Source organism: Ostrea edulis, chromosome 4, assembly GCF_947568905.1.
Source record: "Ostrea edulis chromosome 4, xbOstEdul1.1, whole genome shotgun sequence".
In the NCBI taxonomy this organism is placed as follows: domain Eukaryota; kingdom Metazoa; phylum Mollusca; class Bivalvia; order Ostreida; family Ostreidae; genus Ostrea; species Ostrea edulis.
Window position 1 is genome coordinate 8295822 of NC_079167.1, and position 144179 is coordinate 8440000.

A 144179-nucleotide genomic window follows, 5' to 3' on the forward strand; every position below is an offset into this window, starting at 1 on the left:
AATTAATGTCATCAATCGAGCATTCGTTTCTGGGCATTTTTCTGAGTAATCCACCTTAATTCATTAGTATATTTTGCTTGCTTTATCAGTTGGCTTCACTGTTGTCAGAAAAGTTTCAAACGGTCTCTGTTCCTGCATTTTCTCCAAATGTAACTTGTCCACCATCCCCAGTCTTGCCATCTAATCTCAAAGATTAACCAAGAGCAACAGCAAGACCGTTCAAATCACCCCTTTCAACAAAAAAATTCATATTTTTGTCAGATTTTGAATCATGGTTGAAATTAATGATTGTTAAAAAAATCTTTATTTTGTCTTCTACGTGATAATTATGCATTAATAAACTATTGTATTCTGGTGGCAAATCGGAATCAAACATGTCAATTTTTGCACAATGAAAATAAGACAAATACATGTATTTTCATATGTTTTGAAGATGACAAAATACTTTTAGAGGTCATATATTTCAAAATTGGAGATAGTTTTTCTCACGTATTGCAATATCTTTATAAACAACGGAAATGCCCACTTGGTGAAAAATGAAAAGAGGGGGAAAACACCTTTGCTTCGAAATATTTGTCATTTTCGACACTATCGATAACAAGCATCAACACCTGGGCTTTGAGGTATTAATGCCTTCGGATCGGCCATTTTTTGTCCCAGGGTGTCTCAACATTAACCCCATTGCTGGGATGGTCATGACAACTTTTCTGAGTCTGTGATAACAGTTTGTGGTTTAACGGTCGCTATCTAAATCCAACATCAGACAGTCTGATGGATTCTCGGCTGCAAAATGTCCCATCACTTTTCCTAATTAGAAGTTCAAAATAAAATTATCAGTACCCCTACATTTTCTGTGTCTATCTTTAGTATTGTGATTGCGTCAACAACGACTGCAACATCGGAAGTATATATAAACATCCTCCAGTGGAGGTCGATCCGGACGTGTTTTTAAAATAGCATTTGCATGTTTTCAGTCCTCCACAGAGTGGTTTATGATATTGAGATCAATAAAACGAGGTTATTCCCTGGCTATAGAAGCACTCGAAACACTCAAGTTTATTTTTACTCACAAAATCATGAAGAAGATAATAAACAGTTCGTAACCGACAATTGATCTCATTAATCGAACATACTGTTTTTCACTTTCAGCAGGGGTTGCCAAATGTAAGCCGAGAAAGGGTCCGCTTTTACATTGCTTAAGGAAGAAATATTTCGTCTTTTAATAGTTTCAGTAGTAATCCATTCCAGCAGCTTATCAATCTCTGTGTCCACTTCAGCAGTGGGTTTAACTGTCGTCAGAAAAGCTTCACAAGGTCTCTGTTCCTGAACTTTCCCCAAATCTAACTTTTCCACCATCTCCTCTCTTGCCATGCAGTTTGGAAGATCCCTTTTATTAAGCGCAATAGCAACAGGAACACCGTTCAATTCATCTTCAGTTGTAATACTGTAGAGTAACTCTTTGGCTTCTGTAATTCTCTCATTTTTGACACTGTCGACGACAAACATCACTACCTGTGGTCTCCAAAGAGGCCTATATTTGTCCCGACTGCCTGTATCCCACACCATCAGCTCCGAATTTTTGAACGTCAATCTTTCAGTATTACTAGGATGTGTCAAGGAGGGAATTGCCGCAAGAGCCCTTCCGTGTTGGTAATGATATAGAATGCTACTTTTACCTGCGGCATGTAAACTCAACATCAGAATTTTGACGGGTTTACGTCGGCAAAACGTATCATTAAGGTTTCCCATTACTCTAAATAGTCATGAAAAGCCAGTGTCTGTGTTTATTATACATTTTTTAAATAAACACTGCCATTTCCTCCACGCCGTGCGTCAGTGAGAAGTATTGTGCAACTACAGTAAATTCTAAATTTTTAGTATTAAAATTTGTATTTGTTAAATAAATACTTACCTTTATAAATTTAGATATTCACCTGCTTGCAGTCTTGTATCGGAAAAAACCATGTAAACAAAAAAAGCACCCTTCGTGACCCGCCACCTCTGACATGCTCAGAAACCAACATCCGGTATCATCTATTCTTTGACATAAAACAAAAAATTAGAAGGGGGATGAAGGGGAGGTGGGTTGGGACCTCTGATTTATAAAGGTAAGTATTTATTTAACAAATACAAATTTTAATACTAAAAATTTAGAATTTATCACAATAAATACGTTACCTTTATAAATTTAGATAAGCAGAATTCAAAGTAGAGCTGAATCCCCCTGAGATTGGCAACTAGGAGGAAAAACCACTTTTTGAGCTGAAACTAGAGGTCCAAGCGAGAACAAACTGTCACTATGAAGGGGCATAGATCTAAGGTAATGGTTATAAAAGGTACTATCAGACCTCCAATAACCAGCTGACATGATTTCCGACATAGAGGAGGAATTGAAAATAGCCCAGGAGCAAGACAAGGCTCTAATTTCATGTGCCTGAACTTGAACACGAGACAAAGCTTCTGGAGATGAAGATTGGTAAGCCATCTTAACAGTATGACAAAGCCAAGTAGAAATAGTCTTAGCCGAAATATCCTTTAGACCTTTCTTAATAGGAATGAAAAGTCTAGTAGAACCAGAAGGTCTGAGCGTTGACGAAACAGAAATATATTTCTGAAGTGTACGCACTGGACATAAATCCTGATTACCTAATGATTTAGGTAGAGCAGGAATAACAATAGGTCCAGAACCTTTGTCTGATAACTGATTCTTGGCTAAGAAAGATGGATCTGTCAACAGAGTAACTGAAGAATTATCTGCAGAAAATCTGAGACAAGAATCTGCAATGGAGAAAGCATGAATCTCACTCCTTCTACGACCAGAAGCTAAAGCTAATAAAAAACAGCACTTCAAGGTCAAAAACTTAAAGGGAGCTAAAAATAAAGGTTCGAAAGGAGGAAATTGTAAAGTCCTAAGAACCAAAGCTAAATTCCAGGATGGAACCAACCTACGTTGTCTAGGTCGTTCCAAACAAAAATTCTTGACCATGAGGGACAAGAACTCATTCTTCCCAAAATCAGGACCTCCTGACAAAGCTATAGTTCTGGATAAAGCTGAACGATAGCCCTTAATAGTAGAGGGAGAGAAACCTTTGTCTTCAAACAGATAGACTAAAAACTCAGCTAACTGTTGGACAGTAACTGCGAGAGGATCAATTTCCTTTGGACGACACCAAGAACAGATGTTCCACTTAGAGTCATAAATTGCTCCTGTAGATTTTCTGACTGAACTAGAGATACGTTTGGCTGCTCTGTCAGAAAAGCCATCCTGTCTGAGAGATTCCCTGACAGTAACCATGCGTGTAGATGGAGGTTGGAAAGATTCTGATGAACTTTCCTGCCTTTGAATTGAGACAAAAGATCTTTCCTGAGAGGAAGCAGAATTGGTCTCGCACAACACAGTTGAAGAAGATCTGGAAACCAAGATTGTTTTGGCCATGCTGGAGCAATAAGAATGGTCTTGCAAATTTCTACCCTGATTTTGTGTAAAATCTTGGGAAGGAGGCGAAAAGGAGGAAACATGTAAGAAAACATCCCCTTCCAATCGAAAGACATTGCATCCACTGCTAAAGCTTTGTTGTCTGGAATCGGAGACACAAACGTTGGCAGTTTGCAATTCAGATGCCTAGCAAAGAGGTCTATATGAGGACGATCCCACTTGAGACAGATCTCCTGAAAGACTGCTGGATGTAACTCCCATTCTGTATTCACTGGATGCAGTGACCTTGAGAGAGCATCCGCTACTAGATTCAGATTGCCAGGAACATGCCTGACTGACAAGCGAATTCCCAGGGAACGGCAAAACAACAGAATTTCTTTGCACAGAAGGTAAAGAGACTGAGAATGTGTGCCGCCCTGATTCTGCAGATAAGCCACTACTGTTGTATTGTCTGTGGCTATCATCAGAGATTGACCCTGAACAAATTGGGAAAATTGTTTCAATGCCAGAAGAACAGCCCGCATCTCCAGTAAATTGATGTGTTCTGTCAACTGGAGACCGGACCATATACCTGATGCCTCTCTGCCTTCCAGGGTAGCTCCCCAGCCTGTCAGAGAAGCATCTGTAAACAGGGTCATAGAAGGAACTGGGGGGTCTAGCGAGCAACCTATCATAACATTCTCTCTCACTGACCACCACAGAAGATGAGGATACAATCTGGGAAGAATGGGAATAACAGCTTCCCACTGTTGTGAGGCTGGTACCCAAAATTCCAGAAGATACCACTGAATGGGGCGAATATGAAGACGACCTAAAGGTACTATGTCCATCAGAGAAATCAGAAAACCTATCAGTTGTAGAAACTGGCGAGCTGAAGCCTGTTTGGCTGAAAGTAGTTGATCCAACAGATACTGAAGCTTGAGAAATTTCTCCTCTGGAGGAAGAACTATCCCAAGATCTGTTCGAAATTGTTCCCCTAGGAAAATGAAACTCTGACTGGGAACTATCTCTGATTTTTCCCAAGAAATAAGGAAACCCAGCTTCAACAGAAGATGAATAACTCGATGAGTATGTTGATGAAGAAGGTTGAAAGAAAAATTCTTGATCAGAGAATCGTCTAGATATGTATGGATGAAAATGGACTGGGAGTGTAGATACGCAACCACTGTTTGAAAATTTTTTGTGAACACTAGTGGAGCAGTAGATAGGCCAAAAGGCATTGCCCTGAAAGCATATACCTTGCCCTCCCAGACCAGACGAAGAAACTTCCGATAAGCCGGAGCTATAGGGACATGAAAATAAGCATCCGTCAGATCTAAAGAAGACGTCCACATCCCTGTATGGAGAGAGGTTCTGATCGACCTGTTGGTCTCCATTTTGAAATGTGGAATCACCAGATACTGATTCAGAAAAGAGAGGTCCAACACAGGTCTCATTTGTCCATTCTTTTTGGGTACAAGAAAGAGACGAGAGTAGAACCCCCAACCTAGAGGTGGACTTACTTCTTCCAATACATTCTTTTGGAGAAGTAGAGACACTTCCTCTTGTAACAACAGATTTTTCCACGGGTCTCTGGTCATAGAAAATTCCAGAGGAACCGCAGAGAGAGGAGGCTGTTCTCGAAATTGAAGCTCTAAACCCCTCCGTAGCACAGAAAGAACCCATTTGTCCGAAATGAGACGGGACCAATGAGGAAGAAAAAGAGAGAGGCGTCCTCCCACAGGAAGATGAGGAAAGGGAACACCTACTTCCTCGGAAAGAGTGGATTGTGCTACAGGAGGGGGGGAGGCATCAAAACTGAGATTTCTTACCCTTGGCTACTTTGGGTTTTTTATTATTAGATCCAGAAGCCGATGGGAAAGAACGATGCTCATTACTTCTCTTAAGATTATTTGAACCTTGCAGAGAAGAGCCAGATTTAGTAGCACCTTGAGACTTACTTCTAGAAGAGTCTGATTTAGAAGAACAAGAAACACGCCTAGAACTACCATTGTTGAGTTGTACATCTACTTTAACAGTAGGAGGTTCTTTGTGTAATTCCTCTTGTAATTTGCGTAAAGAGATGCCAAATAACTGCTCTTTATGAAGAGGAGAAAAAAGTAGGTTGTCTTTAAGAAACTCAGAAACGTTAGATTTTTGAAGAATCTCTTGTCTCCTAGCTAAAGAAAAATTGGCAATAGTGCCAAGATTCAAGAGCTGAGAAGTGCAAAGACATCTATCTACTTGGAGAAGAAAAGAACGAACATCATCAAATTCTTCGCCCTTATCTTTAAGAGAGGCACCTGCAGCAGCAAGAAAATGCTCCGCATACTGTAAAGCTGCGGCAACACCCCGAAGATTGTTCTCCGACCTAGAATAAGAAGTCTGAGATAACTTGACCCCCTCAGAAGACTTAGCACCAAGAAGATTGGAAAAAGTCTTATCAAAAACAGGTTGAGATTTTCCCAAGGAAACATCATGAATATCAAAATACTTCATTCTAACCTTACCAGGGAAAGAAGATGTACTAAAAGCCAGATTTTGTCTAACTAAATTAGAGGCCTTATTGGAGGACATCTGATCGTCGACAAGATGAGAATTAATGGAAGCCAATGCAGATTTAAAATGACTAGACTCGGGAAAAGAAGCATACGACTTAGAAGAATCTCTCACAAGACCAGAGCAGGACTGAAAATCAGAAGGTTTGTGAGAACTCCTGGGAGGAGAAACTAAAGAATCGGGACCTGACAATTCTCTACGAATTGCGTACACTTTGGCTTTCAGAGTGAGATTCTCTACCGGAAGTTGCTCCTGAGAAAGCCCAACTTCATCGACTGAAGGAACCAGAGATAGGCAATTATCACTCAGAAAAGATGCCTCTTGACTACTTGGAGCCAAAGATAATGAGTCAACCTCCTCGTCCGCTTTATTATCAAAAGCGGGCCGAGGGGTGACAAGAGCAGCCCCAGGAACAGTGGGGGACGTAGCTGATTTGCTTTTTTCAATCAAATCTAGTCTACGTTCCACTGTCACAAATTTTGAAGAAATAGAAGCCTCCAGTTTCTGAATAGATGAAACCAAACATTTAATTTCGTCCTTATTGGAGGACTCCATTAAGTTTGGTTTACTAACAAAACCTTGCCCTGTCCACACAGGTTGAGTCGAGTAGGGATAAGGTGGCACAGAATACATGGGATGAGGAAATCTAGCTGGCCACCTAGACCGATAAAACGTCTCCCTACGATTACCCGAAGGAAAACTCTCAGGGCGAGAACTAGCCACCGGACTACCAGGAGGTCTCGTAATAGTAGATGTAGCTCTAATTTGACCTACCGAAGTAACCGGGGTAGAAGGAATTCCTGGAGAATCCATGACATTCCCATAAGAAAGAAAAGGGTCAGATTCCATGGGACCAAAACTTCTAGAGTCAACAGAGTCCCAATACTCTCCCTCTACAGCAATAAAAGGTAATTTAACATTTTCACCTTCATTCGCCATAATGCTTAATAATGTAATAAAGTAATATCAACAAATACCATGCAATACTTAACCAAAATTAGCAAGTAGAAAAAATTCTTTTCCTCCTCGAGAAAAACGTGACTGCACTCCACAACGGCGGAAAAGAAAAGATGATACCGGATGTTGGTTTCTGAGCATGTCAGAGGTGGCGGGTCACGAAGGGTGCTTTTTTTGTTTACATGGTTTTTTTCCGATACAAGACTGCAAGCAGGTGAATATCTAAATTTATAAAGGTAACGTACTTATTGTGATAAATATAAACATTCTCATATGACTGTCGATCCCGATGCCAAATAATCAAAACATACATAAGTCGCAGATTCACGTGTGGAAATGATAAAAAATGAAATTCAATCAAAGATAGTACAAGGACATGGAGCACAATTTCAGCTGTTAAACCACAGACAGTCTCTACAGCACAGAAAAGGAGATTAACTTTACGCTCATACGCGACGTTTCTCAAAAATATATACTTTTTGTGACATTTCAGGTACGTTTTACTTGCATAAAAACTTGTTTCTAAGAAAAGTTCAGGTATATTTCCAGGTTTGTTTTAGAGTTAGCAGATTTTGATAGTTCCTGGTTGTGTATCAAGTTACAGAAAGTAATGTGTAGGGACATTACTACATGTAATTACATGAAAGTTATTGTACATTTAGCATTTAGATCCACCAGGGATTGAATCCTAGTTAGGTGAGCTAATCAGACCAATAAACGAAATATGATAATATTACTACAGTAACAAAACAAGATAATTTTGATGCAAAAGATCGGCCGCTAAAATTTTAAATATTCTAAGCTATTTCCAAGGAAACACACAGAAATTGTAATATGAAATATTTTATTCGAAAATGGAAACAAAATTCTTGAGTGGTTTACAAAAATTATAAATGTATCAAATATCATTCAAACATATATGAAAGTTTTAAGAGCATAAATGAAATAAACACAATATTTGAAGAAAAACTATTAGCAGTGAAAATGATGTCAACTCTTTTTTTCTCAAAATCTCTCACTGGTATAGGAATATAATTTAATGACTTTTAAAAAACATTTATTTCGTACAAAAACAAGAGAAACCTGATAAAACTACGTTAGATAACCGATTTTAGTGTAAAGAAATATAAAAGGAGGAATTATTGTCTTGCAAGACAATTATTTAATCATAAAAATGACATATTCATATGCCTGGTTTGACCAAGATATAGGGCTCACGGTAGGTGTGACTGGTCGACAGGGGATGCTTACTCCTTCTAGGCACATGATCCCACCTCTGATATATCCAGGGGCCCGTGTTTGCCCAACTATCTATTTTGTATTGCTTTTAGGAGTTATGAGATTGATCATTGTTCGTTATCTTCACCTTTCATACTGGTGTTATTACTGAAATATATATATACGTAATATAGGCCTAGAGCAATTTTCATTGAATTCAATTTTTTGTGACAAAATGACAGCTATTGTCCCTTTAACATATTATAAATGCAGGTATTTAGAAATCCAAGTCATCTGCCCATTGGATAAAGCGAGAACAAGTCGATATTTTAAACGCATAACAAACTCTCATCAGGTTATCTTGTTTGTGCTTTTCATGGGTTTTTAATCAAGTTTCACGTCTATTTGGTGTACTTATCACTGGTAGATTTAAGGTGGGCGTGCGGGAGGGTGTGTGTGACCCTTAGCCATAAGAGAACCTAAGTTTTTTAAGAGTAACAATGGTAATACAGTAATACCTCTCCATAGGAATGGCTAACACAGCCACTCTACTTAATGGAGATTTATCATTTTATACCTTATAGTTTTCTATCCTCTGTAGCATTTCTTCCCATCCAGACATTTCTATATCCAGCTGGATTTCCATAAACATGTACAATTTACCAGTAATTTTCGGACATCATTGATGAAGCGATGGACACGTATGGAGACCTGATATAAATGTTTGAATATAAAAGTAAACATGTTGTGTTCGAAAAATGTTGTAAAATGCAGCTCTCTGGGAAAATATTGGGATAGGCCAGAGAGCTACAGATCCACCCCTTATAAAATCCTTCGATTTACCATTACCTTCTAAGGTCATAGGATACCCAAGACTTTGGACGCATGCTGTGTTTACATGGAATTTTCTGTTATTTGATCACACAACAATGTAAGTCAATTGTTGATACATGAAATGCACAAATAAAAACACGGTTTTGAAGGATTTCAATTTTGAGGCAATTTTTTTTATTGAATTTTCAAGTATAGAGATTTGTGTATACGGGTACCTGTAAAGTGCGAAACGAAACGAAATCTACCGAAACGAAACGAAATCTACCGAAACCCACCAAAACGAAACCCACCGAAACGAAACGAAACCTACCGAAACGAAACGGATTGTATAATCGAACTCTTTTAATTATAATAATTAAAAATGGTATATCAGGCCCCTGTTAAAGTTTACACATATAAATAAAATTCGCCTCCCCTTTGATGTAGGCTTTCGGCTTGACTGATACAAAGTTTTAAAAGTTGGAAAGGGGGGAGGGTAAGCACAAAGCACATAAATACCATGTGCAATTAGCTTCGGATCCATAAATTTCAGAACGGGAGGTTACAGTCTCACAGGTCAGAGGTCTGGGGAAACACACTAAACGAGGGATGGGGTCGTCGGCGTTGGATCCGCTTTTGGGCATAAATACATGTTTCAGTATTTTTGTTCTAAAGGCAAATATATGTATACATTTGGATATTGTGTATTTGTATGTAGTATATCAAACGGTGGATTCTGAGTATGTCCTCCCGTTCTCTTTGTGATTTCTGCTTAAAATTCCCTTGTTCATAAGCCTTTTCAGTTTACAAAATGCCGACCTCCTCCTAATATTATTGCATTTAAAAAATTCCGTTTTCCGTTCCGTTTTCAATTCCCCGTCTTAGCAACACCCCAAATGTCAATCTCTCACCAGAGGACGTATTACGCTACGCTACAACGATAACTCTGGGTAGAGATTGCCCAAATGTATAGAGTTTTTCCATTATTGAAAGTACTCGCACCTCAGCAGTTAGAGATAAAATAAGAGGTTAAGAGCTCTTCCTGCTTTCAATTTTCTCAGACACCAGCTTCTTCAAACAATGTATCTATGCCCAAAGGCGGATCCAACGTCGGCGACCCCACCCCTTGTATAGTGTGTTTCCCCAGATCTCTGAGACTGTAACCCTCGGTTCTGAAATGTATGGATCCGAAACTAATTGTACATGTCATTTAATCAACTACGGATATGTACTTTGTGCTTACCCCCCCCCCTTTCCAACTTTTAAAACTTTGTAACAGTCAAGCCGAAAGCCTACATCAAAGGGGAGGCGAATTTTATTTATATGTTGTAACTTTCACAGGGGCCTAAGATACCATTTTTAATTATTATAACTAAAAGAGTTCGGTTATACAATCTGTTTCGTTTCGTTTTGGTAGGTTTCGTTTCGTTTCGGTGGGTTTCGGTTCGGTTCGTTTCGTTAGATTTCGTTTCGATTTCGTTTTGCACTTTACAGGTACCCTTGTGTATACTGCTAACAATACAGGTGGTGTCATGGAAATTTTTCGAGGTTAAATGTGGGTTTTTGTAATATCAAAACGCTTACAAGTAGTTTTACAAAATTCTATAACAGTTTTTCGGGGATATCCTATGTCCTTGAGGATAATTCTGCAAAATGAAATATAGGTTTTGAGGGGAAAACAACAACAAACAAAACACATGTAACAAACAACGGAGTTTAAATAAAGACCTTCAACAAATCATATACTTTTTTTTGCATGCCCACAATAAATACGAGTATGTGCGTTCTGAATCAAATCACGATCTTCGATTACCAAAGTTTCACACACAATTATTCAAGACCTCTTCACAATACTCGGGTATGAACCCGTAGAACAAACTACCACAGCACATAAAGTTTTTTCAGTCTCAACTTATTTTTAAAAACATCGTAAAGAGTTACATTATCAGCTGCCATACCACTCTTTAAACATGCCTTTGTCCCCCCCCCCCCCCCCTTGCATATAAATTCTATACATTTATGTCTTTTAATCGCAATCTGTAATATTAGATTTTACTGATTGTTTATTACTGTTATTCAAGTATAACAAGTGATATAGACTGAATTTTGTTACATACTCTTATGTTCCTTCTTTCAAAACTGTTTTAAATTATCATTTGTGTATATATCTGTGTGTATCAACAGGAAGGCCTTAGAGAACAATAGTGTGTGCACTAGCTACATGTAGTTCACCTTCTTGAAATAAAGCATTATTATCAAATGATTTACAGTAACAATGTCCATACCACAGAAGAAACATACACTGCTGTCTACAAAAAGGAAGACAATAAACTAGGCTAACCTTTATATTGCACAAATGATAATTAATACATGTCAGTGCATACTTTTACGATAGACATAAAATAAATTATTAGAATCTCCTATGCTGTGGAATTTTTGATTGCCATTTCTAATTTTATGATTTCTGAAAATGCATCAAATAACAGCAAAAGAAATTCTAAAGATATAAGATCTAACAAGACTTAAGTAAATGGTATCACAGATCTGCATCAGTTAAAACACTGGTTGAACTGTTCAAGACAATTACTAGTAGATAGTTCTACTACTTACCGTAGAATCATTTAAATTCGTGGGGGCCAATTTTCGTGGATTGCTGAATTTTTTTCAGGTTCGTGGGGAAGTAATTTCGTGGATTTATATATTTGTATGAAAGATAACTCTGGAATGTAATTATAATTCTTTATTCGTTGAGGATGTAAATTCGTGGGTGAGGGGTACCCACGAGTTCCACGAAAATTGAGCCACCACGAATTCTAATGATTCCACAGTATATAAAATCTCGTCAGTTAAACATCATGTTCTTCACTTTCATTATTGGTTGCCAAATGTATGATGAGAAAGGGTCCACCTTCTGATTTTTCGGAGAAAAAGCCTTTCGTCTTTTGGCCGTTTCCTCTGTAATCCACTCCAACAATTTATCAAATTCCGAGTCCACTTCAGCAGTGGGTTTAATTGTGGTCAGAAAAGCTTCACAGGGTCTCTGTTCCTGAATTTTCCTCAAATCTAATTTTTCCACCATCTCCTCTCTTGTCATGCAGTCTGGAAGATCCCTTTTATTGAGAGCAATAGCAACAGGAACACCGTTCAATTCATCCTCTGTAAGGATACTGTAGAGTAACTCGCTTGCTTCTGTAATTCTCTCCCTGTCAACACTATCGAAAACAAACACCAATGCCTGAGTGTTTTGGTAGTAATGCCTCCAGAGAGGCCGTATTTTGCCCCTGGTGCCTACATCCCACACTGTCAGCTCTGAATTACCGAATTTCACTGTCTCTACATTAAATCCTATGGTAGGAATGGTCGTGACAACTTCTCCGAGTTTGTAATGGTACAGTATGCTGGTTTTACCGGCGGCATCTAATCCCAGTATCAGAAGTCGAATGGGTTCTCGGCGACAAAGTATACTACTAAGGTTCCCCATTGCGATTTAAAAACTCTAGATATCAAACATGCCCTATATGTCTATATTTAGTACTGTCATTTCCTCCACGTTAAGGATATTACGTGGCAACATCAAAACATTTTCCCGTGAATGTCGATCCCGAAGCATGTTAAATCTTTAAATTATTATGACACCAAGGCGAACCGGGCTTATTATAATCGATAATACCGATCGAGCTATGAAAACACTGAGACCCTAAGGTTTATTAGAAGAGATAAAAGGAATCTCAGCGGATTTGATTTTTTTCAAAAGTTACGTCGATGAAATATAGTCTAAACTTGGACATTAATAAATACTTTTTTGATTCAAATATATATATATATATATATATATATATATATATATATTGGTGGTATTCAAAATTTCAAGAAAGATAATCAGAATTGAATTCAAGCTATAAATGTTAACGACATATAATGTAAATTGACTAATATAATTCACTATTTTTACGCTAAAATTTGTCATTAAAACTAATAATATTTTCCCAAGAATATGCAAAGTCACAGCATGTACAGCATATGTACAGCATGGCATGGTTTTCATCGAGACAATTTTGGTCTTACCCTGGTACAAAAATTCTTATTCATGGTATTCATATTTTATCAGTTACATTCATTTACTTAACCATACAGGATTAAACTTTCTACAAACGTCCTTGATTTTCATCCTTTTCAGGCTATATATTAGAAAGGTGAAGATAACGGACACTGATCAATCTCATAACTCCTACAAGCAATACAAATATATATATATATATATATATATATATATATATATATATAAGCACTAAAGTTCCAACAACATCCGATACCTCAAAGTGTCGGATTCACAACATGGATACAAGGTTATATACAAAAAATTATACAAAGCACTAAAATAACCAACAGAACGAACAACCAGATTGTCAAATTTTCGGGATGACCCGTCCTGCATGGTATCAACAAACCTACTGACTTCACCAGGATGGATACGGGCTAAACCCTTACTAGATTTTAAGCTTCATCTAGACCTACTCATCTGATCATGTCCCCAACAGTGGTACTATGACCATTTTTGAACACATTTTTTTCCTTTTCAATTCCGTTTACAATCAGCCCACCCCTTTTAATTACTTTGACCTTCATAACCGATTGCTTACATGTAAATCTGTTTTTTGCACATCTACCCTATACATGATCAGTACGGGAATGTCTGATGTTGATTCAATTTCCTAGGCTGCTTATTCTTTGTTTTTGTTTGGAGTTGGTCCACTTTGTTTACTTATTCAGACTTGTTATTTACATTATCTTTCTCTCAAATTGTGTTCATTTCTTACTTCATTTACATAGTTTATTTTTATTTTTATTTTGTGTGTGTGTGTGTGTGTTGATATTTTCTACTTATTATTATCTTTTATAAATTATTTATTCTTAATGCATAGTTAAAATAGAATCTCTCTGGATACGAGTTAGCTTTACTATTTGTCAACGTAATTGGGTTAACTCGTTCCACTTGAGATTAATTAAGTCTATTTTTATCACTTCGTACATTTTGGATCAGCCCTTTGGACGGATAAGGCATGTCCTAATTCGCTCCACTTTTAACATTGATTGGCAAGCCTATAGACCAAAAACATGTAGTCTGCGTTGTAAATACGTTTGTAGATTAGTGTAGTTGCAGTGCTAGATGTATTTATATGTAGTTTTTGTTATTATTCTCTGTTGATATTGGCCACATAATGTAATTCTTTTCGTTTGTCCCGAAAATTTGACAATCTGGTTGTTCGTGTCGTTGATCATTTTAGTGCTTTGTATATATATATATATATATATATATATATATATATATAGTTTGTAAATAAAGAATTCGGTATTTGATACAGTAAATACATCCAATAATAAAAGTCAAGAAACACAAAATTCGAATAACATTTCACTGTTAGCGCTTTCGGCTTTAATGCCTCTTCAGACAGTTATAAAATAAAATAATATTGCTAAGTAACGTCAACATATCACGACGTAAGTAATTGTCCTTTGTGACGTCATAATAAATTACACTGGTAGCGGTATAATACACACAATATTAGACAAAACTTGGAAATCAATTACAGAGTTCAGTTCAATGTAGTTTCAATTTTACACAGTTATTTTCTATTAAGTTTGGGATTAAATAATTTTATAAAGTATTCCTCCTTTGTAACTCTGGAAATTTCGCAGTCATTATACATTTTATAAAATGGAAATATGTTGAAATCTCCATGACCACAATTGGCAAAATGTTCGGAACATGGCGAATTTCTGATACTTGGATCGCGAATTTGCTGCTTGTGGACGCGCACACGGGCGTTCAGTTTGTTGGTTTGTCCGATATAGTTTTCATTACAGGTAGGGCAGGTCATACAGTACCAACATACCACATGACTTGGGACTAGAAGCAGTGAAATTTTGGATTGAGAAATATCCAACAGAAATTAACGAAAGATTTTCTAAAGATTTTATACTTAAAGCTCTTCAAGTAGTTTTAGAAAATAACCACTTTCAATTTGATGATCAATTCTATCTTCAAATTAAAGGCACGGCCATGGGGACAAAGGTGGCTCCTACCTATGCAACCTTAGTAATGGGTTACTTGGAAGAAAAACTACAGAATAAACTTCCTGAGATGTTTGATGCAAATTTTGCACAATATATTCGACATAATTGGAAAAGATACCTCGATGATATTTTCATTTTTTGGAATAAAACTACAGATGATTTACAAAAATTCCGTGCTGAAATCAATCAATTCAATTTACTATGGATGTGAGTGATAAAGGACTACCATTTTTGGATCTTCGAATCATTAAGGATGATACCAATATAATCACGGATCTTTATTGCAAAGAAACAGATTCACATCAATATTTGGATTTCCATTCATGCCACCCTTCCCATACTAAACGTAACATTCCATACAACATGGCTAGACGGATATGTACAATAAATACGGATACTTCATTACGGTCAAAAAGACTGGAGGAATTGAAAGCATACCTTCGGCGACAACATTATCCGGAAAACCTCATTAATGACGGAATTACCAAAGCACGGAACACACCTATATCTATCTTAAGAAACTCCCGACACGAAGAAAACGATGTAAACAGCGATATTCCTTTTGTAATTACGCATAACCCACGCAACCACAATATTTTTGAAACAGCTAGAAGATTTTTTCCTATATTAGAACAATCCCAAAATCTCAAAAACCTGATAAAAGAATCTCAAATAAAAAACAGCAGAAGACAGGCTCCTAATCTGAAGAGAATTCTAACGCGTGCCCGATTTACTACGAAAAATTCCAAATCCGTGCAAAAATGTGGTGATTCACGTTGCGGTACATGTAATCATCTAGAGGAAGGCAGAGAAAAAATTCTTAAATGCGGCAAAAAATTAACACCAAATTCTAACATCACATGCAAATCCGAAAATGTAATATATTGTATGACCTGCCCTACCTGTAATGAAAACTATATCGGACAAACCAACAAACTGAACGCCCGTGTGCGCGTCCACAAGCAGAAAATTCACGATCCAAGTATCAGAAATTCGCCATGTTCCGAACATTTTGCCAATTGTGGTCATGGAGATTTCAACATATTTCCATTTTATAAAATGTATATTGACTGCGAAATTTCCAGAGTTACAAAGGAGGAATACTTTATAAAAATTGTTTAATCCCAAACTAAATAGAAAATAACTGTGTAAAATTGAAACTACATTGAACTGAACTCTGTAATTGATTTCCAAGTTTTGTCTAATATTGTGTGTATTATACCGCTACCAGTGTAATTTATTATGACGTCACAAAGGACAATTACTTACGTCGTGATATGTTGACGTTACTTAGCAATATTATTTCATTTTATAACCGTCTGAAGAGGCATTAAAGCCGAAAGCGCTAACAGTGAAATGTTATTCGAGTTTTGTGTTTTTTGACTTTTATTATTGGATATATATATATATATATTATTATATTATATAAGATGATAATAATTACTAGTCGCAAGTATTTATAAATATAGATATAAATCCAGAATCAGGTATAGTAAACAAAATCTACAGAAGTAGTCTAATAAAAAGATTATAAACCGACTTAGTATACTCGACTACGGTAGTTTCTTTACTTCTTCAGGAGGAGAACTAAGCAATATTCAATATACTCCTGGAGAAGTTTAGAAACTAGTCGCGAGTATATATTTAAGGAGTGATTTTTAATGGAAAGGCAACCCTAACCACATTGTTGCTTTTATGAATAAAGTATTACTTACTGATATTGTAAATAAAAGTCTTTAACAATAAAAATCCCTGCTTAACGATTAAATCAATATTAGTCTATCATATCTTTTAAATTACCAGCCGCCAAGAGAAGGGCCATTGATGTTTAATTTATGACGTCACACCATCGGTTCCGGTTTATTTCATCAGCAGCACTGTAAATATGACAAGTCACGAACAGTTAAATTTGGAGCCGTATATATTTGAATCCATTATTTCGCAAGAAGAAATTCAGAAAAGAAGACGTTGTCGAATCGCAGATCAGGCAGAGGGTACACGTTTCTTCATACAAATTTATCAAACCTCAACTTGTCATTACGTAAATGATGGATCCACAGTTTACACAGTCTCTTCTTTTCAGGTGACTTGATGGGGTCAGGAATTTCGGGGGGAAAATTTTCTTTTACATCTCCCCTCCACATTAGTGTAATTAACTGCTTGACAGGAAGTCATCAACCTATTTACAATGTATTCGTAAAATCTACCACATGTACATCTTTGATGATCTTAGAATCTCATCAAAACCGGAACAGACGGTGTGACGTCAAAATTATTGATTTTTGTGGTCCTGAATACAAAAGAGTTCCACATCATGGCATCCTCTATAGTTGGCGGGAATTTCAATGTTTAACGTTTTCAAATTAGTACTGAAGCTTATCTAGGCCTTATATCAACAGCATAGTATGACAAATCTCTATCATACAATTAATCTTATCATTTATCATGTAAATTTTTTAGGTTGCCTTTCCCTTTAATTGTGGTGCATATACGAGTATAAATTGATTTGGTTTAGTTTACGCTTTATTATTCGTTGCGGATTAACTGACCCAAATTATACGTGTATAACCTGGTTTGGATCGGTTTACGCTTTATAATCCGTGTAGCGATAATTGATAAAATTTCCAACTCCTGTCCTTTGACCTATACCCAAAATCAGCATTCAAAGTCAAAATATCAAAAAATGCAATAATTTGCGGTTTTTAATTCTATGAATACATGTATTTCTACTACGTGAAAACTTGCCCTTCAGGGCTTGCATGCAGGATTGGCGTAAATCCATATATACATATGAGAAGACATGAAGAGACATTATTTGTCGAAATGCGCATCTGGTGCATCAAAATTGGTACCGTATAAGTTTTACATTATGACCCCTGAGTCGAGGCCTATGCTGGTGGACTGTTAGTTCCCGAGGGTCTCTACAGCCCAGTAACTAAGTACTCCGTTACTAGCTTGAAAATACGGATGTATATTTAATTGCTGTGGTAAAATTTAGAAATTCATTTCAAAATTAAGGATTATCTCCCTCATGCATAGCTCTTATCCTTAGACGAATTCGACTCCAGTTTTTTGACATTCTATTTTTCCCTAAAATAGCCTTTGTAAGTTTATTGTTATTTCGGATTTCAAAACTTTCGGTTGAGCATCACTGAAGAGACATTATTTGTCGAAATGCGCATCTGGTGCATCAAAATTGGTACCGTATAAGTTTTACATATAAATATTGCATGTAGTTGAGGGTAACATTGGAAATTTTCACTCTTTAAGAAACCATTATCAACCTCGGCTACGCCTCGGTTGACAATGGTTTTCTCTGGGTGAAAAATGTCAATGTTACCCTCAATTACCTGCAATATTTCTTTTATTATACTGAATGTTATACATAAACAACAAAGCAGAAAGACTGTAAATGTCTGTTGACATTTTATCAATCACCGTCATGCGATGTTTTGTATATTAATGCAGATATCCGCGTTTATTACAAACACCCAAACGCAGTCGTCAAACAATCTTCGGCGAACCTTACGCGCATAAATTTGACGCCGTGATAATTTTAATAATATCACCTGTTGTCAAGTAATCTTACCCGTTGTTAGATACTATCACCCTGGAGCGTGTGCTTTCTATTCTCAGAGGGGAAATATTATGCATTTGTTGACTGATTTTAGGGTCAACATGTGTTATGTCGGACCTGCGAACCAAACTCTTGCATGAGGCCGAAGGCAACAGCTTGGGTCGAGGGTCCAACATAACACCTGTTGATCCAAAACTCAGTCTACAAATGTTTTGTTATACTTTCTCATTATATGAAATCAAATAATAAAACGGTAGCTAATGTACATGTATGTATTATTCAATCAATAATTACCAGTTTTTGGATTCTTTAAACAATCAATATAGGCCTATATCACAGAATTAGGTTATCTTAAATGTAACTTGGTTATTTTATATATCTATTAACAACAATAGAACACTGATTAAAGGAACGAGCTCGGAATTCCTGTTTCTCCGGATATTTCAAATACATTTTCTAAATTATCTAGAAGTAATATTGGTTGTATTGTCGCATATGAGGCGTGACGTCACAGTTCAAAAGTTCACTTGATGTTGACTGAACAGGGCTGCGTTCAAGATCGTAGCGGCTAGTTTAAGGGCTAGGTATGCCGGCTGATTTGTGCCATTTTACAAAAAGACGAGGCGAAAAGACAACAAAACGATATTTAGCAACTTTTCGTCTTGAAATAACGTAAAGATGACAAAATGATAATATCAGCTACTTTTCGCCTCAAAATAACGAAAAGACAACACATTGTAAAATGGCACAAATCAGCCACTATACATAGCTCCTAGGCTAGTCGCTACGATCTTGAAAGCAACCCAGTACAACATACAAAAAAGGGGTGATGGTCAACATTTTACTGTGAGAACATTTGAATTATTGGATTTTTAATTGCATTAATTTATATAGAAAGTAATTTATAAAGGTATAACAATATGCTTTTTCAATTGTTTCTTGGCCAATCAGATTCGAGTATTTTACATGAAAGTATAATATAAAAGAATATGACAAATCGCGGTCCAGATGTTATTGTGAGGTGACGTTATGTTATATAATATGCCGCATGAATTTTTTAGTTGTTGCTTTATTGAGAGGCGGATCAAGCAAAGAAGCAAGAATCCTCCTTTCCCCAGTGATAAATGTATATCAAAATGAACAGAGCAATGTTTACTTGGTAAATTTATAATTCGAAGTTGATATCTTTGTTTTGACCTATTATTGGGTCATCATACAGAGAAAGATGTTTTACAACAGTGATTTGTGTACAAGTAGAATCTATACGGTTTGCTTGACAACGAAAAGAAACTCTGTGTATTAAACCAAAGTATCTCATTTCACCAGCTGACCTTTTATTCCATAGAAAGCCCGAAAACAGTGCTGTGGTGCAAATTTAAAGAAAGAAAAAATAGTTCCGGTAGCTGGTTGTCAAGGGATGTGTCCCCATGCCAAACCAGGTTAAACAAAAATAACTTGCACTCCTGAATTTGACCAATCAGAGACTAGAATACAATACAGTTGATTTTGTTTATCATCTTGGAATTAGTCCTTGAATTATCTAGATAAAAACAAAGAAAAGCACACACACAAATATAATTTATTTAATATATGAATCGAAAAATATGGCGGAACTGAGAATTCTAGTATTTGATTAATTCATGACAGCTGTTATTGCACACAGTGTTAGGCTTTACGGGTACACGTCAAAAGAAATCGTAGAATATTTCAGACCTCACGTCAGCTTTAAAGTTTGTTTTGTAAGTAGTTTAACGGCCGTCATATAGAGACATCACCAGCTGTAGATGAAGTGTTTCAAATTTTGGCCTATGCATGGCGCTGACAGCTGTGGTAGTGATGGTCCTTTTATCAATCTAACAACTACCATAACACAGGACGTCGATTGTCAAGGTCATATCCAAACATCCGTGATTTTCACTTTTAATGTCGTGCGCTTGAAGAAGGAATACCTAGTAATGTTATATTCACCAATAGAGCTTTCTACATGTATGTAGACTTCCTTCGCTTCAAACATCTGTCACAATTTTTAACCCAGTCCTCTGTATCAGACTCCGTCCAGGCCAGAAGAATCTCTCTCCTAATAATCCAAATGTTCGACTTTTCCAAGGATGACCCATGTCGTTATGAAGTTTTGTCAATGCTGACTTTAGAAGCTGTCCCCGAAGGATAAACGTTGTTTTCCTGAAGATTAAATATTGAGTTTCAAGTTGTCAAAGTTTCTCATTATTGTTATGTATCATTTATATAGAAAGAAATTTTTGCACTTTCATTTTTGGCAAATGTTTCTCATCCGCCAAAAGCCAACATTTTCAACACGCCAAAATTACCCGATATACCGTAATCACAACATATGTTAAAAATCTCAGGTTTGACCCGGGGACGGGGTCGAAAAGAGAACCCGTCCCTTCTAAATGCAAAGCGAAAGTTCTAACCACTAGGCTTCAAGTACCGGTAAAGCAAATTAGCTTTGAAATTAAGACTTATAGAAAAGGGAAGCTAAAATCATGATTTTATTGCCCCGGTACTTAACCTCAGAAGACAGATTTCATTAATTTGGTTATTTATTTATTATTATTTATTGAAGAATAGGCATGTATACAAGAAAATAACACATAGAGACATACATTGAAAACGAGAGATCTTGTAAAATACATTGGGTACAAAGGAAAAATCTTTAAACTATTTGATATTAAAAATATGGTGGTTATACCAGGTAATGTATATGCCAAGGATTACTTATGAAAGCCATATGGCTTATTTCCAATGATTGGTAAAGGTCTCTGTATACTGTGATGATAGCAAGATAGCTCGTGTAACGCATGGTCATCTGCAAGAAGAACTTAACTGAGAATGGACAACTCACCGTTAACAAGTTGTGGAAAAATCTAAATGATATACCGTCCTTAACTATTACAGAATCAGCTGTGAATGAAGCCTGTTCAGGGTCAGTGAGAGGATTTTATAAGTGGGGAAAGATATGCTAGTTTTAAGAACCTGTACAGTAAATTTAGTAATGGCAAATTGGTCTCTTTTCATGACTGCAGTTTTCCTTTTCTCTGAATTGAATAGCTATATCCAGTAAAAAATGGATATAGAGCGGAGAGTAAACGAATATTATATCATTAGACAAAGAAGTCCCTTCAGTGGCAGTCAGTAAGATTTCTCCCAAAGAAATCATCCCTTCTCCTGGCTAAATGGCTACTATATCGTGACCTTTTCCCGCAACAATGGTAATACAGTAATCTTTGTCTATAGGAATGGCTAATCTTAATTATGATTTTATACCTTATAATCATATTTCTACCCTCTGTAGCATTTCGTCCCATCCAGACATTTCTCTGTCCACCTGGATATCAATAATTTGCATAAACGTGTACTTTTATCAATAATGTTCGGACATTCTTGATGAAACGATCGATATTTCGATTTCAACAGTATTTTATTCATGTATATATAGAAAATACATACATAAATAGGATTAGGCAGCAGACACAATGCCTATATAAGCCTTTCTCATAGGTCAAAGGTCAGTTATGACAAAATAAAATTAATATAGTACATGAAAATATAACAAAATGATTGAAGAAAAAGAAATTTACAAATAAGAGAAAAGATAAACAATTATAAAAAGGGAGGATATGACTATGTGCCGGTTAAGTTAAGAATATAACAATTAATACATACAATATTTTGGATTCAGAAGTACGTGTATGTTTAGCTGTACAGTGAAGTATTCAGTGAGTACATATTTACATACCTCTTGCACAAGAATATCAAATACTGAATCTTCGACTTTTTTCAATGAAGGAATGAACTGTATCAAATATTTTTGAATTAGTACTAAAAGATTCGCCATTGACACCATTTAACAATATTTGAACTGTAACTGGGATATTAATAATTGAACTTATGTTATTCAAGAGCATTTCTCTTTGTGCATTGTACTATGGACATTCCATGAATAAATGGTAACTATCCTCACATAGATTACCACAAAGATTACAAGATGGATAACTAATAAGACAATGATTAAAGAGATGCGCATTAAGATTCCTAGCCTGATTGCGAAGTTGGCAATGTATGTTATTTACTCTACGTTTACCATAATTATATTATATTATATTATATTATATATATATATATATATATATATATATGTGTGTGTGTGTGTGTGTGTGTGTGTGTGTGTGTGTGTGTGTGTGTGTGTGTGTATACATGTATATATATATATATATATTTCTTGCGGGGTTTTTAAGTTGTTTTGAAAGATGTAATGGAAGGTGATTTTGTTATGTCTTCAGGAAGGTTATTCCATAGTTTTATTGTTGCTAGTACAAAACTATTCATATATGATGATGTTCTAACCTGAGGAACAGTATAAGTCCTAGAGGCCCTAAGGTTGTAATTATGATGTGATGATTGACACAATTCTAACATCTCTACAAGATAGTCCGGAGTATATCCATTTATAATTTTATAGAGAAGAATAAGCCTATGATTTCTTCTTCTGATTTCTAAAGGTTCCCATCCCAGTTCAGTATAGAGTTTACTTCTTGAAGAATTATATCTCATTCCAGTAATAATTCGTGCTGCTTCAATTTGTACATCTTCTATAGTAATTTTGAATCTTGTACGCTACAACCATCCCATACAACATCAGCATATTCTAGTACTGGTCTGATAAAAGAAAAAATATATTTGATAAGGGAGTCTCTACTAAGTGTGTATTTGAGCATTCTAAGAATACATGTATTTATACGATTGCATGCTTTTTGGTAAATTCCTTCAATATGTGATGACCAACTTCCATTAGACTGGAATTGAATGCCTAGATGAGTATGCTTGTCACATTTCATAATTGGTTCACCTTGAGTGCCAAAATGTATTGAAGGATAGGACATTGATTTTCGAGTGAAATCAACATTTACAGTTTTATTTGGGTTAAAATCCACTGCCCACTGCATAGACCAGCTTCTAATACTTTCAAGATCAGATGTTAATGACTGTGTTGAACTAATTACATCATCATCCACTATAACAAACAGAGATGTGTCATCTGCTAAAAGCCTTATATGATTTACCAAGTTAGTATTGATGTCATTTATGTATAATAAGAATAAAAAAGGTCCTAGTACAGACCCTTGAGGCACACCTGCTTCTGTACCCTTATATGTAGATGAATAACCTTCCAAGACTACTTTCTGAGCTCTGTCACTGATATAGTTCTCAATCCAATGATACAGATTACCCCGGATACCATTTTGTCTTAATTTGTGTAATAAACCCCTATGCCAGACCCTATCAAATGCCTTAGAAATGTCACAGAAGACAAATCTAACATCTTTACCTTTATCTAAATTTGATATTATATTGTTATAAATTTCTATATGTTGATTTACAGTAGAATCGCCTGGTTGAAAACCGGACTGATATTTTAATAATAATTCATTATGATGAATAAAATTATACAGGTGTTTGAATATAATTTTTTCCATAATTTTACATACTGAACTTGTTAGAGATATTGGTCTATAGTTGCCAGGGTCTTGTGGATCACCTTTATTTTTATATACTGGTGTAATACTGGCTTTCCCCCAAATATTGGGGAGAAGACCTTTTTTTGAGGGATAGATTAAAAAGTTTAGTAAAGGTGTTTTAATGGAGTTGGAAATATTTTTTTTTAGGATTTTAGGAAGAATGCCATCAGGACCAGGTGGGGTTTTTTTTTTATTGCTTAGGATTTTAAGTTGATCAAGTACGATCGAGATGTATGAAGACCTAGTATAAATGTTTGAATTGTGTAAAGGTTCGAAAGATACCATGCTGCATGGAGACCTCTAGCTCTCTGGGGAAATATTGGAACAGACCAGAGAGCTTCAGATCTACCCCTTATAAAAACCTTCGATTTACGTTGCAACTTTTTTTCTTCGTACGGTTAAGGTCTTGTATCACTGTAATTCAATATAAGAAAATTACTATTGCATTTTCCCACTATACTTGTGTCCAAACATACCTTCAATTTGTAAGGATAGGACTGTTATAAAATAGAGGGGTGGGGTCTCAGTCAGGGGGGGGGGGTGGTTATCCTGTGTCCTTGAGGATATTTTGTTCCTATTGGTTCTGCAAAATAAAATATACAGTGTGTAGTTTTTTGTAAAAAACAAACAAACCATGTGTAACATACAACAGGGTTTAAATAAAGATGTTCAACAAATCATATACTTATTTTGCATGCCCACAATAAATATGTGCATTCTGAATCAAATCGATTACCACACACATAATTATTTAAGACCTCTTTCCAATACTGGAGTGTGAACCTGTAGAGCAAACTACCAAACACACCAGGCTTTCTCAGTCTCAAGATATTTTTTTAATAACGGAGAGAAGTACATCATCAGCTGCCATACCACTATCTAGCATGCTTTCTTCTTCTCGTATATAAATTCTATATATGTTTATGTTTTTTAATCTTAATCTGGAATATTAGATTTTGATTGTTTATTACTATTATTCAATTATAATAATAGTATTATCATTATTATCAAATGATTTACAGTAACAATGTCCATACCACAGAAGAAACACACACTGCTGTCTACAAAAAGGAAGACAATAAACTAGACTAACCTTTATATTGCACAAATGATAATTAATACATGTCAGTGCATATTTAGACATTTTTTTTTTCCATTAGAATCTCCTATGCTGTGGAATTTTTGATTGCCATTTCTAATTTTATGATTTCTGAAAATGCATCAAATAACAGCAAAAGAAATTCTAAAGATATGAGATCTAAAAGACTTCAGTAAATGATATCACATATCTGATTTAATAGTTAAAACTGGTTGAACTGTTCAAGACCAATCCTAGTAGATAGTTCTACTACTTATATCAAATCTTGTCAGTTAAACATCATGTTCTTCACTTTCATTATTGGTTGCCAAATGTATGATGAGAAAGGGTCCACCTTCTGATTTTTCGGAGAAAAAGCCTTTCGTCTTTTGGTAGTTTCCTCTGTAATCCACTCCAACAATTTATCAAATTCCGAGTCCACTTCAGCAGTGGGTTTAACTGTCGTCAGAAAAGCTTCACAAGGTCTCTGTTTCTGAATTTTCCTCAAATCTAATTTTTCCACCATCTCCTCTCTTGTCATGCAGTCTGGAAGATCCCTTTTATTGAGAGCAATAGCAACAGGAACACCGTTCAATTCATCCTCTGTAAGGATACTATAAAGTAACTCTCTTGCTTCTGTAATTCTCTCCCTGTCAACACTATCGAAAACAAACACCAATGCCTGAGTGTTTTGGTAGTAATGCCACAGGAGGGGCCGTAATTTTTCCCGAGAGCCTACATCCCACACTGTCAGCTCTGAATTGCCGAATTTCACTGTTTCAACATTAAATCCTATGGTAGGGATGGTCGTGACAACTTCTCCGAGTTTGTAATGGTACAGTATGCTGGTTTTACCGGCGGCATCTAACCCCAGCATCAGAAGTCGAATGGGTTCTCGGTGATAATGTATACTACTAAGGTTCCCCATTGCGATTTAAAAAGTCCAGAATCAAACATGCCCTATATGTCTAAATGATATTGTGTTACTATGCTTATCAAAACATTTCCACCTGAATGTCGATCCCGAGCATATAATAACACCGAGGGGAATCGGGCTTATTATAATCGATAATACCGACCGAGTTATAAAAGCACTGAGACCCTAGGGTTTATTCAAAGAGATAAAAGGAATTTCAGCGGATTTGATTTTTTAAAAGGTATTTCCATCCTCCTGTGACAAGATTGTGCAAAGTCAATGATTTAATAAGATTTATGCATGATAGGAACATGAATTTTGTCTTTTTAAATAGTTATTGTAAAAAATCTTGTTAACCATAGAATATCTCAAAAGCCTAAGTTATATATGAATAATCAATTATATGTTTCAAAATATTGAATGTAAGGGCAATAACTCTGTTTTGATTGAATTCTTTCTCAATTCCAGTTTGCGATAGATTTTCTTTATTTTTCACAAGCTTTTCGAATATTCTCCAAAGAAACAAATTCATGAAATTTTCATAATTACTTTTATAAACGATATATTGATTGATTGATTGTTAAGCAAGATGCAATAAATCAATCAAATTGCAAATTTCTGACGTTGTGCTTACTGATATTTTATCATTTTAATTTGTTACCAAGATATATTATTTGAAGAATCAACAATCAAATATAATAAAAAAATAAAATCCAATACTCAAACTAGATAAAAGTTTGAGTATTGGATTTTATATTTTGACTTTATTCTACCCCGATACCAAGAAAAAAGAATTTATGGAATATATATATATATATATATATATATATATATATATTGGTGGTATTCAAAATTTCAAGAAAAATCATCAGAAGTGATTCAAGCTATAAATGAAAACGACATGTAATGTAAATTGACTAAATATAATTCAAATTAGTTTTATTTTTACGTTAAAATGTGTCATTAAAACTAATAATATTTTCCCAAGAATATGCAAAGTGAAAGCAAGTGTACACCATGGCATTGTTTTCATCGAGACAATTTTGGCCTTACCCTGATACAAAACTCCCTATCCCTGGTATTCAAATTTTATCAGTTACATTCATTTACTTAACCATAAAGGATTAAACTTTCTACAAACGTCCTTGATTTTCATCCTTTTCAGGATATATATATATATATATATATATATATATATATATATATATAATCCAAATAGAAAGAGTTGATATCACACAGTCAAAATAATTCAATAAAAAAAGCAGGAAAATATACAGTTCCAAAATATATTTAAATCACTAGCGCTTTCTGGATTTTAACATCCATCCTCAGGTGAATACAAATTAATAATTTGTATTCACCTGAGGATGGATGTTAAAATCCAGAAAGCGCTAGTGATTTAAATATATTTTGGAAATGTATATTTTCTTGCTTTTTTTTTTTATTGAATTATATATATATATATATATATATATATATATATATATATATATAAAGCACTAAATAATCACAACTAGGTACTGAAAATTTTCGCCCCAGCCCGGGGTCGAACCAGCGACGTACGGCACCCACCGCCTAGCAAGATATATATATATATATATATATATATATATATATATATATATGTATATATATGTATGTATATCACCGTATATAAAATGATAATAATTACTAGTCGCAAGTATATATAAATATAGATATAAATCCAAAAATAGGTATCGTAAAAAAAAAAATCTACACAAGTAGTATAATAAAAAGATCATAAAGCCGACTTAGCATACTCGACTAGTTTCTTTGCTTAAGGAGGAGAACTAAGCAATACTCAATATACTCCTGGAGAAGTTTCGAAACTAGTCGCGAGTATATATTTAAGGAGTGATTTTAAATGGAAAGGCAACCCTAACCACATTGTTGCTTTTAGGAATAAAGTATTACTTACTAATATTGTAAATAACTAACTTTACCAACAAAAATCCCTGCTGAACGATTTATTCAATATTAATCTATCATATATTTTGAATTACCAGCCGCCAAGAGAGCGGCCATTAAAGTTTAATTCATGACGTCACACCATCGGTTCCGGTTTATTTCATCAGCAGCACTGTAAACATGACAAGTCACGAACTGTTTAGTTAGGAACCGTATATATTTGAGTTCATTATTTCGCAAGAAGAAATTCAAAAAAAAGAAGACGTTCAGTTGAATCGCAGATCATGCAGAGGGTACACGTTTCTTCATACAAATGTATCGAACCTCAACTTGTCATTACGCAAATGATGGATCCACAGTTTACATAGTCTTTTCTTTTCAGATGACTTGGTGGGGTCAGGAATTTCGAGAGAAAAAAACCTTTTTTCACATCTCCCCTCCGCATTAGTGTAATTAACTGCTTGACAGGAAGGCACCAACCTGGTTACAATGTATTCGTAAAATCTACCACATTCATTCATTCATTCAATATTTTATTCCTCTTTGCAGAGAGTATATCAGAAATATATATATTACATTAAGGATGAATCATAGAACATATGTACAAATATGAAAATGTGAGAACAAAAAAAAAAAAAAAACGTACAAGTAGAATCTATACGGTTTGCTTGACAACGGAAAGAAACTCTGTGTATTAAACCAAAGTATCTCAATTCACCAGCTGACTTTTTATTCCATAAAAAGCCCAAAAAACAGTGCCGTGATGTAAATACACAGAGAGAAAATAGTTCCGGTAGCTGGTTGTCAAGGAATGTGTCCCCATGCCAAACCAGGTTAAACAAATATAACTTGCGTTCCTGAATTTGACCAATCAGAGACTAGAATACAATACAGTTGATTTTGTTGATCATCGTGGAATTAATCCTTGAATTATCTAGGGTAGCAGGGGACAGTTTCGCACTATGGGCCCGGTCAACTTTTTCAAAAAATGGAAATACCCCATATTTGAAGTGATATTATATGTGTAAAAATGTATACAATAATTTTAGGATGCATGTCAAATGTAGATGAGTGCTTAATAAAAATGTTGATATACAACATGTTGGTGTCACCATCATTCCTAGCATATAGATGGGTGCAAATACGAAACTAAGACACGTGGTCAGTTGCTGAAGAAATTCCGGTGAAAACATGCAGGGTCCAGCAAAGGGTCTGTAGCTGTGAGGGAAGGTGGATGGCCCCATATAAAAGGTAGATTTTTGAGAAGGGCAGATAGGATTCTTGATTGTGCACAATGTCTAAATCCCGATATTTGGTACTGTGATGGTGTGGGGGTGGTGCGGATTAGCCCAAATGAGAGAAAATCAAAGCAAAAACGGGGAACCTGCTCAGAGCATGTTTTGTGCACCAGCACCAGTATTTATAGATTACATGTCATTTAGGGTCATAATTTACTAACTACACTAATATGAAATACAAGTATTGACATAAAAGGGAAATATGATTTTTCATTAGTCTGTCATAATCTGACTTTGATGTATACCACCTATCCACATGTTTCAGAACCAAAGAAACTGTCCCCTGACACCTAGATAGGGACAAGGAAAAGCACACATACAGATATAATATATTTAACAGATAAATCTAAAAATATGGCGGAACTGAGAATTCTAGTATTTGATTAATTCATGACAGCTGTTATCGCACACAGTGTTGGGCTTTACGGGTACACGCCAAAAGAAATCGTAGAATATTTCAGACCTCACGTCAGCGTTAAAGTTTGTTTTGTAAGTAGTTTAACGTCCGTCATGAAGAGACATCACCAGCTGTAGGTGAAGTGTCACAAATTTTGGCCTATGCATGACGCTGACAGCTGCCAGTGATGGTCCTTTTATCAATCTAACAACTACCATAACACAGGACGTCGATTGTCAAGGTCATATCCAAACATCCGTGATTTTCACTTTTAATGTCGTTCGCTTGAAGAAGGAATACCTGGTAATGTTATATTCACCAATAGAGTTTTCTACATGTATGTAGACTTCCTTCGCTTCAAACATCTGTCACAATTTTAACCCAGTCCTCTGTATCAGACTCCGTCCAGGTTAGAAGAATCTCTCTCCTAATAATCCAAATGTTCGACTTTTCCAAGGATGACCCATGTCGTTATGAAGTTTTGTCAGTGCTGACTTTAGAAGCTGTCTCCGAAGGATAAACGTTGTTTTCCTGAAGATTAAATATTGAGTTTCAAGTTGCCAAGTCTCTCATTATTGTTATGTATCATTTAAATGAAAAGAAATTTTTGCACTTTTATTTTTGGCAAATTTTTCTCATCCGCCAAAAAGCCAACATTTTCAACACGCCAAAATTACCCGATATACCGTAATCACAACATATGTTAAAAATCTCAGGTTTGACGGAAGACGGGATCGAGAACAGAACCCGTCCCTCCTAAATGCAAAGCGAAAGTTCTAACCACTAGGCTTCAGGTACCGGTAAAGCAAAATAGCTTTGAAATTGAAAGACTTACTGCTTGTGGGAGTTATGAGATTGATCACTGTTCGTTATCTTCACCTTGCATTATAGAAAAGGGAAGTTGAAATCAAGATTTTGTTGCTCCGGTGTTTAACCTCAGAAGACAGATTTCATTAATTTGGTTATTTATTTATTATTATTTATTGAAGAATAGGCATATATACAAGAAAATAACACATAGAGACATACATTGAAAACGAGAGATCTTGTAAAATACATTGGGTACAAAGGAAAAATCTTTAAACTATTTGATATTAAAAATATGGTGGTTATACCAGGTAATGTATATGCCTATGCCAAGGATTACTTATGAAAGCCATATGGCTTATTTCCATTGATTGGCAAAGGTCTCTGTATACTGTGATGATAGTAAGTTAGCTCGTGGAACGCATGGTCATCTGCAAGAAGAAGTTGACTGAGAATGGACAACTCACTGTTAACAAGTAGTGAAAAGAGGTTGGTACAAGGACTCTAAATGATATACCGTCCTTAGCTATTACATGTGAATGAAGCCTGTTCAGGGTCAGCGAGAGGATTTTATAAGTGGGGAAAGATATGCTAGTTTTAAGAACCTGTACAGTAAATTTATAATGGCGAATTGGTCTCTTTTCATGACTGCAGTTTTCCTTTTCTCTGAATTGAATAGCTATATCCAGCAAAAAAATGGATATAGAGCGGAGAGTAAACGAATATTATATCATAAGACAAAGAAGTCCCTTCAGTGGCAGTCAGTAAGATTTCTCCCAAAGAAATCATCCCTTCTCCTGGCTAAATGGCTACTATATCGTGACCTTTTCCCGCAACAATGGTAATACAGTAATCCCTGTCTATAGGAGTGGCTAATCTTAATTATGATTTTATACTTCATAGTCATATTTCTACCCTATGTAGCATTTCCTCCCATCCAGACATTTCTCTGTTCACCTGGATATCAATAATTTGCATAAACGTGTACTTTTATCAATAATTTTTGGACATCCTTGATGAAAAACAAACAAAACACGAGTAACATAGAACAGGGTTTAAATAAAGATGTTTAACAAATCATATACTTATTTTGCATGTCCACTATAAATATGTGCGTTCTGAATCAAATCGATTACCACACACATAATTATTTAAGACCTCTTTCCAATACTGGAGTGTGAACCTGTAGAGCAAACTACCAAACACATCAGGCTTTCTCAGTCTCAAGATATTTTTTCTTAATAACGGAGAGAAGTACATCATCAGCTGCCATACTACTATCTAGCATGCTTTCTTCTTCTCGTATATAAATTCTATATATATATTTATGTTTTTTAATCTTAATCTGGAATATTAGATTTTGATTGTTTATTTCTGTTATTCAATTATAATAATAGCATTATCATTATTATCAAATGATTTACAGTAACAATGTCCATACCACAGAAGAAACATACACTGCTGTCTACAAAAAGGAAGACAATAAACTAGACTAACTTTTATATTGCACAAATGATAATTAATACATGTAGGTGCATACTTTTACGATAGACATAATTTTTTTTATTAGAATCTCCTATGCTGTGGAATTTTTGATTGCCATTTCTAATTTTATGATTTCTGAAAATGCATCAAATAACAGCAAAAGAAATTCTAAAGATATGAGATCTAAAAGACTTCAGTAAATGATATCACATATCTGATTTAATAGTTAAAACTGGTTGAACTGTTCAAGACCAATCCTAGTAGATAGTTCTACTACTTATATCAAATCTTGTCAGTTAAACATCATGTTCTTCACTTTCATTATTGGTTGCCAAATGTATGATGAGAAAGGGTCCATCTTTTGATTTTTCAGAGAAAACGCCTTTCGTCTTTTGGCCGTTTCCTCTGTAATCCACTCCAACAATTTATCAAATTCCGAGTCCACTTCAGCAGTGGGTTTAATTGTGGTCAGAAAAGCTTCACAGGGTCTCTGTTCCTGAATTTTCCTCAAATCTAATTTTTCCACCATCTCCTCTCTTGTCATGCAGTCTGGAAGATCCCTTTTATTGAGAGCAATAGCAACAGGAACACCGTTCAATTCATCCTCTGTAAGGATACTGTAGAGTAACTCTCTTGCTTCTGTAATTCTCTCCCTGTCAACACTATCGAAAACAAACACCAATGCCTGAGTGTTTAGGTAGTAATGCCCCCAGAGGGGCCGTATTTTGCCCCTGGAGCTTACATCCCACACTGTCAGCTCTGAATTGCCGAATTTCACTGTCTCAACATTAAATCCTATGGTAGGGATGGTCGTGACAACTTCTCCGAGTTTGTAATGGTACAGTATGCTGGTTTTACCGGCGGCATCTAATCCCTGCATCAGAAGTCGAACGGGTTCTCGGCGAGAAAGTATACTATCAAGGTTCCCCATTGCGATTTAAAAAGTCCAGACATTCAGTACTATCAAGGATATTTACGTGTTACTATGCTTATCAAAACATTCTCCTGCGAATGTCGATCCCGAAGCATAATCTTTTAATATTATTTCACGTATGACACCGACACCAAACAGTCTTATTATCATCAATAATACCGATCGAACTATGAAAGCACTGAGACCCTATGGTTTATCTAAATAGATAAAAGGAATCTCAGCGGATCTGAATAAATAAAAAGTTACGTCGATGAAATGTAGTAAAAACTTTGGCGTTCCAGAACTTATCTCTATCACTATTTAAAACGAGGAATTTTGATCTAAAAATAAATTGGTAAACGCTCGCACTCCAGCCTAGATTTCTATCGAGGCCGGTGGCAGGTTCAGCAGTTAGAATTCACTGCACACAAGTCACATATGTATATATCTAAGTGGCTATAGTAGTGTGCACATTTGTCATTCATAAACAGAACTGTCGCGCAGCTGACACAGATTAGACCGACAAGGTGAACCATGGCGGGAGATCGGCTGTACAGTTTTCAGACCGGCCAGAAGAATGCCTTCCATGTTGTGGATTATATTCTTTTTGCTGGATTACTGCTTTGTTCTGCTGGCATTGGATTGTTTTATGCCATTAAAGACAGGCGAAAATCCAACACCAAGGAGTTTTTACTGGCCGGAGGAAACATGAACCCCATACCTGTGTCCCTGTCTCTCCTGGCTAGCTTCATGTCCGCCATCACTCTCCTTGGGACTCCTGCGGAAATGTACAACTATACCACTATATACTGGTGGATAGGACTGGGCTATTTTTTCGTTATTCTTGGAGCGGCCCACGTTTACATGCCCGTATTTTACAGACTCCGTGTGACGAGTTCGTATGAGGTAAATTATATGCTTTTAAATATCTTTGGAAATAAAATTCAAACAAAAAATTTATCGATCCACATTCATAATTTGGTCACTATTGCATGGACTGTACATTCAATATTTATGGCGCTCTCGAGCTTAATCATGTGTATTTTGATCACACTAATAGGAGAGAAAGAGAGAGAGAGAGAGAGAGGCTATCTCGACAAACTCTATTTATCTTTCGTACAAACATGGGGGTCCGCGCGCGAGATGCATGTATACACACTTAAATACAGTATTATCATAATAGGGACTGATGTACATGTTTGCATTTAAAGCAAACTAAAACTTACTTGTAGTACCCTATCGGAACTTTCAGTGTGTACCGAACACGCGTTAGTGGTTTTTTCTTCTTCTTTCTTCTTTTTTTTTTTTTTTTTTTTTTTTTTTTTTTTTTATAAATTTTTTATCGACTGTATTTAGAACACCAATTTTCCTCTTCCTTTTTGTATTCTATTCAAATATTTTCTGCTATCAGTATTTCCAACACAATTCTTCATTTTCAGTATTTAGTACTTCTAGTATTTAGAATACCGGTTCTCCTCTTTTAGTATTAAAAAATATATATACCGGCTTTCTGCTTTCGGTAATTAATGGCTCAATGGTTATACAGAGCGTTCGCTTCGTGGATTCGAGCCCTGTTCAATTTCAATTCATTCATTCACTCAAAACCAAATCACTGGTACATGAGGTACAAACAAATATATACATATATAAACTATGATTATATAGGTAAGGTTAACAAAATATACAAGTATGTATTGAATTTTTTTTTTAAAACCTATATATTTAGGTGTAAGTAAATTAGTTCAGGAAGAGCAGGCAGCACTAAAAATTCTTTTAACAAACTTTGTTGATGATTTCAAAGATGCCACATTATTTGTATTCATTAACTCGTTAAACTTAATAATGTTGGGGTTTTTACAAAATCCTTTGTCAAGATATATTTTCCCGTCGTTTGTATAAAAAAAAAAAAAAAAAAAAGTACACTCCATGATGCTATGAAATTCATCAACAATACTATTGCAATTACACATTGTTTATGTCTCAACTTCCTTCAATATTATTCCATCTACCAATTTCTATAGGAAGATAATGATTACAAGTTCGCAATCTATTAACGTGATCTTTAAATCTCAAGGCAAGTTGAACAGATAATTTTCTAGACCAAAATTTGTTTTGAAAATTCATTCGATCTAAAAAAAAAAAAAAAAAATTATAAAAAGGTAATTACATGTACTACTCCTTTGCCTAACGCTCAGCATTTTGAAGTGCGAGTTACGCACGTTCTTTCGGATTAGACCCAAACAGCAAGGTTCTGGGTCACGACCAGTGTTGGCAGGATAAAGAACACGCACTGCTACGGCCCTGGGCAGCCATGCATAGGTCACCTGCATCTGGTGACGTCCCAATACGATTGAAAAGTTCTCGAAACTACGTAAAACAACAAATACACTTCCAGTTTTTAGAATACCCTCTCTTTTCTTTCAGTATTTAGAATACCCGTTCTCTTCTTTCAGTATTTAGAATACCCTCTCTCTTCTTTCAGTATTTAGAATACCCTCTCTCTTCTTTCAGTATTTAGAATACCCGTTCTCTTCTTTCAGTATTTAGAATACCGGTTCGGGAAGACTTCAAGGACGATAGGTGCCATCATATATGTAGTTCAAATGGTAAGTTGTTATATGTTGAAAGTGACTTTCATCAACAAAGCAGATTTAAAACAAATAACAGCTGTTCAATTTGTTAAAGGATTGTGTTACATGAATTTGGATTGTTTAGTCGGCCCGGCACATCACAGGCCAAATGTTACTGCTGCTGATAGAGATTCCTGCGCCGGTCTCTGACCCCAAACGTACTGTTTTCATCTAAAAACGAAAACAAAACACTTTTTTGTCACTGTACTGACGTCCGCAGTTAATCGTCGATTTCTTACGTAGATTATTTTGCTGAGTGTAAAATCATAAACCAGGAAGAGTTGAGGATGTTAAGGAGAATAACACCACTTCATGCTCGCGAATATCGTCATTTCCAAACGTTTGACCTTTTATTGTACATAAAAGCGAATTGTATTTTCCTGCACTCAATAGTTGAACTTTTCAAATGTTCCTCATTACTATAATTGTTAAGTTGTTGGGTTCGCCAAGGATAGCAGCCCGAAAAACAATGTGATTGGCCAGGAGTTAGTGTGTTTACGGTCAACGAATTACTTCCAAGTTGTACTGAAAAATTCATCAACATGCACTTGACTCAGATGTTTATATATTCGATGTGGCCATAGATAGGCCTACAGAAGCCTATGCCTAATTTACTCCATATAATTTATGGATATTGAAATCATTTTTGTTTCCAACAGCACGTTGCTTTATTATAAATGCAATTTTTATTCACAGAAATAGGACGCATCTCATTACATTATCATTGAGAATTTAAATGACTGATGTATAATTTCAGACCCTCTACATGTCCATTGTGCTGTATGCGCCGTCCTTAGCGTTAAATGCTGGTAAGGGTGTTGAGATTTTGGAAGAATTCATCGGAATTATATGATGTTAATTAATCAAATTGTAATCATTGTAATTACATGGAAATCCGGACTCATCCAAATGTAACAAAGGAGCTGTTCCCTTTTGAATGTGGTGCATGTCTTTACGTTTCAGTGACTGGTTTTACACTATGGGGTTCTATATGGGCAGTTGGTTTAGTCTGTATATTCTACACAACCATAGTAAGTATACTAAAAAAAGATTACACATGTATAGTAAGTATACTAAAAAAAGATTACACATGTATAGTAAGTATACTCCGATAACCAACTTTTGTTGTGACATGTTACTTTAGACTATATATCCATTATGAACTTAGAAATGTGAAGTTGTGGACCAGAAAAAGTGTTTTAAATTGGAATATATGTATCCCCAGTGACAGTCTTCACCATCAAATGGTCAAACTCAATTTGAGCAGAAACGAGTGAACAACATTCTGACTGAAGTTAGAGGTGCAACTGAGTAGGAGGCAGTGACAATTTTTTTTTTATCTTAGTCGTGATTTAATGTGAATAAGAATTTAGTAATGTAAGTTTGTATATGTATAATTTCACAAAATTAAGTAAGTTGACGAGTTTTTTTTTTAACTATGTAACAGTTTTAGTCATCGACTAAGTAACTTCTTTTGTAAAACAGACCTGTATCGTATGATGTAGACAAATGCAGCTTTTTGTGAATTATATAGCGTCCGTATTTTGTAAAAAAAAATTCATGCACTTGACGCTTTTTTGAAAGGGTGGGATGAAGGCCGTGTTGTGGACGGACACCTTCCAGGTGGGCATGATGCTAGCCGGTCTTCTAACTGTGTTGATCCAGGGCAGCGTCGAGGTCGGTGGATTCAGTGTGGCGTGGGAGCGTTCCGTGGTTTCAGGACGTGTTAACTTTATCGAGTAAGATTTTATGTGCCCTTAAAAGCCTCTCTCTCTCTCTCTCTCTCTCTCTATATATATATATATATATATATATATATAAATGTTCTCGTACTGGTTTATCATCCATTATGATTTGTCGTTCCAGTTTTGACCCTGATCCTGCCATTCGTCACAGTTTTTGGACCTGCGTAGTGGGCGGATGTTTCACTTGGCTGTCCGTATACGGAGCAAACCAAGCGCAGATTCAACGTGCTGTTACGTGTTCATCTTTAAGGAAAGCACAACTGTAAGAAGGAACCTTTGATGATCCTACAAAACATTCCTCAGTGCACAGAGGCTTTTGAACTAAAGTATTCTCACATGATTTGTTCAATTTAGAATAATACAAATATTTTGATGTCTTTTTTCTGCAAGAGCTTACTGGTTAAACTGGCCGGGTCTGTGTATCATCTTATACGTGTGTGCCATGATTGGTACCGTGATCTACGCTTTCTACGAGACCTGTGACCCCAAAACCTATGGGTTAATATCAGCATCTGATCAGGCAAGTTGTAAAGTCTAAGAAACTTATTGTTGCTGCACACACACAATATATATATATATATAGCACTAAATAATCACAACTAGGTACTGAAAATTCTCGCCCCAGCCCGGGGTCGAACCAGCGACGTACGGCACCCACCGCCTAGCAAGATTGTCAAACCAGTTCGTAAGTCCACTCGGCCACAACGACTTCCCTTGTGGCCGAGTGGACTTGCGCACTGGTTTGACAATCTTGCTAGGCGGTGGGTGCCGTACGTCGCTGGTTCGACCCCGGGCTGGGGCGAAAATTTTCAGTACCTAGTTGTGATTATTTAGTGCTTTATATATTAATTAATTGATTATCACATGTATCGTTTAGATCCTAGGGGTAAACGTAAGGTTGGGTGTTATAATTGTTTGTTTGTGCTTTATATACATGTATATATACAAACATACATTACAAAGAAATTTCAGTATATGGGTACCCACTTCCGCCCCTAAAATCCCGTTGGGGTCCGGGTTAGAGTAGGTCCTCAGTACCCCTTGCTTGTCGTATGAGGCGACTAAATGGGGCGGCCCTTAAGATGAGACTGCAAATACTGAGGTCCCGTGTCACAGCAGTTATGGCACGATAAAAATTCCTCCCTGCTCAATGGCCATAAGTGCCGAGCATAGGCCTCAATTTTGCAGTCCTTCACTGGTAATGGTGACGTCTCCATATGAGGGAAAGATTCTCAAGAGGGATGTTAAACAATACTTGCTAGTCAACGATAGGAAGGATTATTGGTGGTTTTATTTGTTCTGAAGTCTTAGTGCCGACTTCAGCTGCAGTTGGAATACAATACATGCAGTTTTTATTCCACATTTTGTATCCTTGCGTAGATGTTATTGCTGTTTGTTTAAGATGGCACCTGTAAGACAGGCAATTCTCCACATGTTGTTTCTGGAAGAGCTCCGACCGCTAACATTTATATAAATTTCTGTGCAAATTCTATAGTTTTGTTTGTATAATTTTGTATCCGTTCTGTAACATTTCCCCACAAAAATGTTCTTGTCGCGTATCAGTCCCAGCGTCTGATGATAAAACCACCATAATGCCGAACACTATCATTACCCGCGCCCGCTATTAATGCTCAGCAGTTAGTACTGTACTGCAAACCAACTACCGTGGAGTCGTCCTATTCGTGACGGAGTTAACATTCGCGGGCCACGAATTTACATCCCAACGAACATTTTTAGAAAATTAGTATTCCGATCGTATTACGTATCTATACACACCGTTATTTATATGTCACAACTAATGATTTCATAAGGACAGTGAGTAATGAGACAATGAGTCATACAGGGGCATCAGTACTTCACAAATCCATCCTGTTTGAAACTGTTGTATTTAAAATTTTGTAATTTTAACTACTTTTATGCATGTTTTAATATTATGCTTTTGAATAAAAATATACAATTCCCAGATGTTGACTTATATTTCTGTTTATATATGTCTGACATGTTTAAAACGGTGGCAACACATGTATTTTCTTAGGTCAGTGGCGGATTTAAGGGGGGGGGGGGGGGGAGGCGCAGCCGGCGCCCCCCCCCCCCTAAAATTTTCAAATTTAAGGTAAATCGTGGCATCTTGTTTAAGAAAATGTACTAAACAATAAAAGAAGCAATAATTTCTACCATTCCCAGAGAAATAAATGACAAATACTTTTGATTTCTTGAATTACTTTATTGGGAGAACTAAATTTTTTCCAAAAACCCTTAAAATTTGCGTCATTTTATTAATTCCACCTTATTAAAAATGATAGAAAATAGTACAATGGATATACTGTAATATCCAGGAGCTTTGCCCCCTAGGCCCCCACCACTGAGGGCCTCAAGGCAGGCCCCAGACCCCCTGCCTCATAAAGTGCCCCCCCCCCTCCCGTAACCGCAATTCCTGGATCCACCCCTGTAGGTTATTGATTAAAGTATACCCTCAGATGACATAATAAGATTTTGCCAAAATTAATGAGTTATTTAGATTTATGCATAATAGGAAAATCAACTTTGTTGGAGTCTTTTCCAATAGATATTGTGAATAAAAACTGTTAAACATAAAATATATCAAAAGTCTGTTATATATGAATAATAAATGATATGTTTCAAAATGTCGAATCCAAGGGCAATAACTCTGTTTTCACTGCTTTCTTTATCAAGTCCATTATATAAACATACATGTACATAATTTATGATGATCCCACCATCTTATATGCGTCATGATATTTGTGAATGGTCAACAGAAAACTATTTCACAACGATTAATTTCTGCAAAGAAGTAATCATATTAAACCTACTTCAAAATTACATATAAGTTTAAATGAAATTGCTAAATGAAAATGTTGGTCATTACTATACCATACTCAGTCTGCTTGATTAAAAAGTTGTACAGTATAGATTCCTTCCAGTACATTCTCAATCTCAGTACGATTCTTCTTTCCACAGTTACTCCCTCTGTTTGTAATGGACGTCCTCGGACACATTCCAGGCATTCCTGGACTTTTCGTGTCTTGTCTTTTTTCTGGTGCTTTGAGGTAATCATAATCTGTCAAATATTAGCTTAACTAAAATTAAGTCTGAAATTAAATGCAATTACAAATATCACTCTTTGACAAGTACCCTGTGAATATCATATTTGTTCTGCGAAGTAACTTCAGTTTATCAGAAGGAGAATCGCAAGAAAATGTTAGATTATTGCTAAAATTAGTACAATTATTAACATATATTTGAAATACATGCACAGGAATATGATTCTGACATCTCCCCATCTATTTGTAGTACTCTTTCCTCCGGGCTGAACTCCATCGCTGCTGTCCTTTTACAAGATGTACTCAGAGTTTTCTGTGTCAAACGGATTGATTCCGAGATCGTCGCTACATATGCATCTAAAATCATTGGTAACCAATTTAAGTTTCATTCTAACATACTTTCAAGCATTTAAGATATTTCTCTCCAATCTGGGACATTTCACCATGTAAATATTTTCATGCAGGTTTTATTTCATTTTTACATAATTTAGTAATTAAAGAATTCCATGCATTTAATGTATGTCACTTGTTTCGCCTTGCAGCTCTGGTGTTTGGATTTATCTGTCTAGGATTGACCTACGTAGCATCTCTCTTGGGAGGGGTTTTACAGGTGACAAAAAATACGAAGCATTTTCCCTGCAATGCAAAACACCAAACCTTCTCTGAATGTTACATTATCTAACATCAAAGAAAATGGTCACTACTTGTATATATTTCATAATAACTTTTAAAACTTAATTCCTTAATGCTATAAATTATAATAACTATATATATTACTTTACATATCTAGGCTGCCTTGGCGTTGTTTGGGGTGATCGGGGGACCACTGTTGGGAGTATTTACACTTGGAATGATGTTTCCATGGGCAAATGAAAAGGTAAAGAGTAAAACTCGATGAAGTTTAGAAACTACTATATACTCCTAGTCATGGTAGTCAGTGTTCTGAACATTAATGTTCCGTAATAACCAATGCATGTTTTAAAAAAATCATGCTATAAAATCCTAAAATGTCGTTGACATAGGGTGCTGTCACTGGCATGTTGACCAGTCTTACCTTAATGTTGTGGATTAGTGTTGGGTACCAGGTCCACAAACCTAAAGTTGCCCAGATGTCCCCGATCTCTCTGGTGGGATGTAACTGGAATCTGACCACCAAGATTCCCCCTGTCACCCACAACTCGTTCTACGTCAATAATATCACAACTCAGAGCTCCGCATTCATTGCTTCAACTGTAAACTCCACCCTCTCAACAGCAGCAGATATGGCAAAGGAAGATTCATAGTAAGGTTTAACTAACACTTGTCAATTCATTTCAATAGCAGTTAAATCCTTCCATGGTTATAGAGGATAATTTGCCTGATGCTATTCCATTTTTCTTGGCACAAAACAAATAATAGCTGTACAAATCCTGATGAGGCACTATCCTAAGCTAGATTACGTAACACTTAATCAAACGTCAGTCCCTACTTACAGCAAGGTGACTCAGTCAATGCAGTAAACCATGTTGTGATTCCATCCACCAATCCTTTGGTCGGGAATCCAACCCATTACACCATTGAACCACAAGATCCACAGTATTAGTCTGTCTCCTCAAAATCATGCATTTTCCCTTCCTCATGCTACCTGCTGAAGGGGTGGGAGAATTTCTCCCTCGTGCTACCTGCTGAAGGGGTGGGAGAATTTCTCCCTTCCTCATACTACCCACTGAAGGGGTGGGAGAATTTCTCCCTTCCTCACGCTACCTGCTGAAGGGGTGGCAGAATTTCTCCCTTCCTCACGCTACCTGCTGAAGGGGTGGCAGAATTTCTCCCTTCCTCACGCTACCTGCTGAAGGGGTGGCAGAATTTCTCAGAAAGAGCAGGATATAATGGAGGGCAGAAATTCATTCTTCTTCATATTTTCACAGTAAAGTCTCTATGAGCATTTGTGAAGAAATAGAAGAGTTCACGAGGAGAGAAAGATGAAGTGGGAGGGGAATATGACCCATTTACTCCAATATTTCCATATCATGGACAGATTTCACTCCTTCCTGTACAAAACTGATTTATTAGTGCTTATTTGTATAGCCTTTGGGATGATGAGCTGTATCTTCAAAATCCCTTGGCAAATTTTGGTCCAAAGCATCCTTTACCTAAGGGTTTGAACTACTTATCAAATTACTCATTCAATGGCCATAAATTCTGATGTGCAAGTACTAGAGTATTCAGATTTGATACATAAAATTTTCATTGTAAACTCTTTCTATTGGTACAAAAGTTTATGACCTTGAACTTGACTGTAAGGAAAAATAACACACCAGAGAAATCTGATATGGATGGAAAGTGAAGGATAAGTAAAATTATATTTTGAAATTAAAAAGTTTCAATTTTACTTACTCAGCAGTCTGATTAAAATCAAACCTCTTACTTTGCTCAATATACAAACAATCGCAGCGATAGTCCGTGTATCGAGTGATTTCAATCAGACTGACTTACTTTGGTAAAAAAAAAAAAGTAGTTTTAGGAGAAAGTAATCTGGGAAAAAGATTAAAGCCCCTGCTAGAATCAATGTACAAATTACAGATCGGCAGTCAACACGTTAACCTACTGAGCTACCCAGCTAGGCAATTAGATTTAAAAGGAATATACACTTTACATGTATTGCTAATATTTATATTCTCATTCAGTAGGAAGTCAGCCATTATAACGATGTATCATTCCAAAAATGTGATTATTGCATAAATTAACATTTAAGTGTTTGGAGCAAGGACTCTTACAATTTTAAACGTTGCATGTACTTTTCCATTAATTTGAACAAGACCTACCTTACAGTACCAAAGTATTTGACCTTGTGAAATTAATGATGACCTTTGACCTACTTTAAAAAACTTTATGGAATGCAAACCTGTACATTAGTTGTGTAAATATCTTCAATTCGTAGTCCATGAACCTCGTTTCAGATATACATGTATTGTTGTTAGGTAATGTGGACAGAGTTTTACCTGGCATTATTTGATTATTTCAGTAATATCATGGACAGATTCTACTCCCTGTCTTACCTCTGGTACAGTGCCACAGCTATGATTGTTGTGATAGGGGTGGGAATGATAGTCAGCGCAATCACAGGTAAAACTTACATCTCTCAAACTATGGAGACCCACTTAGGTTAAAAAACACCGACAAATCTCCATCGATAAGTCAGTGTGCATTTGAAATTAGTCAACTTGTATACTTCTTATGCAAAGCTGATAGTTTTATAATAGTACGCAAAGAGATTAAATACTTATATATGAAGTTACTTTACTGACAAAAACTCTTTGATTTCTGTAGGATTTGAAAATCCCAGTGAAATGGATCCCAAGCTGTTCTGCCCAATATTTGATGTATTCTGTCCATTTCTGCCAGAGAAAATCAGGAAACCTCTCCGATTTGGAGTACGTTACGATGAGGTACGTCTCTTGACTTAACCATTATATATTCACAATTATTAATGAAAATCACAGGAAAACCAGCAGATCCAGGAAAGATATTGCCAAATAACAATGTAGATGGAATTGATCATTTCTGAGTCACAAATATGCTTCTTCTTTTTAGTGATTTTAAAATGGGGTAAAAATTCACACAAAAAAGATGAATCAAAGATCTATAGTAGCCAAGTTCTGAATTTCTTTTAAAGTCTAAAGAAATAAAAAAAATTTAAATTTAATGCCCTCCCTGGACATGTAAATGTATATTAAATCATGATAGAATTCTATTTGAAAAGTCTAATTATGAAAATCATCTACAGCTGATAAGTATTGTTTTCAGATGGATGTCTGTGGAGACATGGAGATGGATATCAAGGATGGAATAGAAGACAGAGAACAGGCCACTCCTCTACAGGAAAAGGTCGTGGCAGAAGTGAACGGGGAAACCCCTAACAATGTCATGTTGACAAAATAGGAAATAGGAATCTCCTCAGATTCCCTAGGCCAATACTACCAAATTATAGCAACAACACTAAAATCAATTATGTCCTCATCTTCAATGAATTCATTGTTCATTCAGTTAAAACTCACTCAATCATTTTGTATACATGTACATTAGTTTCAAATACAATAGCTTTATATGTTGTGTTAACTTATCTGGGTTTAAATTTTGTGTTCATTTTCCTTTAGGTTGTTTGGTGCATACATCATTGTATGGCATAATTGATGTCATAAAATCTAAGGACAAAACATCATCCCGCAAATACTCCACAAAGATCAATTACTCCCAAGTGCTTGTGTTCCTCTACTGCCCCTGTTTTCTAGTGATGTTCATGTATGACCTTTTAGTACTGCAAACCAATCAACAGTGTACAAAATTGATCAGTCCATCATGTTTTTTCTTCAAAAAATGTCTTTTGATCTGTTGGATGATAGTAACATGAACTTTGTATTATGTAGATTATGTGATTTATATTTCTTTACAATTAAATTTTTTTAGAACAATTCTAATTAGCACAATTTACTGATTACCAACTATGGGAAATGTACAAATGCAATCATAATTTTCATGCATTAAGCTGTAACGTAGGTATCAACAAACATCAGCAGTACATCCAGTCATACTACTGCTACTCACTGAAAATGTTCCTTGTGATGGTTATTAATATGATGATGGTATTAACATAATTATTTACATAGCTACATATATAACACCTCACTCAGTTTTAGAGATTTCAGTAGAAAACTGACTCAGAGAGGGCCCCGCCAAGAACTGAATTCAGTATTACATATACTTGTGCTAATGACTCAGAATTCAGGCTCTCTAGCACTTTTGACAAAAAATAAGGACTAATATTAGGGGGGAAATTTAGGGCTAAAATTAGGAATTTTATAACTAACTTAGGACAGTTTTAGACATTTAATGGACTTACCTTCACAGATTTAACAATAAAGAAATTCACAAAAATATTTTAAGTGGAAGGGTGTTTTCCAGGGTTCCATTGTCTCAGCTATTCTTCACTATAACCTGAAATATACAGAACGATTATTATTAAGAATTATTTTCTTATTGAGAGAACCACATTCTAAAAGGAAGATTTGTCAAAGAATTTGAGAAGCTGTCCACTAGATATATACCATAATTAGGAAGAATTGTTTTATTACATTGAAACTAATGTCTCCCCTTTCATTTTCCATAGGTTTTAGCTCACCAGAGCTGAAGGCTGAAGTGGGCTTTTCTGATCAAAATTTGTTGTGGGTGTAAATTTTTCACATTTTCATCTTGTTCTCCAGAACCACTGGGCCAATTCCAACCAAACTTGGCACAAAGCATCCTTGGGTGAAGGACTTTCAAGTTTGTTCAAATGAAGGGCCATGCCCCCTTCAAAGGAGAGATAATCACAAAAATGCAAATATAGGGTGGGGTCAATTAAAAAGAGGCCCATGAGCCACATTGCTCACCTGAGTCACCTTGGCTCATATTTAAAAGATTTTTCCTATATATTCGCATGTAAAACTTTGATCCCTATTGTGGCCCCAACCTACCCCCCGGGACGATGATTTTTACAAATGTGAATCTGCACTATGTCAGGAAGCTTTTGTGCAAATGTAAACTTCTTTGGCCCAATGGTTCTTCAGGGGAAAATTTGTAAAGATTTTTTTCTATAATGTAAAACTTTGATCCCCTATTGTGGCCCCATCCAAGCTCTAGGGGTCATGAGTTTAACAATCTTGAATCTGCACTATGTCAGGAAGCTTTCATGTAAATCTCAGCTTTTCTGGCTCAGTGGTTTTTGAGAAGATTTTCCCTATATGTAAAACTTTGATCCCCTATTGTTGCCTCATATTACCCCCAGGGGCCATGTTTTTAACAAACTTGAATCTGCACTATGTCAGGAAGCTTTCATGTAAATTTCCACTTTCCTGACCCAGTAGTTTTTGAGAAGATTTTTAAAAGATTTTCCCTATATATTTGTATGTAAAACTTTGATCCCCTATTTGCATACAAATATATAGGGAAAATCTTCTTCTCAAGAACCACTGAGCCAGAAAAGTTAACATTTACATGAAAGCTTCCTGACGTAGATTCAAGTTTGTTAAAATCATGACCCCCCGGGGGTAGGTTAGGGCCACAATAGGGATCAAAATTTTACATGCAAATATAAGGGGGAAATCTTTAAATATGGGCCAAGGTGACTCAGGTGAGTGATGTGGCCCATGGGCCTCTTGTTTTTAAACATTTTTTAGGAAAATTAAGACATTCACTATAATGTATATGTGCTTCAAAGAGGGAACAGTGTTGTGAACATACGATATTAAATTAAACTTACCAACATACCAAATATCAAAGGCCTATATCAGAAGAAAAAAAAGTTATGGTCCGGACAAAAAAAATGTTCCAATAATTCTATTATTTGACCTTTACATAAGAGGCAAAGGTCAGCAAAAATTACCCATGACACACTGTCTTATCATGGTATCCCAACACACCAGAGTTAAAAGACAAAAAAGTTATGGTCCGGACAACAGAAAAATTCTATTATTTGACCTTTATATAAAGGGTTAAAATCAAAAGTCATCAAAAATGGCATGCTACGCACTGTGTTGTCATGGTATACCAACATACTAAATATTAAAGGCCTATAGGCCAAAAAAATTCTATTTATCTAACCTTTACATAAAAGGTCAGTAAAAATGACACACAACACATATACCAAATATCAAAGGCCTATGACAAACAAGAGGCCATGGACCACATTGCTCACCTGAGTCACTTTGGTCCATATTTAAAGATTTTCCCTATATATATTTACATGCAAATCTTATCCCTATTGTGGCCCCAACCTACCCCTTGGGGCCATGATTTATACAAAATTGAATCTGCACAATGTCGGGAAGCTTTCCTGTAAATGTAAACTTTTCTGGCCCAGTGGTTCTTGAGAAAATTTTTAAAGATATACTCTATATAATTGTATGTAAAACTTTGATCCCCTATTGTGGCCCTACCCTCAGGGGCCATGATGTTAACAAACTTGAATCTGCAATATGTCAGGAAGCTTTCATGAAAATGTAAACTTCTCTAGCCTAATGGTTCTTGAGAAGATTTTCCCTATACATTTGTATGTAAAACTTTGATCCCTATTGTGGCCCCACCCTACATCCAGGGGCTGTGATTTTAACAAACTTGAATCTGCACTATGACAGGAAGCTTTGATGTAAATGTAAACTTTACTACCCCAGTGGTTCTTGAGAAGATTTTTCCCTATATATTTGCATGTAAAACTTTGATCCCCTATTGTGGCCCCAACCTACCCCGGGGGGTCATGGTTTTGAAAAACCTGAATCTGCACTGTGTCAGGAAGCTTTCCTGTAAATTTCAGCTCTTCTGGCCCAGTGGTTCTTATTTTTAAATAACTCCATCCTATTTTTGCGATTATCTCCCTTTGAAGAGGGCATGGCCCTTCATTTGAACAAACTTGAAAGCCCTTCACCCATTTCCAAATAACCAATCATTAGAATCATGACCTTCTGATCTGAAAACAATGGGGACCATTATCCGACCATATACTCTTTATGGGGAACCAGTGTACCAAGTGTGATGTCTGTCAAGCAAATGGTTCTCAACATATTAGGTGGACAATATCTTACTATGTCCAGTTTGACCCTTACCTTTGACCTTGTGATATCAAAATCAACAAGAGGTACTGTGAGCAATGCTCACTAAGAATACCCCCCACTTACCCCAATCTCCCAAAGGGTGTTGGTAATAGGTAAAATTTCAGTATTATGATCCAAAAGGTATCTAGGAACACAGCATCTCCATGCGATGAAAAAAGCCGTTAAAGAATTTAAATGGAAACCATATTGCTACTTTGATGTCCAGTGCGTGTGACCTTTGACCTTTTGACCCCAAAATCGATAGGGAACATCTTCATCAACATGGGTAGTCCATATGTATGATATGGTGACTGTAGGTGGAAAGGATAACGCTTTAGAGCCTGGAAACCATATTGCTACTTCGATGTCCAGTGCACTTGACCTTTGGACCCCAAAATCGATAGGGAACATCTTCATCCCATGGGTAGTCCATATGTATGATATGGTGACTGTAGGTGGAAAGGATAACGCTTTAGAGCCCGGAAACCATATATTGCTACTTCGATGTCCAGTGCGCTTGACCTTTTGACCCCAAAATCGATAGGGAACATCTTCATCAACATGGGTAGTCCATATGTATGATATGGTGACTGTAGGTGGAAAGGATAACGCTTTAGAGCCTGGAAACCATATTGCTACTTCGATGTCCAGTGCACTTGACCTTTGGACCCCAAAATCGATAGGGAACATCTTCATCCCATGGGTAGTCCATATGTATGATATGGTGACTGTAGGTGGAAAGGATAACGCTTTAGAGCCCGGAAACCATATATTGCTACTTCGATGTCCAGTGCGCTTGACCTTTTGACCCCAAAATCGATAGGGAACATCTTCATCAACATGGGTAGTCCATATGTATGATATGGTGACTGTAGGTGGAAAGGATAACGCTTTAGAGCCCGGAAACCATATTGCTACTTTGATGTCCAGTGCACTTGACCTTTTGACCCCAAAATCAATAGGGAACATCTTCATCCCATGGGTAGTCCATATGTATGATATGGTGACTGTAGGTGGAAAGGATAATGTTTTAGAGCCCGGAAACCATATTGCTACTTCGATGTCCAGTGTGCTTGACCTTTTGACCCCAAAATCGATAGGGAACATCTTCATCCCATGGGTAGTCCATAAGTATGATATGGTGACTGTAGGTGGAAAGGATAACGCTTTAGAGCCCAGAAACCATATTGCTACTTCGATGTCCAGTGCGTTTGACCTTTGACCCCAAAATCGATAGGGAACATCTTCATCCCATGGGTAGTCCATATATATGATATGGTGATGGTAGGTGGAAAGGATAATGCTTTAGAGCCCAGAAACCATTGCGTCTACAGACGGACGGAGGACAGACAGACGGACAACCCGATTCCAGTATACCCCCACCCACCCCCACAACTTGTTGCAGGGGGTATAATAAGGATAATCTATTCCTTAGATACAACCACTGTACCAAGTTTTATATCTGTCAAGCAAGCATTCTCAAGATATTGAGCAGAAAATATCTTGCTATGTCTACTTTCACCCTTGACCTTGTGATCTGAAATCTACTTCTAAGGAGAAGTCAGTGTACTAAGTTTAATGTCTGTCAAGCAAATGGATCTCAGATATTGAGCAGACAATATCTTATGGCCAGAGAAAATTGACCTTTGACCTCAAAATGAATTGGAGTAATCTACTTTTTATGTAGAACCAGTGAATCAAGTTTGATGTCTGTCAAGCATAGGGTTCTCAAGATATTGAGCGGACAATTTCTTACTCTGCCCAGTTTGACCCTTGACCTTGTTACCTGAAAATTGGCTGGGTTATCTATTTCTTAGGAGAAGTCAGTGTACCAAGCAGCAAATAGTTCTCGAGATATTGAGTGGACAATATATTTTATCATGTCCACACCATTTCAAAATATTCATGATCACATGACATTGCTCAGAATTTCTAAATTCAACAATTGCATGGTGAAAGCATGGACGGCCTACAGGACACATTAAGCGATAAAACACACTCAGAGGGAAACAGGGTACAGAGAACCAGTGAGCAATGGAGGGGGAGTTAAGTTTCATGTTTAACATGAAATCGCCATTCAGTACAACTACATACTGTAAACAAAATCATCATTTCCCATTGCATGCATGGTGTTTCTAATAAAAATGTTCTCGTGTGCTTCCGCTCATCCACCATAAACGTAATTCCTTCATAAATATGCATTAGAAAATCATCGTTTTCTCCTTACATTGAGTAGACCAGAACTCCTTCAATACCCGTATATAATTTGTCAAAATTGTCAAATTGCATTACCGTAAATCTGGATATTTTTGCGTCGTTTTATTTTTGCGAATTTGAGTAAAAAGCCTATCTATTTATTTTTGTGTATATCGATAATTTTTGCGAATTTATGCAGGAGCATACATTATACCAATCCTTAGAGTTATTTTTGAGAAAAATATTTTTGCAACTCCGACATGCAAAAACGCTAAAAATTAATCGACAGCAAAAATAACCAGATTTACGGTATTTTTCATAGTTTATGATACCGACAAAATTTTGGTCTGGTTTTTTAACATCGAACAAAATACGGCACATATAGCTTTAAATAACCCCAAAATTTACAGGTGTCTTTAGTTTCTCTCATTATAAAGTACATTTATACAAAATTTGAAATTGTTATGGTGAAAACTGTTTGAGTTATCGTGTCACAATCACAGTGTTGACAGGTGCATACAGACAGACCCAATATCTATGGGTGTCTTTCTCTCATTGAAAAGTATTTCTGTATAAGATTTAAAAACGTTACAGTGTAAATTGTTTTGAGTTATTCCATCACATCAAAAGTTTTCATAAACAGACAAGCAGACAAAATCATGACTATAGGATTCCAACATTTTTAATGTGGGGGCAAAAATGTGGGAGACCTAATAATAACAATACATCGTTAATATTGGTACATTTACAATTGTTATAAAAGTTTTTAAAAATGGCATAAGAAAGATGAATCCATGTCCAAAAATATATACATTATTTTATTTAATATTCAATTTCTTCATTTCACACATTGAGGAAAAATTGAGATTCACAAACTAAATATGCAAAAATTTCTCACATTATCATCAATATAGATATGTTTCTTCAATAATACAGTTCTCCAGTAGAATTTTGTTCAGTTTTTCTTAACAAAAGCAAGTTCATCCATTTACACCTTGAAGAGATGAAGTTATTTGTTTTCTCTGTGAAATTTCACAAAAGCAGTCCACTGGTAAATTGCTCTTTTCTCTTTTTGATGACTGCACAACAAAATTTCTGTTTCAGATTGAAATACCTTAGATCAATTCCTAAATATCTGAGAAGAGTTGATTATCTCGTAATCTAGCGAGATGCACCATCCATGATATAAGATCATTTGCTTGACTCTTGATCAAAAGACCACTAACAAAGTCATGTGCTCACAATATGTCTACGAGTCGTTTCATGATATAAGCACTCGCATAAAACAGAGAATCTAGAGTAATGGCTTATTGATTTATCTTCAAACTCTATCACTATTAATTTTCAGTTTGCTTCTCTTCACTGCTACATGACAACTGATCATTTATTTCCTCATTCACCAACTTGCTGTTTGTGAATTCTGTCTGACTGGAATGAGCTGGACCCTTTTCACAGTTCAGTGTGCTGTTTCAGTGCCTTGTTAATTCGGTATTTCAGGTCTGCATGATATTTCTCCACCTGTGTAATGTAAATTTAAAATTTTTATCTGATGTTAAGTAAGACAAGAGGGCCCACGGGCCTTACTGGTCACCTCAAAATCAAATCAAGAATATCATTCAGTAAAACTGATGGATGCTCCCTGAACTGCATCTAACCAATGAACTACATGTCCTTCAAATGATGAATGACTTGCACAATGATCAATAACTGTTGAAATATTATGGAATTGAAGGTTCTTCATATACATGTATAAGGTATATGTTGAGTGATGTTGACCTCTACAAATGACCTTGAGTGACCTTTGTCTGAAAACCATTTGCCTATTACTTATTTGTGTTATATATGATCAATAACTATTCAAAAACTGTTGAAATAAGAAACATTTTCCTCATATAAGTGATATGCTCTGAGTGACCTGGACTTTTCAAAAATGACCTTGAGAGATCTTGCTCCAAAAAATCAATAACTGCATGAAGGTTTTTTCATATATAAGGTAAATGTTCTGAGTGACCTTGACAAAATGACCTTCAGTGACCTTTCTCTGAAAGCCATTTGCCTGTTACTTATTTGAATATCTGTTAAAATACTGTTGAAACAAGAGGTACTGTGAGCAATGCTCACTAAGAATACCCCCCACTTACCCCAATCTCCCAAAGGGTGTTGGTAATAGGTAAAACCTCAGTATTATGATCCAAAAGGTATCTAGGAACACAGCATCTCCATGCGATGAAAAAAGCCATTAAAGAATTTAAATGGAAACCATATTGCTACTTCGATGTGCGCGTGACCTTTGACCTTTTGACCCCAAAATCAATAGGGAACATCTTCATCCCATGGGTAGTCCATATGTATGATATGGTGACTGTAGGTGGAAAGGATAACGTTTTAGAGCCCGGAAACCATATTGCTACTTCGATGTCCAGTGCGCTTGACCTTTGACCTTTTGACCCCAAAATCAATAGGGAATATCTTCATCCCATGGGTAGGTAGTCCATATGTATGATATGGTGACTGTAGGTGGAAAGGATAACGCTTTAGAGCCCGGAAACCAATGCATCTACAGACGGACGGACGGACGGACGGACAGACAGACGGACAACCCGATTCCAGTATACCCAAGTTGTGGGGGGTATAATAAGGAACTATTTCCTTATATAATGTATATGTTCTGGGTGACCTTGACCTTTCCAAGATGACCTTGGTCCAAAAGTCCCTGTCCCAAGGAATATTTCTGATCAATTTCAGATGAAAAGCTTAGGAAACATGAGCTCGGACAGACAGATGGATAGACACAACATCAACTATATGATACCCTAAAAAATAAAAACAAGAGGCCCATGGGCCACATCGCTCACCTGAGTCACCTTGGTCCATATCAGAAGATTTTCCATATCTATTTGCATGTAAAACCGTAGTCCCTATTATGGCCCCAAACCTACCCCTGGAGGCCATGGTTTTTGCAAACTTGAATCTACACTATGTCAGAAAGCTTTCATGTAAATATGAACTTCTTTGGCCCAATGGTTCTTGAGAAGATTTTAAAAGATTTTTCCTATATATTTGTATGTAAAACTTTGACCCCCTATTGTGGCCCCATCCTACTCCAGGGGGGCATGATTTCAACAAACCTGAATCTGCACTATATCAGAAAGCTTTCATATAAATCTCAGGTTTTCTGGCTTAGTGGTTCAGGGAAGAAGATTTTTAGAGATTTTTCCTATATATTTGTATGTAAAACTTTGACCCCCTATTGTGGCCCCATCCGACCCCCGGGGGGCCATGAGCTTAGCAATTTATAATCTGCACTATATCAGGAAGCTTTCATATAAATCTCAGCTTTTCTGGCTCAGTGGTTCTTGAGAAGTTGATTTTAAAAGATTTTTCCTATAAATTTGTATGTAAAACTTTTATGCCCCCCTTGAGGCCCCATTCAATCTCCGGGGTCCATGATTTTAACGAACTTGAATCTGCACTATATCAAAAAAAAAACAACAACAAAAAACCAAAAAAAACCAAAAAAAAAAAAAAAAACTTTGACCCCCTATTGTGGCCCCATCCGACCCCCGGGGGCCATGATTTTAATAATTTAGAATCTGCATTATATAAGGAAGCTTTCATATAAATCTCAGTTATTCTGGCTCAGTGGTTCTTGAGAAGAAGATTTTTAAAGATTTTCCCTATATATTTGTATGTAAAACTTTGATCCCCTATTGTGGCCCCATCCGACCCCCGGGGGCCATGATTTTAACAATTTAGAATCTGCACTACCTAATAAAGCTTATCTATAAATTTCATCTTTTCTGGCCCAGTGGTTCTTGAGAAGAAGATTTTTTAATGACCCTACCCTATTTATACCTTTTCTTGATTATCTCCCCTTGGAAGGTGGCCTGGCCCTTTATTTTAACAATTTAGAATTCCCTTTACCTAAGGATGTTTTGTGCCAACTTTGGTTGAAATTGGCCCAGTGGTTGTTGAGAAGAAGTTGAAAATGTGAAAAGTTTACAGACGGACGGACAGACAGACGGACGGACGCCGGAATACGGGTGATCAGAAAAGCTCACTTGAGCTTTCAGCTCAGGTGAGCTAAAAATAAATTCAGGGTCCTGGGAACACAAAAATTTAACCAGAGGAGCTGAGGAGTTATTGTACAATCTACAGTGATGCTCACTTTTACTAATGTTTCTCAATAACAAAATCATAACCTGGACAAATTTTACAACAATGACACTGATCTTAGCCATATGATACAGGGTAAATATTGCCCCCATTTTGTTTTCACCCATTTTGTTCTTTCTTTCTTTCATTATTCTATACAAGAAATTCAAAACAACTTTGAGCAAATTTAAATCTGGGTGATATCATTTCCCAATGTGTATGGATGCAAATAACTCGGGATGAAAATATCTGTATTCAGTAATGCTTCAGTCACACTACGCTGTCTGGTCATAAGAAAGCTTTATGCCAATATCAGGATTATGAACAAGAACAGATCCTTCTAGCATATTTACCCTTGACCTTAATTCAAGGCCACAACACACTGTCTCATAATATGCAACCTTTGCATTTAAACTTCTAATGTCCCTCCATTACTAATTTATGCCCCCCCAAAAATATTTTTATTACTCTCATCACAGCTAGGAAGCCCGAGTTCAATTCTCAATCCCAGCACTGCATCAAATCTAAGATGTTTAACATAGATAATGACTTCCTTAGCCAAGAGCCCTGCATTAGAAGTTCAAGTCAAAATTCTTTTGATATGACCTTAAAAATTTAGTTCACCGTAGGCATTGGCACATTATTAAAAGAACCCTCACTACTACATCCGTAAACATCGCATTGCACTGGTCAAAATTTGTGGCACTTCACAAAAAGCTGGTGAGGTTTCTACATTACAGAATTATCAAATGGGGAGTAAAACAACAAAAAACCATTTTCCACCTTCACCAAACTACACATCACCACCTATTGTGTCACATATAAATCCAAAGTCTCGTAATTACAAAGTTGCAACTTTCAACAGATCTTTCTGATAGTTTTACTGTTTACCTTCACTGTGGCAAAATCACCTTGATTTTGGGTCATGACTTATTGTGGTCATAAGGAAGTGGTGGTACATACAAATATTTCTTAACTTTGACCTTGGCTAGTTGATATTGTTCAGGAACATGAAACTTTTGCTTTTAGCTCATCTGAGCTGAAAGCTCAAGTGAACTACTCTGATCACTTTTGGTCTGGCATCCATCTGTCTGTCCATAAACTTTTAACATTTTTCACTTTTTCTTCAGAACCAAGGGGCCAATTTCAATCAAACTTTGCAAAAATCATCCTTGGGTAAAGGGGATTTTTAAAAAAAAGTTTCCTCAAAGGAAGAGCCATGTTCCCTTCAAAGAGGAGATAATCATGAAAATGCTTAAATAAATTGGGGTCATTTAAAAATCTCCTTCTCAAGAACAACTGGTCCAGAAAAGTTGAGACTTCCATGAAAGCTTCCCGACATAGTGTAGATTCAAGTTTGTTCAAATCATGGTCTCTCAGGGTAGGGTGGAGTCACAATAGGGGATCAAAATTTTACATGGGAATATATAGATAAATCTTATAAAAATGTTCTGAAGAAGAACAGGGCTATGATTAGTCATTTTAATACACAAGAATCCCCAGGTCGTGTAGATTAGAATTTGTTCAAACTATGGCGCCCAAGGTTAGGCCAATTCAGCTTAATTGATAGATTATCATCCCCGCCCGCCCCTCAAAAATTGACCCGCCTGGAATTTTTTTATTTTGCGAAAATTGCGATTTCTGGAAAATTTTCATGTCCGACTCTGGTATTTAGACTTCTTGTTTACATTTCCGGTATAGCAACGTGAAAAGGCACATGAAGAAAATAGATATGCCATAATTATGGTTTTCTTAATTTCTCACATTCGTACGGGCATAATTGAAAGGAAAGGATGCTTTTCTGTTAATTGACAAAATCTCATTTGTCATTAATATTTTTCTCAGAAAACAAGAGCAACGCCAATGTGGCATAATACGCCCATAGATTTTGCTCAAGGAAAACATATTTTAGTGGGATTCACATTTTAGTGAAGTTAGCACTGTCCTCTGTGAGCTAATTCATTATTATGCTTGTAGAAATGGATATCAAGATATAAAAAGGGATAGCCTTAGAATGCGCTACTTCATAAATATGCTAACGGTTCGGTTTGTATCCTGCCCACAAGGTTTTCCTAAAAAGTGATACTACGACCTTGACCTTTGACCTTGAAAAACAATAGGCATCTTCCTCTCATCATGGTGATCAAATATACCCAGTTATAATATCCTGGAGCTTATGGTTCGGTTTGTATCCTGCCCACAAGGTTTTCCTAATAAGTGATCCTGCCCACAAGGTCCGGACAGACAGACAGACGGACGACGCCATACCATAATACGTCCCGTCTTCGACGGGTGTATAATAAAAATTAAAAAATGAAATCCTCTCACCCGCCCCATACTTTTTGGTGACCCTGGATGATAATCTACTATTAAGTTGAACTGGCCTTAGGGTGTGGCTACAATAGGGGATTAAAGTTTTACATGGGAATATATAGGAAAAGTCTTTTTCTAAAGAACAGTAGGGCCATGATTAGCCATATTATTATGCAAGCATCCCCAGATTAAGCATATTCAAGTTTTCTCAAATTGTAACCCCAGGGGTAGAGTGGGGCCATACTAGAGGATCAGAGTTTAACATGGGAATATATAGGGAAACGTCTTTAAAAATCTTCTCTAGAACAGCAGGGCTGTGATTTGTCATACTAATATGCAAGCATCTTGAGGTAGTGAAAATTCAAGTTTGTTAAAATACGGGGCCCCCATAGTAGGGTATAATAGGACATGTTTTCACATTGTGACAGTGGCACTGGAATTTGACCTACTTTTAAGAAACCCTAATCTAGACAATGTCTCCTTAACTGTCTAAGGTCAGACTTTCATGTTTTGTATATAGATTCCTTAAGGCAATTTCATACTTTGGCCTTGTGACCTTGAACATGAAGTTTCAAAATCTTTTATCATCATTTTATTTTCAAAACTTTGTTCATAACTTATAAATGGAGAGTGATATATCTTTCATGTTTCCTGTATACATTCCATGTGAGAAAACTTTTCTTTTGGTACAAAAGTTTTTTACTTCGTAACTTTAATCTTGGACTATGACCTACTTTAAAGAAAAGTTGACCAACGCAATATCTCCTGAACTGTTTAAGGTACCGGTAGGGCTTTCATTTTTGTATATAGATTCCTTTTGACAAGATTTTAAATTTCTTACCATTGGCATTGACCTTGTATCAGTTATGTTGTGACCCTTGGCGCTCGGTTAGGGCCACAATATGGGAATAAAGATTCTTCAAAAGTCTTAAAAATACAACAACAGTGCCAGGGTGATTCATACGAGTAATGTGGCCCCTAAGCCTCTTGTTAAACAACCTTAGATACATTTGAGGTTTAAACATTTCTGTGTTATTAAGTTTGACCCATACAAATATTTGTATAACCAGACAAGAGGCCAATAGGCCACACTGTTCACCTGAGTCACCCTGGCCCTGCTATTCTTCAGAAGACTTTTAAAAGATTTTTTACCCTCTTTCTTCCTACAAAAATTTTGACCCGGTCATGACTTAACCAAACTTGAATCCATACAGCAATCATTCTGATCGTTGCACACATTGCTTTTCCACTGTTTGATAATAGCCTTTATTCATCCAAGATTACACAAATTAGCATAAAGCCACTTTGAATTGTAATCCTGCATTAAAACAGGCTCTGCTTTTGATTTCTTTGTTGGAAAACTCATCTCCACTTTTGCCTCTGCCCAAGAAACCAAAGTCGAATAGCAACAATGTCAGTGTTAACAAATCCACATCAGTAATCAGTAGAAATTGGCAGAGATGTAAAAACCAATGAATTTCATTATATTCAATGATAAAGGAAGTCAATATTAAATTCAAAATTATTCTTTTAGTTAAGCTTTGATTATTTGTTTTAAGCTAAAAAATATACTGAACAGCTGTTGTCATAAAGAAAATGACTTTCACTGTGCCACCAGAGGGCATATTACATTAGAAAGCACAACAGGAAGGATAACCCCGTGTAGAACATCGAAATATATTGAAAACGAAAGCAAAACAGAATAAGTACTGTTGATTAAAGAGTTACTATGCACATAAAAGTTAGGAATTTCAATTACATAGTTAAATGTGATATTTTGACATGACCAGTTGGGCAACCTTGACTCAAAATACCAAACTTTTACTAGTCTGAGTCAGTTGGACGTGCCTTAGTGTTGGGCACTGCTGTTTCTGGAGAAGATGAAAATGTGAAAAGTTTACAGAAAGACAGACAGATAAAAAGTGATCAGAAAACCTCACTTAAGATAAAAAATTATTTTTAGAAAAAATGGTTATCTCCTATCATATATTAATGCATTGTGTAGCAAGAACAACAACTCCCTACTGACGAAATACAACATTCTGCCGATTTAGCATTTGACTCCGCCCCTGGTAGCCAAAGCACACACACTTACAAGCCCCCAAAAACACACAAGGGAAGAATATGGACAATATTCATCAAAGATGAAAGCAGCAAAAATGGCACAATATGGATTCAGTGATCATGTTAAAGTCCAGTGACACTTTGTCAAGGGAAGTTTGAAATGATATCTAATTATTGCAGTTATTTGAATAACAAACTGAAAAATAAAAACATGAGTTACAAATTGATGATAAAAATAAACATCTTCAGGTAATCGAACCTGAGGTTATCCCACACTCAGGTAAATTAAGACCGAAGCCACTTGTATTTTGGGTGATCAAACACCTGGGTTTGGTTATATAGACAGGCGTTTAAAAATCACTACAAATCATTATATGCCGATTTGAATTAAAGGAAAATATGACCATTTAATAAAGATGATTAAATAAGACTGCAAGATTTCAATCTGCTTGAGAATATCTTACTGCATGACTACATAATATATCTTCTGGCAGCCTGGACTCGCGTATAAAAAAGCCCATATTTATTTAATCAAACGTATTCACTGTTACTTGAATTCACAGACCTATCTACAACGAATATTTTCACCGCGAGTTATTTTCCCTTTATTCAGTGTTCAAAAATTACTGTTGCAAATATGGAATAATTGCATCCTTAAAGCACTGAATATGCTTTAAACACATTCGGAGGCTGACTATAAACTACAGACCTTCTTTCCATAGTCACTGGCCATCTGTTCCAGCTGAACGTGCTTATCTGGGACTTCCCCATCTTTGTAATTAATCTGCAATGCCTCGTCCGAAATCCTTAGTTGATCTTGATAGTATTCATGCTTTTGTAGTCTGTGTTCAAAATGCTGAAGCTCTTTCTGTAAAATAAATAATAGAAGAATGTAGACTTTATTTAGTAAATGTATGTTTTAGGTCACAAGAAGTACATAAACATTTTCAAATTGTGTTTATGCTTTGACTGAAACATCAAGCATTACATGAATATTATATTGCATGCAAGTGATGGTAACATTGGAAATTGTCAACTGAGGCAAAGCTGGGGTTGATAATAGTTTTTTGTGAGTTGACAATATTTCCAATGTTGCCCTTACTTGTGTATTAGGATTAAAATCCTCGGTACCTAACGGCACCTCTTGTGATAGGAGGGTTTGACCGTTTTGACACTATTTTTATATAATTGGTCACCTGCACCTTAATTTGGATTATTTCCCAGGTTCTTTTGGATTTGAATTCTGTTTGGTCTTATTTTTGAGTATGTTTTCACACCTTGAGCCAGCCGCAATGACAACACAGTTCAACAAAGACGTTTATTTAACAACGCACAAAGAGGAGAAAAAATAAATAAAAGATGATACAAAAATGACAATCTAATTAAAATCAGATCCTAGAATACGCTCACAATCACTACAATAGGATCTGACATAACCCCATAGGGGATCATGTCCGCATGACCTTTCGCTTGGAATATTCATGAAAACTATCAGCCAGTCAGATTGCGCCATACAGACAATGATGGCTATTTAGGCGGTTCCTAGTAATTCGTAAACAAATTGCTGTAATCTCTCTCCCACAAAGTTTATTCCACACTGTAAATTTGTATATTCTCGCATAACGAATTTTAAACTTTCGCAATAATGCCTAATCTATTCCATTCATACAAACAACAAAACGTACGATATGAAATACACCCAAATTAAATTAATTGTGAATTCCGATTTATGTATGAATAGGGATGGGTAAGATCTGAATAGTTTTCAAGATGGTTTACTTAAAAAACGCAGGGAAAATAATGCCAGTCGACGTAAATGGTGCATTGTGACGTCACATCTAACTGCGATGTGTTTTCTTTCAAACCAAACAATCACAGCTATTTTTCTTGAATTGTGAACACCGACGATTTCAAAGTCAACGCGCTGATTGGCTGACATAAAGTTCATCTGAACATGACCCCTAATCGGGTTATGTCAGATCTACTTACGCAGACTATACGGCGCGGATCTAAGAAGTCTGATTTTAATTAGATTGCAAAAAATTATAAGGAAAAATCTTGTCTCTGAATATAAAGTATATATGTATATATAATGATAAAAATCAATATATGCACCCAGGGGTGCATGAGCCAAGTTGCATGGGATACATTGTAGTCAGGAATGATGTGGCATATTCATAATTGTGAAGAACTAATTTCAGTTTTAAACTTTTCAAGTTACTGTCCAGAAACCATATTTGTCTGAAGTTTTCAATCTATTTTCGGTCACTGTGACCTTGACCTTTGACCTTTTTCCTCCAAAATCAATAGGGGCCTTGCTTTGCTGGTATCCAACAATATATCCAAGTTTCATTTGATTCAAATTAAAAATTCTCAAGATATCCTCCGGAAACCAAATTTTTTGGAATTTTAAATCTATTTTCGGTCACTGTGACCTTAACCTTTGACCTATTTTCTCCAAAATCAATAGGGGTCTTCCTTACCTGGTACATAACAATACCTTTAAGTATCATTTGATTCGGATTTAAACTTTCTAAGTTATCATCCGGAAACCAAATATTTCTGAAATTTTCATTCTATATTCGGTCACTGTGACCTTGACCTTTGACATTTTTTCTCCAAAATCAATAGGGGTCTTCCTTACTTAGAACCCAACAATATATCATAGTTTCATTTGATTAGATTGTAAACTTTTCGAGTAATCATCCGGAAACCAATTGTTGACGCCCAACGGCCCGCATCACCAAACCAATAGCCGAGTTCAACTTCGTTGCAACTCGGCTAATAAATAAACCAACCCCCAACCCAGGGTAGGGACAAATTATCCTACCTAACTTAGACGGGGGGAAAGGCCTAAGGAAACGAAAACCCTATTTGAATTATGTATATTTATATACTTATCTCCTAACCTTTAGGTTTTGGGGTCTAAAATAATTTAACAGGAGCCATCATAGAAAGACTGGTGCAACCTGGTAATTACTTAATAAACCTGAATCTAAAGTGAGATACTTACAGCAAGTTGATGCTTTCTAAGTCCCCCAACTAACTAACGAAAATCAGGGTATTTGTACAAAATTGGGACAATAGAAAAACATAACTTTGAATATATTGAATAAAATATTGAGGATATGAACTTTACCCGTATTTTAGTACCACCCATAGAGGTTAAATCATGTACTTCCGGATAATTATCCAATGAAAATCAATGTTACGAAAGTTATATAGATTGTTTTGATGATTGAACACGTGGGCATCTGCAGAAACTGTCAAATAAGACATAAGTGTAAATAAACAACGAACTGAAGGTAGTACAACATCAGAGACAGGTAAATATACAAAATAAAACATAAATAATATGCATATAAATTCATTCCTGCTACACTTGCAAGCAATAGTTATTATATTATACTGAATGTTATTAACTATTACAGTTGGTAAACTTAACAAAGTATCAAATGTTTTTGATGGAGAACTGTACATGCATTAATTTCGCACAGTCAACATTTTTTTTGTAATACCACCCATTGTCAAGTATTAATGTTGACATTTGCTTCTTTATACTACACTGGAGATGTAGTTTTATCATTCTGGACCCAGTGCACAAAGGTTAGTTAATGTTAACTCACGATTCACTTGTCATTAAGTGCGACCTTTATATAGTGTTAACTAGACCAGTGCTCGAGCTGGGCTTCGCCATTTTCGTCAATGGCGACTTTTTTTCAAAATTGGTGGAAAAAAATTTAAAGTGGCGAAAATCCCATTTTGCAATAAATTGTATTTTAAAATCTGTCTTGTGTTTTCCTTTGTCAGTGACACATTATCGCCAGTTTGTTTATGCAGTCAAAATTTGTTTATTCAGTCAACACGTGCGACCGGAAATCTCGCGTCGCTCCAGTGCACACAGAGCTGGTCACGAAGGCCAGATAATAGCCTCAGATAATGTATGGCTGTAAAACAGTCGGTGATTATGTAATAAAGTACATTGGACAGTTGTGTACCCTGCTGTGGTCAATTGTTTAACATTTAAAGTCTTATTCATTATTGTGTTATCATCTCCACATTAATGTCAATTCTTAACCACAGAACCGACCGGTAATTAAATTGGCCGTATTATTGTGTATAATGTATATACATCAATTGTTTGTTTTTGCGGCCAAGCTCGTTGATTACAAGATTTTGATTTTGATGTGTTTGATTTTAGTTCGAATATTTCATAAACGATGCGGTCGGTCACCATTGATATGGACATAGCAATTTTAATAAATAATTTTCTTTGAAGTTCAGTGCGCAACAGTATATAAATGCTAATCTCATAAGACTGTGCACCGTATTCTATTTTGACACTAAACTTGTAGCTTCTGACCCTAGTCAGTCTAAAATTCAAAAAGTATCTATGTTTGGCTTTACTGTCAACCCCACCTGCTCAAACATCTGATTCTGTCCAAATTGCAAAATCTTCCATACCAAAACGGAAATTTAATAGGGAATGGTTGAGATACGACTCTAAATTGGGCTTGATGTTTTGTGACATCTGCATTTCGGGCAATGTACACAATGTTTTCACTGTGGGGTGTAGCATCATGAAGTTTATATTTATATGATTTATTATCTGATTTTGATTTCCATAATAGAATTTATCAAACAAATCAACTTATTATTTCAGAAAGAAGTGTTTAGGTATGGTAGCTGGATATGATTAAGTAATGTAACTGATTCAAAATGCTAAAATCAGTGTAATGAATAAAATAATATAGATTATTTTATAAATATACAAATAATCACACTTAATTGATGGAGCCCCCCCTAAGAAAATTAGGGAATGACAAGTACAACTTGTCTAAGCTCTTTCACAGGAAGTAGATAGTGGTACAAATTGACAAATTCCTCTACTTCCTCTTAAAATTTTCCCGCCAAGAGAGATACATTGTTGGTTACTGCATATCACTGACGCAAGTGTCCCCTGCAATAACTTTGAGCAAATGTAGTGGATACCCGCTACCCAATCACCCGACCTCTGCTGAGAGAGTTAATCCAATCTCTCCCCTCAATATGCTCCTCACCATATGAAGCCAAATTATTCACTTCCGCCTTTTCACTTGCTTATTTTGGTTTACTTAGGGTAGGGGAATTCACTATTACAAACAAAATCATGAACTCTCATTGCATACAATTTCAAAACGTTATGGTACACAAACAATCACATATCAAAGTAACTATCCCGCATCTAAGACAGATCAAACAGCTCAAAAACAAAAACAAAAAAAAACTACACTTACCATTCCTAAAGAGTTGAAGACGGTATTGTGCCCAGTTCGGGCTATCAGCAATTATTTGAGCATTCGTCCTTCTACATTCCACCCAATGGGCAGGTTAAAATTGTTACGATAAGATTGCATTCTGGGGTAGGAAATTTACTTGTTAGGTAGATGGAGGAACATCATATCAATGTTTATGGCGGGTCTGGGGGGACTTAAAGGGGGGTTTCGGGACATTTCTGGCCTGTGTTTCTCCCATCTGTCAACTAAGACAGGGGGCATGTGTTGTTTAGTGGGGAAAGTGTCACCCCTCATGTAATGTATGGTTGGGGTTCTACAAGTTTAAGCCATACTTGGTGCCCCCTTCACCTCTTTTAAAAGGAGGGAAGGCTCACAGTCTGGAGTACTCGGTGTCAGTAAGTACTATTTAACCAGGGAGCAATCTCTCGGAAACAGGGTAAACAGATATGTCCCGGGCCATTCCCGTCCACATGTTGGTTTGTCAAGCATTGGGACTTCCGGGCATTTGTGTTCAACACAAGGCCTCCGTCATGCCCGTTATGCACCTTGGGTGTTGGTATTTCGGTTGTAACCCCAGACCTTGTACAGATTTGGTGGATAATGCGGCCAATTATCTCCATTGTCCTAAAACTCTTTAGTGATTGTAGTGCTTGCAAGTTGATTGTAATACTTGGTGTAACAGAGTTAAATAAATGTGAAAATGAATTCAGAGTGTTGTTGTTACATTCCTTAAGTAAAAGGAATAGTGGGAAAAGGCAAATTGATGGTGCCTACTGGAATGTTCAATTGTAGTAAAAATGTAGTATGATTACAGAGGATCAGGCGACCCAAATACTAAGAAGGTTACCAATTGCTGAGTCGACTTGGCGACTGTTCAATTAATATGATGGAGATAAGTGTAAAGCATGAGATTATTTGCGCTGCGCCGCACCCCGAAAAAGTGGCGAAAGGGAATTTTGGTTCAGTGGGAGCACTGAACTAGACATTAACTGTCAGTTAAAATCAACACATCTTCATGCAACTGGGTCCAGAGGGTGATGAACCAGAGTCAACTGATTATTACATGAAAGTATAAGAACAGTCAAAAAACCTTTCAATAGTGAACAAGAAAGTCATAATAAACCTTAAATGAATCCAATTCACTGGGGGACATTTTGGCTCTTTGGGCGAGTGCCCACAGCTCATAAACTCGAGGGTCCTGGAATGACTTGTCCTGTACATTTACAGCTGCAGCCATTCCCTCCAGTTTGTCATAGTCTGTCTTTAAATCCTTGTACATCATTTTCAACTCTAGCTGCTTCTTTTTCTTGTCCATGTATTTCACTTTATTTCGCTCCACATCAATTGAATTATCAATGTAATCTAAACAATTGAATACAAATAATATTAAAATGTATACGAGCCAATTTATCTACAAATGTGCAGTGAAACAAATCATGGTATTTGAGAATTGTTTTCAAATTCAAATCTTCACTTAATATTTGAAACATGTTCTCGTGACAAAATAATCGGAGTCCTTCATTTTTGAAGAAAATTTAAGATATCGAGCGAACAATATCTTCCTATGTCCAAAGTGGATTGACCCTTGACCATGTGAACTCAAAATCAATAGGATTCATCTATTCCTTACGATGTACCAGTGTACCACATTTGATGTCTGTCAAGCAAAGGGTTCTTCAGATATTGATCAGACAAGACTTGGCCTACAGATCAACAGACTGACCAACAGGTACAAAACAATATGCCCTCTCTTTTTCAAAGTGGGGCATAAAAATGTCATACCATCCCTGACACTGAAATCTTCCTGTAGTGAGTTGTATTCCTCCACCTTCATTTGATGATGTAGAAATTCTTCTTTAAGTTTGTCCAACTCCCATTCTGGTAAAACACAATCTTTCTTCAAATTTAACCAGTAAGTACTTTATAAAAATTTTATTTCAACCCAACAAAACTTTGGTTTTACCTTACAAACCAATGAATATCATCTCAATGTACAGACCCTGAAACGTGCTACTACACCAGTTGCACGGTACGGTTCGGTACGCTTTATGAACGGTACGGTTCGTTTTCTGAACGGTACGGTTCGTTTCTTGAACGGTACGGTTCGTTTCTTGAACGGTACGGTTCGTTTCTTGCACGGTACGGTACGCTTCTTGAACGGTACGGTTCGCTTCTTGCACGGTACGGTTTGCTAAAAATAGCTGCACGCTTTGCACGTTTTATTAATGAGGTGGGCGTGGCCTGAACGCTTTGACTTCGTATAAATTGTACGTTTCGATAGTTTGTTTTCACTCGATCGGTCTTATTCGGCTCTTTGATTATCGGCTGCAGGATTTGTGGTTGTGTTAGAATGTGCACATGGGGAAATGAGACGTTATTTTTTATTGCTTCGATGGAATAATTCCATATTGATAACGTACATAAAAGTTATGAATAAAAGTTTTTATAATTTGCTTAAGTCTAAGTCTTAATGGTTGTTATTACGTTTCAATTTGTTTTTCATTTCTCATCAGACATTTATTAATTTACGATTTTATAAAAAGTTGTTACATGAACTGCTCCCCGACATGGGCGTGCGTAAGTGTAAAAACAAAGCGTATTAAGTTTCCGGATATAAATTACAGTGCCTAAATTGGAAAAGTTTTTAAGAAGAAGTGAATTTTGTTTTGAATACACTAAAGTCGCAAATGACACAATGATTATTTTCTGCACTTCACATTTATTGTGATTTATCATCGGCATGTTTTAAGCATCTCGGTGATTTTCACAGTTGATAACCCAGCTTCGTGATGTTTGAGGATAATGCTTCGAATAGCCAGCGATAGTCTACGACCTCCTTTCCCATCGGGCGCCATTGTGAAAATAATATACTGTGGCTGAAAAAGTGGGTCACGTGACATAAATTGCACGCTTTCTGCACGGTACGGTACGCTTTCGGGCTTTTGGGGGCGGGGTTTGCATAATATTATCCTGCACGCTTTCTGCACGGTACGGTACGCTTTTTGAATGATACGGTTCGTTTCTTGAACGGGACGGTACGTTTCTTGAACGATGCGGTTTGTTTTTTGCACGGTACGGTACGTTTCTTGAACGGTACGGTTCGTTTCTTGCACAGAACAGTTCGGTTCGTTTTTAAGGTGTAGTAGCACGTTTCAGGGTCTGTATTTCATGTTAATATTCACCTTGAGCAGAAACTGTGCCTTTTCAAATAATCATGGATGAAACTGAATTCATTACATACACAGTTACCTGAAAATCCAGCAAACTCTGCTCTCTTCCAGAGTTTTTGAAGCTTTTTGTCCCTCAGTTGGTGCTCGAACGTCTCCGGTATTTCATTACTCATATCAGGAGGTTGTGGTACAGAGACTACGTTTTTCATGTCGTACTTCTCTAATAGATCTAATGAAATAAAATACACTTATTCATGTCATTCATCAATACAGTTACTTCATATATTACATTTAATAGTGAATCACATGATAAATCCAAGGAATTTCATTGGATAATGTCGTCTATTCCATAAGTGACAGTGCCCAGTCACTATTATGCCAAGTGTTGGGACTATGAACTTAAGCTTTCTAGAGTTATCTATTAGTTAAAAGTATCACTAGTCCCAAGGGCTAAAAATGTAGGAAAAATTTCCTGTTCTGAATATATAAGCTAAATTCTAATATTCAGCGACAGCATCAAACTAGATGTGTTCTTTTAAAAAACCTCAATGCCCACAAAAGTGCTTATATTGATGAAAGGCTTTACATAATATCAAATATGTATTATCATTAAACGATATCACTAATTTGGACCCACCCTAGAGTCAAAACTCTGGGGTTGCTGTCCTTCAAATGATAAAGACAATAATCACTATAATAATTTTGACTCCACCCTGAAACCAAACTCTTACTCCCTAGGATCATGAAATTTACAATTTTGGTAAAGGACTATATACTCCTTCCAATATTCATTTAGTTTCAAATCAGTATCAATAGCATTAAAGCAAATATCATTTACATGTTTTGCACATACACACTATATAAATATGTACCAAGGTTGACCCCGCCCTGGAGTCAGAACCTCTACCTCGGGGATCATGAAATTTACAATTTTGGTAGAGGCCTTTCTGCTCTATATCATTATGCATTTAGTTTTTCTTAAAAGATATGCAGTTGTAGATAAGACTTTTAAAACTTGGTCAATTTTTGGCAGTTTTTGCCCTGCCCCTCTAAGGCAGAGGAGTCCTGAAATTTACAATTTATGTCAAAGATGCTTCATACCAAATTTGAAAGGAATTGAAATAGTAGTTATCAGAAGAAGTTAAAAATGTTCTATTGTTCTCACATTTATTAATAGACCATTTGGCCCCACCGTGATACCAAAACCCTAATACCCCTGGCCAAAACCCTTACCCCTGGGATCATCAAATTTACAATTTTGTTGAAGGACTACCTGTTCTTTATAAATATATATTTAGTTTCTATTTAGTACCAATAGCACTAAACAAGATGTTATTGAAGTGTTTTACACATAAACACTATATACCAAGTTTGGCCCCACCCTGGGGTCAGAACCTCTATCATTTTTGAGAATTGGTCAATTTTTGGCGCCTTTTGCCCTGCCTTTCAGGCCCCAGGGGTACAGGAGACCTGAAATTTACAATTAATGCCCCATTGTCCCATAGATGCTTTATACCAAATCTGAAAAGAATTGGAATGATAGCTATCAAGAAGAACTTAAAAATGTTCAATATATTAACGCATGATAACCAACACAGACCAATTGCAATAGGTCACCTGAGTGACTCAGGTGAGGTGACCTAAAAACTTCTTGTATTAGCCAGAGAGCACGGCTTTGTTTACAGACGATACAATAATAACAAGAGCAATGCCAACGTGGCATAATACGCCCATAGATTTTGCTCAAGGAAAACATATTTCAGTGGGATTCATATTTTAGTGAAGTTAGCACTGTCCTCTGTGAGCTAATTCATTATTATGCTTGTAGAAATGGATATCAAGATATAAAGAGGGATAGCCTTAGAATGTGCTACTTCATAAATATGCTAATGGTTCGGTTTGTATCCTGCCCACAAGGTTTTCCTAATAAGTGATACTACGACCTTGACCTTTGACCTTGAAAAACAATAGGCATCTTCCTCTCATCATGATGATAAAATATACCAAGTTATAATATCCTGGAGCTTACGGTTCGGTTTGTATTCTGCCCACAAGGTTTTCCTAATAAGTGATACTACGACCTTGACCTTTGACCTTGAAAAACAATAGGCATCTTCCTCTCATCATGGTGATCAAATATACCAAGTTATAATATCCTGGAGCTTACGGTTCGGTTTGTATCCTGCCCACAAGGTTTTCCTAAAAAAGTGATACTATGACCTTGACCTTGAAAAACAATAGGCATCTTCCTCTCATCATGGTGATCAAATATGCCAAGTTATAATATCCTGGAGCTTAAACAATAGGCATCTTCCTCTCATCATGATGATCAAATATACCAAGCTATAATATCCTGGAGCTTACGGTTTGGTTTGTATCCTGCCCACAAGGTTTTCCTAAAAAGTGATACTATGACCTTGACCTTTGACCTTGAAAAACAATAGGCATCTTCCTCTCATCATGGTGATCAAATGTACCAAGTTGTAAAGTCCTAGGGCTTATGGTTCAGTCTGTATCCTGCCCACAAGGTCCGGACAGACGGACGACGCCATACCATAATATGTCCCGTCTTCGACGGGCGTATAAAAATGGCAGCTCGATTTGGGCAGGACGTACCAGATGAATTTGTAACAAAATTAAATAGCAAAACAAAATACGTTTGAAGCAACAAAGTTTGTAGAAAGAATTTTAAGGGAATTCTGTGAGGTTAGAAACCAATCGAACAATTTTGAAAATTATGAAATAGACGATTAAGTGAACTTTTATGTAAACATACACAGCATAAATGGTGAAATATACTGTAAAGTACCCTGTGTTTGGTCCGAAAGGGTATTCATCGGTTCCTGATTGAACCCCCAAATGTTACCTTTGCTTAGTTCAATTGATTCTTTTATGAGTGTGAGGACAATGAATTACTAAATGCTTTACTTGAAGTAGAAAATGATTTTGAGCACATGAAATCAAAATACATCTATACCTTGCATGAATACTCTCAATATTAATCGTACCATGTCAAATAGCACATGTACTCAAACTTCAACTTTAGTAACTGTGTTGTTAACATTTTCAACAAATAAAATATTCATCAATGAGTTCTTTTTGTAATGGTTGTTTAAAACACATTGTTACAGTTACATTATCAACAATAAATGTTAGAAATTACAATACAAAAAATTTATTTATTTTGGATATCATTCTGTGAATGGTAGGTAAAATTGCATAATTTGACATGAAGAATATTTTTACATAAATTGCAGAAAGAAAACAAAATCATGTATATAATTTTTAAAACGTGTTAATAGCATAAAAATTATAGTGCCTGGAATTATCATGTGATGCTCTAAACCCATTAATCACAGTTTAGGTGGGTACTATAAATCAAATAAAAACAGTTTCAGTACTATGCTTTTGTAGCATTGCTTTGGAAAGCTCGGACACTATTGCTTTCCAAAGCAACACGATGAGAGCATAGTACCCACCTAAACATTGTTGTTATCCTCTTCGTTCCCGGTGGGACATAAGGCTTCAACAAGTTGTCACCCACCTAAACAAACAATGTATATAAAGGTATTGAATATTACATGTCTTACCTATTAACCTTCTCCGTACTTCTGCCTCTTTCATTCCATCTTTATCCATATCCTCTGCTTTTAACTTTTTAAGTTCTAATTCTACTTTGTCTTGAATTTTCAAATCTGCATAGAGATCAGCTAACTTTGGTCCTGAATGAAGCTGAAATGACATTTAATCAATTCATTTTTAGCAACACAAAATCAGTAAATTACAATGGTTTCAATACAGAGTCGGTCATTACATTAAATACCAATTATCTCCTCTTCTTTTTTATCAAAACAGGTAAATTAGAATCTAAACTTTTTACTTTTTGTAAAGAAAGGGATAAAATATGTCACTTAATTTACAGTGCAAGTAATTTTATCAGTTTCTGCTATTTGAAAAATATTATATTGGATTAGATGATAGAACATTTATCTTTTCTAAAGCAAGCAATATCAATCTCTCAAAATGTTTCAGTATACTACTTATTTAAATTCTAGAATATACCCACAAAGAAAGATGGAATGTGCTACTTGTGTTGATCTGTCCTTGGATAGTACAATGATTGTTATCAAGTTCTTCACTATTCTAATGGGTTTTCTTGATGTAATACAGCAGAAGTAAACTAAGATTTCATCTTTGCTCACATGATTTTCTGGTTTATTTTGAGATATGTTACATGATAATTTCATGTGTATGCTAATAGCTGCATGGTTCAGAAGATGAAGTTGTTAATTTATTGCTTACAAGTGCTTTAATGTTTATTCAGACAACATAGCTCGACAGGAAGCGCGACTCTCCTTTGGTTCAAAAGGTTAAAGTTTTTTAAAAGTAGGCCAAAGTCCAAGGTCACTAGGTCAAACATTTTGGTATCATATGATAGGCCTGGTCACAAGGCATCTAAATGTAGATATCAAAGACCTATTTCCCTTGATTAAAAAGATATAATATGTTTACGGTATGACCGCTGAGACGAGCAAAGACCCATAACATCTTTTAAAAAACATAACAATTCAATAAACGCGGAAAATATAATGCGGTTGATGTAAACAGTGCATTGTGACGTCATCTTTAACTACGATTGTTTTTCTTTCAAATCAAGCAATTATCCACAACAAAACCTACGAAGGTATGGGAAAGCTTGTCTGGAATTTAAAATCATTTGTGGTACTTTCCAAACTATTTATTTGTTTTATCTACAGGGTGGTCAATGAAGTATACCGCAGTGACGGCGACATTTTTCTGGAAGCATTATGGGTAGTCCCCATCATTTTTCAGCTGATGAAGAGCAAATCACGTGACTCATTTGCGTAATCATTAGAGCGAGCTCATCGCGTTGCTTCACGACTCGAGCTTTGCTCGCTATTAGTCAAAGTTAAAAGTTTTTGAAAAGTAAGTCCAAGGTCAATGGTCTTGGTACCAAAAGATGGCTTGCATGATCATGAGGCATTTATTTGTGAAATATTTAAAAAGCCCTATCCCCATCGTTCAAAAGATTTTGCTAAGGTTAAAGTATTTGAAAAGTATGCCAACAACCACATCTTATCTTTGTGCCAAAATGTCTTGCCAAGTGCTGAAACATCTTGGTGCTGAAACCCATGGCATCTAACATTTGCATCCACCCTACCTTTGATCCATAACTCCCCTTTGCTTAATGTGCAAAGCAAACTGTTAGCAAACGGATGTTAAATAAATGATTTTAATTAGATTGTATTACATCATATTAAACTAAAATATTGTAAACACACCTTCTGCGCTTTTTCCCATATTTGATTCACTTTGAGTATCCTGAAAGGTCGTTCGGCATCTTTTAATGTCGTTTCTACACATATATAACCCGCAAATAATACATAAAATGTTTCTATTTTTAAGTTGAACCAACTCAACATGCTTTCTTTCCTGATCTCTAATTGTCACCACACGTGCATAGATCTATGTATCAATCATGCATAGCTCACAAAGTGAAAGTACAGAATGCTGGAATGTTGATCCCGATTTCCAGGTTCTTTTTTTTTTTTTTATAATAATGGATTTTTCATGAAGTTAATTGTTAGTAATGATCTAGCATTTTGTATCATAATCTTAAAGAGAAAATAAATCATCATATAATGATATATTTTATGAAATCGTTCTATTTCGATACACATTGTCGGGTTCGGACTCAAGTGTAAGTTACTTTTTCGGAAAACCCTGGAAGTGGAAAAATTCCAGACTCCAGTGCTTTTCTTCTTGAGAATGCCAATGGACACTGAAATGTGATATCATGGCCGCGGATTTGGATTATAAGAAAATGTTACTTGAACTTGACAAATCTCTCAATGCTGAAGAATTGAAATCACTTTTGTTTTTGTGTAAAGATGACGTGAGGAAACGAGAAAAAGAAAATGTCAAACGACCAACTGATTTGTGGGAAATTCTGGAGACTCGGGAAAAGCTGGGTCCATCTAATTTAGAATTTCTGAAACAGATTATAGGTGGTTCCTGTAACGGTCGTCTAGATGTATTGAGGATAATTGAGAACTTTGAGAATGGAATTTCAAATATTGGTCAACAGACTGCTGTACCAGTTAATCATTATCAACAACCACTTCAACAACCAGTGGTAGTGAACCGTGTTCCTTATCAAATGAGTCCTTCAAGTAAGTTTATACTCCATGCTCTGTGTCTGGATATCCACCAGTAACATTAAACAGGTTGGGAACACTTCTCCGATAGCGAGATATTCATGCAAAAACGCGATTATCCCTTTTTAACGAGAGTAAATATACTCCGTACAACCGAGAAAAACACCCGAGGAGTACATTTTTTCATGTTTCACGTGAAAAGAAGAAAAAGTGCTCAAATGTCAAAAACACTTGCGATGCGCATTGGATTTCAACCTCCTTCCCTCTTACGCAGCATTCGCAGCAACGTTATGAATTTCTTGACTGGGTTATCAATTTTATAGAGGCAATTCGCATTTTATTGAATGTGTGTTGCACTTATTCAGCATTGCACAGAATTTACCATTATTTTCAATCAAAACACCAAATCATTTGTTTATGGTAAGGTTTAATTTCTCGCTAAAGAAAGATAATTGTGTTTTAGCGAGAAGATCTCGCTTAATTTAGGGGAAGGGTTCCCAAACAAATTCTATACCCAATACATGTGACTGGTTAAGGTTTTATACATAGTACTGTACTGTACTGCCTGTCTAATCCAACATTTGGAGATAAATTTTTCATCATAACAGACATGGTGACAGAAAGCCAATCAGGATCACTTATAAGTAAATAAAAGTTAGAGGTATAAAATATAAATGATAATAATGCAAATCAAATACATCATAATGTTAATCAAAGGCATAATAATATGTAATACTGTGAAGTTAAAAGTCATAATGTAGGTGTCATAATGCAAATGAAAGGTGTGATAATGTGAAACATAGGCATGATAATGTGGAGTAAAAGACATAATAACACTATTTAAGAAAGGGTTTTGAATGGGAATTAATTTAAATAAAGTGCTCTGGACCTCCAATGTGCATTGCCATGCATTTGTACTTTTTAATATGTATATATGTACATGAAAAATTGCTTCTGCAGCTCTGTCCAAGCCCGATTGTTAAAAAACTAAAACAAAGACAAAACATTTTTATTGTATGTAGATCTACCACTTTTGTTGTAGTCAGATAATCACAATTTCATCAATTTTTTTTTAGGGAAAATGTCAATCTAGTACATGTACCAATTTTCTTCAGTTAAATCCTGGATCCAACACTCAGGGCTCGAAATTAACATATGCCCGTCAGTCTGTGACTGGTTAAAACTCTAGTGGACTGACTGACATTTGTTTTAGTCAGTCCAATGTGACTGGTTAATTTTCTAAAGCATCATTTAGGAAAATATACTCATGAAATCTAATACACACATTTGGCATGCTTTGATATGTAGATATCAGACAAAACTGTTTCATAAATCTCACATAAGTGTTACAATATTGTCTGAGGCATATTGAGTACAGTAATGAAATATGTTTAAAGAGACACTACAGCTCATTTTGCGGAAAAATCATGAAATGACAATTTTCCTAGCGCTTTCTCAATTTTTGTTGCATTGTTGAAAGTATGAACTTTGCGAAAATAACACTTATCTAAAGTTAAAAATTATCGTTTGAACGTAAAAATTAATACTTTTTGATGGCCTATACAAAAAATATCGAGTCTCCTCCTTTCAGTCTTCAGACGCATGCGCATAGACAGTAAACAGTGCAGCATGTCGTCCAGTGAGAGAAAGTGTAGTTGATAGATCTAGAATTTTGACAGATTCTGTGAGAAAAGAGGTGAAAATAGAATGAGATAAAACTCATACGTGAAATAAAATTTACCATGGTATCAGTTTGACCGTTGGAAAACAAAGAGCTCGGAGAAACCCATGTAACTCAGTGGCGGATCTAGGATTTCCGAAGGGGGTGTGAAAGTCAAAGATTAGCCACAGTAATCGGCCATTCTGGTGCAAAATTTGGATTTTCATTCACAATCTGTGGCGTAAAAAGGGAGGGGGGATCCTGCCCCCCCCCCCCCCCCCCCTCCCCCTAAATCTGCCATTGAGACTAGCTGCGAAGACACTACTTTTAAAAGTAAGTGCTATTTTTATCTGAACACGACACGTGTTAGTTGTAAAAACATCGGTCAATGGGAACATGGAAGGATTTCTGTTGAAATAATGATTTATATAATTACTTATTTTAAGGAGCAGGGAATACTCTTGTACTTGAAAGGTGAGTGTGGACCCCCTTGAAGGGGAATTTAAATAATTTCCTACACAACACCTTTGCTGTCATTCAAAACCACGTGATGTAAATAAGCATTCAAAAGTCCGAGTCAGAATGAAGAAACCTTTGAATTCCGAACGATCTTCAAAGCGCAGTTGAGGGTAAATTGATGCATCCCAATTGTTCAAAATTGTCAGTATCGTTATGAATTTTATCATTTTATCAATACATGTTTTAAAAAACACTTTATTAAAATGTGGAAAATGAGCTGTAGTGTCTCTTTAATTATTTCTGGAAAATTCTGTTGGACTAGTAAATTTTTCTGCGAACTGGTTGAAATTATACCCCATCAGTCCGGCTGGACTGGTGACATGAAAAGTTAGCTTCAAGCCCCGACACTATATATAGGGGATTTGTGGAGGGGTCCTTGGTAGTAGCTAAAAGAATACTTCAATCCTGTTCTTATATTTTTTGTATGAAAAGATATTGATTTAGCTATTTATTTTTAAAAAGAACAACCTTTATTTAGTTTGTATAATTTCCATATCTTAAAAAATTTACATCTACTAAAAAACTAATCTTCCCATACTAGGGGTAAGTCCCAAAGGACTGTCAAACTTGGTGCACATACTCCTCGTGCCAAGTGGAGAAGGTTCAAGGTCATATTATTCCTTCAGGGCCGTCAATCTCTTTGAATTGGGTCCAATAAATGGACCCTTCCCAATTGGGAAACACCCCCCCCCCCCATTCCCAATTTATTATCTAGAAATTCCCAATATCACAAACTGTTACATTGTGTGTATATAAAAAAGTTTCAGTGTTAGTTTCGTTTCTACTTATAACATCTCGCGCATTTTCGACAAGGCCCGAGTCCAATTTCCCAATTTGACCCAAAACATTGATAATTTTCCCAATCTAATGGGACCTGGACCCTGTACCAAAAAGGACAGTGACAGCCCTGTTCTTAGCAGGAAAACTTTGTTGACAGGATGCAGACCGAACCATTAGTGCTAGGACTGTCAAACTTGGTACACATACACCTTCTGTTAAGTGGAAGATGTTGTTTCTCAAGGTCAAGGTTTTAGTATCACTTAGAAAAAACTTTTTTCGTAACAGATACAGATATTGCCCTGAAATTTGGTCACAAGCTTCCTCTCAGAGGAATATAAGTTTAGTTTGCATTTCAGCTGGATTGGTGCACCATGACCTACTTGGGGGGTAAAAGTAGGTCAAACAGTTTTCCAGATTTTTTTTCATTATGAATTTAGGTATTACCCTGAAATTTTGTCAAAACCTCCCTCTCAGAGAAATACATAATTAATTCACAATTTAATTTGATTGGTGCACCGTGACCTACTTTAGGGTTGAAAGTAGGTCAAATAGTTTTCTGGACTTTCTAATCATCGATACAGATATTATACTAAAGGTCTAACAGATATATGTTGCGGTACTCTTGTTGAGAAAATAAGAGGTTGTTGGTCTGAGTCAGTGAGTGCATGGTTTGTCTATTTAACTCCTCTTAAAGTTTTCAGACTAAGGCCTTTGTAAACAACTTGAAGTTGCAAAATGCAAGGATTTTTACAATCTCTACCCAGAGTTGTCATTCCTTACACTTACAAATACCTCTGTCAAAGCTCAAAATAAGCAATGTTATTCCACATGTAAATCCACTTTTTTACGGTAATAAAACTAAGAAGTACATTTAAAAATATTGAGAAAATGTAATAATAATAGTAGGGGTCTATACCATAACACACACACACACCCCACCCCTACTATTTATTATTGCAGACAAAATTAGCTGTTCCTGTGGGAAAATTAAGAATAAATCATGGAAATTGAGTTCAAAGTGAAATGGGTTGCTTAGGCAGGCTTTATTTATAATGAAAGAAGCTCCAGCAAGTTTTCCTGATGAAAGATTGTTAATTTTCTTTTCATACATCTGGCATCCATCTTTTTACATCAGCGACCTAGTCTGACCCCTGGGACAATTTTTCAATGAAATCTTGAACATCCAAACATAATCTTGATGCATTGCATTGTTGAATAAGTGACACATTGACATAACATATATGATATACATATGATCATAGTAGCTAGATTCCAGATTTTTTTTAAGTGCTAAGCATGTATCCATACTCGTTTTTAAATTTCCAGTAGTTGCATATTTTTGACTCGTCTCTTTTCTTTTGCACAGATCCAACCAGTGCAGTGAATGTCGACAGTAAGTACTGTTTTGTAGCTTTTTTTTTTATTACTTTATCAAAGTTGGCTTTAGAATGTATATATAGAATATTATCAGTTTTGAACTTTCATCATACATTGTGCGAGGAGAATATGAAATGAGAGTAAAATACTTTCTTACCATAGGGTACAGTAAGGAAATCAATTTCTTAACCAAGAATTTGGGCAAGGAATGGAGGTTCTTCATGCGAACGCTGGGTGTGACAGATGGCGACATGCTCTCGGTGGAGCAGGATTACCCTCGTAATTTACGGGATCAGATCTATCAGTGCTTGGTGCAATGGATAAGAGACAATGGAGGGCAGTTTGACAGGGGCAGAGTAATTGCTGCACTGCGAGATTCTGCAGTTGAAAGATATGACTTGGCTGGACGAATTGAGGATCATGACATTTGATCAAAACAACAGAACTTTGAGAGATGTCTTATGTGATGTTATTTTGATGGTTTTCTATCTTTATAAATCTATAGTAATATTACATGCAATACTCTGCACATTTTTGCTTCAAAAAGCTCAAAGAAATAAAACAGATCACCAACACATCATGAGAATGCACTATTAAATATATTTGGTTGACCGGTTTCAACCATGGGGTGGTCATCATTGGGACAATTATACTTAGGTGAAATTTACTGAAGTAAAAATTGTGTCTGATGTAATGCAATAAACAAACAAAAAAATGCAGAAGGTTTATACATCCTGCAGATCTTAGCAATACATGAAATGACTAGTTTATAGTATTTCTCAAAAGTCTTGTGCATAAATTGACAATATGTTATCGCAATTCACCTTTGAATTAGAACGCTTTACCCGATATAGTATTGCGTTGTGTGACGACACAATTGAAGGAGACGATTGAACAATTTGAATGACATGTTTGATGTAATACAATAAGAGTTTTCATTGGCTGATTACAGCCCGCCCACTTTCTCGAGCGGATTCAGTGTAGCTGGAGAACTGTACATACATAGCTCTCTCTAAAAAGATCCACCTCTTATATAAACCTTCGATTTACGGGTCACAAAAAGCTGCGGACGGTTGAGGCCTGAAATCGGTGTATTTTTGTGTTGCTGTCTCATAAACTCAATATAAAAAAATCTTCACATATTTTCCTACTATATACTTGCGTCCAAACATACCTTCAAATATTCATTAAAGCCACACACCACCCGAAAACTCGCAGCTTCAAATGATTTCGTTTGTTGACGTAGCCATGTTAGGTAGCCGGTCAATTCGAACTCTTGCTATTGGTATCTATTCATAAAATCGGTTGGAAGTTATGTATTCGCTCTTCATTTATTATCAACACGAATAATTAATAGAAATTAAAACATTTTTGTACCAGTTTTTGTAATTAGGTAAAATAAGCTCTAGATGAACGAAAATGCTACATAAGCCCATTAGATGGAGATCGGCCAGCGCGGCCACTCATGACTAATGAAAGCCGCACTGCCGTGAGTTTAGCTTTTTGAATAATTATCATTTAATAGGACTGGGGTGGTATATTATTTAAACAATTTAGCTAAAATATTTGTGGGGAATTAGTACACATCTAGACGCTATTGTGCCAATATGGAAATGAACCGGGATTCGAAATGACTGGCTACCCAACATGGCTACGTCTACGAACGAAATCATCAAAAGCTGTGATCGAGTTTTTGGGTCGTATGGGGCTTTAATAAATATTTGAAGGTATGTTTGGACACAAGTATAGTAGGAAAATATGTTAGGAATTTTTTATATTAAATTTATGAGACAACAACACAAGAATACAACTTTTTCTCTTTCTTTCTTTGAAGTTTTTTTCCATCTAGCATCTGGCCGTCATGTTTTCAAATGCTGACTATTCCCGTATAAGACAATTTGGGCGGACTTATACATATGGACCAATGAGAGTTTCTGTTGCATTTCACAATTGTATTACAAACAGATTCAATTGTGTCGTCACACAACGCAATACTATATCGGCCAAAGCGTTCTAATTCAAAGGTGAATTGCGATAAACCCGAAACAATCAATCTTTATATGTGAAGGTAAATCATTTATGTACAATAAAAATAATAATGGACCTAAAGTAGATCCCTGTGGCACTCCAACTGTAATGATTAAAGTATCAGATTCGCAAATATACTAAGTACCAATTTTTACACACCAAGCTCTAGTTATTAGATGAGCCGGGAACCACTTATCGCAATTCACCTTTGAATTAGAACGCTTTACCCGGTATAGTATTGCGTTGTGTGACGACACAATTGAATGAGACGATTGAACAATTTGAATGACATGTTTGATGTAATACAACAAGAGTTTTCATTGGCCGATTACAGCCCCCCCCACTTTCTTGAGCGGATTCAGTGTAGCTGGAGAACTGTACATAGCTCTCTGAAAAGATCCACCTCTTATAAAAACCTTCGATTTACGGGTCACAAAAAGCTGCGGACGGTTGAGGCCTGAAATCGGTGTATTCTTGTGTTGCTGTCTCATAAACTCAATATAAAAAAATCTTAACATATTTTCCTACTATATACTTGCGTCCAAACATACCTTCAAATATTCATTAAAGCCACACACCACCCGAAAACTCGCAGCTTCAAATGATTTCGTTTTTTGACGTAGCCATATTAGGTAGCCGGTCACTTCGAACTCTTGCTATTGGTATCTATTCATAAAATCGGTTGGAAGTTATATATTCGCTCTTCATTTATTATCAACACGAATAATTAATAGAAATTAAAACATTTTTGTAAAGGTAAAATAAGCTCTAGATGAATGAAAATGCTACATTAGGACATTAGATGGAGACCGGTCGGCGCGGCCGCTCATGACTAATGAAAGCCGCACTGCCGTGAGTTTAGCTTTTTGAATAATTATCATTTAATAGGACTGGGGCGGTATATTATTTAAACAATTTAGCTAAAATATTTGTGGGGTATTAGTACACATCTAGACGCTATTGTGCCAATATGGAAATGAACCGAGATTCGAATTGACTGGCTACGTCTACGAACGAAATCATCAAAAGCTGTGATCGAGTTTTTGGGTTGTATGGGGCTTTAATAAATATTTGAAGGTATGTTTGGACACAAGTATAGTAGGAAAATATGTTAGGAATTTTTTTTTATATTAAATTTATGATACAACACAAGAATACAACTTTTTCTCTTTCTTCCTTTGAAGTTTTTTTTCCATCTAGCATCTTGGCGTCATGTTTTCAAATGCTCACTACTCCCGTATAAGGGAATTTGGGCGGACTTATACATATGGACCAATAAGAGTTTCTGTTGCATTTCGCAATTGTATTACAAACAGATTCAATTGTGTCGTCACACAACGCAATACTATATCGGCCAAAGCGTTCTAATTCAAAGGTGAATTGCGATAATTACATAATTGTCAAATCTATAGTATTTTAGCTTTTCTAAAAGGATACCATGATTTGACTTCATCAAAAGCTTAACTAAAGTCAAGCAAGATTTCCTTTATCCATAGCCTGCAACCATGAATCAGTTAGCTTTGTTAATGCATTTTGATGAGTGAAATTCCTTAATCCAGAATGGGATTTATTCAAAAGATCTAACTCTGAAGTGTAGTGACATATTTGATTCATAATATGTATTTTTCTAATTTTAGAAATCGTTGGTAAAATGGAAATTTGTTGGTAGTTACTTGGGTCAGCTTTGTTACCCTGCTTGTAGATCGACATTACTTTTGCTCATTTTAAGCAATCTGGAAAAACCCCAGTATTTAAACTTGGTCATTTCTTCTTCTTTTTTTGTACATATGATGTTATCAGATATAACTTGAGAAGATGTGGTCCTATGAAATCCACATTTGTAGATTTATTTAAACTAAGCATGAATTCCTTTAGAAAAATTCATGATCTCTTGATTAGGCCCAAGAGAGAGGCTGTATACATGTAGATCACAAAGTGAAAATGCAGTAAATGTTTCATTTTTATCTGGGAAAGAAGCTAGTCGATAGTTGTATTGTGCATGGAGGCCTTTTCCAAATTCCATGCCCCTGGTTTTGGTGTCCTTAGGTTTCAGGACGAAGCTGTATATGGGTCATATAATGAAAATACTTTATCGATAAATGTTTGATTTATATTCCTCTCTATTCCTGAACATCTAGTAAACAAACTACATGTATTATCATACTAGTATTGAGCACGGGGTCTTTATCCAGGACAGGGCAAAATTGATCATATGATGAAATAACTTCTCTTCCTGAACATCTAAAAAGCAAACTAGGTACATAATTATATTCAGCATGGAGGCCTTTAACAAAATTGTAAATTCATGAGGGTATTTGTGTTTTAAGAACACATCTTGTTTTATACTGCAGCTACCTATTAGAATAAAGTTTAGATATGCAGAACAGGAAAAGTTTTATAGATTTTATAGCCCTTGGAGCTAATAGTCTTAATATTTAGATGACCAATAAGGCCCACAGGCCCTTTTTTTTTTTTTTACAAGGACATACAGTTGCACCATTTACACATTGCACTTCTCCAATACTCGGGTGACTGGCATGGTCCATAGGCCTCTTGTTTAGGCACCCCACCCTATTTCTATCATTTCTTAATTATTTCCCCTAGCAAGGGGCTGTGGTCCTTTATCGAAGTGCCCTTCACCTTAAATGATTCATTATATACGAGAGATGCATTCAGTTTTTGAAAAGTCCAAAATGTAATCTATTCAAGCATCTACCCGATAGTTTCTGTCTTCAGTACTATTCAAGAAAATGTTAACCAGATAATTTTGCTACAATATTGAGTAAATTTAGAACGTCTTCACACGACCTATTGATAGAAAAAGTCGATACTCAAACAAGGTCTCAAAGAAAGTGTCAAAAATATCATTTTAACGAAATTGAAGACGAATACTATTTTGTTCCGTCATGACCTTATTATTCCGATTTACAACAAATATACTTAAAACAATATTTTACTCAACCATCCATGTTTAAACTTGATTCAATAAGAAACACAAAAGCATTATGTAATTAAGCAAAGTTTTCGATGAGTCCATAGATTGTTTTTATGAAAACAAATGTCTCCCCAAATTGAAAGTTCACCAATTGAAACCTCCCCGTAATATACTGCATGGTATGGAGGAGAAAGCATGGACAGGAACATAGAACTCCAATAAGCCATATAGAAGACATTCACAAACTATATAATACTCTCCACCCCTCATATCCACTATAACTTTAAAGATAACAATTGGATCCTCCTGTCCCTACAATATGCACATCTGCAAATGGCAACGAAGTATTGTAAAAAGTGAAGTCTATCGGATAAGCTATATTGGAGAAGTATTTACAAGCTATTTCAACATCCTCCACCCCTCTTAGATCCACTCAGCTCTTAGGAAAATAATTGGATCCTCCTGTCCTGACAATATTCACATCTACAAATGGCAATGAAGCATTGTACAAAATTTCAAATCTTATCAGATAAGCCATATAGGAGAAGTGTTCACAAACTATTTTACATCCTCCACCACTCTTAGATCCACTAACTTATAGGAAAATAATTGGATCCCCCTGTCCCACCAATATGCACATCTACAAATGGCAATGAAGCATTATACAAAATTTTAAGTCTATCCAATCAGCCATTTAGAATTTAGTGTTCACAAGCTATTTTACATCCTCCATCCCCTAGATCCACTTTTAGGAAAATTAAATGATTGGATCCTCTCGTCCCAACAATTAGTCTAGTCAATCTAGCAAATCACCTCAAAGTAATTGCAACAGAAACAAACTCGATGGAATTTAATAAACAAAAGCGTGATTAACAACATACAAAAAATCGGACAAAATCGGACAATGGGAAATATTTCAAATTTAGACTTAAATATTTTAGTAAACCATCGATATTTTGTGGTGTTTACGGCACGCCGTACACGTAAAGGGGAGTAACTTAACTGTGACAGTCATCGGAATCAAGTTATACACGACGATCTAAAGTGCATGTAATAAAAAATGCGATTAAACAGCTTAACAGTTGTATTAAAAAAGTGATTATAAGACCTTCTATATACATACAATATTGCTCTGCATCTCATATTCTTTGCCGACTTCCATTCCCGGGGAACTTTCGCGAATAAAACTTCAAAATATTTTGTTTGACCCTCTACTGAATTAATTTTAATTATAAAACACAATATTTACTTTAAAAGTTATGAATAATCATATTATAAATGAAATCTTAAAGAATTAGTGTCAATTTACAAGGGGGAATTACGGTTGTTAAAAAAGAAAGTATGGAAAGCCATTCGGGTTAAAAGTTTCAGTTATTTTGTATCTTCATCATTTGAGCAAGCGTTTTGTATTAAAAACTTTTATAAAACTAAGTAAGTAAAGTATTTTTGCTTTTCTTTTTCAAATTCAGGTTTGGGGAGTCATTCATGGGTAATAATAATGATAATAAAACATTGATAATATAAATAATAAAAATCAATGTAAGTAAACACTTGCGCATAGTATCATGATGTGATGTAAAATCTAGTAGTTACTCTTTCTAATAAGTCTTGGGCTCACGACCTGCGGAACCACATCTCCTAACAGCATGCGAACAGCGCGCTAGACCGCCCGGCCATCTATTCAAGACAAAACTTGTTTTCGATGACGATGGAATTCTCGCCACGCTGGCACACGATAATTGAGAATGGAAATGGGATACAGTTATTTATCGTAAATTTTAGAGGATCATACAAAATGCACATTGTGTTTGAAATGTCTATATATAAAGCACAGAAATAGCAACGAACTCTGAAATAAACATAACTGCCCTAAGGGATGAAATCAATGTCGGATGAAAATTTAAATTCAATTAGTTAGGGGGAGGGGAATAAAAACTCCCGTAAGTTTCTGTCATCCGACATCGATTACACTTTAGTGGAAAAAGGAAAAAGACAAGCGACTGTTGAATACTACATAATATTTAAAACATATTAATGAACATTTAATAGATTTAATATACACTTTCATTTGTGAATAAACAGTAGAAAAGGTATACAGAGTGTTATTTATAATCGTACGTTTCTTTTCTTGTTATTCGATTAGTTTCAACATTTGTCATATTAAGTTTTAAAAGGCGGGGGTGGGGGGGGGGGGGGGGGTCTTGGTGAAAACTATGTGAACTTAGTTTTTTGTGAGACATTGAATTTTTGATCTTGCCCCTAAGTGAAGAATATCGTTAAAACCAGACGTCTTTTTAGGAAACGAAGTTTGTCAATCCTTGCCCTTTCTACATGCATTCACAGGATGCGACACAACGTCAAGAATGTTCGGCATCGGAACGGGTCCTGTATAGTCAAAATGTAGACAAATCGCGAAAAAATTCTGTATATGATTAGTTTTTAAATGGAGGCAGGCTACTGACAAACAGGTTGATGGTGAAGGGGTTTCAACTGTTTCATTTAAAGTCATCATTTCGCGAATTATATGGTCGTTATAACAATCTACTTTGCCAATTATATGAGGATTTCATAGAGAAAAAGATATCTTCTGGTGTCGATGTCATATCGACTATGTACGATGGAATACCATAGACACTTATAGGAGATTTGCTTTGTGAAGTATTGTCTAACACAATATCATTTTTATAAGTTCAGTCATTGCCACTAACTACTAACTACTAACTACAGCTGCAGAAAAGGAGCACTGCAAGAATTCTTTAAGTCATAGAGTGGATTTGGATCCTTCGAATTGGGGCTTATCACTGCTTTCAGCAATTCTTGTATCCGTTAAAACTAAATTACAAGTCGCGCCAGATAAACTTTTGAACGTTTTTCGCTGTAAATGCAAGGGAAATTGTGACACTAGCCGTTGTATTTGTAAAAACATGGACTGAACTATGGAGCGCCAAATTAACATAAACTCAAATAATTGAAGATATCTTCAATTATTTGAAGATATCATCAATTCAATTATTGCTCTCTTTAATTGAATTAATGCGCGCATTAAATCAATTATTGCTCTCATCAATTGAATTAATGTGCGCTTCAATTCAATTATTGGTCTCATCAATTCAACTGATGCGCGCATAAATCAAATAATGAGAGCAATAATAGATTTGATGCGCGCATTAATTCAATTATTGCTCTCTTCAATTCATTTGATGAGAGCATCAATTCAGTAGAAATATTGCTCGCAATAATTGATTTAGAGCTCAGTATAAATAATTTGATGATCTCTTTAATTCAATTGAAGATATCTTTAAATCATTTACAATGATTTTGTATAATGAATTAATGCGCGCATCAATTCTTTTAAAGAGAGCAACAATTCAATTAAAGAGATCATTAATTCAATTGTGGATATGTTGAATTGAAGATATCTTTAATTATATAGTTGCTCTCTCTAAAAGAATTATTGCTCTCTTCATATGAATTAAAGATATCATTAATTCAATTGAAGAGAGCAATAATTGAATTACTGCGCGCATTAAATCAATTATTGCTCTCATCAATTGATTTAATGCGCGCATTATATCAGTTATTGCTCTCTTCAATTGAATTGTAGCGCGCATCAATTCAATTGTTGATATCATTAATTCATTTGAAGATATCATTAATTCAATTAAAGCGCGCATCAATTCAGCAGAAGAATTAATGATATCATCAATTCAATTAATGCGCGCAATAATTCAGAATTGAAGATATCATTAATTATTTGAAGAGATCTTTAATTCAATTGTTGCGCGCATCAAATGAATTGATGATATCTTCAAATAATTGAAGATATCTTCAATTATTTGAGGTTATGTTAATTTGGCGCTCCATACTGAACTGTACTGCAATTACTCAAATGATCACTTATATAATTATCAGGCACGTAGCAATAATGGCTCTACACCTTTTATCATTACATGTAAAGTTGATAAATTTTTACGTACAGAGGTCGATTTTTAGACAGATTGGTTGCCCTCCCTCTTTTTTTAAAAAAAAAAATAGCATTGTCTTGAACTGTACACAGTGGAAGTGTAAAATTGAACTGAGAGAACAACCTTAGCCCCACCACCACCACCACCACCACACACACCATCAAGGATTTTTATAACTTTGGATTAAAATTTACTTGTCAATTTTCAGGCAATATTGTGAAATTATCTTCACCCCCCCCCCCTTTTTTTTTACGATGCTGCGTGCCTGATTGATTTTGCTTTTAATTCTATGTGTCCATTGTTTTTAAAACAGATTACTTCTGAAATTCTCGGTATTAATTGCACAATAATTTGGATAGAACTAAACATCAAATACGGCTATACCCCCCCCCCCCCTTCTTTCCCAAACTCTAGAACTTGACGAAGTGCACGTATTAAAGATTTCTTTATAAAATCGAAGAAACTGAACCTTGATTGGTCATAGATGTAGTTCAAACTGTTAAAACTCAGCTTAATAAAGAATTTGGTAACGTAAGCTTTACTATACACTGTTTGTTTTAAAATACTACATGTATTTATGTGAAACATAGGACCGGAATGGTAAGCGCGCCTCCAACTTCCCATGTAAGGGGAGTAACTGCAAAAATGTAGGTAATCTTTTACAGACCATTTTTGAAGGGGCACTTGTTTTGTGTTAACAGTTTATTTTAATGTATAAATCTTCATGTGGTAACTCATATATGCCTAATGGACAGGAAAAAGTATTTTCTTCCAAAATCCAGTTTTTAACGATTTTTGTTGGAAAATGAAGATTTCAGCCCAAAATTCGGCAAGGGAAAATAAATTTTTGGTGCAGAAAAGTTTAGTTGTGCATTTGGACGTTTTATTTTTAAATTTATAAGATCAATGTCATCTCTTCTGTAAAACAGTCATTTCCTATCATTTCCAGTTTTTCACTATTTTTGTTTTAGAAAAAGGTAGGTTTTCCTACCTAAAATGGTATTTTTCATATATATTGCCAATAATCTATATATCTTACTTGTTGAGCAATTTTTAAAATAAATCCTAACTTCAATTTTTTATTGGTAGACTCAAATGTATGACAAAATGTGGGTTTTCTTCTTAAAATTTCAATCTTTAACAATTATATTCAAAAAAGCAAGATTTTACCCAAAAATTACAGTCAAGGAAAGAATATATTCTGCTGTAAAACAAAATTAATCGAACATTTCCATGTTGAAATTTGAGATATGAAACTTATTTTTACTGTATGTTACATAAAATGGGCATTTTCTTCAATTTCCAGTTTTTAGCAATTTTCATGAAAAAACACATCATTTTACCCCAAAATTCCAATTTTCCCATGGAAATACAAAAGCCGATTTTTAATATGTTGTTTGCATGTGTTTTCTTGCATGAATAATCAAAATTTCATTTCTGTTGCAATTAGTTTGAGGTTTTGCTCATTTTTGAGCTAGATTGACTAGACTAAATATGCACTTCTACAAATACATATAGCAATGAAGCGTTGTACAAAGTTTCAAGTCTATCTGATAAGCCATATAGGAAAAGAAGCCTTCACAAGATTTTGTGACGGACGGACGGACGGACAGAAAATACCAGAGGCCCATGGGCCACATCGCTCATATTTAAAGATTTTTCCTATTCGCATGCAAAACTTTGATCCCTATTGTGGCCCCAACCTACTCCCAGGGGCCGTGATTTTTACAAAATTGAATCTGCACTATGTCATGAAGCTTTCATGTAAATGTAAACTTCCCTGGCCAGTGATTTTCCCTATATATTTGTATGTAAAAATTTGATCCCCTACTGTGGCCCCATCTTACCCCCAGGTACCATGATTTTTACAAACTTCAATCTGCACTATGTCAAGAAGCTTCTATGCAAATGTAAACTTCTTCAGGAGAATTTTTTTTACTATTTACTAGTTATGTAAAACTTTGATCCCTTATTGTGGCCCCATCCTAACCCCTGGGGTCACGAGTTTCACAAACTTGAATTTGCACTATGTCAGGAAGCTTTCATGTAAATTTCAGCTCTTCTGCCCCAGTGGTTCTTGAATTTTTTTTAAAATGACCCACCCTATTTTTGTGATTATCTCCCCTTTGAAGGGGGCATGGCCCTTCATTTAAACAAACTTGAAAGCCCTTCACCCAAGGATGATTTTGGCCAAGTTTGATTATAATTGGCCCAGTGGTTCTGGAGAAGTCGAAATGTAAAAAGTTTAGAAAGACAACAGGCGATCAGAAAAGCTCACTTGAGCTAAAAACAATTGTCCCCCCCTAGAAGAGGGGAGATATAATTACATGTACGTTTGTCCATCCTCCATATTTGGTCACATGAGTATTTTCAATGATTTCACTCACTAGTATGTTCTTACTTTATTATATGATTGTACTTTACAAACGATACATTTCTCAAGGTTTCAATAAACTAACCTCAAAAGAGGCTCTGCAAGTGGTTCAATAGAAGAAATGCAAGCTTTAATCTCCGATAACTTACTCGAGAGTGCAGTATACAATTTAATTTGTACATTGTGGGCTATTGCAAGTGCCATCATATCAGTTACAAGAAGTCTGGTGGACTACTGACCAAATAGAATGGACTAAATGTCTAATCTTGAACTCAACTGTGTCTATTCTGTCCTTAGAAGATATAGCTCGCAACACTGCAATTCAATCGTACAAGAAGTTTAATAGGTCATTTTGCAACAAAAATGCAGGATTTTGCTTTAGACTGAAAATTTTCCATGGTAGGCCCCCCCGCCATATGGGGGAAAGCCCCATCCAGCACTGCCCCCTTCCCATTGTTGCTTTGCAGCAGCTGGACTAGCTACAGACCTAGTTAATTACAGAATCTACTAGTCCTCTGGACTACTATGTTGTAAATGTTTGTGTCGAACACTTACTCCCGAGTTACATGCATTACAAATACTCCCTCAGTATTCAGTCATTTCTAACATGGCTAATTCCAGATGAAACAGCTTGAAAATCAGTTGGTTTATCCCTTTTATTCTTCTCCAAATTACAATCTAAACCACATGTATCATAAAACCTGTACTGTTGTATTTGTATATTACATATTTGACTCATCAAGGAAGACAAATACATCAACACTATGAATTCCAAGGTATTCTTTTTTATTTATACACCTTGAATACATACAACTAGATATTTGTCTCCAAATGGGAAATGCTATCAGCGTTGACAAATAACAAAGAAAATGATGCAAGCATTCTGTTTTCATTTCTACAATCATAATAAGACAATTTCATGTCCACATGCTACATACATAATAATCATATTACATGTGTCATCAGTGTCAAAATCAAGCCAATTAACAAAGGAAAAAATAACCACATCCATCTTCGATAAAATCAACCATTACATGCTGGTCTGCGAACTCCAGGAATTCCACATCTGCAAAGTAAAGACGTACACTCAAAAGTCATTCATTATGTAATGAAATCTTGTTTCACTTCCATCACCATCTAACTATAGGAACTGTGTGCATACACAGTCAGTCTAAAATAATTAATAAGATGTGTTAGTAAAACACTGATGCTTCTGTATGGCAGTAAAGTAATTTAGTACCCAAAGAAAGATCTTGTCACAAGAAATACACAAGTGAAATATGAAAGCCCTATCACTAACCATTCAACAGTATGGTCTAGGTTAAAGTTTATCAAAAGTAGGTCAAACTCTCAAGTCAAGGTCATGACATCAACAATTTCAGTAGTTATTAAAGAAAGATCTTGTCAAAAGGGATAAACATGTGAAATATGAAAGCCTTATCCCTAACCATTCAAAGGTTATGGCCTACGTTAAAGTTTTTCAAAAGTAGGTCAAACTCCAAAGGTCTTGTCAAAAAGAATATAAAAGTGAAATATGAAAGTTTAATTACTAACATTCAAAAGTTACAACTAGGGTTAAATTTTTTTCAAAAGTGGTTCAAACTCCCAAGGTCATGAGGTAGAACAATTAGTTCACTAAAGAAATACATACTCTTGTCAAAGAATATATATATATGTGTGTGTGTGTGTGTGTGTGTGTGTGTGTAAAACATGAAAGCCCTGTCACTAACCATTAAAAAGTTGTGGCTTTCAAAAGTAGGTCAAACTCTCAAGAAAAAGGTCACAAAGTCAAATTTTTTACACCAAAAGAAAGGTTTTGTCACAAGGAATACATGTGTGAAATATGAAAGCCCTATCATTATCCATTCAGAAGTTATAAAAAGGTTAAGAGTTTTTGCAGACAGATAGGCCAAAAACTATATGCCCCCAAATCTTCGATTAAGGGGGCATAAAAACCACATTTTTAAAACTTTATGCAATCCACTGACCACTTTATCAGAAGCTTCAGAAACCTGTCCCTTCGTCTGTGGATTCCACATATTATTTGGCATTCCATCCCCTACTGGACCAGGAATAAAATTCTGCTGAGAGAACTGACCACTTCCCCCCGGGCCCATGCCTTTATTGTAGTACTCCATACCTATAGATGTATTCTGCAGAAGAGGAAACAAATTCAGACTTTTCATCTCGAAAATGAAATAGGTTCTCTAATTATACATCTTAACATTGATATTGCAGAAGGGATTTTTGTTAGTTTTTTTTTTTAAAGCAAATTTTTGAGGAATTTGTGGAAATAATCATTTTTTGTACACTCGGGCTTGTATATTAATCATAATCTACACAAGCTAATTGCTTATGTCTGGCTGCAGTGTTGTACATGCAAGTAAAACAATAACAAAACTTACAAGAACTTTATCCATTTGTTGGTCAGACAAGTCTCGCCCCTCTAAAAAGTCTGCATGGTTTTTCAGTGATGCCATCCCTCCTTCACTAGAGGTTACAACAGAAGTACTGCTGTCATGTATAGAGGAGGAAGAACTCACAGGGCCCCACTGCATACTCAGTTCTACAAGTACATGTCAATAGATGAAATTATTCAATATGATTTAGAAAACATGATTTGCCAAACTATCAAACTTAGCCTATAAGCTAGCATGAATGTATAGGACTAGACTAAACTCTATTGTATGGGACTTCTTCAAAGTAGGTCAATACAAAACTACAGTTGACAAACATTTCGTAGACAAGTTTTTCATTACATTAACCAAAAGTGCAAATATGAGCACCAGGTCTAAATCCTTCTCAAGTTAGAGCTCTTATTTAGTAAGAGGTTCACCCTGTGATTACATCCATGTCCAAAACCTCTTACTCAATATGCTGAGAAACCAAATTATTTACTTCTACAAACAGGTCATGGCCTTTGACCATGATTTCCAGCATTCTTAGACATCTACATTCAAACCTTCAAGTTATTACAAGGTAACCTCATTGATTAAGTACATGTGATGAAGTACATGTGACATATCAGTCATTCTTTAGACATCCATGCAAATGGAAGGACACAGTTTCTCCAGCAGGTCTTGTTGCTTTGGCCGTTTTTCAGATTTTGTGAAGTAATTTTCCTGTACTTCTGCTTATAGCCTAGGTTGCTGAACCTTGGTGGTTCCTTTGAGGCCTAGGTGGCTGATATTTGATACCTTAATGGTATCCTTTTACAGCCTCTAGGTACGTAAGGTACTGAGTGGTACTCAATTTTCCTTGGTGGTGGAAAATGGATTGGTCTGTGATGCTACAAGCCTTGGTGGCAAATTTTTTTTAGTTTGTATATATGAATTCGCAATCGCAAGTTATGATGGTCTTCAATATTTGACCGTGTTCAAGGTGGCAGGCTGCACTTTGTTTTGATCTGGCCTGACTGGTTGTTAAGTATGTACTAGTAAAGATTTTCAAGTAAATCATTTTTGGCGATTGAAACATTATTTTGATGCATTACATGGTTCATTTGGGTTGTATGACTTGATGGAGTTAATCCATTTTCTGTCTGATATCACACATTCCTGTGCACAATATTAAAATTCTAGCATGCGAGATGAATTCTTTTGTACTGTAATTCAAGGGACACCAATTTCCTAGTGATTTAAAACATGGATTGCGGACAGGGGGATTCTTCCTTTGGGTGTGATTGGTTGTATTGCGATGTTTATAAGATTATGATCAATGATCGTAATTTTGCAGAATGGTGGAGTTTAATACAGACAGCGTGTCTTTCATGAAAGTTCCAAATTGGCACTTAAATTGTTATCTCAATCTTATGAATGTAAAGATTAAGAAACAGCTGGCATATATTACACTTGATGGGAGAGTCCCTTTGCTTGTAACCAATATCATGATTTTGCACATCAGTGTTTAATCCAAATGGGACTTAAATTATAATTAAAACCCAAAGGCAGGTATGTATACATGTGAATGGAGAACAGTGAAAGCGAAATGTCGTCGGATCAACTGACATGTCCGATAATTTGACTCTCGGTCCAGTAAACTTCGTTATATTTCCAGTCCGAATGTCCGGTGACTTTCCAGCAATGGTTTAAGAAACTATGTTTCGACTTTCAGTTCCGTTTATATGAAAATAATAATACTTTTTTCGGTCTGGTAAAATGTGATTCGGTCTGGTAATGTTCCTGTGTTTACCAGACCAAATGTCCTGTAAAACATTTCAACATTTCGTTATCACTGATGGAGAATCACTTTGCCTGACATCAAATATTAAAATACATTAATTGTATTACTATTTTGACACTGGGAGAAGATAGTGATATTGTTTGATTTATTGAATGAATGTTAAGAGAATGAATGATGATCTGTGGAGTCTTTTATGTCCAAAACCTAACATGATCTGAATGCTGTAGGATATTAAACACTGAGGATACAGTAATAGTCTAATTGATTTAAAGTACAAGCAGACATATTAGCCATTCTTTACACATCCATGCTTAGTTGTAGAGTTTATGGATCAATGCAATGATGATGATCACAGATTTTCCCACCCTTTACAAGATTGATGTCTTGGTTCCTGAGAAATAAGCCAAACACATCCATCGTAAATGCCAGGGTACAACAGGGTTTGTGGAGTCTCTGGTACACAAGTTTACTATGGTGGCATCTTCCTATAGTCTTTTATGCTCAAAATTTAACATGATCTGAATACTGGAGGATATTAAACACTTAGGATATGGTAAAAATCATTGATTTACTTTCATCAAGAGGCCACACACCCTCTAACCCCCATGTAATGCAAGCAGTCTTTCATCAAGACCTACATGGTGAAAATTTGAAACCTATCTCTCTAGCACTTTAAAAGTTACAGCTAAGGTTGAATTTGGTGACAGAAAACAATATGCCTCTCAATTTTCCATTTCGTGAATAAGAACATTTATACAGGGTGAATGGACAAATCAATTCACTAAATATAAATGTCAATATACCAAGAGCACAAGAATTTTACCGATATAAAATTATAAATTTTGTTCTATAAATTCTCATGAAATAAAACAAGAGGCCTACAGGCCTTAACAGTCACCTGAGTATAACAGCCCATACAGCAAGTTTCATATTTGCATATAAGCCTCAATAGTCTTTTGTACACATGTTTATGATCTTTCAAAATACATACAATTCCTATTCAATTACAGAAGAAGGAAAAATGAAAGTTAGAAGCATATAAATCATTTTAACATTCCCTAAATTTTATATATATTTTCATTATGTGGCCATAATGGCCATGCTTAAGGGCCTGAACCCGTCTCAGGAGCCATGAATTCCACAATTTTGGTAGAGGGCTTCATAATCATGCATTTAATATTTCTCAAATACATATGGGAGTAGAGAAGATTTCTAAGATTTAATCCATTAACACTATATGGCCATATGTTGTTTTCTTCCACATGTGGGAGTAGAGAAGACTTTTGAAAATAAGGGCTTTTTACAGCATATTTGGTCCCAGTCCAGTGATGGTAAGGTCTTAAAATTCACAATTTATATTCTTCTTATGCTAGTGCTAGAGATGCTTCAAACCAAAAATGGTGACAATCTGCCTTGTAGTTTTCAAGAAGTTAAAAATGTAAAATTGTTAACGGACGGCACATGACGATGGACAAAGACCAAGGGCAATAGGTCATGAGTGACGTATATAATAAAAAAAAAAAAAAAAAAAAAAAAAAAAAAAACCATGCCTGTGGCAATGTTCCAAAATGCTGGGGTGTAGTCATTTGCGACAGAAATGGGCGTTGCTGAAACAGGGCCTGGGGCTCGTCGTTGTGCCCTCTCTCCACCAATAGGACCCATGGGCCTCTCTCCTCCTATAGGTCCTACAGGTCTCCTGTCCTCTGACTTAATCTGATCAGACATCTGAGGGGACACGGTCAGGGGTGATGCAGCAGGTGGAGGGGCTCCAATAGGTCCTGGGGAATTTCCATCTGAAACGAGAATTACTACATTACAAAAAAAAAAGGGGCAAGTATTACTTATGAATATGCCAATTTCATTAAAGCAAAAGCATTAAAATAATTCATGTTAATGTAATCCAATCTGCAACATTTTTGGTTAGGCAACACAATTACTTTATAAGCAACAGTCATATTAAGGTGGCTCCATCCTCATGTGATTTATCAATATTAATGGTTGAAAGCGGAAAAACTAATAATTTCCACTCAATATAGCTAAATTTCATTAATAACCATAGAAAATGTGTATGATGCCACCTTTTTAAAGATGTCAGACATACAAAAACAGAAGTATATATAAATATCAGAAAATCACACATTTTCTTTCAACAGAATAATAAAAATAGGTAAAAACTTGTTGAAATGACAAACTTTAAATGTCAAGTTTTTAAAAAAAAACAACTGCTAATGCATAAATATCTATAAATTAATTGTTTATATTAGGGAAATCATTGTATAATAGACATGCAGTAGAAGAAATACCAGCATAGAAGTTAATACCCTTGACAACAATTATTTTAATTATAATTAATTAATTACCTATGGAAAATATACTTTTTCCTGCATCAATAGTTTACCAGATTTTTTATTTTATGCAGTGAATAAAATTCCTCTGAAATATATATTTCTATCATGTGCAAAGTTTATTTGAATAAAGACTTTTACAAAAACCTATGACATCACATGAGGATAGATCAACCTTAAAGAAGTGTAATGAGCAAGACAATAAATACATAGTGATTTGTGTATTGTAAATCACCTTATATTAACAAGGGCTTTGATTTTTTTTATGCTGGCATGAAGCAATGCAGTAAATTCTCTCATGCATTTTAAAAACAGAAATTTATTTAATTACATAAATATTGGACAGTCATGAAAATTATGTCTCTCTGAAAAAACAAGTGATTTACAGTATTGAATTTTATGAAGATGGGTTGGAATGAGTGACACACTAACATGAAATTATATGCAGGGAACCGCTAAGCAATGATGATCCCGATGAGAATTTTACCTCTTGGCATCCCACCCATTAATGGAGCACTACTGGGCCGCCCTTGTGTTAAGGGAGAGAAAGGGCGTGGTGGCACGGGGGGTTGTCCTGGAACACCCAGGCCTGAGGGGACTGTGTTGCCACTTGTTGGGACCCCAACTGGTGGGGATGATCCTGCAGGAGGCTGAGCCTGTCCACTTGCTACAAACTGATGGATCAAGTTCGCAAATTCCTGCTGAGATATCATCCCTGGTGACAACAAGTTAGGTCCTGGGCCACCTAATTAAATTTAAATTTTGAAGTGAACAATTTCCCTTAGAAGGTATTATACTGTAAACGTACATTTTTACGCGAGTATTAATTTCCGCTAAGTCTGCGGTCACATAAAATCCGTTTAATTTCATTCCAGTGGACTTCAGGCATGTAAGCCAATTTAATTTTATGTAAGCCATATCCAACTGAGCGGAATTTCATACGCGCGGACCAAACCAAAAATGATAATCCGCGAAATTAAGACTCTCTGGAATTAAATACATCTACAGTAATCAGCGAGTTCAGTATACCTAGAAATGCTCATTACAAGAAACTATGTATGTTACCTAGGTTTTGTAGTTGCTGAGCCAGTGCCTGTTGGTACAGAAGATATCCCATAGCCAGGTTGTTGGGTGGCATGTTTCCTCCTGGGTGATTTGGAGGACCACCTGCTTGACGTGAAGTGAAATCTGGAGCATTAGGATTGAGCGTACTCTCAATCTTAGGCAGAGTCATGGGCTGAGATGGTGTTGTGTATTCCTCTTTCTGATTGGCTGTAGATGAAATGTGACCTGAATCAAGACTAGCATTAGTCTGATTTCGTGGGGACATATTGGTATTTGGTGTAGACGTACTAGATCTTGGAGACATTGACGGCGACTGATTAGGCATGCTCGCACGGAACATTCTACTGTCCATTTCATTCATCATTTGAGGTGTCAATTGCATTCCCTTAAATCTCATTTCTATTTCGTGTGGTGATGGGTTTCTGACAGGTCTAAATCCAGGAGCTTTGGCCTGAAGCTGTGGATCAACCTTCGTGGGAGCTAAATCTGAGGCAGAGCTGGAATTGGTGAGACTGCCAATTACTCCAGCAGCTGCAACACTGGCAAAATTCATTCTCTCAGATGCATCGTCTTTTTTCAGTAGCTGATCAGCAACATTGCTGAATAAATTATTGAAAGGAGAAAATGATGCGGCAGGAGAATTTGGTGGCAAAAACTGTCCATTAGGGCCAATGATAGGGGGAGCAGTAGGTCCATTCTGCTGACCACTGATAATGGGTAGTGGTTGTGGATCTTGCTTATGCCCACTTCCTGGCCGCTGCAGTACCTTAATATTGCCTGGAACTGGTGGACGTATATGTCCTGCCTTGTTGGACATTGCCTGTTTATTGGTATCTGGTTTAAGAGCAAAGATAGGGGAACCTGAAGTTGTCACTTTGGAGGTAGAAGAAGCCAGAGTATAAGAAACAGTTGTATTACTGCTGGTACTAGGCGGTATTCCAAACCCTCCCCGGTTCTTGGTTTCATTGGGAAACAGTTGGCGAGTGACATTTTTCTCAAGGTTGATCTGCCCTGGTTGAACAGAGGAAGCCTGCTTCAGTTGACTTCTCCTTGGGGATGTTATTGGAGGTTGTGACGGAGGACCTCCCCACACCATTGATGAAATGGGAACAGAACTACTGACAGTTGTTTGAGGTCGAGCATTGCTAGACTGATTTTGACCACGAGGACCCATGTTTCTAGTGTTAGAGGTTATCTTAGTGTTGGAGTTTGGTGTTTGACCAGGTGTTGAAGCAGGAGGCATCAAAGTCTCAGGATTAAAGAACATGGACTGATCTTTAGTGCTGGTTTTGTTCTTATTTTTAGGTATAAGCTCCTGCAAATCTTTGTCTGGGTCTGCTATCAAAGCAGAGATGAGAGTGTGAGCCTGCTTGGTTCCATCCACAGTGCCCCTATAAACAGGAAGTGATTAAAATTGTAAACAGTAAATATTGTAAACACTGGGTTACTTCCAAATTAGCAAAATGTAGTGTGTACTATACTGTACTAGCTGGCATACTTGATGGTAATGACCCTCTCTCCCGATCCACGTTGTTTTTCCACTTCAATATGGGCACCAGACACCTCTCGTATAGCATTGATGTTACATCCCCCACGTCCAATCACACGACTGATGGCTGATGACGGCACTTGCACTTTTTTGGACTTGCAGGAGATTGGTCTTCAAAACAAAGGCTCCCGTATAAATTTTGTAAACATGATTAAATTTTGGTGTAATGGCCAACACCTGGGAAATGGTACTCACCTTCTAACAACCTCTTTCCATCCCTCCTCCTTCTTCTGACCTTTCTTCGGGCTAGCTATCACAGGAGTTGACTTCACATGGAGGCTGTGAACAGTAGGCGACACATTCTCACCATTCTGTTTGTTGACATGCAACACATGGTCAGATTTATCCCTGAAAACACAAACATATTTTACAGTTACTGCTGAAAAGAATACCGAGAACAATTTTCCCTGTATATTTCATGAATAAATATTACTCACAGTTTGGTTTTCTCCACATTCTTTCTCATTTTCTCTACCTCCCTGTCACTGATTTTGAAAGTCTCCGGAAGAGTCCCAAAGTCATCCAGATCCCCAATACCTGCAGCAAGATAAAATATAACATGTACAATTTGAATTTCGACAAACATGCTCATACAGTATGTAACATATACTTTCATATCACTAATAATTTGCAAATATTAAATATGCTCCTAAATTCTAGATAAATTCAACATGCAATATCTAACCATTATTGAGAGCACAACTTCTCGAGAAAAAATAGCATATGTACCAAAACTTTTCTGGTAAAAGTGACTTGGTTAATCTTATTGTATTCTAGCTGTATACAAAGAATTTAAGATGAAGACCTGGCTTGGATTTCTCAACAACAAAAATTTGAGCAGTCAAAATTAAAGTAAAATTTCAGACTTAAGCTTAAGTTTAGACTAAGTTTTTTTGAGAAATCCAGGCCAGAAGTTTTTTGGTACATTCCAGTAGCCTCTTTTATCCATCAAATTAATGGCCAAAAAGTATTCATAATTTGATATATTTCCCTATCCAGTTAAATTATCAACATAAAACAACTGAAATATACACTATATGTATAACAATTGGGTGAGTGGGAATTTTTGCAATGTAGCAAATAATATTCTGCGTTTCCAAATGCAGGAGTTATAAAACTTTTCTTTGTGAATATTGGCATTCAGGTGTAAACTTTGCTTCAATATCACAAATCTTTAATTGCAACTCGCACTAACATTCGACCAATGGAAGTAAAATGACCCTATATTATTGTAAGTGAAACTAAATGTAACCTGATCCAAATGCTGATGATACTGAGTTATCCCCCTTTTTCTTCCTGTTGGTGTTGTCATTTTGTCCTGCCGAGGAGTGGTTGGTAGTAGTGGTAGCAGTAGTGAGAGACACTGTGGTGCTGACTGGAACTGGGACATTCTCCACATCAGACACTCTCTCCCTCTCCTTTCGATTCCTTTTGTTCTTTCTTGATTCCGCAGAACTCATTGAAGAAGTTTCAGCAATGCGATTGTTATTCTTGTTTCTTCCAGACTTGCTGTATGTTGGCTCACTGGCACTTGGCAACAAAGTGCCTGTAAAAACAACATACAGCACATGTAAGATCATATACTGTATAACAGGCTTATTTTCGTCCTGTGTTATTTTCGCCTTTCTACACTTGCAGACAGTTTCGTCCCGATTTAAATTCACCCAGACATAGTTGTGTTAAGAGAGAGATATAAGAGAAAACAATTTTGCCCAGAGACAATAAGGGCAAAAGGGAAGAAAATAAAATGGAGGCGAATATTTCCCTGCATACAGTAGTACAAAAACTTCGTCAAAGTTAAGATTGTTAAGCTGATCAGCCTCGTGTTACATCAAAATGAATTCGAGACCAAACTATAACTTACCAATTGTAGACACTACAGTGGCCATTGGAGGCTGTAAGGGAATCCTTTCATCAAGATCTAAATTCTCTTCCTTTTCTGGCTGGTAACTGTCATTCACACAATTTTCTGGTTCTGGTGTTGAATTCTTACTGTTGCTGTTCGTACTAAAAATAAAAATTTGCATTTCCAATCCATCAGGGCTACTCGATAAAAAAAAAAAATCTGCATTTCAAAACCTTAGATTCCATATTCAATATAACAAAGGTAAAGGTTGTATTTGTCAGAAAACCAAAACGCTTCAAACTGGGAGGTCCTGGGTTCAATTCTTGCACTGCGTCAAACGCAAGACATTTAACCTATGTAGCGACTGTTCCTCTGACAAGTCAGGCATTGAAACAATAAAGAAGACTCCCCTTAGGTGCCATGCATAGGTAAACCTTTGTGACCTACAGCTGGTGACATCTCTACATGTCAGAGTGAAAATTTTTAAATGCAGCATAGGAACAATAAATATTTCAGAAACCCATATCAGAAGCTTTTTAAAGCCAGTTTGTTCCCTATGGTCACAATGAAAAAAGACATTCCAAAAATAATTCGCAATACCCCAACAATTTACATTAACCAATGATAGAAATAATAAATTAGATGATGACATTGGATCATTATCTACTTTCTCGACATTCAATGCTGCAATAGATGTCCTATTAGAGTTGCCCCCAGTCCATTTATATATAGCTCATTTACTATGAAGTGTCAACTTACTCCTCTTCTTCATCCAGATCTTTAACATCTTCTTTTTCTAGTTGTTTTTCCTTCTTTTTCTTCTTTTTTCTCTCTCTCTTTTTGGCTGCTGCCGCCTTTTTGTTTTCTTCATGTTGCCTCTCCTTGTCCAATTCCTCCAGTAAGATATTAGCATTTTTGAAGGCCTCTGCTGCTTGTCGGTCCTTTGCACTTACAATGATCTCCATGCACTGTTGACACTTCTTTTGGAGTTCCTACAACGAAATAGATTTAAAGAAATACTGTAAATATCAATGCCTTTTGAGAAAAACTTTTTTGCATTCAAATTTGCTTGCATTGGAGAGATTATAGAGGTTCTACCCAATAATAAATATAGAGTCATTTGTTTTGTTGAATACATATTTTCTTTGGAGCTTTCTTTTGTACCTAACCTTAACTAATAACGCCAAGTAATAAATTATGTACAATTTTAGTTTTTATAGGAAGAACATAGAATCACTTTCCTTGAAATGACCTACACAGGTATTTTTGATGAAACCACAATACACACTTCATTTACAAGGATGTTTATTTGAAATGAACTACTCCTGCAAATTTCACAATTACATGTATAACCCTATGCCAAGATTTCCATGTTAATAGCCATGTAAAAAACGAAATAGCCAAACGAAATTAAGCAAATTAAATGTTAGCATCAAAATAAAGACCTGTCAAATCTTACACTACTATGAAATTGGACATACACTGTAATCAGTACTTTGACATGTTGCTTACCTTGTCAGATACAGTGGCAATATATCTTGACAGCTCCTGATCAGAAGGAAACTGGTTAACATGCTTTACCATCCACTTGCTGACCTTCACATGACCTTTACGAAATGATGCCATTAAGCACGAGACTTTACGATTGTCTTGACTGTCAATGTCAGCTCCTGCCGATACCAACAACTGGACAACATCCAGATGACCACCTGTTGCATGACAGAGAAATTGAAGAACTATTATTTGAAACACTTATCTTTTGATAGTCCACTTGGAGACCAAACCTATAAATCTATCAAGTTTAAACAAAAGTTTTAAAATATTATTCAAAATTGTGCTTGCATAGATTTGTCTTTATTCAAGTTTCAATTCAACTTGTCCGTGCTCCTGGCTCCATCATGAAGCTTGAATGATAGCAGAAAACTAGGTACACCTACATTTTGGTATTTCATTGGGTTTTATTTAAAGCTGTATGACCCGATGTTCATGTATTATTTTTCTGCATAATTACTTTAAAGCAGATTAATTACTTTATAAAGTTATTAACTTTCCCTTAATTACATGCTTGAAAACATCTGCATGTAAAAGAAAACAGTGCGAATATTATTTAGAAAGTAAATATAGTGGCTACATATATAAATCATCCCATAATAGACGTCTATAAATAGACCCACGTGCGTCAGGGGAATCCCAACATGATGTATTAACTCATACGCAAATGTCTAGTTTTAACGAATTACCAAGATTATTTCTATTAAACTTATGGTACGGTACTGTTATACCAGGTGTTATAACAAAATACACAGCTTTACACAAATAAGACCACCGATGATCTGAAAGTTTGAACTGGTCACGTGACTGTCACTTGAAATGGCAGAGTGACGCGGTTGATTTAAAATCAAATTATTTGGGTTAAAACAGGTGAAATAATTTATGATATGTCGTACAGTCTCATAACTACATACGCGCGATGATTTAATAGCGTTTTTACGAAATGGAAAAAAATATTGTAATTCGGACCATACAGCTTTAACTCGGTGATGACAATCATATGAATTTGAAACTTACCATTGCATGCAAGCCAGAGAGGAGAGTTTCCCTTTTTGTTCTTCACATCTACTGCAGCATTCCTATAAAGTTACATGTATGTTAAATTTTATATCCTATATCATCTATAGTTTTCTTCATTCAAGAATACAGCATGTAGATGTAACACACCTGGACAGAAGAAGTTCTACAAATCTGTAGTGTCCTTTGTCTGCGGCAATGGTCAGTGCTGTGTCCCTGGAGGAGGGGACAGGAGGAGCATTGACATCAGCCCCTTTGTCCAATAAGACTCTTCCCACCTCCACATAACCACCAGAAGCAGCCTCCATCAAGGGAGTTAGACCAGTCTTTAAGGAGAAACACCACAGTTGTACATCTAACTGAAAACCATTCTCTGACCAATATGAATAAGTCAATGCTTACAAACAACCCACCTTAGCCCTATGTTCAATATTGGCTTTTCTGTCCACCAACAGACTCACTACTTCATGTCTACCTTGGAAACATGCCAGTGTCAAAGCTGTATTCCTGTTTGTCTCTATCTGTAGGAAACAGTTTACAATAATGTTATAGCCTTGATATATGCCACATAAATCATCAAAAGTTCTGATATCGATACCAAAGGACTCTTACCTGTGCATTGATGTCACTTCCCATGTCCAACAGAAGTTTCACTGCTGCGGTGTGTCCATTCATAGCAGCCAACATCAAAGGAGAAATCCCAAGCTTACTACCCGTCCTTGAAAAATAAAAATGATTTTTCAAATACTTTTAGTAAAAAAAAAATTTTTTTTTCTATAGGGCACTCAGGTCACTTACATGTAGGTGGACAACTAATGTGAAGTCATGAGCATGTTATGACTACAAACTGTAACTTTCGCACAATATGCTGATCAAGTTTTTACTGTATGATAAAAATAAGCAATAAGGTAGAGGAAACTACGCATTTTTTTCAATGAAATTTGTAATTTTTCTTCAGAAATTTCAACTTACGACTTAGATTAGTAAAAAAAAAAAATGGAAAGGTCCAAGTCAGCACTTTTGAGAAAGAACCTTAACATCTGAAAATTACAGTACTTACTGAACAAAGAAGTTGAGCACACAAATCATTTAATAACAAGAACAGCTAATCATATCCAAGAAGCATAATTTCAAAGCATGTATAAAACTACATATTACCTCGAGTTGATTTCTGCCCCATGAGATAAAAGAAGTTTGATGATGTTAACATATCCTCCAGAGGCAGCCAGACTAAGAGGCGTATAATCAGAAACATTTCTGTGCTCCTTGTTGGCACCCTTGGACAACAAAAGCTCAACAACCTATAACGAAACAGTATGATATCTCATGGATATCACAACAAAGTAAAATTTTTGCTTACATTTCATTTAAACACAAAGCCCTAAATTACCTCATATCGCCCACCAGAGCAAGCCAAAGACAGAGGGGTGTCTTTTGTTCTTTCTGACTGGGCCTCCATATCTGCCCCGGACTCCAACAAAATCTCAACAACATCAACATGCCCTGCTGTTGCGGCCAGAATCAATGGTGTAAAACCTGAAAATTCATCACTTTCTTATTACAAATGATCAACATTTGAAACAATTTAGAAACTTGTTAACGTGGTTAAACGAAACAAATATGTTTTACAGTTGATTAACCAGTTTACAGACGTGTAAATGTAACTAAACCATATTTACCTTTCTTGTCCCTGTGCTCTATGTCGGCTCCTTTTGACAGCAATAAGTTAACAAGCTCAGAGTGTCCTCCATGACATGCCAATGTCAGGGCCGTGTCATGATTGCTCTCCGTCTGGGCATCTAGATCTGGGGTACAGAGTGGGGAGATGCTTTGCGGTGAAGCTGGAGAAGGATTAGGTGTCAGTGGGGTGGAAGGAGGTGGAGTTATGGTCTCAATACCCTGCATGTTCCCATTGCTTGTTGCCTGTTGCTGGTTGTTGTACAGATGTCGTTTGTTGCGAGCATTCTTCTGTACATTGGCTGTCTGCGGTGGTGCTGGTTGTGGGGGCTTAATCTGTTGCTGTAACTGCTGTGTCAGTATCTGAGCTTGTTGCTGTTGCTGCAAGAGTTGCTGTTGTTGCTGCTGAGTCATTGGCTGTGGTGGCTGGATCAGCTGTAGAGGCTGTTGGATCATGGGTTGCTGTGCAAATTGTTGTTGTGGGACCTGCTGAGGTACCTGTTGACAGGGTATAGAGGGGTTGGTTATCTGGGGTTGGAAGGTTTGTTGAGACAACATAGTAAGTAGGTGTTCTTGCTGTTCTGGGGTCAGTTGTAACTGAGGGAGCTGTGGAAACTGAATCGTTTGTTGTTGTGACTGATTCTGCTGTTGTTGGGGATTTTGTTGTTGCTGCTGTTGAAGTTGCAACTGTTGCTGTTGTTGATGTCGAAGAACAATGTTTTGGATTTGTTGTCGGTATGTTGCTAGGGCCACTGCAGAGTTGTTGTTGGCTGGTGATTGGATGCCAGCTGTTGATTGTGTTACTTGCTGGTTGGGTTGATTTCCTGAAATGCAGAATTTCATTACAACAAAATTCCTAAAATTGATAATTTAGCATCCCCTTTTAAAATATATACAAGATATTTTCTTGAGTAAGCTTTACTGACCTTTGTTTTGATCTCCAGACATCACATTCGGGGGAGCAATGGTTGCAGTTGGTGTAGCGGGAGCACTAGAGCTAGGAGTTTTGGTTCGGTTGCCTCCTTTGGCACTGGCTCCACGTTTAGGGGTATTTCCATTGTTGCGCGGCCAGTCTTTATTCTCCTTTGGTGTGCTTGCTTCAGATGAAGCTGGTGAGGGCACACCGACAGGTTGACTAGAAGATGCTGGTAACAGATTGGAATCATACGGTATATTTGGGAATACAATCTGGCCGCTAGCTGCAACATCCGCTGGTAACAGACTGGTAACCTGTTTATCTAGGTCGTTGGAGGGCTGAGGACTAGCTGGCGATTCTCCCTCTACCTTCTCCTCGGCTGAAGACCCCTCTGCACTGTTTTCCTCCTGCTTTATCTTGACTTGCACTTCCAGAGTTCGCTGTAGGACTTTGGCCCCTTGTTGCAGGACATGCTGCAGGTGCTGCTGTTGTTGTTGCTGCTCAAGTTGATGCTGAGCACTCAAAAACAACTGTGCCTGTGCTTTCTCCTGAAGTTCCTTCTCAACTTTCTGCAGCTCATGAAGAATCTGCTGCTTCCTCAGAATCTGCTCTTCCCTTGTCGCTGAGCTACTATCAAGTTCTTTCGCCATCACGTTGTTGATGATAGCCTCCAGCCTTTCACTAGCCTTGACATCCAAAGCCTCATCGGACAGATTCCCCATGTCTCCATACTGTGGAGGTGTTGGTGTACCATCCCCAGACTGAGGGGTGACAGCTGGGGGAGGAGGGGGTGGAGGTATGCTGGTTGTTTTACTTGGTTTACTTGTGCTATCACTGCCACTATTGTTATGGTTCCTTTTTCCAACTGACTTCTGCATGTTCTTCCAAACTTGGTCTGGATTTCTCAGAGGAAGATTAGAATCCTTCTCAGTAGCCTTTTTTATCACATTTTGTGCAGCTGGAAAAAGAAAATTAGTAGATAACAACTTTGCAAACACTATTTCAAGGGAAGGAATTCTACAATTGCACAAATAGATGGATTTACATACACAGCACATTATTACCTGTTTGGAGAGAGGTAATGTTACTCTGACCTGGTGAAGAGTTAGGATCACTAGGTGGAACAATGTTCCCCAAACCTTGTACAGGAACTCGAGACTGCAACAAAGAGTGCAAAATCTTAAAATACATATAATTCACCAGTAAATCTCTTTCTAATGAAATTTCAAGAATACAGTTCTGCATCTGCACAAAAAATACCTCTGGAATATTTGTCTCAGATGGCACAAGGGCAGATTCAGGGGAATTCATGAGCACACGGTTTGGATACTCCAAGAGAAGCTTGACAACCTGTGTATGACCACCTTTGGCAGCCTCAATGATCATAGTGGATCCATCCTGAAAGGGAAAGATACAGCAGCATCATATCAAGTGTACAAAATCTCTTATATTGCTTTTGTTTTAGGGGTTGGCTTTAACTGATAAATCTTCATAATACAAATCATTTACCTTGAGTTTGTGAGCTGGGTCAGCTCCATGAGCCAGGAGAAGTTCAACAACTGCCAGATGTCCACCAGCACAGGCCAGTGACAAAACAGTATGGTCATTGGTGGAGGTTGCGCGATTCACATCAGCCCCTACAAAGTACCATAAAATATTTAGTCATAGATAACAGACAACTTGCACAAATCCAAGTGATTCAAGCATGTACACTACCTTTGCTGATAAGAAATTGCACAGTACAGAGATATCCAGCCCTTGCAGCCTTCATCAGTGGTGTTCTGCCTCCCTCGGACTCATGCTCCTACAAGTGATATACAAACATTACTACCTATATACATATTTGAAGTTGGGAAAACTACAAAATTACAAATGTACGATAAAGATAACACTTGTACCAGTTCAGCTCCGTGCTCTAGCAAAGCCTCTGCAACATCTGTGTGACCATTTTCACAGGCATAAGTCAGAGCAGTGTCTCCTGTACCAGTGGTGGCATGGACATTTGCACCTATAAAAACCATCACAACATACATGAAATAGTGTCAGCAATACTTGTGCAATGTTTGTCTTTCTTCAATCACCTGTGCACCTTTGGAACATGCCAAGAATTCAAAACAAGAATTGCTTTCCATCTTACAGACAAGCATAACATTAAACCAACCTGCTTTCAGGAGATATCGAACGAGATCAAGATGTCCCTCCTGTGCAGCCTCCATCAGTGGCGTGCTACAACCTAGCTCTATGTTAGCCCCTGCTTTAATCAGAAAGTCTGCCACCTCTAAGAATCCACCACAACAAGCCAAGGTCAATCCCGTCTCCTGGGTCTCCTCTGTTTGGGCATTAATGTAAGCTCCTGCAATGGAAATGAACAATTAAAACAAAGAAACTTTCTTAATAGTGTGTATTTTTTCAGAAACACCAACATTTCTCTATCATTTCAAGATAATTTGTCAAAAAATTACTCACCATTGGCCAGGAGTAGCCCCACCATTTCCTCGTGCCCCTCTCTGGCAGCCTCCATCAACGGGGTGTATCCTTCATCATTTACCTCCTCTAGGTTGGCTCCTCGTTCAATCAGCAAAGCGGCCAGATCTACATGACCTCCACAGGCGGCCAATGTCAGGGGCGACTCAAAGCTGTCTGCGGGCATGTTGACCTGCAAAACAGACCATTCATTTTGATGCAATATGAATACATCTGCATCCATCCCATTCTCTTACAATATCACATGACATAATGTTTTAAGGATACATCACTCACCTGAGCACCACTGTCTAATAGAAGCCGTGCCACCTCTACATGGCCATCCATCGATGCTTCCATTAATGCAGTGTGCATTTCATCTGTCTTGTGCTCTTGGTCTGCCCCAGCTTCCAGCAGAAACTTCACCATTTCCAAATGCCCTGTTATTAGAGAACAGAAATTCAGTATTCCTAAACTCATTTGTAAAATCAGTTCAACACACAAAAATCAAGGACACCTACAGTATATAATATTAATTGCAGTCAACCCAACATAAAATAAGTATCCAAGACCAATACTAACCTTTGTAACAAGCCAGAGTGAGAGCACTCTCTTTGAATTCATTTGAGTGGGTGTTGATTCCTGCCCCAGCAGCAAGGAGAATTCTAGCCACGCCTACATGCCCTGCACTGGCTGATTCCATCAATGGGGTGTGTCCATTCTCATTGTGCTGCTCAACATTGGCTCCAGCTTCTATCAACTCCTGTACCACATCTTCAAACCCACCACATGCTGCATAGTGGAGAGGAGTGTTGCCTAATAAAGAAATAAATACACAAGAAAGTCAATTTTCATGAATTAAACACAGAAAATCGAAATTTAGTTACCATTTGCAGAACATTAGAACACAATAAATATATGTACCTGCAGAGGACTGTGCATTCACATCTGCATCATGAGCAATGAGAAGTTTGACAATGTCCACATATCCTCCACTGGCAGCCTCCATCAATGGAGTACAGTCCCCCTTGATACCTCGATCTTCAACATTAGCTTTCATTGCCAATAAGACCTGAAATAGAATTTAGAATTACTCACACTGAAAAATTATTTCATCCCACATTAAAACTAAGAAGAATTGTTTTGGTAGACTAGAACTGATGTCTACCCTTCCATTTTTCATAGTTTTTAAAAACATTTTTGGGGATCATCTTTAAAGTGGAAAAATAAGAGATAAGGTACATAACAGTCACCTTATGCGTATATGTGCTTCAACCAAGGAAAAGTGTTGTGAACTTATGATAGTAAATTAAACTTGCAACATACCAAATATCAAATGCCTATGTCAAAAGTTATCATCTGGACAAAAAAATGCCCAAAAATTTCTATATATTTGACCTTTACATAAAAAGGTCAAGAGTCATCAAAAATGGCATGCGACAGTCTTATGGTAAAACCACATATCAAATATCAATGATTTTCACCACTTTATGATTCCCACTCGCTACTTTTGAAACACCCAGCTCAAGCACTGCGATCAAGGATAAATGCAAATAGGCGAATATGAAATGGGGCAGAAATTCCCAGTATGCAGTATAAGTACAAACTGCTTTTTAACCTACTGTATGTTACATGAACATGATGATGAAATATAAAGATAAATTTTAGTTTGTACTGGATCAAAAACTTCAAAATCACCAAAAGACCTATCAACTTACTTGAGCCAGTTCATAATATCCAGCTGAGCATGCAAGAGATAGTAAGCTTTCTCCTTCCTCAGTGGTTTCATGTACACTTCCTCCTTCGTGCAACAGTTTGCGAACAGTTGGTACATCCCCATCACTGCAGGCCTCGGCTAGGGACCTGGAACTTTAAACAATTATCAATAATATTTAACCCTAGTGACATAAGCTAACACTTCCATTCTAAATTCAGGGGTCGAAATTAACTTTTACTACCACAGACTAATTATCTTAGCCTGTGTATAAAAAATTAACAGGCTAAAAAAAAAAACCTACAAGCTAAAATAATATGAGTGAATCATTGTTCTTTTTGCATATGTTATTTAAATGAATGATTTTTTTTTTTTTTTGGCCATGATTACTGAGCCTGATGGGTCAACAGACATTGTTTGGACAAGTCAATGATGTAGGTCACATGGTGCAATGTTGGGTCTTTTGACCCTCACATCTCTAACCCACCACCTGTATACTGCAGGTATATATTCATCAAAGTTTCTAATTTCATGACACATTAGGGTTGTCACTAGGAATTTTTCAAGACGAGACCCAGACTCCTGGTTTATTAGCAGCTTGAGTTCCATGAAAATTTTACAAGTTACAAGAAAAGTTAAACAGTCCTTTTTGTTTCAGATCTTCGAGAAAAGCAAAATGAGAAGTAGTTTTTCTGCACCCCTATTAAGGATGAACACAAGCCGTATGATACTTTCTTCTATTTGGTTTATTCTCAAACAAATTGCAAATACTGACGTACGTGTTAGTAAATCTAACTACCTACCCAATGCATCATTGTGATACAATTAAGGTTATAATTTGCTATTTGGCCTCAAATTAATTAAAATTTTTGATAATCGTCTAAGTAGTCGGCATTACACTCTCATGTCATCAAAACAACCTGACATCAATATGACAACAAATTAACATAGATAGGACTTGTTGCAATGATAAATAATTATTATGATGGAATAGATTTGTGGTTTGCCAATAATCTATAAAGAATAATGAAGCTACATTCCAATCCGATAACTATCAGAAGACGAAGGTCTGATAAAAACTTATGACTGTGATTTTTAAATAAATAACAAAAACATCATACTTTGAATTTGATTTAATCCTCCCTCTAAGTGAAGGGAGAATGTGGCACTTGTCAATATTTGTGATCACTGATGTCCAAGCTTTAAAGCATTTATTTGATTCTGAATTAATGAGAAATTATAAAAGAATAAGACGGATTGTTGAAATTGTTGTTGGAATTGGTCATTCATGAAAGCGTTTGTATGATTCTGAGTGCAAATTTACGAAAAGCAAATTATGCATCACCATAACAAGAGATGTTTGTAAAACACATATGCCCCCCATGGTGCAAAATTGAAAAGGGTTATACACACACACATCATTTAATTGAGAGTAATATCATCAATTCAAAATATTGAGCAGACAATATCTTCCTATGTCAAGAGTGGATTGACCATGTGACCTAAAAATCAATAGGGGTTCATCAACTCCTGAAGATGTACCAGTGTACCAAGTTTGATGTCTGTCAAGCAAAGGGTTCTCAAGATATTGAGCGGACAGTATATTCCTATGTACAGTTTAACCCTTGACCTTTGACCACGCGACCTCAAAATCAATAGGTGTCATCTTCTCCTGAAGATGTACCAGTGTACCAAGTTTAATGTCTGTCAAGCAAAGGGTTCTCAAGATATGGAGCAGACAGTATATTCCAATGTCCAGTTTGACCCTTGACCTTTGACCATGTGACCTCAAAATCAATAGGGGTCATCTTCTCTTGAAGATGTACCAGTGTATCAAGTTTGATGTCTGTCAAGCAAAGGGTTCTCGAGATATTTAACGGACAGTATATTCCTATGTCCAGTTTGACCCTTGACCTTTGACCATGAGACCTCAAAATCAATGGGGGTCATCTTCTTCTGAAGATGTACTGGCGTACCAAGTTTGATGTCTGTCAAGCAAAGGGTTCTCTAGACATTGAATGGTCAGTATATTCCTATTCCCAGTTTGACCCTTGACCTTTGACCATATGACCTCAAAATCAATAGGGGTCATCTACTCCTTAGGATGTACCAGTGTGCCAAGTTTGATGTCTTTCAAGCAAAGGGTTCTCAAGATATTGAGCGGACATTATATTCCTATGTCCAGAGTAGATTGACCCTTGACCTTTGACCTGAAAAACAATAGGGATCCTCTTCTACTCATAACTAACCCACATATGAAATATCATTATCATCAAGTGAATGGTTCTCAAGATATTGAGCGGACAACACATGGTCTACAGACCGACCGACATACCGACCGACCGACAGGTGCAAAACAATATGCCCCCTCTTTTTCAAAGGGGGGCATAAAAAATAGATACGAGACAAATACCACTCACCAAGATTTTAGAGTGTCCACTGTTTTCACACAATTTTTCAAATTTTCTCACATTTGCAAGAATTTCTTGCTAATTTCGAACCCTGATAATACAGTCTAACTTTGAAATCTTTCTCTACAACCCCTCGTCTACCCTCCTCAAATTTTTTTTTATCCCATTTCATATTTTTTCATACTAAATAATATACACAAAACAGTCACCATTTGTATTTGCAAATAGCCAAGATAAACCCTGCTCACCTCATATAAAACACAAGAATGAGCCTACGTTTCCATCTGATGTATGAGCCAAGTAATGTTTTACCAACAAAAATTATCTGTGAGAACGGGAGTTTGATAGCAAATGACTTTCATAAAACAAAGTTTAACTATAAATATGGTTAGCTAGAGTCTATATCAGTACCCTTCTGTGCCTGGCAATTGTCCCTGCTGCTCTGCTCGCATTCTGTGCAGGGCTTGAGCTGCTTCATCCAAGGCACAACTGACCGAGGACGTCAGTTTCCTTAAGACTTCCGGGTCTGTCAGGGCTTTCCCATCTGCTGTTGACAGTTTTCCTATACCTGAAGATAAGCCTGTGGTTTTTATACAAATAATCTATGTAAAGTAGTATATTTTAGTACTGAATAATTTACATTATGAACATTAACCTGCCTTTCCTATGCAATAGTCTTTAACTTGTAGAACTTTTGTTTACAAATTCTAGTTGTTGAAAAAAACCAAAATGCAAGTCTGAGGCTTTGATTTAATTAAATGTAAAATTTAATGCTAACCTCTCAACTGATCTAAGTATCTTGTTTTATAAGTCATCATTTGTGTGATATCAGAGAGGTAAAGCACATCTACACTTGTAGTAACTGGTCAAAGTTTTATAGATCAGTTTAGATTTTCCCTCAAGTCCTGTTCCTATCTTTGAGCATGCCTTGTTTCAGTATATTTCAATATAAATAGCCAATATTAGCCATACTAATATCCCGCTTCTCTCACATTTTCAAAATATCAGTTTGATCACATTTTAATAACCATATTAATTATAAATTTCAAATTAGTACTCGTCTTATCAACAACAACAAAATTTAAACCAAGTGGTTTTACATTTGAATAAATATGATGGTAAACCCTCTTTCATTTTCAAATACCCTATTTTTATTTAAAAATGAGCTTTTCTCATACAAAATCTATGTACAATTTTGCTTTCATAGGAAAGTATGAAACATTTAATGTTATCAATGGACAAATCAATATTGCAATGAAAATTAAAAATTACTGTTGAAAATTTTTTTTAATACACCTTCAAATTTGCATCTGGCTATTTTCATGGTTTCTAAACTAAATAGGGTCTTTTCCTTTCCATGTTACATTTAATACAGGTCAGATTCAGTAATATTGGGGTGTCCCTTTGGGACGGAGATTTGGCTCCAGTCTGAAAATATCTATAATCTTTGTGAAATGCATTGGATCATTGCACCTGACCAGTGTACAGTTCCTGTGGAACAATGTTTTATATATACACCAGACCGTGATGTCATGTGCGTTCTGTTTTGATTTTAAAATAAAATACTGTTTTAACTCGTTTGTAAATGATAGTGACTAAACCGCATTGATTGACTTGTACACATTACAAGATGGCAACCCCTAGATTTGATAAATTTAATAGAAAAGCTTCATAATTTCCTTGGTTCTGCATTTCAGTTATTGGCTGGGTTTCTTTTTTAAAGTTTGTGTGTGTTTTCAGTCTGACAGAGTTTGCATCAGTCCTGTGTGCACATTGACTACAAGGAACTAAATGTCCTATGTGACCAAAAACTTTGCATAGATTGGTTCTGAAATGTACATGTGTATTAGTAACATCTCAAATTTCATGGAATGAATTACTATGGGAAGAAATATTCTACAATACAAAATTTTCAGAAAGGTAAAGAATTACAGTATTAGTTAGAGTCTAGTATATGCACGGGCTAAAGAAAATTCTAGTGGAGGGTGATAGTTTTGTTCCTGTTCACTCTTATTCTACTGTCCAAGGGTCCTGATATTAGATCCATAGAAAAAAGATCCACTGAGATTATTTTCACTACATCACTTTCACTATTTTTCAGGGCAATGGCAGTGAAAGTTAAACTACAGTGAAAATAAAATAAAACAGTACTTTCACAATTTTATTACACTTTCTTCTATAGTGCATTCATAGTCATACCTGCTCCTTTTCACTCTTACATGTGCATGGTAAGGTGCTTTGGCAGTAGTGCATAGAATATTGGACAGTAGGAACATTATCAGCAGTAAATAATGCTTACCTGCTGCCTCCAGTAATGCCTCTAGTCTGGCGTGAGTTTCTGGGTCTATAGAAGGAATGTTGGATGCCTCTAGTCCTTCCGTGGGCAGAAGAAATTTTGGCTCAATGTCCTGGTCTTCTTCATCAATGTCATGATCCATAATAAATGAACCAACCTAAAACGAAGAATGAAAATTTCAAATAGAATTCTATTGATGCAAAAAAAAGTTTTTTTTAAATATCTGTATCATAAAAAAGCAAGTCATACGCGATAGGAAAAAAAATGAAATATTTGCAACTAGCAAATGTGACAACAGATTGCTACCAACATTAATAAAAACCAGAACAGAATCTAAATGACAAGTTTGTCAATAATAATTCATTTTTACTTGCAACATACTTTAAAGATTAAATGTTGCAACACTGCAAAGTGAAGTAGACCAGTAAACCTACTCAAAACATGAAATACTGATCTGTTTTCATTCATAATGTATATACTAGGAACTTATAAACAACTTATTGCATGAAATCCAGTGCCTTCTGAATAACATCATAATTTTCTATTGGATGCAATAGTTCATGATGGCATATAAAATATAACTTTGACTGGATTGAGAACAGTGAAAATGGGAGATTTAAGAAGATTCCTAAAACATTTTGTCCATACAGAATCAAATGTTCTCTTTAATGTAATTCCAATGTGTAGATGTGAATATAAAAAGTCATATATTCCAGATGACTACTAAAGTTGTATAATTTGCTATTTAGAAGGGCCCAGAATTCCTTCACAGGCTTGTCTATAATCAAAATATGTCTTTATGAGCAACTGATATTATCATGGCAACTTCAAAGATAACTCAATCGCCAGTCAAAAGATCTTTCCAAATGTACTGATTTAGCAATATAAAAACCCCAGCAACCATCTAGTATCTAAACTTTCATTATTTTGCTATACTTCTGAAGCCACCCAAAAAGTCAACTTTAATAAAAATAACCTTTCTCCCTAAATTTCTCTTATGAAAATCCTCTCACAAGTATGTGATGAAATAAATAATTCAAAAACTTTCCATCAAAATAACAAGTCTCATACATCACAAATCATTGGCATTACTTCTATATATGATATAGAGAATACTATTCATGCAGTCAATAATTAACAGTGAATCCGCGACTGTTGGAAACAGTACTTTATTTCTTCTGAGAAAATATGATATACATTTTCTGAAACTTATCTAACTTTATATTTTCATCATGATTGCATGTCAGCATGATGATGATACTGTGAAGTAAGAATGTTGACATCACTTTCTAAACAAATAAACATCAAACAGCTTCCTCAATGCACATTTAAAAGGATCCAGAGATGTTAAATTGCTTTTTATTTTCTCATGTGCAGTATTTGCAAAGAAAAGTTGTGCAATGGAAGTATCCTGCGGAAATCAATATCATGTGCAAATTAATTTGCATACATTATACTGTACAATATGCTTGTAAATCAACTGATGAAATATTTGAAAAACGCATGCTAAATACTAATCTAAAATAGTCTTAGATTTACAGCAAAGAAGGCACGAATCATTTCAGCGTGTATTTTCTTGGTGGAAAAATGGTCACATGCTTTTGTCCAATTAGAAACGCAGGTTCCTGACAAAATACGTATGTAACCATTTTCTGCATAAAATGATACTAAATTGATTGAGAAATAGTTAATTACGCGACACTTACATCAGACACCTCATCGTCATCACTTAGGTCTGGTCCAAAAGTCGACTGCGAGGATTGTATGGTTTCGTTTTTCTCTAACGATGGATACGATACTGTCTGACTACCTTGCTCGATTTCGACAGTTCTAATGTTTTTATTTGTTGAAACATTTTCATCTGAGGTAACATTCTGCATCATTACGGTCAAATTTTATCTCAAAAACATTAAAGTGTTACGTTTCAATCGTTTCAAACTTGTTCTTGGTGTGCAATTCTCCTCATGCTAAGTTGCCACCTTGACCGCCATTACCAATGTTCCATTGCAATGTCCCGGATGAGCATATGTGCGCAGGAGCAGACAACTAATATATTTTCCGGAAGCATGCGTGCGATGTGGAAAGAGCGCACTATTTTAAAAATTTTAAAGCCTGTCCTGAGACGTTAATACTTTTGTCTCCGTTTTATCTTACTTCATCACACTATAAAAAGTAAAAATTCTTTATTTCTTCTTGCTATAATTTCTTGTTTCTGTTTCTTTGCATAATGTAGGCTTACTGACCAGTTCAAACAGGTGCTCGAGTTCAGGACTCTACCACACCCCCCCCCCCCCCCTGCCACCACCCCGAATAACCTACACGAGTTGGGTTGAATTAATTATTTTTGTTTAAAATCTCTCTAATGCATGTAAACAATGTCTTGCATGCCCTAAAAGTCCAAAATAACACCCCCTTTTTCTTTACCCCCCCCCCCTTCCTCTATTTTAAAAACTGAATTACCCACATGGGGAGTATTTTTAAGGAAAGGTTATTTTCAGTCTGATTAAAACCAGCCCCCCCCCCCCTTCTCCAATCGTCGTCAGGACGATAGGAGAAGGGGGCTGGTTTTAATCAGACTGGGTTATTTTTAGCTATTTTGTACTTTTAGGATACTGTAAGGCATTGTTGACATGCGTAATAGAGATTTTCAACATAAAATAATTAAATCAACTCGTGTAGCTTATTCGGGGGAGGGGGGTGACCCCCCCCCCCCTTTCAGTTGCAGGTACTCTTTCCACTAAAGTTTCAATAAAATTAATATCTCTGTAATGTGGGGCAATAGATGACAATCTGGAGGGGGTAGTTATAAGTGGGTTGCACCCTCTTTCAAGAATGATCAATTTCAGTAAACAAAATTGTCATTCTGAGATTTCCAAATTTCCCCTTTTGGAGGGGGCGGACAGGGGTAGCCCTCACCCCCCCCCCCCCCTGAATAGTAATAAATTGCTTCTCATTTGGGTACTGAAGCGTATTGCATGCCTAGTTTACTTCCCATATATTCACTGCAATGGTTATAATACCTATAAATTTAAACAGGCTCATAATACGCGATATTGCAAATGTATTATCTATTTTCTGTATTTGTAAATTGTTTCTCTTTTGTCTGTCAAAACACAATGGGGACGGCATGGCATCGAATATACGTATATCCGGTGCGATCAGTTTGTTGCAGATTAGTGGTGAGAAGGGAAAGACGAAAGGAGTTATAAAAACGGAAGTATAAGAACCTTCCCACTGAACCTCTTTTTTTTCCCTCCCACCCCCTTTGAACGCCGCCCCCACCCCCATCCTCTCTGCCCCCTCCTTTTGGGAAGCGAAAAGGTACGAACTTAGGTAGCACCCCCCTTTTAATTTCTCTTTTTAGATCCGCCCCTTGACACCCACCTATTTTTGTGTTTGTTCGTTGTTTGTTTGATAAGCGTTGATGGATTGCTTTGGGCGATTGTCTAAGAGTAAGAAAAACTTGTGTCATTTATTCAATCAAGAAATCATTTACTTACCTATTGTTCCTTCGCTAGTTTACGGTATTCGTTGTCGGAGATTATCGCAATAGTAAGTTAAAGTAATCATCGGATATATGTATGTTGAGTTTGCACATTACACAAGTGATGAATAAAATGACAATATTAACTGCGGATATGCTGTGATGGATATTTTGAACGATTTTAAATCAATCAGACGGTAGAGGTAGAGATGTTAACATGGGGCAGGTTTTTTTTTTTTGTTTTTTTTTTTTATATATATATTTCGGACAGTTTGGGCCACTGGCCACAAATCAATCGTTACAGGTTAGAATGTCTCCTGGCGAAGCTTTACACGTCTTTGTCCAGAAGTCTGAGGGCCTATATGTTTTAATTGGTGGACAAGATTTTTTTTCCAGTCATAGATATATATATATGTCACGAGGGGCGAGGCCTGACGTGATCTCCCGAGCAGTGATGAGATAATTTGTACATACATGTACAAAAATGTAATTTTATCTAAATCGATCTGTCATGTCAAAACACTTAAGTACACATGAAAAGTACAATTTTTCCTTTTATCACTTATAAATCTTAATAAAATTATTTTACCTGTCTCTTAAATTTATAATGCCTGTTTCTAAAGATTAACGAACGATTTTCATGGGGGCTATCGGGGATATCGTCTCATTAACCGTAGTTATGATTTTATTATCATTATTCCGCCATTTTTTTATTGGTTGCATTTATGCCTTTTGCTTCTGATTATTAGATTTATTTTTGTATGTTTTCATGGACTGACATGTGGACAACCATGACACACCCCTCTAGCGTCTCTGACTGATCAGAATCCCGAAATGCATTTGATCGAACAATATTTCTATATTTCCTCTATACTTGTTATTGAATGTATGCATGGTTCGTGTACAAGATATTTAATTCCTCTTGAAACGCGCATTCTAATGGAAACTGGTCCCATTTGAACATGTGTGGATTATTGTTTTGGGGGGGGGGGGGGGGGGCTTTTTATGTTCGTTTTTCTTCCCCGGTCCCATGTTGCCTTCACTTTTGATGGCATGGTTTCACAATCTTGTGCTCCCACTTCCCCTAACACTTACCAATATTATATTTTTAATTGTTTTCATTCATAACCAATATGCCGACTTTATAGGAGGGAACCGGGGCTCAGGGTTTTATAATTCTCTGAATTTCACCTTCATGTTGCGGCCTTACAATCAAGAAAAATGCCCTTATATTTAAAATGGAACCAATCAACTGTTCAAATGGTGGTCCTTTAATTACTGGTTAATAGATCTACAATAGGGGTTATCTATCGAGAGATCGGATTTCTGGCAGTTTGTGGAAACATGTTTACCGTTACGCTATACACAGGTATGTGCTTACACTATTAACGTAGTTTAGTATTTCTGAAACGTGTATTGCAGATTTGAAATACTTTCCTATGTGTGCATGAGTTCTCAAAGACAAAAGAAAAGTTACCAGAAGAAAAGTGTTTGACGAGGCAATGATCTGTTACTTCTCTCCTGCCAACTGTCCTAACACTCAAGTGTTTGCATGGAGGAGGTGGCAGAAATGTTGTTTTCAAGAATTTGTCACTGAACAAACTTTCCAATGTTGGTGTGCCTGTGTTTTAGAGAAAAACCAGAGGAGATAATCGTCAGACCAAGGGTAGGTCTACGGTCAGCAACGATGCTGTTATAAACTCTTCAATCCGTGGAGAAAATCAGTTTAGTATTGGTGCAATGAATGAAGTATTGACTTAGCGAAGGGATCAAGTCCTATTAACTAGTATGATATAGGCCTAAACATACGCAATGATTATATTGGTAGAGAGGATTAATCGTTGCTTTCAAGTTTTATATGATATATCGGAAATTTCAGTATTTTAATTAAATCTTCATAATTAATTATCCTTTCTTCATCTCCTTCGTCAGATGGGGAATGGTGCCAGCAGCTCCGGCGTTAAAGGAGGCGGTATACCTACACTGTATATTTACGGTTTAAGCGCCCCCGCCCGGGCGGCATGGATGACGGCAAAGGCCGCCGAGATCCCGGTTCATCTCAAATACATTGACCTATTCAAGGGCGAACACAAGACTCCGGAGTTTGCAAAGGTATGAAGAGTGGGCGTGTGCGGTTACATTTGAAACATAAGAATCTAACTTTCCCCCCGTATTTTTGAGTTTTGATTAGTTGGATGCAAAGAAAGAAACGTATCGCACCGATTTTGAACACGAATTTTGCCATTGTTGCTACGTGAACATTTTTATGAGAATTGTATGAATCATTACTACTTTGCAGATAAATCCCGATATGACCTTGCCAACACTAGTTGATGGAGATTTTACTTTGTGGGAAAGGTACCTTCGCCTACGAATTATTTCTTTCGTAATTATTTTAAAGAATTTCAACATTCTCGTAAACGTCATTTATTTTATATAGCCGCCCTATAATGCAGTACATGATCAGCAAATGGGGAGGAAAGCATTCCTATTTGTATCCTAAAGACCTTCAAAAGAGGGCCGTCTGTGATCGACTGATGAACTTTGACCTTGGATCTGTGTACAAGACCGTTACAGAATTCACAGTAAGTAAGCAGAGCTTTAAATCGACAGACAGAAAGATGACACAGAAAACTGAAATATCATACAATTCTTCTTCTTCTTTTAACAACAGTACCCCCAGCTATTTCAAGGAAAACCCCCTGATCCTGATAAGGAAGCTGCCATGAAGAAAGCGTTCGAATACCTCAACCGTCATCTGGATGGCGGGCAACAGTACATGACTGGTGACAACCTCACAATTGTGGATATCTCCATGGCAACCAATATCTCACTGACCGAGATCAAAGGTTACAAACTGGAACAGTGGCCAGATCTGGCTATGTGGTACCGCCGGATGAAGGCCCTACCATACTGGGCCGAGTGTAACCGAGGCTTGTACGAGTGGAAGTCTCCTCAGTGATTCACATCACAAAGACTGCTCTACGTAACTAATTCACGTACACAACAGCTACACTTCTACCAGATGTGACTCTGTGATGAAGATCTCTGGATAATCTCCAGAAAAATCATAAACACCTTGTAAATTTGATGATCTTATGCCATTTATAGTTTGATTTAAGCAATCATTAAATCATATTAAACAGTACTTGGTATGGTGGTTCTTGTCGCCTATTTCTGCATGGTACCATTGTCAATGCTTACAGGGATAACTTAAAACATTATCCAGTTCTATCAATTTACAATCTAAAAATCCGAATACTAACAGACTAGTTTATAAATAAGTTGTCCCAATTGGACCAACTACAAGAAACAACACACTGCAGTGTTTGACATGCCCAAATACACACCTGTACAACATCGTAATGGTATTGAGACTTAATGTACAAAACAATGAACAACTGGCAGTTACAAATACATTCTAGCATTTTTACATACATATACATATGCTGTCTTTACAATTTAAAATAAAAGTTATTAATATCAACACAGGAAAAGTATAAAACCATATATAAATAATGTTTTCTGCGCAGATGATGAAAGTATAGTGTATACAAGTCCACTGATGATGACGACTACTTCACATACTGATTAGAGGGAGACACATAACATCTTCTGTAACTTCAATAAAGAAATTCCTAACAATAAAGTTTATATGCATCCCTGGTCTTACTTGAAATGACACGCTTGTATGTGTGGAATTTTTGCAGGTAATTAAGTATATTCTACTATACAATAAACCTAGAAGGTGTCAAAAATTGAAAGGGAACTCGCAAAACAAAATAGCGGTCACATGTGGCTTTTATGTAAAACCTGGTAAATACTGTTTCAATTTTCATTTCAATGTCTTTAATAACACAAATTACAAACAAATTGATAGAAAACTGGAGCAAAAGTGTAATAAATAAATATAAATGAAAATTGTAATACATCTGGTCTTGTGACTTGTATACACATTCAAGTAAATGTATGTATATTAATCATATTTTAGGTTCATTATTAATTTTGCTGGTCATAAGCACCATAATATCACACTACCCAGATGTAACAGGTACCAATCACTTCCGTCGTAAGTCAGCCATTTCAATTCTCTCTGTATCCACCAAACGGATATGGGAACAAGACTAAAATGATAAAATATTTTAAAATATTACCAATGGTCTGATGCAAAATATAACATACATATGGAGAAAAACATTTTCACAACTTGTCCTATTTCCACACACAACTACTGAATTTGTGAAATTATTTGCTAAAGCCAGAATAATGTTTTTCCCATTCTGCATCAGGTCTAGCTGCAGAACTGTCCCAATATTTTCTCAGAGAGCTACAGTTCTGCAGCTACATCAGGTCGGAATAGAAAAAAGAGGCCCACAGGCTCTATCGGTCACCTGAGTATATAACCACAATTAACGACGACGTTGATTAACTTCAGGAGACTGGAGTGTTTACAGCTTAGCATTTTAACTTTTACGGAGACTGGAGTGTTTACAGCTTAGCATTTTAACTTGCTACGTAGACTGGAGTGTTTACAGCTTAGCATTTTAACTTGCTACGTAGACTGGAGTGTTTACAGCTTAGCATTTTAACTTGCTACGTAGACTGGAGTGTTTACAGCTTAGCATTTTAACTTGCTACGTAGACTGGAGTGTTTACAGCTTAGCATTTTAACTTGCTACGTAACATTGTAAAATCAGTGGGATGGATTTATCTGTCCTTCTGGTGACTCAAGATAAAATGTAATGTATTATTATTTTGATCATCTTCAATAGCCCTTTCTAAAAAAATTTTTACATCAACAACATCAGATGCTTCATCTAAAACATCATCAGGTACAAGGTGGCCATTTTCGGATTCAGACCTCCTAACTCCCTTATAAATCAATTTCCTAATGAAATCAGAAGTCATTTCTTGGGCCAACAGATAGGCGTTAAGGTCAAACACTGAGCGCATCATCAATGAAACTTAAGTTTGCAACTATTAAATTAGCATAAATGACCTAAAATATGAAGACAAAGGCTAGTTTAACCCAAATTGTCTCTTTCACACAGTAGATTACTAGTGTCTCTCTATTTTATCGATTACAATCAGCAATTGGCTCACCAGACTTTCATACAGTAAAACACACTTATAATGATGTGCTGGGTATGAACAATTTAGATTCATTATAAACGTAATTTGTTATATTCAATAAGTTTATATTAGGAATGCACATCACTTCGTTGTAATTGTGAATTTATTATAAGCCTGTTCACTGAATAACCATTTAGTGCATCATGTATAAAAATGCTTGCATCAAACAGTGGATGATGGAGTATACTTTGGTGTGTTCAGTATAAACATGTGTCGTACTTACATCAAACAGTGGATGATGGAGGATATTTTGGTGTGTTTCGGTATAAACATGTGTCGTACTTACATCATGATAGGTATTTGACTACTTTTCTTGACTTTAAAGCAGCTTTTGACAGCGTACATAGACCATCCTTATGGAGAATAATGAAAGAATACGGCATCCCAGACAAGATCATAAGCATTATCAGAAACACCTATAATGAATCTCAGGCTAGAGTGAAAGTAGGAGGCGAATTTTCCGACTGGTTTTTTGTCGAGACTGGGGTGAGGCAAGGTTGTGTTTGGTCTCCCCTACTGTTTGGCATTCTCATAGACTGGGTATTAAGAAAGTCCTGTGACAGTCATGGATTGCAGATGAAGAAGCGTGTTCGTACACTCAGGGGAATCGAGGACGGTTGGAAACTATCAGACCTCGACTTTGCTGATGATGTGGCTCTGATAGAACCAGATGAAGAAAAATCAACAGCAGCACTGGCAAGACTTAGGAGAGCAGGAGAAGAGGTTGGCCTTGTAGTTTCTGCAGAGAAAACCAAGGTTATGCCAATAGGTGAAACATCGGCATGCGTAAAAGATGGAGAGTCTACCATTGATAAAGTTGAGAAGTTTAACTACCTAGGCTCAACTGTAACACCAATTAATTCCATCGATACTGAGCTGAACATTTGTATAGGTAAAGCCGCAAATGCTTTTAAGAACTTGCGCAACACTTGGAGAGCAAAGATCAGCCTCAAAATAAAAATGAGAATATATAGAGCAGTTGTCATTCCAACATTGCTGTATGCATCTGAGACATGGGCCACAACCAGGAAACATGAGCAACGACTAGACACCTTCGATTCCAGATGCCTTAGAATTATTCTGAAGACCAAATGGTGGGAATGAAGGCGTAACAGTGACATTCGAGAGCTCACAGATCAACCATATGCCTCAACACTACTCATGAGGAATCGGCTGAGATGGTTTGGTCACATGTCGAGGATGGGAGACGAAAGATTCCCTAAACGAATGTACGAATGGGACCCTACATCGGTCGGAGGCAGAAGAAAACAAGGACGACAACGGCAGAGATGGCGAGACACGCTGGCAAGAAACTTTACAACTGCGGGCCTAACATATCAGGACGCCGAAAATATAGCCAAAGATCGTGTGACATGGAGGGATACCATAGCGGCACTGATGTGATAACAATCACTAACAGTATCCAGTACGTAAGTAAGTACTTACATCAAACAGTGGATGATGGAGGATACTTTGGTGTGTTCGGTATAAACAAGTGTCGTACTTACATCAAACAGTGGATGATGGAGTATATTTTGGTGTGTTCAGTATAAACAAGTGTTGTACTTACATCAAACAGTGGATGATGGAGGATATTTTGGTGTGTTCAGTATAAACATGTGTTGTACTTACATCAAACAGTGGACGATGGAGTATATTTTGGTGTGTTTGGTATAAACATGTGTCGTACTTACATCAAACAGTGGATGATGGAGGATACTTTGGTGTTTCGGTATAAACATGTGTCGTACTTACATCAAACAGTGGATGATGGAGGATACTTTGATGTGTTCAGTATAAACATGTGTTGTACTTACATCAAACAGTGGATGATGGAGGATACTTTGGTGTGTTTGGTATAAACAAGTGTCGTACTTACATCAAACAGTGGATGATGGAGGATATTTTGGTGTGTTCAGTATAAACATGTGTTGTACTTACATCAAACAGTGGATGATAGAGGATATTTTGGTGTGTTTGGTATAAACAAGTGTCGTACTTACATCAAACAGTGGATGATGGAGTATATTTTGGTGTGTTCAGTATAAACAAGTGTTGTACTTACATCAAACAGTGGATGATGGAGGATATTTTGGTGTGTTTGGTATAAACATGTGTTGTACTTACATCAAACAGTGGATGATGGAGGATATTTTGGTGTTTCGGTATAAACATGTGTCATACTTACATCAAACAGTGGATGATGGAGTATATTTTGGTGTGTTCAGTATAAACATGTGTTGTACTTACATCAAACAGTGGACGATGGAGGATATTTTGGTGTGTTTGGTATAAACATGTGTCGTACTTACATCAAACAGTGGATGATGGAGGATACTTTGGTGTTTCGGTATAAACATGTGTCGTACTTACATCAAACAGTGGATGATGGAGGATACTTTGATGTGTTCAGTATAAACATGTGTTGTACTTACATCAAACAGTGGATGATGGAGGATACTTTGGTGTGTTTGGTATAAACAAGTGTCGTACTTACATCAAACAGTGGATGATGGAGTATATTTTGGTGTGTTCAGTATAAACATGTGTCGTACTTACATCAAACAGTGGATGATGGAGGATACTTTGGTGTGTTTGGTATAAACAAGTGTCGTACTTACATCAAACAGTGGATGATGGAGGATACTTTGGTGTGTTCAGTATAAACATGTGTTGTACTTACATCAAACAGTGGATGATGGAGGATACTTTGGTGTGTTTGGTATAAACATGTGTTGTACTTACATCAAACAGTGGTGGGACTTTGGTGTGTTGGTGAAATCCCCTCTCTCTACATTTACCAATCTCAGGAAGGCCTCGTTCTGATGTCAGTGTAAATATTCCAGTCCTTTCCAAACAAAAAAATGGTATTAAGGTAAATACATATCCATAGTTTCACAACTTTCCAGGCAGTAGATAAATTTAAGACTATAATATAATAATAATATTATAGTAATTATGATTAATTGCACAATTCTGGTTACTTGCAAAGCATGTATGCACATAAATTGACAATGCTAATCTCATTTTTTTAAAAATCACAAAAACTTCTGAATCTTCAGTATACATATTGAGAAAGGAGGGAACAAACACTGCCAAAAGATATGAAGAATACCTACTCTTGATACTTAGGTGCACAAACAATGGCTATTGCCTCGGGCAGCATGGCCTGGTAGCCGTACTGATTGTGCATGTCCACACTGGAGAGGAAAGCAGTCTGGGTTGGATGTGTCTACAGATAAAACTTCATCTATTACAACTATTAAGAAACATATTTCATTCTAAAATTTCATGAGGTTATCATCTTACAGCTTCATGAAAAATATGCAGCAAGTCTTATCTTCATAATCTTCTCAAAATTAAATTTTTAAATCTACATTATCACTTAAAGACACTTGCTACAATTTTTCTACCTCCTTTTGAAGAGTTTAAATTTTTACAGTTTTTACAGTTTTTAACAAAATCCGGGCATGTTTTGAAAGTTTCCTTACTGCAGAGTATTTATGATGTACTCAAGAGTAATTTTTTAATCAATGTGTGATTAAAGAGTTCAAGTGATTACAAAGTATCTCTATATGGGAAAGCTCTGAAAACAAATGCCCAGTAAAAACTAATGATTTGATCAACTTGACTTAATTCAGTTTGTAATGTAGCTATTTTTACAAGCTTTGCATATTTATTCACATTTCGTACAGAAATATTTGTTTTTAGCAAATGTCCTTCAGTTACTCCAATATATCAGTTATATGCTCTCATACATATGAATTAAAATTTTTTGCTGTAAAATTTTTTGTAAGGTCTTAATACGATATATACAGTGGTTTAATTCTAATGAATCCCATGGCATATCTCCAAATATACGACAAAAATGAATTACCATGCATTATCTAGAAGAGATAGAGAAACCTTACAAATAGCTGACACATAAATTTATGTCCCACTGAAATTAAGAAAATCAGTCTACAATTGACCCAGCGAAATGAATGATTCTACAGTACACCTACATGGATCCACCCAAGAGTAATAAGATCTCTTGGATCCTGGTAAAGAAACAAGTCCTCCTCATCCTCTGCAACACATGTATCTGTAGTTCCGGATTGTTTTGGTATCAGCACATGGGTGATGTGGAAACTGTTATGTACCTGAAGGAAAAGAGCCTCTGTTATTCAAACTTAATAAGGAGTTACTTTTTTAAAAAGTGCTAAAAAACAATCCATAAATGTTAGAAAAGCAATGAGATACACATTGTAGAATATATGGCAAGCCCTTTAACTATTTATTCGTAAAATTAGATATCTCTTTAAATAAGAGAGATATCTCTTTGCACTAGCGAGATATCTCTATTGGTGGCTGCGAACTAAGTTCGACCATCAGAGTCAAGACAGCTTGGGGAAAGTTCAGAGAACTTCTCCCAATCCTAACATCCCGAGCCATCCCAATTATCACCAGGGGTAAGGTCTATGATAGCTGTGTAAGAAGCGTGATGTTGTATGGCAGTGAGTGTTGGGCCCTCACTCAGTCCTCACTCACCCGACTCCAGAGAAATGAAAGGGCTATGATTAGGTGGATATGCAACGTAAAGCCAGACCAGATCCAGAACATTAGGTCAGACACCCTTCTTGAGAATTGGCCATCCCAAAACTTGATGTATTAATAAGGGCAAATCGTCTTCACTGGTTTGGGCATGTTGAAAGAAGCAAGGGGACTATCAGCACTTGCAGAGACCAAAGACTGGACAGCAAAAAAAAGCCGGGCACCCTAAGAAGACATGGAAAGAAACCATCAGGCAAGACCGTAAGCAGTGGCAAATGGACACAGTCAATCCCCACAATCGTGATCACTGGAGACTTTGCATAAGGACAGCCAAACAACGTCGAACCCCTGACAAAGGGAACACAGACGATAAAAAAAAGATATCTCTTTAAACAAAAGAGATATCCCTTTACACTTGGGAGATATCTCTTTCTCTTTGAGAGATATCTCTTAGAGCTAGAGAGATATCTCTCAAAGAGAAAGAGGTATGGTAAGATTTGCTTTGGCGGGCTTCCGGTTTAGGGAGAATTTCTTGAGTATTCAAACTGATAAAAAATATTGGAAAGAAATATCTCTTTCTCTTTGAGAGATACATGTATCTCTTTTTCAACAATTAAAGAGATATCTCTTATACTTTGAGAGATATCTCTCTAGAAATTCTTAGAGAGATATCTCTTTAAGTGAAGGAGATATCTCTCAGAGTAAAAGCTATATCTCTTTAAGTGAAAGAGATATCTCTCATATCTCTCTAATTGAAAGAGATATCTCTTAAAGTATAAGAGATATCTCTCGAAGTGAAAGAGATATCTCTCTAAGTGTAAGAAATATCTCTAAAAGTAAAAGAGATATCTCTTTCTATTTCTCTTTGATTTAAAGAAATATCTTATTTTTCAAATAAATAGTAAAAGGGCCTGCCATAAGTATAGTTGTTGCAAATCCTATGCAACCCAACTTCAACAATTCTGAAATTTCAGGTTTGTAAGCTGAAATACTACCCACCAACTTGCCAGCAAGAATGCCACAGGTTTCAATGTTTCTTAAGGTATTGTGTTCAGCAATAACCAGGAACTTCCTCATCAGATCTGATGGTATTACCACTTCCCGGAGCCCCGAGAACCCAGTGCTGGTGAAGTGGTCAGGCTTGGTGCTTCTGTCAATGTCAGGAGAACCATTTCTATAAAATACATGGCAAACATCTAAATTTAAAATCCAGAGTTATGGTAATCATCTTACTAGGTAAAGGAATGATCTTTGTTTAACAAAACATTGCATTAATTCATTGAAATTCAGTCTCCAGAATTCTGGTGTTCATCTATGGAACAATTTGCCATTGAATATAAGATTATCACCAACTTTGTCCACATATCAACACTTCGTTGTGAGTTACATCCCTTTGTGGGGTCAGTCAAAGGTCAACCAGTGAAAAATAAAATTTTACCCTACCAAATGTAAGAGGTTACTACTGTGAATTATAGCCAATTATTAAGTTTTCATACAAGTTTATAGGTTGCTCCACCCTGGGGCATTGTAGTTGAATGCAATTGATGGAAAAATATCGAATGTTAAAGACACAGAACAGAATGTTACAAAGGCCAAAATAGGGAAATACGACTTTTTAAACGCAAGATGGCAGACAAGAAAAGTAACTTGTGAGAAGTGTTGACACATGTATTCATCATTAGCAGGTATGTTTATCACTGTTTAAAATATTTTGAGAACTTGTATATTATGGTTTGCAAGGCTTTTAAATATCTAAATAGGTTACTTTCTCTGAATGAAGTATTATGTGTTTTATGATTATCATTGAACATTTCATTTTCTACAAAGAGCTTTATGTGGTGCGTACATTGTTGGGGTGGAGTAATCTGAAATCACTAAGTTTTTCTTCAGCTCTCTATCAGGAATATTTGGGTACTGGGAATCTTTCATGAGATTTTTCTCCACAGGTCTCTCTCCAAGATCATTATGTATGTATGTCAGACTTCCTGCTGTTGCTGATGGACGCTGATTGTTCAGTCCTGATGTGTCATTATCTTTCACAACTTTCTCATTACTCTCACTGTCTTGGTCAATATTTTTCAATAACTCTTTCTCTTTTAATTCCTGTAGCTTGTGTTCCTGTTCATCCAGCCATTTTGCTTCTGCTACGCTGCGAGCCTGTATCTGTCTTGCTTCCTCTTCCTGCTGTCTCGCTGCTTCCTCCTGTCGTTGTCTCTCTTGTTCTCTCTCTAGTTGCTCTTGTTGAATGCGCTATATATCAAAGTAGAGAGGAATAGTTTGTTTTTAAATCAAACAGCCAATGACAGTTCATCAGTAAAAGCTTTCTACATGTATATTGTTCTTGTGGAACTAATGCCTTCCAAACATAATTAATTTGCAATATTATGTAATGATTTGGCTTCAGCATTACAAGTTTCATTCCATGATATAACTTCCTATTGATCTTGCTTGCCAGTATAATGATACATTCTCTAGTCATAAATGCATTTATTGATTTTATGTTGAAATGACTAAGTTAGGACAAGCATTTCCTATTTTTCTCATAGTAACCTTGACTGTATCTAAATGACCTTGTGTCACCTTCACATTCATATTACTTTCCCAATGACATGATCCAAATGAGCATAATAAGTCATTTACATAACACAGCATCAGGCCATATATGTATTAGGTTTAAGATTTTTTAAATTTCTCTTTCATAAGATTAAGAATTGGACATTACTGGAATAGGCAAATGGACAACAATTGAATAGGCAGGTTGATTCCTTTACATTCTCAAATCTGATTTTCAGAATTGCAAACCCCCCCAAAAAACTAATGTGTCGACATGACACAAATGCCCCGCCAGCAGTAAAGTCAAATGTAGGAAATCCATCAAGTATAGCATTGAATGTTGTATTCAGATTGTATGTTACACGCAGTTAGTACAATAAAGAACTCAACAACAATCCTTTATATGTTTTACATGTAACAGTCATAAAATAAATACATACTTTGTAAAAGGGGCACAACTCCATCAAAAATCAACAAACCAGAACAAAACTCCACTTTGATATGTAACTCATCAATCAACACCTATATACAAAAAATCAGTTCAATATCTCAAGGCATTTAGAAAAAAGGTCTGGAAAACTGGTCATAACAGTAATTTTTCTATGTTAAAGGGGCACAACTCCATCAAAAATCAACGAACCAGAACAAAACTCAAACTCGATCTGTAACTCATCAATATACATCTACATACAAAAAAATCAGTTCAATATCTCAAGGAGTGCAGAAAAGAAGTCCAGAAAACTGGGTGTTGCGGAAGGATTGACAAGAGTAAAACTATATGCCCCGACCACTTTGTGGTGGAGGCATAAAAACAACTCTTAATGCACATACATGTATTACTAATATGTGTAGAATATGCCACCATCACCAAAGGCACTAGACCATGACAACCCACCCCTTCTGTATTTTCTCTTACAAAATTGATTAATGTTGAAGATTTATTAACTTTAAAAATAAGATTTTCCTTGATTTTTATACTATGTAATCATTTTTTATGAAAAGGAGAAGCAAAATCACATACAGTTCATGTAGTTAATTACTGCCAGCATTAATTTTTTGGGGAGAAAATACAAACTGGGGATGGGGGAGGAAATGTGTTACACAGTCTAATGGCCCCGTGCCTGTGAGTACTATCAATACCTCCTCCTCTAAACGTTTCTTTTCTATATCCTTGTATCTCTTCTTCAAAATGGTTTTCAACTCTTCAGCGATGGGAAACACAAGCTTCACTTTCTAAAATTTATGCAATAAAATCAGTTAGTGTACAACATAACTGGTAATTTATGATGCCAAGGTACATACCTTTTTATTTTCTTCCCAATATATATTCTTTCAAAGAATTTATTTCAAACTTGTTTTGAAGAATATTAAAATTTGAAAGGGGTATTACCTGTGAAAGTGATGCCAACCATTTTTTTCTCAAAGTCTCTCAATGGTATAGGAATATATATATTAATGACTAACAAAAACATTTACCTGTATTTTGTATAAAAACAAGAGAAACCTAATAAAACTACACTATTAACCGCTTTTAGTGTATAGAAATATATAAGGAAGAATCATTGTCTTGAAAGACAATAATTATTTAATCACCAAAATCACATATTCATGTGCCTGTTTTGAAAAAATTAAATGCTAGTGTTATTAATGAAATATATAATACAGTGCAATTTTCATTGAATTCAATTTTTGGTGACAAAATTACAAATAATGCCCCTTTAAAGTAAAATATATGAATTGCTCTTTTTTTCTCTATTTCAGTAAAATCAAAGATAAAATTTTTTAAGTTGTTTTTTAAAGCAACAACTGTTTGATGATGACATAACTATAATATACGTCAAGTTTCTTCATAGATCTTCTTGCAAGTTAGACAAATTTAAGCATATATTCACATTCCCTAATTAAAACTATAAACCAATGACAGAGGATGGGTACACAGTATATTCTTTTCAACAAACTGTGATAACTTGAATGACACATGTTAAAAGAAGCATTTTAGAAAAATATCCATGACTAAATGGAAATAGAATGATAATAACACACTGTCTTTCCATGAAATTTAAATATTCTCCAATTTCTCTGAAATTGAGTATTTTCATGCAGAAATACTCATAATAAAAAAAACAAGAGACCCATGGGCCACATCGCTCACCCAAGTCACCGTGGCTCATATTTAAAGATTTATCCTATTTGCAAGTAAAACTACTCCCGGGGGGCATGATTTTTACAAAATTGAATCTGCTCTATGTCATAAAGTTTTCATGTAAATGTGAACTTCTCTGGCCAGTGATTTTTAAGAAGAATTTTAATGATTTTCCCTATATATTTGTATGTAAAATTTTGATCCCCTACTGTGGCCCCATCTTACCCCTGGGACAATGATTTTTACAAACTTCAATCTGCACTATGTCAGGAAGGTTTCGTGCAAATGTAAACTTCTTTAGTCTAATGGTTCTTAAGGAAAAATTTTTTAAAAGATTTTTTCTATTTATTAGTTATGTAAAACTTTGATCCCCTATTGTGGCCCCATCCTAACCCCAGGGGTCATGAGTTTCACAAACTTGAATCTGCACTATGTCAAGAAGCTTTCATGTAAATCTCAGCTTTTCTGGCTCAGTGGTTCTTGAGAAGAAGAGTTTTAAATGACCCAACCCTTTTTTGCATTTTTGTGATTATCTCCCCTTTGAAGAGGGGGTGGTCCTTCATTTGAACAAACTTGAAATCCCTTCACCCAAGGGTGCTTTTGGCCAAGTTTGGTTATAATAATTTGCCCAGTGGTTCTGGAGAAGAAGTCGAAAATGTAAAAAGTTTACAGACTACAGGCGATCAGAAAAGCTCACTTGAGCTTTCAGCTCAGGTGAGCTAAAAATAAAAATTCTTTCGCTATGTTTACTCCTATCTTAGAATATAATGACACTGATATCATAAACTTGGTGGTTTTTAATATTTTCCTTCAAAATCATAACAAGAAAAGGTCACATCATACAATGGCCTACACTTTTGCAGCTACTCCCTTTACACTGGAAGTTGGGGGCACACTTACAATTGCGGTCCTAAGCTTCACATAGATAGTATTAACAAATAGTGTATAGTAAAGCTTACGTTTCCAAATTCTATAGTATATCAAGTTTTAACAGGTTGTATTATATCTATGACAAAAACAAGGTTTAATTTCTTTGATTTTATGGAGAAAACTTTTTAAAGTATGCACTTCATCAAATTGTAGAGTTGGGGAAGGGGGGTGTTATAGGTGTATTTGACATTTTAATATTTCTCTCCAAATTATACAATTAATACCGAGGAGTTCAATAGTAATCTGTTTTAACAAGAGATGTTTGTAAAACACATATGCCCCCCATGGTGCAAAATTGAAAAGGGTTATACACACACATCATTTAATTGATTGTAGTATCATCAATTCAAAATATTGAGCAGACAATATCTTCCTATGTCAAGAGTGAATTGACCATGTGACCTAAAAATCAATAGGGGTCATCTACTCCTTATGGTGTACCAGTGTACCAAGTTTGGTGTCAATCAAGGAAATAATTCTTAAAATATAGGAGACAATATATTACTATGTCCAGTTCAACAATTGACTTTTGACCTCAAAACCAATATGGGTCATCTTCTCCTGAAGATGTACCAGTGAACTAAGTTTGATGTCTGTCAAGCAAAAGGGTTATCAAGATATTGAGTGGACAGTATATTACTATGTCCAGTTTGACCCTTGACCTTTGACCATGTGACCTCAAAATCAATAGGAGCCATCTTCTCTTGAATATACACCACTGTACTAAGTTTGATGTCTGTCAAGCAAAGGGTTCTCAAGATATTGAGCGGACAGTATATCCCTATGTCCAGTTTGACCCTTGACTTTTAAACATGTGACCTCAAAATCAATAGGGATCATCTTCTCCTGAAGATGTACCAGTGTACCAAGTTTGATGTCTGTCAAGCAAAGGGTTCTCAAGATATTGAATGGACAGTATATTCCTATGTCCAGTTTGACACTTGACCTTTGACCATGTGACCTTAAAATCAATAGGGGTCATCTTCTCCTGAAGATGTACCAGTGTACCAAGTTTGATGTCTGTCAAGCAAAGGGTTCTCAAGATATTGAATGGACAGTATATTCCTATGTCCAGTTTGACCCTTGACCCTTGACTATGTGACCTCAAAATCAATAGGGGTCATCTTCTTCTGAAGATGTACTGGTGTACCAAGTTTGATGTCTGTCAAGCAAAGGGATCTCAAAATATTAAATGGTCAGTATATTCCTATGCCCAGTTTGACCCTTTACCTTTGACCATATGACCTCAAAATCAATAGGGGTCATCTACTCCTTAGGATGTACCAGTGTGCCAAGTTTGATGTCTTTCAAGCAAAGGGTTCTCAAGATATTGTGCGGACATTATATTCCTATGTCCAGACTAGATTGACCCTTGACCTTTTGACTTGAAAAACAATAGGGGTCCTCTTCTACTCATAACCAACCCACATATGAAATATCATTATCATCAAGTGAATGGTTCTCAAGATATTGAGCGGACAACATGTGGTCGACCGACCGACAGGTGCAAACCAATATGCCCCTCTTCTTTGAAGGGGGGGGGGGGGGGGGGGGGGGGGGGGGGGGCATAAAAACAACAGACTTGACTCTATAATAATATTGCCTAAAAATTTTTGACATGTAAATCTCAAAAAAAATAATCCAAGGCTCGAGAAAGGCGGCAAGGGTTGATTTTTCAGTTCCATTCATTGGTTAAATTTTACATTTCCACTACCATTCACAGCAATGCTTTTTTTTATAGAGGGGGAGGCAGCCTATCTGACAATAGATCTTTCTCTGCACGCAAAAATAACCAAGTTTGTATGTAATAATAAACGGAGGCAAACCCATTGTTGCTAGGAGCCTGGTGATTGTTTTTGTGTTCATTTGAGTAATTGAAGTGCAAGAAGAGGTGTGAGTTGATGTACACAAAATCTAACTTTCAAAAGATAGAATCACACGCGAATAAAATATTCTAACAAAAATATTACACTAGACATACCAATTCGAGATAATTAACATGCTTTATTTATTGGCACCTAGTGTACATTTTGCAACAAGTAGTTATGTTCAGTGTGAAACGATAAATTGATAATGTATATATACGTATGCATTGGTTTTACATGTGTTTTTAGGCATATCGTATTGCATGGTTTTTTTTTGTGTTTTGACTGTCGAAAATATTGACAAAAATTAATAATGAAGAATTGCTGATATACTAAGGGCATCATGATTCTGATCTAAAGAAATCGAGGACTAGACTTTATTACATCATGACCATGTATTGCTTGCGAGAAAACCACACAAGGGACACATATAAATGTAATTAGTGACAAAGATATTCTGTTCAATTATACTATTTTTAAGTCATTACACTTAATTCTTAGAAAAATTCCTTAACTGGCAATTGATTGCAATCAAAAATTAAAATTTTTCTATTTACTCCTTATATGGCACCATCAACTAAGGACCGCAATTTGCTGCACACCCTCTGTAATCAGGGGGAAATAATTCGCATAGCGTTATGAAAAATGTAGGCCATTAAAAGGTCTGTAAAATGTTTTCTATAAAAATCATGGGTCACATTTAAACTAAGACTCTTCTGATGTACTTGCAAAAAATCTTTTAATGAAAACATTCTTGTTATCTACGGAAAATTTTAGACCATCAGTAAACGTCATCATTTTCATACTTTAAAAACTACCAAATGCAAATTAGCAACGACAAAAGACCAAGCTTATTCTGTAGATCATAGTCCAGGAGGATTTTACAGACTATAAAACTGAATGATTTTGCAGACTATAAAACTGAATGATTTTGCAGACTTGCCTTTTTTATTGCTGACACATCATCAACAGGGGCCATTTTGTAGTCAGGATGTTTTGGCAACTTTTCAACAAACAAACTAAAAATAAAAAGAAAGTAAAAGAGGTGTGCTTGATGGGTAGCTACCAAATTTCAATCCTTTGGAAATTACTTCGTGATTAGTGAAAACATATTGCATACATTAAGTAACTTAAAATTTTCCTCTTCTTCAAACTTGTATCTTAATAATTATCATAATAGTTAGTCTCATTTTTAAAAGCACATATATTGCAGTTTATAAAACAAGGACAGAAATATTTGTGTAAAGTTACTCTCAGCTGTCTGTACAGAGGGACTTACGATATAAATTTTGTATACAGGATAAATGCCTGCTCGTAGTTCTTCTCATCCTGGTAGACCTTTGCCATCCTTAATACTTCATGGCCAGATCTTAAGTACCGCCGCGGGGGAATCTGAGGGTCAATCTCCACCTTACAAGCATAATTACACAGTTCCCTCACCCTGGCTCCAGGATCTCTGATGTGGGCCGTGAGAGAAGCATCTCTGATGGCAATCTGGGCCATGACACCTCTATAGACAAAAAACTGGGTTTCACTTGCCATAAATAATGCATTCTATGACACATGTCAAATGCATTTATCGACATATCAATATATACTATAACACCCTAGAGGTACTCAAAACATCCTCTGGCACTTTAACACATTATGTACATCAAATTCACGGTGATGAAGCTCCAAAATAATGAATAATACTAGTAGTTCCTCAGGTCGGTGGTCAGTCAGCATTGGTCAATTGTGGGGTGATGTGAAAATGTAACAGTTGGTAAAATGGGTAGTAAAAACCAGGCCGGGCCGGGTCAGATCACCTTTGTAATCCGAATTTTTAAGTTTTCTTCGTTGATATGTCATTGTTTCTTTTGAAACTTACGGAATATATTCTTAATGATACATTTAGTCTTCGACACAAATTTTAGCACATAATTTTACCTATAGGTAAGGAATTCAATGACTGTATGAAATCTGGTTGGTAAAATGGGTAGCGAGACTAAAACACACATTATTGCATATTTTCTGTATAATATGCATCTGCTGCTGAAAACCTAGCATTTTTTCAATTCACATAGAGTTGAATTTGATACTTAATGCATTATTTGACCATTTAAATGCCTTTTATCTTAATTATCGGTGATTTTTCCAAACCCGGGCCAAAAGGAAACTGGATGCGGTCGACCCGGGCCGACGTTATTTATTCCGATTTAATTGCTAATGCTTTGGTTAATTAACCAATAATAATGGTCCTAAAAAAATATCACCGACTGATAAATTATGCCTACTTTATTTTCAAAATGGCACTCAAGTAATTCTGCATATATATTTGTTAAATTTGAGGATCATGAAAATTGCAATTTTGGTAGGCCTTTCTGCTCTACATCACTATGCGTTTAGTTTTTCTTACATATATGTGGTAGTAGAGAAGAAGATTGTTGAAAATTATTCAATTTTGTGGCAGTTTTTGCCCTGCCTTTAAGGCTCAAGGAATGTAGGAGTCCTGAAATTTACCATTTATGTCCCCTTTGTTCCAAAGATGCTTCATACCAAATTTGAAAGGAATTGGAATGATCATACTTATCAAGAAGTTAAAAATGTTCAATTGTTAACCCACGATGACAGACGACAAGCAATTGCAATGTCACCCGAGACCTAAAAATCGTAGAAACGACTTTCTAAATCTTAGAAACAACTTTTTAAATTGTTTCTATGATTTTCTAAATCGTAGAAACGACTTTCTAAATCGTTTCTATGACTTTCTAAATCGTAGAAACGATTTTCTAAATTGTAGAAATGATTTTTAAAATCATTTCTACGATTTAATAAATCGTAGAACGACTTTTTAAATCGTGGAAACGACTTTCTAAATCGTAGAAACGACTTTTTACATTGTTTCTACCATTTAATAAATCGTAGAAACGATTTTTATTTTTTTCTGCTAGGTTAAATTGGCACGAATACGCCGTCGTAAGTAACTTAATGATAGTTAGGTTAGAATTTAAATAAAAAAGATGGTTCTTATGAGGATACCTCCGAGTGGTAGGAACCGTGCAATGTCACGTTTCATAAGATCGTGAACGTGATAGCTAACATCCTCATTTTATTCGGAATTTTAATATCTGGCCCGGGTTACCGTATCCGGTTTCCTTTTGGCCCGGGTTTTAATAAATCGTGAATATTAAATATACAAGACTCGCATAACAAGTGCTACAGCATTTTGGTGATAAATTATCATAATATTTATCTAAATCATGTGTAGTTTCATTGTTGTGTCACATAGTTCAATCGTAATCGCAGAAAAATGTGTATTTTTCCTCGCTACCCATTTTACCAACCTGAAATAAACAAACGTTGATATTTTCACAGTGAAGCAAAATTATGCCGTAATTTTTGTAGTGAAGATCCAATGTATCATCCAGATTATGATTAAGAAGTTTTACACCAAACGAAAATAAAATAACGAAGAAAACTAAAAAAAATTAGAATTACGAAGGTAATCTGACCCAGCCCGGTTTTTACTACCCATTTTACCAACTATCAACTAATATACTGTCTGGTAAATATTTGTTCAGACCAGTAAATTTCATCTAAGACGAGTCAAATTTTTTTTATTTCATAAACTCTGAATTAAACTTGTTGTCAGGTCTAAGATGCATATTGTTTAGAAGTTAATATATTGTGGAATGGATTTACATAGGCTGAAAACTAAGTGCATAACCAACAGAAATACTACACGAACCAGAATAGGGTGGGACTGGGAGTGTGTTGAGTGTCCATCCTCGTAGTCGTCAAAATACGATAAATTATCGCGTGATAAGTCCCTGTGGTCTTATATATATTATATTCCAAAACTGCATGATTCAAAAAATTATTTGCTTTTTTAAAATCCTGTGGCTTCATGCAAACAATGATATGGTATGTGTGTATGTCTGTGTGACAATGACTAAGACTGACATGGTAATTGCAAATGTTGATGTCATAATCAATAATATCTTTTAAACCAATCTAAGAGACCAAATAATCAACGGGTCATGAAAAGATAACAAATCATACCTTATAGATGAAAATTCGGCTATTTACAAACAACCGTCATCTGCAAACTTTCTTCCTAACCTATAAATTTGTTTACATCTTTTTGCATGATGGTCTATTAAATTTCACTTTCTTAAATAGATCGTACTAAAATGTTTCGCATTACATGGATTTTTTTTTTTTTTTTTTTAGCTCACTTGTTTTATATTGAATGTTTAGGGCTGCATTCAAGATCGTAGCAGCTACGCGATGTAAGATAGTGCTCAAACTTCCACCAGAGTTCGTTTGCTCACAAACCAAACTCTTCCACTTAGGCATTATGGGATAGCGATTTCTTAGGCCTCGTATACTGTGACGTCACTGTAGAATGACGAAAAAACATAACGTCAAACGTAACCAACTTTCAAAACAAGAACGTAAACATCAAATTCATTACTTTACACAATAATTTGAACAGAGTATCCCTACTTTTTAATGATCTTTTGATCATTTTATGTTTAAAATAAAATCCATACTTTTATATTAATGCTTTTAATATTAATATCTTCAGACTTTTAACTGCGAACTACTTCTTTAGTGTAATTTGTCTGCGTGATAATCGCGGACTCACAATATACAAATCTGTATATTGTGGTGCGTCACATAGGAGAGGTCTATTCGTAGGCACTGTGACGTAATGAGGCCTCGACGGGGAGTTTGAGATAGTGCTATGATATTGAACGCACATCTAGGATAGTCTTACGTAGCGATATAACAAGCGTTCAACAGACCTAGATATCTCTAGCCCAGCACGATATTGAACGCAACCCAGCTGATGTTTCTGTGGTTGCCGGTTTCTGTAAACTTGTTGGGGTTTAAGGAAACAGCCAAGTGTTCTGGTTGAACGAGACTCTGTAACCGGAAAGAAGATAATTAATGGCCACACCTAAAATCGAACCCGAGACCCCTGCATGCTGCATTGCTAGTAGTCAGGCACTTGCTCTAGATAACCACTGAGCTATCCAGACCGATGTCCACGGTTCATATAGCCCAAACCACTACATTCCTCCCATCTAATCACCCTCTTAGATACTGACAAAGCCAAATTCTTTTGCCCCTGACAGGACTTGAAATCACGTGCAGGTGAAATTGTATCTTTTTGTCATTACAAAGTTAACCTCGGTGCGGGTTCGAATCTCGCTCGCGCCGGTGAGTGAGAAAGTTTCCCAGTTTACGTTCGGAAGGTCTATGGAGCACCAAATTAACATAAACTCAAATAATTGAAGATATCTTCAATTATTTGAAGATATCATCAATTCATTTGATTCGCGCAACAATTTAATTAAAGATCTCTTCAAATAATTAATGATATCTTCAATTCTGAATTATTGCGCGCATTGAATGAATTGATGATAGCATTAATTCTTCTGCTGAATTGATGCGCGCTTTACAAACTCCTCGTCGAGGCCTCATTACGTCACAGTGCCTACGAATAGACCAAACTCCCCGTCGAGGCCTCATTACGTCACAGTGCCTACGAATAGACCTCTCCTATGTGACGCACCACAATATACAGATTTGTATATTGTGAGTCCGCGATTATAACGCAGACAAATTACACTAAAGAAGTAGTTCGCAGTTAAAAGTCTGAAGATATTAATATTAAAAGCATTAATATAAAAGTATGGATTTTATTTTAAACATAAAATGATCAAAAATCATTAAAAAGTAGGGATACTCTGTTCAAATTATTGTGTAAAGTAATGAATTTGATGTTTACGTTCTTGTTTTGAAAGTTGGTTACGTTTGACGTTATGTTTTTTCGTCATTCTACAGTGACGTCACAGTATACGCGGCCTAAGAAATCGCTATCCCATAATGCCTAAGTGGAAGAGTTTGGTTTGTGAGCAAACGAACTCTGGTGGAAGTTTGCGAATAGACCTCTCCTATGTGACGCACCACAATATACAGATTTGTATATTGTGAGTCCGCGATTATCACGCAGACAAATTACACTAAAGAAGTAGTTCGCAGTTAAAAGTCTGAAGATATTAATATTAAAAGCATTAATATAAAAGTATGGATTTTATTTTAAACATAAAATGATCAAAAGATCATTAAAAAGTAGGGATACTCTGTTCAAATTATTGTGTAAAGTAATGAATTTGATGTTTACGTTCTTGTTTTGAAAGTTGGTTACGTTTGACGTTATGTTTTTTCGTCATTCTACAGTGACGTCAGAGTATACGCGACCTAAGAAATCGCTATCCCATAATGCCTAAGTGGAAGAGTTTGGTTTGTGAGCAAACGAACTCTGGTGGAAGTTTGGCGCGCTTTATTGAATTAATGATCTCTTCAAATGAATTAATGATATCAACAATTGAATTGATGTGCGCTACAATTCAATTGAAGAGAGCAATAATTGATATAATGCGCGCATTAAATCAATTTATGAGAGCAATAATTGAATTGATGCGCGCATTAATACGCAAGATCGCGACTACTTTTGCCGTCTTGGTTTTAGATTTTACTTTCCCCTTTCAAAGTCTCATGAGACCCAGAGTATGCGAGAATTTGGGCATGTTGGTAAATAATACCAGTTCTGCAACTTTTGTCGTGATCGATTCACCCGATTTTAACAATGGTGTACTCTCATTGTATTGCAGTAGACTGTAGTAATGATTCAAGAAAGAAACATAGTACGCAGAAATATCCACAACTGATGGATTTTAATGGAAATGTGGTGGATTTTTCCCCACTGCTGTCAGCCAGGAAATTCCCAAAGCTGAGACGAGCTTGCGTCAAAATATATAGCTTCGCGAGCTAAATTCAGAAGTTAATTTTTCCTGTATCCAGACGTTTTTACACACCTTTCATTTAAAAATACGTTCAATTGTGGAAAGCACATGGAGGCTAATTGTCTTCCGATGCCGTGTTTTGAATAAACAAAAATGCCCAAGATCGACACGCTTTTCCGGACTTCTTTACAAGAGAGTTCCGCTAACTCGATATTTACGATCTTGCGTATTCATTTGATGAGAGCAATAATGGATTTAATGCGCGCATTATTTCAATTATTGCTCTCTTCAATTAAATTAATGATATCTTTAATTCATTTGAAGAGAGCAATAATTCTTTTAGAGTGAGCAACTAAATAATTAAAGATATATTCAATTCAACATATCCACAATTGAATTAATGATCTCTTTAATTGAATTGTCGCTCTCTTTAAAAGAATTGATGCGCGCATTAATTCCTTATACAAAAGCATTGTAAATAATTAAAGATATCTTCAATTGAATTAAAGAGATCATCAAATTATTTATACCGAGCTCTAAATCAATTATTGCGAGCAATTGAATTGAAGAGAGCAATAATTGAATTAATGCGCGCATTAAATCAATTATTGCTCTCATTAATTCAATTGATGCGCGCATTAATTCACTTGATGAGAGTAATAATTGAATTGAAGCGCGCATTAATTCATTTGATGAGAGCAATAATTGATTTAATGCGCGCATTAATTCAATTAAAGAGAGCAATAATTGAATTGATGATATCTTCAAATAATAGAAGATATCTTCAATTATTTGAGTTTATGTTAATTTGGCGCTCCATAAAGGTCGATGGTCTCTTCCTAGTCTCTTCCCAGTTACATTGTATATGGGTTCTCTTCCACCAATAAAAACTGGGCGCCACCAGATAACTGAAAAATTGTTGAATGTGGCGGAAAAGTGCAAAACAAAGATAATTATGTTACTTACTAAGTACTGATACATTATACATGCAATAACTGTAAATTACATATCGCTATTACTTTGATTATTGTAACTAAATGTGTATTGATGATATGTATTTGACTCAATGACGAGATGTACTGGCATATTAGATCGTTAAATATAACGACTATAGAATTTTCGAAATGCTGACGTTAAACGAGGCTGTTGAAACCCCTGTAACATCAACTTGTTTGTTAGTAGCCTGCCTCGATTTAAAAACTGATCATATGTAGAAAAAGCTCTCACAAGTGTATCGAACCAGTTGAGTGACATGAACACAATATACAGGTGATCTTATGGAATACTGCTACATACATGTCATAGACGATGGAACAATGAGATATCCAAGTACGAAGCAGATGTGGAAGTCTCTGTCATGTATTTTATTTCGAGTTCACTAGCTGGGATATATTTAATCGACATATGAATGAACATGATTATTGTTAAGAGATAAAACGTCGTCGATATACATGTATCTAAATTTCGAGTTGAAAGCCATAGCTATATATTTTTCTTTTCATGTAAAAGCGTTTGAATAAATTCTTGTCTCATAAGAATATTTAAAATAGGCCAACTAACAAAGAAGCACAATTCGTGCCCATAGGGATTCCAATAGACCATTGTAAGAGTGACGACGGTGCTCGGACAAGATGGGAACATCCTAGAGCGCGCCGAGACGTCCATAAGAATTCCTTTTTTCCAAAGATCCAGGCATGTAGAATCAGGGGTGTGTGTGTGTGTAATTGACAACACTTAGTTTTCGTTACTTCCATACGGGTGACCCCACCCTACTATTTACTATTTTTATTGTAATAGTGAATGAGAAGAATTTAAGATTGATTCACGATTTCCACCAATTTTTTTTTTTTTTTTCACTTTTAAATGATGAAAATTGTACTGTCACATGTGTTTAAAATGTTTCACAAAAAATGAAAGTTAAATACATCATGACAGAAGTTCGTTAAAAGAGAGTTTATGAATTGTTGCGTAAACAAGGATTGTGGTCGTTGTTTATAAATGAAGGCTATAGTTATTGATCTAACTCTATAACATAGTATTAAATTTCAATTGACATTCGGCTAACTGGTGCCACACACAAACGAGAGGAAGCGAGGTCAACAAACCTTGCACATATATTATATGTACGAGTTAACTATTATTCATGCCGGACACAACATATACTTAGATCTGCATTAAAAAAAATTATCATTGTCATAAATATATGCAGAGTTAAAGATACAACGGTCCAAGTGAATATATTTTTAAAAATTGGTATAAAATAAATATAGCCTAGTGCATCACGTATTTTAGTTCCGAGACTGCACTGACGGAAAATACCGATTGGCTCCAAATAGAGTGCGAGTCCAAACGAAAATATTTAAGAGTGTAAATTGTAATTAATGTGACAGCATTGTATCATTCAGTAGGTATGTACATTTTTTAGAAAGATACTCATCAAGGGTGCTTGAATTCGCATATTAGTATGGTATATTGCAGCATTGTTAAGTAATTTCAGGAGTCAACACTTTCAGCAGTGTTGCCAATGCAATACATACATGTACATGTTGAGCTGCACAGGGCTAGGCGGACATTATTAAATCATGCTTTGAAGTTTGATTATAATATGTCATCAAAAGATTTTTAGATAGGTAGTCAATGAGTGTAAAAGAATGTTATGAATGGTTATCTTGCTAAGACGTGACGCGCAGAAAGTTACAG

General features: G+C 36.1%; 10 protein-coding genes across 21 annotated transcripts in view; 4 read left to right on the plus strand and 6 right to left on the minus strand.

The window, feature by feature from the left end:
* Positions 1-10664: 10664 nt before the first annotated feature.
* LOC125672396 (uncharacterized) lies at positions 10665-12543 on the minus strand. The gene has a single exon (XM_048908641.2). It carries the CDS (start codon positions 12441-12443, stop codon positions 11805-11807), a length of 639 nt encoding a protein of 212 aa, XP_048764598.2. The 5' UTR covers positions 12444-12543; the 3' UTR covers positions 10665-11804.
* Positions 12544-25007: 12464 nt separating this feature from the next.
* LOC125669903 (uncharacterized) lies at positions 25008-26232 on the minus strand. Its single transcript, XM_048904738.2, has one exon. It carries the CDS (start codon positions 26155-26157, stop codon positions 25519-25521), a length of 639 nt encoding a protein of 212 aa, XP_048760695.2. The 5' UTR covers positions 26158-26232; the 3' UTR covers positions 25008-25518.
* A 5699-nt stretch (positions 26233-31931) lies between these two features.
* LOC125672397 (uncharacterized) lies at positions 31932-33213 on the minus strand. Its single transcript, XM_048908643.2, has one exon. The coding sequence runs from the start codon at positions 32990-32992 to the stop codon at positions 32354-32356; it is 639 nt and encodes a 212-aa protein (XP_048764600.2). The 5' UTR covers positions 32993-33213; the 3' UTR covers positions 31932-32353.
* Positions 33214-33236: 23 nt separating this feature from the next.
* LOC125669898 (sodium-coupled monocarboxylate transporter 1-like) lies at positions 33237-44868 on the plus strand. Its single transcript, XM_048904733.2, has 15 exons — positions 33237-33880; positions 35515-35580; positions 36362-36413; positions 36568-36635; positions 37189-37343; positions 37471-37611; positions 37740-37869; positions 40329-40417; positions 40662-40780; positions 40954-41021; positions 41202-41288; positions 41434-41693; positions 43416-43516; positions 43721-43839; positions 44198-44868. The coding sequence occupies exons 1-15, from the start codon at positions 33509-33511 to the stop codon at positions 44330-44332; spliced, it is 1962 nt and encodes a 653-aa protein (XP_048760690.1). The 5' UTR covers positions 33237-33508; the 3' UTR covers positions 44333-44868.
* Positions 44869-50875: 6007 nt separating this feature from the next.
* On the minus strand, positions 50876-72718 carry LOC125669900 (alpha-2-macroglobulin receptor-associated protein-like). Its single transcript, XM_048904735.2, has 7 exons — positions 72493-72718; positions 70780-70921; positions 67269-67418; positions 65802-65897; positions 65143-65381; positions 59453-59611; positions 50876-51729 (listed from the first exon to the last, which is right to left on the minus strand). The coding sequence occupies exons 1-7, from the start codon at positions 72631-72633 to the stop codon at positions 51661-51663; spliced, it is 996 nt and encodes a 331-aa protein (XP_048760692.2). The 5' UTR covers positions 72634-72718; the 3' UTR covers positions 50876-51660.
* LOC125669901 (FAS-associated death domain protein-like) lies at positions 72691-78282 on the plus strand. The gene is made up of 3 exons (XM_048904736.2): positions 72691-73383; positions 77694-77720; positions 77867-78282. The coding sequence occupies exons 1-3, from the start codon at positions 73008-73010 to the stop codon at positions 78133-78135; spliced, it is 672 nt and encodes a 223-aa protein (XP_048760693.1). The 5' UTR covers positions 72691-73007; the 3' UTR covers positions 78136-78282.
* An 11361-nt stretch (positions 78283-89643) lies between these two features.
* Positions 89644-116064, minus strand: LOC125669260 (ankyrin repeat domain-containing protein 17-like). 4 transcript variants are annotated; one of them, XM_048903698.2, is made up of 35 exons: positions 115745-116064; positions 114042-114195; positions 112154-112310; positions 109336-109486; positions 108542-108689; positions 108200-108433; positions 107915-108057; positions 107621-107810; positions 107316-107507; positions 107053-107162; positions 106871-106958; positions 106664-106791; positions 106415-106552; positions 106219-106312; positions 105165-106112; positions 104241-105062; positions 103952-104097; positions 103720-103862; positions 103174-103279; positions 102975-103082; positions 102712-102887; positions 102562-102623; positions 101506-101702; positions 100753-100985; positions 100012-100154; positions 99400-99693; positions 98585-98684; positions 98343-98495; positions 98097-98258; positions 96599-97989; positions 96021-96278; positions 94739-94981; positions 91412-91572; positions 90995-91159; positions 89644-90072 (listed from the first exon to the last, which is right to left on the minus strand). In XM_048903698.2, the coding sequence occupies exons 1-35, from the start codon at positions 115919-115921 to the stop codon at positions 90037-90039; spliced, it is 8151 nt and encodes a 2716-aa protein (XP_048759655.2). In that variant the 5' UTR covers positions 115922-116064; the 3' UTR covers positions 89644-90036. The 4 variants fall into 4 exon arrangements, with proteins under 4 accessions (XP_048759655.2, XP_056017810.1, XP_056017812.1 ...); XM_056161835.1 differs by having other exon boundaries at positions 112154-112322; XM_056161837.1 differs by having other exon boundaries at positions 109336-109480; positions 115745-116063.
* Positions 116065-118925: 2861 nt separating this feature from the next.
* On the plus strand, positions 118926-120675 carry LOC125670469 (glutathione S-transferase 1-1-like). Its single transcript, XM_048905658.2, is given in 6 exon segments — positions 118926-119120; positions 119123-119188; positions 119455-119634; positions 119822-119880; positions 119963-120107; positions 120197-120675. Coding segments are annotated over 6 exon segments (834 nt in total). The 5' UTR covers positions 118926-119024; the 3' UTR covers positions 120485-120675.
* Positions 120605-138879, minus strand: LOC125668123 (STAM-binding protein-like). 2 transcript variants are annotated; one of them, XM_056161838.1, is made up of 10 exons: positions 138724-138879; positions 135959-136189; positions 135623-135698; positions 130882-130974; positions 129035-129438; positions 128188-128362; positions 126660-126797; positions 125775-125887; positions 125401-125503; positions 120605-121646 (listed from the first exon to the last, which is right to left on the minus strand). In XM_056161838.1, the coding sequence occupies exons 2-10, from the start codon at positions 136180-136182 to the stop codon at positions 121581-121583; spliced, it is 1392 nt and encodes a 463-aa protein (XP_056017813.1). In that variant the 5' UTR covers positions 136183-136189; positions 138724-138879; the 3' UTR covers positions 120605-121580. The 2 variants fall into 2 exon arrangements, with proteins under 2 accessions (XP_056017813.1, XP_056017814.1); XM_056161839.1 differs by lacking the exon at positions 138724-138879 and adding an exon at positions 138410-138643.
* Positions 138880-143775: 4896 nt separating this feature from the next.
* The window catches only part of LOC125668542 (protein FAM13B-like), a 38694-nt gene continuing 38290 nt past the window's right edge, over positions 143776-144179 (plus strand). For all 8 annotated transcript variants that reach the window (XM_056161843.1, XM_056161844.1, XM_056161847.1 and 5 more), the window contains exon 1: positions 143776-143887. The gene's annotated coding sequence lies outside the window, so the exon portion shown is untranslated. The remainder of the gene's footprint in view (positions 143888-144179) is intronic.

What these genes read in the sequence shown, in the direction of transcription:
- LOC125672396 (XM_048908641.2), bottom strand. Translation starts at nt 12,443, where the DNA reads ATGGGGAACCTTAGTAGTATACTTTGTCGCCGAGAACCCATTCGACTT.
- LOC125669903 (XM_048904738.2), bottom strand. Translation starts at nt 26,157, where the DNA reads ATGGGGAACCTTAGTAGTATACATTATCACCGAGAACCCATTCGACTT.
- LOC125672397 (XM_048908643.2), bottom strand. Translation starts at nt 32,992, where the DNA reads ATGGGGAACCTTGATAGTATACTTTCTCGCCGAGAACCCGTTCGACTT.
- LOC125669898 (XM_048904733.2), top strand. Translation starts at nt 33,509, where the DNA reads ATGGCGGGAGATCGGCTGTACAGTTTTCAGACCGGCCAGAAGAATGCC. An exon ending in GTCCTTAGCGTTAAATGCTG is followed by an intron (nt 36,414 to 36,567) that starts GTAAGGGTGTTG and finishes TTTACGTTTCAG; the next exon opens with TGACTGGTTTTACACTATGG. An exon ending in TCTTTAAGGAAAGCACAACT is followed by an intron (nt 37,612 to 37,739) that starts GTAAGAAGGAAC and finishes TTTTTCTGCAAG; the next exon opens with AGCTTACTGGTTAAACTGGC.
- LOC125669900 (XM_048904735.2), bottom strand. Translation starts at nt 72,633, where the DNA reads ATGTTGAGTTGGTTCAACTTAAAAATAGAAACATTTTATGTATTATTT. An exon ending in AGATTTCAGTGTCAGGGATG is followed by an intron (nt 65,382 to 65,801) that starts GTATGACATTTT and finishes TCAATTGTTTAG; the next exon opens with ATTACATTGATAATTCAATT. An exon ending in GTGAATTGGATTCATTTAAG is followed by an intron (nt 59,612 to 65,142) that starts GTTTATTATGAC and finishes TTTATTTTACAG; the next exon opens with AAAGAGCTTCAGCATTTTGA.
- LOC125669901 (XM_048904736.2), top strand. Translation starts at nt 73,008, where the DNA reads ATGGCCGCGGATTTGGATTATAAGAAAATGTTACTTGAACTTGACAAA. An exon ending in TTATCAAATGAGTCCTTCAA is followed by an intron (nt 73,384 to 77,693) that starts GTAAGTTTATAC and finishes TCTTTTGCACAG; the next exon opens with ATCCAACCAGTGCAGTGAAT. An exon ending in CAGTGCAGTGAATGTCGACA is followed by an intron (nt 77,721 to 77,866) that starts GTAAGTACTGTT and finishes TTCTTACCATAG; the next exon opens with GGTACAGTAAGGAAATCAAT.
- LOC125669260 (XM_056161835.1), bottom strand. Translation starts at nt 115,921, where the DNA reads ATGATGCAGAATGTTACCTCAGATGAAAATGTTTCAACAAATAAAAAC. An exon ending in ATGACGATGAGGTGTCTGAT is followed by an intron (nt 114,196 to 115,744) that starts GTAAGTGTCGCG and finishes TCTTCGTTTTAG; the next exon opens with GTTGGTTCATTTATTATGGA. An exon ending in GCTCTGGTGGGCGATATGAG is followed by an intron (nt 103,863 to 103,951) that starts GTAATTTAGGGC and finishes GTTTCGTTATAG; the next exon opens with GTTGTTGAGCTTTTGTTGTC.
- LOC125668123 (XM_056161838.1), bottom strand. Translation starts at nt 136,182, where the DNA reads ATGGCCCAGATTGCCATCAGAGATGCTTCTCTCACGGCCCACATCAGA. An exon ending in ATGTGTCAGCAATAAAAAAG is followed by an intron (nt 130,975 to 135,622) that starts GCAAGTCTGCAA and finishes CATAAATTTTAG; the next exon opens with AAAGTGAAGCTTGTGTTTCC. An exon ending in GCATTCTTGCTGGCAAGTTG is followed by an intron (nt 126,798 to 128,187) that starts GTGGGTAGTATT and finishes CTTTTCCTTCAG; the next exon opens with GTACATAACAGTTTCCACAT.